The sequence below is a fragment of the Aristolochia californica genome, unplaced genomic scaffold (assembly GCF_029961685.1).
Source record: "Aristolochia californica isolate CCGP_79_NKW_82.1479 unplaced genomic scaffold, dmAriCali1.0.hap1 SCAF_12, whole genome shotgun sequence".
In the NCBI taxonomy this organism is placed as follows: domain Eukaryota; kingdom Viridiplantae; phylum Streptophyta; class Magnoliopsida; order Piperales; family Aristolochiaceae; genus Aristolochia; species Aristolochia californica.
The window spans coordinates 26,210,038-26,316,375 of record NW_027181793.1 but is presented as its reverse complement, the minus strand read 5'-3'; the positions used below and the strand labels follow the sequence as shown (position 1 = coordinate 26,316,375).

Sequence of the window (106,338 nt, the reverse complement as noted above, 5' to 3'; positions counted from 1 at the left end):
CCGACAAGTTGAAGCATATTTTCTGCTGTACGATTTCTTGATGCCCACTTTTATTATGCAAAATTTGACCTGAATCCTTTGCATCTTGCCGCCAACAAACAAGGAGATATATGCTAAGATTTTTCAACCCTATTAAACTCTGGTTGACAATAAATTTCTCCGTTTGCCATCTTTTTAGTTAGTATGGTGATTATCCATTTGTCTCTAATGATAGTATTGAACAGTAGATTAAGCAGACTTTGATGAACATAAACCACCGAGACTTCAATTATATAAACCCTCTTAAGCAGTCTCATCAAGGGCTTTTTTTTCTACTCAAACCCCAATTTGATTTCTAGGCAAATTTCATGTCTCGCATCACCACTAAATGACACTCTTAATTACATTTATCTGAGGTTTAGTAGCAAATTGTTGGCTTTTGTGCTTGAGGACTGTATAATTTGACTATATCCATAGCAATCTCCCTCATCCCAGTTGCTGAAACTGATTCAGATGTCATTGACAGGGACAGTGAACGCATTCGTCTATTAAAGAGGAGAAAATCCCTTTAGAAGTTCATGGAATCTGTTTGACTTAGACTATATTTTATGTTAAATGGTTTCGATAATCAGATGATGCTCCAGTGAAAGAAGGAGAGAGAGGAACGCTCCACCGAAAGTGCCTAACTGAGATAACCTTCTTTTTCTTTCCTTTTCTCTTTAAATCATTGATTACAATACCTCTTTCATTGCACAGCCGTCGTCTAATTCCATAAGCTAATTGTGTCTCACTGTTCATAGTCACTGAAAGGAAAAGAACTAACGCAGCTGATCGATCAATGTTTACGTGCATCTCAACCAGGCAAGCTGAGATCAGATGATCATCGGCATCTTCCTCAGCGTTGTCGTAGTTGGTAACACGAAAGTAAACAATCCGGATTAACTAAATCTTTGCTTAATGAAGGGGGAAGCAGCAAGTGAAGCAAGCTTTGATTACTGACGTTTCATTGAGGCCCAAGGCCTTGGCAAGCAAGCCACAAGAACAGCTGGTTCATGTAAGAAAGTAAAAGTAAAAATTCAAAAGAGAGACCTTTAAGCTTGACTTGGATTATATTAAGCAAAAAGTGATGAAATGGATCACATTCATCATCCAGGATTTTGAAATTGTTCATAACCAAAGCAACACCCAACTGAAATGTGGGTGTAGTGCTGAGGCCATTAACCTGGGCCAGTTAAAAGTACAATGTACCTGGAAGTGCTGTCCAATGCTGGACAGCCTTCACTAAACCCAAAATCCCCACGTTTAAAGAAGAAAAGTATTTAAAATTGAATCATAAAAGTACCCTTTTCAGTTGGAGTTGGGATCCTCCGCTCAGTGGCATCTGCGACTACAAGCAGTCTTTCGATTTGGCTCAATCGATTCTTTCTGGGTCCAAACTTCAAAGTTCAAAAGATTGATTCGGAATTTTTAAGTGGTCTACTTGGGGAAGCTGTAGCACTGTAGTGTCAGCTCCGATATGAGATGATGTAATCCTCCTACGATGGAAGAGACCCTTGTTTTTCTTCCCATCTCTTTTCTCGTTTTTTGTTGCTTCTTGTCGTCGATTAATTGATGGATGGGAGTGGTGGAGTTTCTTGCTTCCACAATAAAAGTCAAATGGTCCAAACTTTCTGGCCATCTTCTCCATGTTTTCTTCTTCACAAGACGGGACTTTTATTTCCTAGGGAGGGTCTGTAACTCTTAAGCAGGAAAAAGATCACGTAAATTTCAAATGGTAACTGAGACAGATTGAATGGTCAATAGGAGACAAAACAGACGAGTAAGGAATATATTCACCGAGGACAAATTCTACGGAGACATGAGCCGACAGAAGGGGATGAGACAAGAAGGGGATGAAGAAACGATGGCTTACATGTCTGGATGGTTGTGGGAAAGGAGATGCTGTGAGACGACCACTGCAGTTGGAGAGAGCTGCGATGTGTGTTTCTTCCGAAACCAAGCGGGCATAGAATGTTTCTCGTTAGAATTTTCTGGCTTCTCCCTCTCGTGGGAATGAGAACAAGAGGGGATTTGATTTTTGGCTGCAATAGAAACATTGCTTGTGCTTCTTTGTTGGCAGATCAAATCACAGTTCATTGTCCTCTTAACAGTTTGCATGAGTAACCAAAGTCATCTCTGAGAGTCTCCTCATGGGCCCCTATCCATGTTCTTTTTCCATGTAAATATATCTCATTCATGTACTGCCTTGTTAATTAAGTTAAAACTCTAATGAACTACAAATTCCAGTATAATACATAAAAAAAGTTACTTCTTGAAACATTAGGAAGCTTTTATCCAGTTCCTTCTAAGTTAAGGCCACAAGTTCCTAGGGTTGCTTAACTTCCTAATGTTAATTATTGGTCATAGGAAATTTGGCCCAAGTACCTTACTCTGGCTCACTAACACTTGACTTTATAATACATAAAAGATACCAAATTAACCCTTTCTACTAAAAGAAGAAGAAATGACGGAGGAGATTAGATTTATGATTCCATGTTCAGGTTTGGTCTTGCAGCCAAACATTGTTAAATTAACATATTCTGAAACTTCCCCGGCATGGAAGAGACTTCATAAAAATAGAATGAGGGAAATATGTGAAAAAAATCCAAAGAAAAAATATATTTGAAAAGGCTGGAAATGTTGCCAATGGGCAGACAACCTTATTCCCATTTTGTGGCATTTTATACATCAGTTGTGCAACGTTAAAGGTTTAGATTTGGGACTTTTACCACTAGCAATACCATGCCGTTGCATGGCCACAACAGGCTCATTGCAGCGTGCACACCGGAATGATGGGGCAAAGGCACATCTTGTCCTGAGGCAATAATAACAATACCTGTTTGAAATGAAGAAGACGGTTATTATTCAAAGGAGTTTCTACTGCCACACAAACATCAAAATGCACTCAGTGAGTTACATCAGGATTTTTCTTCTTAATTTCTACTCAATGTTATGGTCACTAATCTAGTTGGCTTACTAGCAACAGGGAGTTAAGACAACATTTTGAAGCTTCTTTCTGTTCAAATTCTGCATTAAACTATTGAAGTGGATCAATGAATAAGATGCCTCAAAGCTAGTAAATGTGAACTCCTGCTGGAGAGATCCACATTGGGTAAAAAGGACTTCAAAGGTAAATAGTTGATTAGGAAGACAACAAACTTCTACAACATTGAAGACTCCAATGACAGCACCAAACAAACCCCCTCCATAATGATGCTCCATCAAACAATATGCAGCCATGTACCCCAGGGGTGCACCAGCAGACACGGTGTTAAGTAGCTTCCCAGTAAGGAACAAATTAGTCAAAAGTGGATGTACTACCCAGGATTTCCAAGTGGTCGGAGTGGCATAGATCTACAATCAGGCCATCAGGTAGGATCAAACAAGCACCTTGGCTCAGATAACTACTCCAAAATTATACAGCAGAGCTATATTTGATTTTAAACTGTTTAGGAAAAAAAATAACCTTTTGTATTCATCCAAAATCCTCTTTACAAAAACTTTTATGAAGATACATCTATCCAGAAACTTCTCTGAACTATCAGGCATCAGCTATATAGTTATATCTATCCTACACAAAACAAAATCATGCTGGAGAGCTAAATTTGGTTTTAAACTGTTTGGAAAAATAACTTTTTGGTATTTCATCCAAAATCCTCTTTATAATATCTTTTAATGAAGATACATTACCCAGAAACTTCTCTGAGCTATCAGGCATCAGCTATATAGTTATACCTATCCTACACAAATAAGATCTCTATTTTCAAGGCATTCGTCCTTGTGTTTCAAGGTTCATCTAGAACAACTTTGTTTTAAAAACAAACATCTACGAGTCAACTTCTTTGATAAGAGATGTCGTACAGTCACCTTCAATAGCTTTTATCCTTTTCTGTCTCTTGAATAAAAGTTTCTCAGTGTTGGTTTCATTTTTTTCGTTTTGCCTAGTAATTTCCCAGTCTAATTTTGTCCCTATCTTATGTGGGGCCGACTTCTGACTATTTTTGTTTACATGGTTGTTGTTTGCTTTGGGAAGTTGCACAGACCATCTAATGATAATGAGCCCAGTATCCTGAGAGATTTAGTCGATCTTATCAACAATAAAGTTATGCCAAACAGTTTTGACTGTTCATAGCATCCAAGAAGCAAAGATTAGGTCTGGATTATACAGCTAAATCCATGAAGAATGGATAGGATTCATTGCTAGCTAGATAGTTCTGTCCCCTTAATTATCTTTCTTTCTTTTTTCCTATAAGGATCACGAGGGCTTTCACATATGTCATCTGCATGCTCTTTTGAGCCAAAAATTACACAGAACGTGTCTTTTCCAGGTTTTTTAACAGCAGAACAAAGACTAGAGAGATTTGCAGTTTGTAAATTACTAAAGTTAGATAACAAATCCACTATTGTGCTTGTTGATGATGATGTGGTCACTCAAAAGGTCAAATATACAAAACAAATTTCAACACTAAAGACAGTTACTTACTTGTGCTGGCAAGGGAGGGCTATGAAAGGAATAGTAGGATTTGCCTGGCAAATAGGACACATAGTGTCATCGCTGGAAGACCCAGTAGGATTGTCTTTGGAGAATGGAAGAAGAAATTTTTTTACTGAAGCAGATTTCATAAGTGGAAGGAGCAACAACAACATCTCCTGCACAAGAATAGCAACAGCTTTTCAAACATATCTGCTGAAGAAGAATTCAAAAATTTTCCATCTTCTTTCACATCAAATCATCTTTATGTTTGTAAAGATATCACAGCTTAGTACAAGCGACCAAATCGAATATAATGCCAATTCCTTCAGCAAATGATTGACAAAAAAGCAAATACACACAACAACATGGCAGTCCAGAATGTTCGAGTAGATCAAGTGACCAATATTGCAACCTATCCAAACTTTGAGTCAACCTTTACAGGAGTTACATGGCTAGAAATGCTTTGGTTTTTCATCTCTATAACCACAGTGACATTGAGATAAGCAAGCAGACACCTTCACATTTTCTTATGCCAAAATATAATTTCTATTGTGCAAAAGAAAAGAAATGATGCAGAGGAACTTGCATTTGGTCTATGTCAGCTCCATGGAACCCAGAACCATATAGTTGAAGTGGTGTATCAGATATACTTCTTCCATATCATCCAATACGTCTCAGATCTTGGGAGGTGCAGATACAATACATGACTCATGTCATATTTATTTATTTTTAAATAAATTTTAACCCAAGACAGGTCAATATGACCGAATACACGATAGTATCAGCCAATTCAATATTAGATTTTGATACAGTAAGCGATAATGAAACGCCCACCCCAAGAGTGTTCTCACTGTTTAATTGTACCCAAAGCTTAACAGACAATAAGCATGACATTAGAGGTTTGCTGTCTGCTGAAAAAATTCTCTGTTAAAAAAAAAAAAAGTTGCAAGTGTATCACGGACAGGGAGAAAGCTTTAGGGATCCTGAAAGATAAGAGGCCCTACAAAACATGAGAGAGCACACAAAGTTATCATAAATTTCAGTAAAGCACCAATTCCATACATTCTCATCCTAATGATTTTTAGGGCTTCCCTTAGGGAAGAAATCATCAATTGACAAAGAAATTTTACTTATTCAAACTAATATTCTCAACCCTAATCACAAGTCTTCATTCACCAAATCAAACAGATTGGCACTAGAGGGTGGAACTTACAGAGAACTCATTCCAAACCAATTGACGGTTCATGTACTCAAAACTAACAGATCGGTTCATATTGGGACTCCCATAGACTAGTCTTGCCCTAAGAACTCTTTCAATAAGATTCCTGTACCTGCACTACCAATCAATGACAAACTTTGAGTCACAGTCACACAAAAACGTACATGCTTGTACCACCTAACACACCTTAAAAAGACGAAATTCAGTTGAGACATGGCCATGCATCAGTTCATCAAAAGTTCTTTCCTATGTACTGATTAATTCAACCAATTACATTCTTCTATAATCCACAATCTGTCTTTGCAGGTACACAGACAAACACAAAATTTCAGTCAATCATCTTTCAACACAGTTTCTAGATAAAGATAACTCTCAGTCAGAACCAACTACTAAAAGAAACCTGGAATAGAGTATATGCCTGTCAACATTGAAACTAGAAAGCTACCCAAAATGCTATATTAGAAAGCAATAAGCCAATCAAGACAATGACAGTGTTTGAGAGCCTAAAACAGTCAGAATGAGGACTTACAAAAAGCTAAATATTAAACTTTTGAACAAAATCTTGACATAATTGCTGTTCCACACCAAAAAAGTCACTCTGCTTAAATGATGTTAAGTTAAAGTGCCTAGTTGTTGGGAATCACCAACTGAAAGTGAAAACACTGACAGAAATGTTTGACATAAAAAATTATATACCTTCCTGTATAAAGAAATATCAGTAAGTTGGCAAAGCTGGCAGCTTTATAAAAGCCTTCCATTTGTTGTATTAACACCCAAGCTCTACGAGCCAATGGTCTCTGAAGCATATAGAACAAGAGGTAAGTGTCCAAGTTTGATAGTAAAGTTGAACAATACAATTTCAGACTTATCACACAGAGGGGGGAGGGGAGAGAGAGAGAGAGAGCACCTGTTCAGAATCTCCCCATCTACGGAAAGCAGAAAATGATTGTAAATGAGCCCATATATACTGACCCCCAACAGTTCCAAGACAATACAAGATTTTCTGAGCAATTGTTAGGCCTGGTCCTTCGAGCCCCGTTCTCACTAGATAGGAGATACCACAAAACAGATTGGTAAGAATAATACTTTATCCCCACACAGAAGTGAAGGTCGTAGCATCCTTTCGCACCAGTTTAACTGAGTCTCAGAGTCTTCGGAAGAGGTTGTGCAACATCCTTATATAGAAACATATCTGAATGTGATTCTGACCTCCAAAGAACTCAAGACTTTAGCTTATTTACCAAATAATCACAGGGATGTGATTCTAACTTCCAAATGCAGTAAATAATATAAAGTTGTTAACTTTGATTTTTGGTTTGAAAACATTCCATGAGTGACCGAAATTGCAATTATGGTCACCGAATTTTAAACATATAAAGAAGAGACTTAGAAGATTAAAGAAGCTGAGTGAAGTAAATTCAGACCTTCTTTCCCTCTTATTGGTGCTGCACGTTCGTCTCTATATCTAAGATTCATAAGAGCATTCCCTGGTGTTGGTTTATCTACCCATATTGAAAATCTCCAGATGAGAAACTCGAGAAATGCATCAAGCTCAGGTTCATATTGAAACAACAATCCTGGCTAATCCGAACAAGAAAAATGGAATACTGTCCCAATCAAACAACATGGAACGAAATGGTAGCATAGGTACAAATACCTCCAAAACTAATATAAACTCTTACCTTCATCAAAGAGAAGACCTTAACTAACTGTTCCTTCAACATACCCGCCATTTCCACATCCAACCTCGCCGCGTCGAACTGATTAACTTTGGAGATAGTAAGTGGAATCAACACCTGTTTTCAAAAGTGTATATGGGGTTCACTTACAGCACCTGGAATTTCAATGCACGAGAAAGGAAAACTTGCGAAGTACGTCACCAGTATCATCCCAATCGACCTCGTTTTCAAAGAATCCCACGACTATATGCCCCAGAAAAAAACCAAATACTACAATTAAGTCGAAAGAAAAAACAACATATTCATTGATTAATCTGAAGTACCACAACCGAAATACAAAGAAACGAAAGTTAAAACAAATTGTCAAATGGAACCTTACGAATAATTCAGAAAAATGAAGAGAGAAAACTTTGATATGCAGAATAGATTACTAGCGCTACCTGAGAAGAATCCCTGAAAGATTTCCATCGAGGATATAGTCTTCGATAGGTTGATATCCAGGCACCCTCGAAAGGAGGATTGGCGTTGGAGGAAGAAGAGGAGGAGGTCACTAGGTTTTCTTCGTCCATCGCTGTGAAGTTTACCTGTTCCCGTCTGCGCTGAATAAATCGCGCAAAACAACAACCGAAACCGGAGAAATCCGCGACAGTGATCAGGGATTGGCAGTGCTAAGAGGAGTCTGCAGATGTTCTACTTTAATCGGTAACCGGTGAGGAAGCGAGACGGCAATAATGAGGGTAGTTTGGTCATGTTCTGGATAAACTTAAAAACCGTTATGTGCGGTGTTGGGATTTGGGGCGCGGGAATTAATTGAGATTTGAGACTTACTAGGTGGTTTTACCGTTTCATTGGCATGTTTATTTAAAAAATGGTCACACGAGAGACAGTAATTATGAGTTTAAAGTCTTATAAGTTCAATTTTTATTTGAGTTTGTTTTAGTTAAAACTTAAAATAAGGTTCATTAAGTATAATAAGACAAACTCGATATTTCCAAAACTCAGCTTATTAACTCATGAATCGACTTATTAGCATCAATTTTTTTATAAAAATATATTTTACTCTAATTACTATCGTCAATTTCCTCTTTAGTTGGTTGATAAGTGTTTTACCGTTTCATCGTGGCATGTTTAATTCAAAAATGGTGACACAAGAGACAATATTTTTGAGTTTAGAGTCTTTTTAAGTTCAATTTTTATTTGAGTTTGCTCCAGCTAAAACTTGAAATAAGGTTCATTAAGTATAATAAGACAAACTCGATATTTTCTAAACTCGGCTTGTTAACTCATGAATCGACTCATTAGCATCAATTTTAACTCTTGTCAATATCCTCTTTAGTTGGTTTACCTCAAACCTCAAAGACAATCAATAGTTTGGCCTTTTTGGGTTCCTCATCATCGAATATTGTTGTTTATCAATGGAATACATACTATTGAATGAAGTGTTTGTTCTTTCTTTTAGGTCTATTAAGCTGGTTATTAAACATTAGTATAATTCATTCCAAAATCTTAGACTCATATGTAATACTTTTTCTTTAAATAGTATTAATTTCATCACAATAAATTTTTATTTATTTTTATTATTTTTTAATTTTTTAAGTTTTAAATGTAGGTTGGTTGGAACAGGCTCATTGAAATTTTTGGGTTTGAACCCAATTTCAGGTACGAGATTGAATTCGAGTTCAAAGTATTCAAATCAAGTCAAACTCGAACATATGCAGGTTCAAGCATACGGTATAATTTACGAAGTTAATTTACCTCTTTATCGGACTTTTTGTCACCTTTATTAAATGAAATAGAAATAAAACAAAAAAATGACCTAATTAAGTATACATATCGTTTTTTTTCATTATCTGTTTATCATTATTAAATAAAAACATAAATGGGTAAAAGTTATTCTATACCTAGCTTTTTTCATTACCTGATTATATGTAGATTTTTATTAAAAATACATTTATACTTGAGATATTTATTATTCTAATAAATCTTAAAGAAAGTATATATTATTATATATTTTTATAACTTTTGTGATTTTTATAAATTTTAAAATAATTTTATTAAATAATAACAAGAAACTTACCTAAAAGTTACCCACGTGCCATGTGTAAAAACAAAACAGGATAGATAGAAACAATGTTTTCCTTCCTTGATTCTGGAGGACTACATGCAGTTGTATTTATAGGTGTTTTGTAGATAAGATACATCTGTTACAAATATTTGAAAAATATTTAAATTTGAACAGATTTGGTTATATCTTGGATTATCTTCTATAATCGTCATCCTCATCTATTTGTTTAGCTTTATCTATTTGTTGAGATTCAGTTGTTCCAATACCATGCATCCTTACTCCTTGTCGAAGAAGTGTGGACAGCAATTGCTAGAGCGCCGAGGGGGGAGACTAAACGTGGAGATCAAAGAGAAATGAGGAAGAAAGAAGAGAAGGAAAATAAAATGGCTCATTCCTTTGCCCATGACAACGAGCAACTTATCTTCTTTCTTGTAAGAGAAGGAAAATAAAATGGCTCATTCCTTGTTATCTGTTAACTTCTCTTATTGAGAAAAGGGAAATTTATGTTTACGATTTGGTCTAACAGACCACCTGTGTTTTCCATAAGAAGACTCTTAATAAACGAGCATATGTTTGTTCTGTTAGAAACTGATCGTCATAACTGGAGGTAAATCTTTCTGTTTACGGTGTTTAGAAATTCATTTGATTTATCATATCACACACCAAATAAAATTAACTGTTACTTAAAAGATTCTTAAGAAGCATAATTTTAACTTTTTATTAAGAGTTAGATATTATCAACTGGATCAAAAGGAAAACAAAAAACAGTAAAGACAATATCTACATCCAACGTCCCCTTGTTGAAATTTCTTCAATATAAAACCTCTTGAAAAAAATCCTTAACATACCGAGTCCTTGCCTTGATTTCTGAAACCATCAACATTAGGCGTGGTTCCAGAGCTAGTCCAGCGTCGACGGCGCGGCGGGTCACCATCTTCAACAACAACGTAAAACCCAATTCCAGATTCGCATTCAGAGTCTCCATCAACTGTAGAATCGGAGCAACAATGTCGTAGGCATCGATCACTATGATAGAGAAGAGAGTGGCAGTTGAAGCTGCCAAGAGGCAGATCAGGAGCAGGAAAATGCAGACAAGAAGGCTGCAACAGATGAGAGTGGCATGAAGGAAAGCCACGAGGAAAAGATCCAAGTTGGGTACCATAGCTGAGAATTTCAGAACGGAAGCTTGAAGCTTGACCGAAAGATACTGAAGTAGCAGAAGAGAACTCAACAGTGGTTGGTCTAGTGAGCGTACCTGAAGTGAGCTCTACTCCATTCCTGTTAGAGATTATGAGCCCTGTCCTTTCAGAATCATGGTTACAGGATATAAATTTTGGTGGAGAAGATGAAGATCTAGTTAGATTAATAGATTAAAAATGCAATGATAAGATTCTTCATATTAAATACTTATTTTCGATCCTTTAAAGAGGAAAGCTTTTTCTCAGCTCCAGAGTGATGAGAGCCTGAGACTTGTGATAGCTTTGACAATAAGATACTGAATTCTGGAAAGTTTGCCTCCTCTCAAAGCAAATTATGTTCCTGCAGTTTATTGAAGCCCAAAATAAAATGTTAAACCCCATTATAAAAAATACATAAAAATATGTACATTTAGTCCTGAGTAATATTAGCATATTCATACATAAACATAATAATATTAACTGCAAAAACTGTTAATACTCCTTTCCAAGAAATGAAGTATCCTGGCCATTTCCAACACACAGCCCGCAAAATAAAATGGTAGATACCGGAAGTATTTAATGATGTAACACTCACGTACCGATTGTATACAAACTACCCTCAAACATTCGGTTAAATTTTGTATGAAATCAATCTCTACTTTTCAACCTGATTTCTCTACTCTGTTATACCAGCAGAATTGTCCACATCAATAGCACCCATTCCTGTATCTTCCTCCTCTTCAGAGTCTTCATCTCCACTAACTTCCTCGTTCGCAGATCGGAGTTTTGCCATGTGCTCAGCAAGCAATTTGTCATCTCGTTCGCTCACCTGTAATATCCCATGTTTAAAAAATGAATAAAATCAGTCCGAGTCTATCAATCACATTCGTTTTCCATTCTAGTTACAAATTGAACTTACCGCTCTTGGTGCCTCCTTCAGGACAAGTTTTCCCTTGTGCCTCTCGATCTCTTCTGTACAAGCTTTGATTGCATTGTTTAAAACTGATATGCCTTGTTCCTGTCAATGTGCATAAGCGCAAAATTAACAATTTTCAAAATATTAAAGTCATCTAACCTAAACTAATAAGGTAAATTCTCTTCCCCAAAAAATAATAATAATAAGGTAAATTAGTTCCATTTCTCCCACTGTTCTTTTCATTTTTTTTTCTTGACATTATATGCAGGTCTCAACTAATATAGGAATTTCAAGTAGATCATAAATGATTATATATGAGGCCGTGAGACTGAAAAAAAGGTAACCTAAAATACATACACAAATGTAACTTGCCAACAAGATTTCCTGTGCTGCAACTATTTACTTAATCAAATTTCAATAGATTAGATAGTTTTCATTTGCAAGCAAGCATTCAAAAAATGTATCTAATTGGTCCATAGAAACTACTAACCAGTAAATGAGAATGAAATGCAAATTCAGCTCACATAACATAACAGGTGGCCCTGGATGCAACGTTCAGGACCAAGAATACACCAAATGCATTGAGATGTTCATCTCATTGAACAGAATATTTCATGTAACCTGCAAACCCAGCCAACCAAACAAATAAACGAAGCCCCGAACAAATAGCCATTTATACAAAGAGTGTTGGTGAGTTACTCCCCATATCAGATTGAGATCATCCCAGACCACAACAAGGCCTGATTGAATGCACTTTTTCACAACAAAAGTGGTCAACCACCTCAAAATCTCTCACACTCAAACAATTCTGAATTACCCAAACATTGCCAAAACTCTGGCCAAAGCCTTTGCAACCAGTCGCACTTCATAGGTAATCACAAAACACAGCTAGTCAAAAAGATTGGAAAAGGTTACCATTTTCTTTTTTTTGTTAAAATATTCATTAACCTTAGCAGCCCATCAGCAGGGAGACTTGAACACTCCCCCATCCAAACCCAACCCCAACCCCAACCCCATCCCAACAATATGATAATTGAACCAAAGACTAAATCCAAGAACACACTTAAGTCTATAAACATTTTTCACAAATGTCTGTCACCAATTTCCATGTTACCTCAAAGGAAAAGAAATGTCATTGCTCCATAATTTATCCCACTGCTTTAAAATTCCTAAAGCTTATTGTTCACTGCAGGTTCTAGTTAGTCTGCAGTCATGTAGTGGAATAAATTTTTTATACCACCTAGACATTTTCTCACACGGCAATGTTTCAATTTTTTTCTTTTCTATACAAGAAGTGCAAGATATAAGAGTTGTTACACGAGGGAAAAGGATCTTTACAGGACAAAGCCTCTTCTTATAAAGTAGCAGCATATATTTAATGATTGTCAAACAAGATATCACACAGCATAGATGATCACGAAAACCAACCTTGTCAAGTGTTTGAGTAGTGAGCACATATAATGGAGGTGCAACCAGTTTTATTTTCACTGGACAGTCATTATTCCCAGCAGCTTCTGCCTTCCTCATCGCCTCCTGAAAAGTTGATTGCCATCAGTAAACGAGATTAGCAGATCTTCAAAATCAACAAAAGAGGTTCAGAAACCATCAAAGTAGGAAAAGGTAACCTTGATATGAAGAACACCATCAAATTGAAAACACTTCATTTCTATGTCTGCACGAATCTTTAGGGGTTGAGGTGTCATCCGTCTCCTGATGTTTTTTATCAAGGCATCTTTGACCTCCTCTGTCATTGCTGGAACTACCTTTATGACCTGTCATGCATGTCAGCATAATATAATGTGCAAAGGGAGCTCATAATTACATATAAACAGCAAATGTTCGAGCAGAGCAAATATTTACCTCCTGTCCATCAGGACCGACTTCCTTAACTTCACGAGTGAGAGAGTTTAGAACTGAATCACGATCTGTTACTATCAACTTAAATGCCTGCTCATATGGTAGAGTTTTCAGAATAAAAGCCCTTAAAAACAACAGATATATGTTTGCAAAGGCAATTAGCAGACTCACCTCAAAAGCATGACCATATTTCCGGTACAAAGGCCAGCCAACATGGATGTATAAGTCCTATCAAGAACAAAGACAGCAAGACATTTCACTCTCCAAGGTTATTGACTAAAGGCCATAAAGATGCACTCACTACACCTGATTCCAAAATCAAGATGAATCAAAACATAGAAGTGGTCAGATCATTGATGCAAAACTCAAGCAGGATGAATTCCTTCCCACTGGAAATTCAATTGAAGGAGAAGCAGCAGAAACGAGACAAAAATCAGCAGGAGAGAACATTTTAAAAATGCAATATGAAATATACATATATTCGTAATGTAGCTTATACCAGATAAAGCTACTTTCTGAAAAGATTAGCACACCTTTTTTTGCTACAAAAATATTTGAAAACATCAGCAATTTACTGGTTGAACCATAGACAAGAGAGAGTAATCAATCCCGGTCGCAAAGCAGAATGCACCATGAAAATCAGCATAGTCAAAATTAAAACCCGAAATACTCCGGATAAGTTGTAAGTGTAATCAGAAACGCAAAAAAAATAAAAATAAAGCATCCGCACAGCAGTTATTAGCTCAAGTTATATATTCAAATGAGAAATGACAAGTCCACTTTCCGTCTCCTAGCGAAAGCATACAGACACATATGGGAGGAGACATTTTACTAGTGCTCGTTCAACGCAAACGCCGAATCCGAGAAGACAAAAGCCAAGAAATGAACAATTTATTACCTCCAAATCCAACTGCATGGTTTCAGCAACGTGGCGCATGATAGAGTGAACGAGCTTGCTCTTATTGTACCTCTCCTCACAAGTCTGAATATCTTCCTCGGAAACCCTTCTCTTACTGAGATCGATGTAACCCTTCTCTTTATCAACCCGAAGGACCATGACGGGCTCCTGGCGGCCGACTTTGATGAGACTGCTGACACTCCGAATCCGACGGCGTGAGAGCTCGGAGAAGAGAATCATCCCCTCAATGTTGTTGTACTCAAGCAGCGAAACGTAGGCGCCCATGTCGGCTATGTTCTTGACCTGAATCATGACAGCCATGTCCACCTCCGGGTACTTGGCTTCGTACATCCGGCACTCCAAATTCGGCGTGTTCGTCGTCATGTTTTCTCAGCGACGAGATTGCGCGAGGAGACGGTTCCCGTCAGGAAAACAAGAAAATTAGGGTTGGAGGCGATTTTCCCAGGGCCGAAGAGGGGAGCGAGTTTCCAGAGACAGGAGAGGGAAAGGGACTGAATAAAACAGCACAGGATCGGATACGGTGGTAACTCTTTTCCTGGCAACAAAAAGAGCAGAACTGCGACTTGTCGGTGGCAACGATTAGAATACACTATAGATGGAACAGATGTAAAAATGAACTGCAAAATCAGTAATTGCTTTTGGGAGAAATAGAAAATAGAATCGTCGACAGCAGGATTCGAACCTGCGCAGGCAAAGCCCAACAGATTTCGAGTCTGTCTCCTTAACCACTCGGACATATCGACAAGTTGAGAAAAAGGGGCATCTTATTCAAAATCAAACATATAATCTTAAAAGTACAAGTTTTTACACGAAGCACCGCGCTATTTGGACAGTGAAGAAGGTGCTTCAGACAAAAGTGGGTGCTCCCTGGTTCATGCTGCACCAACGGTGATAGGACACCATTGTCTGCTGAAGATGACGAAGAATTTACAAGTAATGATGAATGGGCTAGTCAGCGTCATCGCAGTCCTGACCATTTTGGTGAAAGATAATGCTGGTTGAAGTTTTGAATGTCGATACAATTTCCTCAGATAATGCCGTCTTAGATTTTTGTTCCTAAAAATAAATTACGGGATCACTTTCCCTGCATCTAATTTTGTAATGATGGCATTGATAAGAAAACAGGTTTCTGTCAAAAACAAAAATACAATTATGCTATCCACTGTACAGCAACCGTGTCTCTGGTAATGGCAGCTTATCTCTTCCCCTGCCATTTTCTTTACCAGCTGTCTCTGCAATTTCACTGAGCGGAGAACTCAGATCCCTGAATTGAATTGAAACTTCACATCCTTGACACTGCCCCCCTGAAGAGTTGATAACTAACACAGTAAACGTAGGAAGGTGAACACCTGGCCCTGGAGGACTGTCCTGATCGAAAAGTGTAGTTCTGAAAATCTCTAAGCAACTGATTCAACAAAAAGTACTCTTGTCAGAAGATAAATTGCATAAATTGAATTGGGTTGATTTAGCTTTCAACAACTACTGGGAAATTAATAAAAGAAATTAGGCTTTGTGAAGTTGGTAGATCTCTTACATGTTCATGTCAAAGGGACCACTACTTCAAGATTCTTCTGCATCAATCATCCTCGAGGATGGAGAGGTTGAGGGGCTTCCACTTGGAAATGCCAAACCATGACTCTAGAGCAATTATGTGGTAATCCTTCCATTTGGCTTTCATCTTCCACAATCTGCTCAATAAATGACGTCCCCTGCCAAGAAATGCAAGAGTATATCCACTAAGCTAAGTTCCAACTTGTAATGAAGAAAAAACAGTGAGTGCCAATTGGATGAGGAACTGACTTGGAGACCCTCCTTCACTTTGTCCAGATGCCTAACTGGCTCAGGAGTGGGCCGGTGCCATCTTTTCGGGTCCCACAATATAGTACTATTGAAGGCAAATCCTGACATGTCAACATGAAATCTACGTATTCTGCTGCTCTTAGGATTTGTGTGCCACCCAATCACTTGGCTGTTGTTGCATACTGGACCTTCCAAGATGATTCTGTTCTTGCTTTCTGTAAGCAAGGCAACTGGCCAAGCCCCAAATCTCCTGCAGATTGAATGCCAAATTCAATCATAGCAACTCATATATGAGAGACACCATATGCCACTCGGCCAGAATAAAATGTTCAACAATATTATGCTTCATAAAATGCACATAACTATTAACTTTCTATGTGCCTCGAATATGGGTCCTAACAACTAATATTTTTTCTCATAAACAGAAAAAGTAAATCATCTGATGGAAAGAGCGCCAAGAATTCCTCTAAATGGATTTATCTAAATAAATCATATTATAGTCAATCAATCATACTCAGTGTACATAAAAGAACACCTAGAACTCCTCTTAGAGGATTTATCACCAAGAATTCTCTCAGGAAATAAAATCCATGAGTTTTAAGTACTTAATGCAGGTCCCAATCCCAAGTAAAGGAGAATAGTTGAGCCAGGTCAACAACCAGAATAAAATGTTCATCAACCATAACATGAAGAAACTTCTAGGACATCTATCCACCAGTCAAGGACTTTGCATGTGCTGAACAAGCCAAACAAGGAGCTAGAACTAAAAATTTTACTGCATATTTTGTCCTTCTCTTAGTTCACTGTGATCTTGTAATGAAATAATTAGCAAATAAATGAAGAACAACAAAGGAGAGAATCCAATGTCTTCAAAGATGATAAAGGCAAAATGAAAAACCAACTTAGGCAGTTCTATTATGTCTCCGATTCCATCAGATTCATGAGCTACTGCATCCAAACTTCACAGACATAAAAAGATGGACCTGCATTAAACATGCAAAAGAACAGGTATCTGCTTCAAGGAATTTGAACTTGAAAGACAGAGATAATAAGGACTCTTAGCAAGGATCACTTGTTTGGCGATGATCATACTAGTTCTTTGTAATATATGGTGCATGATGATCACTACTGAGATAGGAACATGAAAAAGTTAAGAAGAGAGAGAGTTGAAGAGAGAGAAAGAGAGGGAGAGAAGGTGGAGACGAAAGAGAAAGAGAAACCGAACTGCATTGGGGGATGTGCATGTCTCCCAACCTCTATTTATAGTAAGAGTTGGGTACAATTTATAAACATGCCCTTACTTAAGTGTAAACCCTATCTTTACATGAAACTTGGTCCATAGACATAGTTGGACATACAGAACAAGATTACATCAAGATATATAAATAAAGATAAGGTAAAATAACCAAAAATATCCCTGTACTTGTTTTTCAACAGAACAAAGTATAGAAATATCCATGTTCATACAACTGATCTGGCAACGAGTGCCCCAATATGAAGGATATGAGGTCATTTGATCAACAGTCTCTATAGCAACCCTAATAGTGTAGCTTAATTCTATTTAGTATCTTCATGGAAATTGGTACAATGGATGCACAAACTGAAGAAAAACAACTTCCCAAAGATCTGTTCAACCATCCAAGTTGTGGTCAGGGGGGTCCCAAGGCCCACGTATTTGAGATCATGATACAAATAAGAGAAATTTCTATTGAACACTAAACACTAAAAGCATTAACATACCCAAATAACAAGATAATGCAACTTCGACACATAACTCCAGCACACCTTATACAAAAATCTATCTGAATGATGCTTTTGTTATCCTTATGCACTAAGAAATTTAACCAACAGTAAATTGTGTACGAAGATGAAATATATATATTCTTGACCTAGTTCTTCAAAAAGACAAAAAACATACCCTGTAGAAGAAGAGGCCAGGAAAGATAATTAGGGCCTTTTTTCGGTGTTTGGTCTTTAAAAAAATGGTATAGTGCGAAATGTCAGCACCAGACACTAAGCAGTATTGAAAATGACATAAACATCTCAAATAAACAGCAAATAAAAGTCACCAACCACAAAGGAAACGGGAGAAAATACCTGATAGTTCTCATCTGCTCAAAGAGATCAAGTGTATACAAGTTATGGTCAGCTGCAAAGTACACAATCCCATCAAGCCGGTGCTTCTCGATGTGAGAGAGAGCTACATTTCTTTGGTGAACTCCTCTATGTCGTATATCAGTTAAATTTGCATGGCATACAAGATGTCTATATATAACACCAGTTTTCCTCAATATTTCAGCTGTTTCTGCAGATTGGGAAGACATCTCCACCACAATCCATAGCAAAGAGGGCTGGACAAGTCTTAAAGTGTATGCCAAACGATTCAGATAATAAGCTTGAAAAGGTTGAGGCTGTGTTGGAGTAATAATAATCAAAAGTTTCTGGTATCCCAAATCAGAATCTTGAACAGGGGATGGTATAGTAAAGGCATCATCTCTCTTAGAAGAAAAAGTATCATCAGAAGTCTCATTTCTTGACATCTGCTCCATTCCTCTATCTATGCTAACATTTGCAATTTCCATGTCAATGCTAACATTAGCCGGGAAGCCTACACTCCTTGTTAGTTTTAGGCGTTGCTGCAAATTAGAACTTGATGGGTCCTCCTCAAATGAAAACGCTCGGTGCTTCGACCCAGGATTCACAGAGTGATCCAATGAGGCAAAGGGAGTCATTCCACCAAAAATTCCAATCATAAAACAGATAAGAAAATGAAAAAATGCCCGCTTCCAAAATTGTCCTCTTGACTTTGACCTTTTCAAAGGTCGAGAAGCTCTTGGTGAGCACATATTATTTATAGAAGCTCGAATTTTATTTAGAAGTGAGACAAAATCTGACAAAGCTAACAATGTCGATGGAGAGTAGTTCTGAGAGTAAAACAACTTATGAGATGATGAAGAGACTGGCAGTGGCTCTCCATTTGGTATACTACCATCTCTGTGCGTTGTTGACATATTCCTGCTAAATGAGATCATTTTTACAAGAACACATTGAACAGATCCCACCGGTTTATATAATTTCTTGGTAAAAGAAAGGTCTTACAAAATCTGTCAAATAAAGGATACAGAAAAATGTCCAGGTATCCAATTTCAACTGAGCCTCAGTTCTTTGCATCCAGTGCGAAATCAAATCTATCAGAAAAGAATTTGTCAGATGCCACTTCTTCATACGAAGGACACAGAAAAAAAAACCAAAGCCTTCAAGTCAACACAGGATATACTCCATCAAATCAATCGCAGATCACACCTTTCAAAAGGCCAACAATCAAAGAGCATGTATAAACACAACAAATCTATCCATGTCTTTTGCATAAAGATTGATTTTCCCGTAGCCTGACATACTCGCCAGAAGAGACCGCTGCTATTCTACAACACCCAAAACTCTCTACCTTCAAATCGTTCCACAAGAAACACTTGCTCCCATAATGCATCCAAGACGTCTACATTACCAAAACAAAAGTCCGTGACAATCGCGCCTTTCAAACATAATACACCAGAAACACCAAAACCCCAGATCGACAAGCTGCATTCTTCCCCAGTAACAAATATTCGACGGTTCTTTCTCTGAACCCAGTGATCTACAACAAGCATTAAAAAAGAAATCCCAAAGAACTAAAAGAAGGGTCCATCAAGGCAAACAAAAAACACCCATCACTCCAAACATCAAATGCTACCGAGCAAGTTCAACACACTCAAAACAAACAGATAAAACCACAGCATCGATCCCGTACCGGCTACCTTTTATTTCCGAAAAAACGAGATCCCAAGCTAGCAACTGAAGTCCCACTTTTCCCAACAAGCAGGAATGCACTTCCGCAATAGCTACCGACCTTTCCAACTCGGAAACGAGGAATGGATATCGAATCGTCTCGTTGATACTAAGGATCCATCCAGAATATCCAGAACATAACAATATCATATCCGGAAAAAGTGTTTTTCCATTCCTGAAGTCATAAAAAGCACGGGAAATTCAGCTCGTGTGAGAAGGCGAGTGGGAACTGGTCCAGACTCCAGAGACACCACTGGCGGGGAGCTCCCCAATTACAGGGTCAAACAAAATCAACGCCAGTTACACGGTTGAATTGAGGTTGAAAAAAATTAAAAAGTAAAACCTTCCAAACTCACAGACGACATTTTGACAGCAAAATTAAAGCTTTCACATTTATTCTATAGTCAACGACTTTGTATTAGGGGCCATCTTCTTATACCCATACTCTTATTATTCATGCAAAGACAAAGAAAAGGTTTGGTTTTTATTTGGATGCTGAGACTGTACCAAAGGGTGATGAGTTTGATTCATGTCCATTTCAGTGCAAACTCCAGAGTTTGATTTGTAGCCAATTTTGCAAACCAAGCGTCCATGATTGTATTTGTGGGATCAAACCATTTCCCTTCTTAACTTATTTTTTGTAGATACGACAAGGCTGTGTTAGTAGATGGCCTAATAAATCCAAAATTGAAAAGCTCTACACAGTGCGCGGTGCCTAAAAAACCAAACTTGGGTCTGTTTCTGAACCAACCATCGTCTTTATAGTTCCCAAGAGTTTAGCAACAAATGAAGGTGGCTTAAAATTGTTGTCAGTTCTATTAATATGCTTCAATCCCACTAATGACTCCATCAACTTTCTTTCATATGCTTATAAACTTACCAATATGTAATTTTCAAACTGAAAATAAAAGGGAGCCACCGAACCAGAATCATAAATGGAAGTGGTGGTGGTGGGGTTTTGTAATTGAAAAGAGAGACAAAAAAGCAGGTGGCACGAGCGGTGAAGCATGTAAATAGTATTGTCCTGACGTGTTGCAGCATATGGGAGCCTGAAATTTGTACTTTTTATGATTCGATGAAAATTACTTTTTTACCTTTTTGCATGAATTATGTTAGTTTTGACGTGCAAAAAAAACGAAACCTTATCTTTAACAAAATATAAGAGCAATAATGGATGTGAGGGAGGCTCTCAAACTTACTTCCAAGTACGTACATCAAATTCAGCAAATGTAATGTTATGGGCATTGCGGGCCTGTTAGGGTTCTGGGGTTAAGTAATAATAGGCCAATATTTTGGGTAGTATTGGCTAAGTGATTAACATTTGGTATCAGAGCAGACACCTGCGTTGCGCATTCAAATCCTGGCAACGGCAGTGACCCAAGCGAAAGGGGTGACCTAGAGGCTGGATTAAAATTACTAGTAGGTCCATAAGGTTGGTTGGGCCAGTGCAACTAGAGTAAGCCTCCAACTAGAGTGGGTCGTCGACCAGTAGAGGGCCGCCATGGACGTCGGCTCACAAAGGTGGGATATGATGTTATGGGCATTGCAGGCTTGTTAGGATCCTAAGGTTAAGTACCTACATCTTCCGTTCCTTATAGGGCGATTTTTTAGGTAGTATTGGTTAGGTGTTTAACATGTAATGAACAAAGCAGGAACATGAAAACCACTAGTTAAATCAAACCAAATATTGTGAAAAGTGAAAAAATAAAATGGAAAGTGAATTACTTTTTAGTGTTAGTATGTTCGATGTAAAGTGTATTAAAAAGTATTTTCTTGTGTTAGTGCCCAAAATGGAAAATGTAGTGGAAAAAAGAGAATTAGTTACTTTTTATAATATACTTTGAAGTAATAATAAACCTAAACAAACATGGTTATTTTTATAATTAGTAATATAATATAATATTAAAATATATTAACATAATAAATAATTAAGTAGGGTATTATATTAATAAATTAAGACATATTGTAGTTATTCTAAATTAATATAATAAATACGAGTTAAAAATAAATTAATATTTTAATTAATTATAAAATATAGAATACATAAACAAAAATGTTTACTTTTATAATGTGTAGATAGTTGATCAAATTATATCAATTTTTTAGTTTAACAATATCTCAATTATCAGTCTAAAATTTAATATAATATTAAAATATATTAACATAATAATTAATTAAGAAGGATATTTTATTAATAAACTAAGATAGATTGTAGTTTAGTCTAAATTAATATGATAACTACGAGTTAAAAATAAATTATTAATTTAATTAATTATAGAATACATAATAAACAAAATATATTTACTTTAATAGTGTTTAGATACTTGATCAAATTCTTAGTTTGACAATATCTTAATTATCACTTTTAAATTAGTAATCTAAAATAATATTAAATTGTATTAGCATAATAAATAATTAAGTTAGTTATTCTATTAATAAATTAAGATATAATATAGTTTAGTCTAAATTAATACAATAATTACGAGTTAAAATTAAATTACTAATTTAATTAATTCTAAAAATATAGAATACTCAAACAAAAAATATATTTTTTAATAATGTCTATATACTTGATAAAATTCTTCATTTAACAATATCTTAGTTATCACTCTTAAATTAGTAAATTAATATAGTATTAACGGTAATGAATATAATAAATAATTTTTTTTTATTAATAACATAAGATAGATTTTAGTGTAATATAAAATAATAATATAACTACTAAGTAAAATAAAATTATTAGTTTAATTAATTATAAGAAATAAAAGTAAAAGGGCTTATAGAGGGAAGAGTGTTCATACGGCGAGAGGGGGAAGAAAGAGAAGAGTAGAGACGACGTTGAGAGGGGGAAAAAAAAGAGGAGCTAAGACGATGAGAGGAGGCAACATGGCTAGTCGTCAAAGAGAGAGAGAGAGATGAGGGTTGGGAAGCAGAAAGGTTTTGAGAGAGAGGACGAAGAGGGAATGTTGAGAGAAAGGGGGATGCACAGAGCATTCAACGAGAGAATAAAAGTGAATGAACTGGGTTTAAGGTTGAATTCACTTTTACTCGTTTTACAAAGCAAGTAAAAGTGAATGAACTAGTTCATTCATTTTCACTTTCATTGTGTGAGAACACTCATACTAACGTTTTTTGGGTAAATGAGAATGAAATCATTTTCACTTTCACTTTCCTTTTGAGTGTACTAACAGGCCCATAGGCTTTATGGGCCGCATATTAGTCCCCGCAATTGGCATGTAGACCCAGCTGGAGACTGACCCGTCAAGCCGGCTTCCACAGCTCGTTTGGTCTTATTTCCCGAAGTTCGCTTTTTTACATATATAAATTTTCGTTTTACAGATCTCTGGCGCCCACTTCTCTCATCTCGCTGCTGCAGCGGAGTGACCCGAGATGGCGACCGCGAAGAGGGTTTCCCTACCTCTTCTCTTCATTCTAATGTTCTTAAGCCATGCTATGGCCTTGTACGAAGATCAAGTTGGGCTAATGGATTGGTGAGTTGCTCTGACCTTCTCGTCTTGCTTTGATTTTGTTATACGTTTTTTTCCACTCTAATCTCAAGCGGAATTATGGATTTTTTTATTTTTTAGTTTCTTTTAGCGCTAGCACTAAATGTTGTCTTTGTTTCCATTGCGAGTGGGTTGATAGCGAACTTCGTATTCCCCTTACTTCATGATTTGGGACTTCAATTCATTGTTTTTTTACTTTATTCCTATGTTTTTTATATGGTCACTACCGAGGGCTTGAGAATTTGTGACGATGCATTAGGAAGTTTGTTGTTTATGTTCTTCGTTAGTTCTTATGATGCAATTCAGCGTTCTGTCATCGTCAATCTCTCATAAGGAGCGGTTTTTCTCTTTCCTTTTTGCTGCTTCATGGTTCATTGTGAGTGTCGCCTTGTGAAAACTTACAGAAAACTCAGTTTAACCCAAACAGAATGGCAAACACGGGAATAAGTCATTATAGAGGACTATGGCTGACTGATGTAAGACACAAGTACCACTCAAATATTCCACTTACCTGCAAAAAAATCTCATCGATGAAGCCAAAACCATGTTCGTACTCATAGTTCAAGAGCTGTTGGACATTCCAATTCCGGCATGTAACAGAAGACGATTAAGAAGCATATCATGTAAATAAGTGTAAGGCACAACAACTTACAACTATTTTTGGACACTCTGATATACTCCAATTTGGATTTTCCTGCTACTTATTTCATGGCTTTAAGTTGAGCCGCATATCCCACTCTGGATATGGAAATACCCACATTAATAGCAGGGTGGATTCTGGCATTGAATAGATTGGCAGATAAGAATATTTGTCCATCTGTAAAGGAAATTACATTAGTTTGAATATAAGCCAAAACATCTCCAGATTGAATCTCAACTACATGTCAGAGTGGTTCCGTCCACTCTTGTTAGAGTTTGTGATCTAAGTTAGGTACTTGGCTTTCCGCACCTTAAATGGCTAGTCTTTTCGGGTTGTATTGGCTAGGTATCTGACTCAGAACTCTAAAGTTAAGTGAGCTTGGGCAAGAGTAATTCTAGGATGGGTGACCTCCTGGGAAGTACTCTTGCCTAGGACTTTAACATGGTATCAGAGCTAGGCACGCCACGGCCCGCGTTCGTATCCCGTGAGAAGCAACTCCAGAATGGGTGGGGTGGGTGTCAGAGTGGTTCCGTCCACTCTTGTTAGAGTTTGTGATCTGAGTTAGGTACTTGGCTTTCCGCACTTTAAATGGCTAGTCTTTTCGGGTTGTATTGGTTAGGTATTTGACTCAGAACTTTGTAGTTAAGCGAGCCTGGGCAAGAGTAATTCTAGGATGGGTGACCTCCTGGAAAATACTTTTGCCTAGGACTTTGACACTACATACACTCTCTTTTGGGTTACAATATTTCCATGTCGATTCACCTCCTAAGTGTCGTGCTTAGAGACAATGGAGGACTTTGGCTGTCTCTGTTGCTTGAATAGCTGTCGAGTCCCCCGGGTGGAGCCTCTTGACATCAAGTGATGAAGCTCAATTTTGAAAGTAGCTATAAGGGGAAACCTGGTCCTATGGGCAGTGGTGGGATCATTCACAACTTTGTGGGGTTGATACTTTTGGCTTACTCTGCCCCCTTTTTGGCACTCAGATTCAACTGAAGTTGGTCAGAGATACCTTTTTCTAGGTCTATAGTTCTTTAGAAATTCTTTTCCCAAAGTCAGCTGGTGGCGGAGGGTGACTCTATTATGGTCATCAGCTTGGTCTCTTGGTGATCTTCACCCCTTGGAGGTTCCACGCTTATCTCAATGAGGTTGATGATCTTTCAGCCTCCATGAACGTCTCTTGGCATCATGTCTCAAGAGATGCCAACCACTTTGTTGCTTGTGCAGGGGTTTTCTGACAACATCTTGTTGCTTTAGACTCCCTTTCTCTTGAGATACGAAAACAGCTTGTCTTGACCCTTTTTTGTTGTTTTTGGTCTCCTCTTTGTATTCCCCTAGTGGGGCCTACTTGTATCTTTCTCTCACATATTATCTAATCGTTATAAAAAAAGGATACTTCAAGGAAAGGTATTTTCTCACTGCTTGTAGTTTTCCTCTCCCTGCTTCTCTACTCTTGGTTGAATGATTTAGCTCATGGCTTATAATTGCCCTTCCTCGACCACTTAAGGTTGCCTCTCGATTATCTGGTCGTAGGTTCAGGATTTTTTTTCTAGATTTTTACATATATTGGAGATTTTTTTAGTTTTTTTTAATTGTATGAAGTTCCATTTCAAGAAAAGGAGTTACATAGACTAATTGGTCTGAAGTCTTTAAGTCTGCCGGGGTTTAAGAAATGACTGTGGATTTTAGATCTTTAAGCAAACTCCCTAAAACAAAGAAGTTTTGATTGCCTTAAGGATATCTTCACCGACAAGGTGGAATGGACCTTTGGCTTAACAACCACATGAGGGGGCTTCTAGTGAGAGGTCTTGGGTTCAAGTCTCAACCTTCAATATTCAAAATAAAAATTGCAATCAATGATTCCCCCAGATTAAGACTTCTGGAAGAAGAAAAAAGAAATTGGGAACTCCATCTGGCCTTGGAGCTTCCTCAATTGGAACTATTCTACTGCAAGATGAATCTCATCAATGTCAATCACTCCAAACTGATAATATATGCCACTTAGAGTTCATCAAACCTAACTGATAATATATGCCATTTAGAGTTCATCAAAGCATTTAGAAATTTCAAATTCCCTGAGTGATAAATGGTTGCAAAGGCAAATATGAAATGATTCATGCATACTAAGAATAACGTTTATATATATATATATATATATATATATATTCTTTTAAACAATTAAGACAGTTAATTAATGTATTATAATTCTTGCAAAGCACTCTCATCTGTTACTAGACAAGATTCAATCCATGCCTTGCTCAGAATTTCATTGAAGGAGAAGCAAAGTTTAACACCCGAGAATGATTTTTGATTCAGTGAAGTAAGGAAGTTAATTAATGTATTACAATTCTTGCAAAGCACTCTCATCTATTGCTAGACAAGATTCAATCTATGCCTTGCTCAGAATTTCATTGAAGGAGAAGGAAAGTTTAACATCCGATAATCATTTCTGATTCAGTGAAGTATCCTCCTTTCTATTTCTACTGTGATATGATAATTTAAGACTGGAAATGACAAAAAGTGAGGGACTAAAGACTCAGTTTGATCAATTGTTAGCTGAGCCCAAAGCTTGGCTTAGGGCATGAGATATTTTAATTTTTAATACAAGAGTAAAACAATCAAAGAATATTTTGGGCATTGTTTGGTTAGGTTAGTTCTACAAATCAAAGGATCAGGTAGCTATCTTTCATTCAAAAACTAGTGAAATTTTTAGATTGGGGTTTCTTGAGCTGTAATCTTCTTTCCTTTAGTACGTTATGAACATACGACTTGATGGATATTAGTGGTGGGCAAGTATTCTTCTACGAGTGCTGCAGTATCTATGTTGATCCTTTGCTCTAATGTAATTCGTTGTGTCTGAAATTAATAGGTTTTAATGGACTTTTATAAGCAATAAAGTAATTCAATGAAGATGATTTAACTGAAACTCGAAAGATCAGTTTCTTGCTCCACATGGTTTCCCTTGCCACCCAATTGTGAGAGAGAGCTGGACTTACTCTGTTTTTTTTTAATTTAGTTTATTTTATTATTTCTTATGGAGGAATGATGAGAAATGACATTTTATTTTTCTATTTTATCTTGTCTTGTTTGTATGAAAATGATCCTCAAAACCAGTGAATCAAAATACTAGTAAACTGCTTCTCAAATTTTCAACTATTTCCACTTCAACCAAAATACCGGTATCCACTCTCAAAATAACCTAAGCTTGTGGAGTCACAATCTTAACTCTGTCATAAATGTCAAGTTAACCTAGTAAATCTCAAGCTACCTCATGGTTCAAACATTTGAAAATTTTGTTGGAAGATTGTACTTATGGAAAAGAAAAAACATTCCCTGTACAATTGGATTTTCACTTCCAACTGTTGAAGATCCGTGTTTGAATGGCAAAGGGAAGCAGGAAGTGAATAAAGAAAGAAAAGCATAGGAAACATAAAATCAGGAAGCAGACAAGGAGCTTCTAAGAAAGATTTGTGAAATTTTAGGAAGTGGACAAAAAAACCATTAAGAAAAAATAGAAAATAATTGCTAGAAAATACTTAAAATAAATTATTTGGACAAGTATAAAGCATGGTTTTCACTTGTAGGAATTCTAATTGTAATCGGTCTGGCTTCATTCACTAATTGAAGGAATAACTTTTAATTCTTTTTGTTACGTTATATTTTACTTTTCTTATAAAAGTTTATGTACACTACCAAAATGTCATGAGCATGTTTCTCCATAGCCATTCCATAAGTCCTGTAGTCTCTAAAACGTATCCAGAAAAATCTAGCAAAATTTTGAGTTGGTTTCCAACATGTGTTTCTGGGGAAGCAAGTTTCCTATATGAAGAACATATTTTAAGTAATTATTTGAAGAGTGTTTTATTGAAGAAGCAGACAGATTTGGATTTTGAGTTTAATGTGTAGCTGGTTTTTTCTTGCAGGCATCAGCAATACATAGGGAAGGTAAAGCATGCTGTATTTCATACTCAGAAAACTGGGAGGAAGCGTGTCATAGTTTCCACTGAAGAAAATGTTGTTGCTTCTCTTGATCTTCGCAGGGGGGAAATTTGTACGTTTTCTTGGGCCTTTTGATCTGAGTGATAGGACACTTTCTGAGTGGTGGTAGATAACTTCTCACAAGAGAGTGGTTTTGAGTGTCCTGAATCTCAAGTTTCAAATGCCTGCTATTGTCTTGCTAATAAATTTCTTGATTTGTTCCTTGCTACAGTTTGGAGACATATCCTAGGGGACAACGATACTGTGGACCAAATTGATATTGCACTTGAGAAATGTAATTGCCATCTTACTTGTACACAATCAAATTTACATTCCATGTTGCATTCTAATTTCTGAATTTTGTTTAAGCTATTTTAGAAAATAGATGCAAAATGTGTTTCCTTTAGAATATGATGATAGCTTTGTAAATTTGCCACTCATTTGTTTCTTTCTTTATTTAGATAGATAGAGAGGATGATCCTGGAAGGTTTAATCATGAGAAAACAAAATTTACAGCTGCTTTACCTATTCATAGGAGCCTATAAGTTGCTACTCCTGCATGAATCGAAGTTGTATCCATGTTATTGGAAATTCAGGAAAGTATAGTTTGATGAAGTAATCAGGGAAAATCAACCATATATTGACTATTGAATTTCAGTGTGATCCTTAATTACTTTTGTAAAGTTGGGTCCAAGGCCCATCCCAAAATGACTAGCCAACTTAGGAAACCTTTTTCCCAACTAATAAACTTAAGATCTTTGTACTCACTAATCTATGTGGGACTATTCCTTAACACTCCCCCTCATGTGTAGGTCCTCTTTTGTCGCTTTACAAGTGGATAATTTAGGTGTACGCCCTCTTTGGTGGCTCTACAAGTGGATAATTTTAGGTGTAGACCCTCTTTTGTGGCTCTATAAGTGGATAGTTTAGGTGTAAGCCCTTTTTTGTGGCTGTACAAGTAGATAGTTTAGGTGTAGGCCTACCTATTATGAGTTCCTGCTCTGATACCATGTAAAGTTGGGTCCAAGGCCTATCCCAAAATGACTAGCCAACTTATGAAACCTCTTTCTCAATTAATAAACTAAAGATCTTTGTACTCACTAATCTATGTGGGACTATTCCTTAACAACTTTTGTACTTTGTATATTTTTCTGCATTTGTAATGGTTATTGAGAGTTGTGGGGTAGACCGCCTCTGTCTTTTAAACCAATGAATTGCTTTATACTAGGTACCGAATAGTTTGGTAACTTGGATAATTCAGCTTTTTTAGGAACTCATTTTTTTCAGTTTATTATTCTATGGCCACTTTTATTATCCTCCAGATGTTGTTACCCTTTCTTCAAATGGTACTGTTTTAAGAGCATGGAATCTTCCCGATGGGCAGATGGTGTGGGAGTCCTTACTCCAAGGGTCAACTCTCTCGAAGTCAGTGTTCTTTGTGCCGGTTAGTAGATAACAATTCCTCCCAAGGTTTTGCATATGTTGCTTTGGTTGTCACTATAATGGAACCATTCTGTGCTGTCAAACTATTTTAAACTTATTCAAGTTTTTCCATGTAGGCAAACATCAAACAGGAAAGGCAAAATACAATCCTTGTTTTAGGTAGAGGTTGTCTCCATGCAGTTTCAAGCATAGATGGTGATGTCCTTTGGAGGAAAGACTTTTCCACAGAAAGGTTTGATATAGTACATTGAATTTCCTGAAAGTTTCTCTGGCCTTGATCTTTATGTTAATTCCCATTTACTGCACTTCTTGCAGCTTGGAAATTATGCAAGTTTTCCAACCTGTTGAAGGTGATGTAATATATGCTGTAGGAGTTGTTGGTTCCTCTCAAGTGCATATTTTCCAAATAAACCCTAAAAATGGAGATCTTGTGAATCACTACAGTGCAACATATCATGCTGGCTTTTTTGGCCATGTATCTCTCGTGGCTAGTGATACTCTTGTTGCAATGGACGCTACGAGGTCAACTTTAGTATTAATAGACCTACAAGGTGGGGGGATTAATTTTCATCAATTCCATGTCTCTGATCTTGTTTCTGACATTTCTGAGCGTGCAACCCTCCTGCCATTAAAGTTGAGTAGCATGTTTGCCATAAAGGCCTCTTCCTTTGTTATACTTTTCAAGGTCAAAAATTGGAAGGCACTAGAAATGGTTGAGAAAATCAGTTATCCTGCTGCTGTTAGTGATGGCCTCTTGATTGCAGAGGGCCAAGAAGCTTTTGGAATTCTGCAACATGAAGGAAGTGGGATTCATCTCAAAGTGAAGCTTGCTGATGACCTCGGGAGTGATTTACTCGATGAATTTCTTAAGATGGACAATAAAAAAGGGGTGATAGAGAAGGTTTTCATAAACAATTATATTCGAACTGACAGGTCTCATGGGTTCAGGGCCCTTATTGTTATGGAAGATCACTCTTTACTATTAGTACAACAGGGTGAAATAGTGTGGAGTAGAGAAGATGGACTTGCCTCTGTGGTGGATATGACAACATCACAATTACCTGTGGAAAAGGAGGGAGTCTCTGTTGCTAAGGTGGAGCATAATCTCTTTGAATGGCTCAAAGGGCATATGCTGAAACTTAAAGGGACTCTAATGCTTGCCAGCCCTGAAGATGTAGCTATTATCCAAGGAATGAGGTCAAAGAACTCTGAAAAGAATAAGATGACACGGGATCACAATGGCTTCAGGAAGCTTCTAATTGTTCTGACCAAAGCAGGAAAGGTTTTGGCGCTCCATACCGGAGATGGACGAGTAGTGTGGTCCTTCTTAGTACCTTCCCTTTGTAAGTCCAAAACTTGCAAAACTCCAAGCGCACTGAATATTTACCAGTGGCGGGTACCACATCACCATGCAATGGACGAGAACCCTAGTGTTCTTGTAGTGGGTAGGTGTGGTCGCGGTTCTGAGGCACTAGGTGTTCTTTCTGTCATTGATTCTTATACTGGGAAGGAGCTTCACTCTGTGAAACTTACTCATTCCATTGTGCAAGTGTTTCCTCTACCATTTACTGATTCTACTGAACAGAGGCTTCATCTTCTAATAGATTATGAGAAGCGTGCTCATTTATATCCAAGTAGTCGTGATTCTTTAAGTGCTTTTCTGAAGGAACAAGCAAACATATACTGGTATTCAGTTGATTCTGAAAGAGGAGTTATAAGGGGCCATACACTTAGGGGTAACTGCATGTCTGAAGTGATTGATGATTACTGCTTTGAGACAAGAGAGCTGTGGTCTATTGTATTTCCTGCAGAAACTGAGAAGATTGCAACAATTGCTAGTAGGAAATCAAATGAGGTTGCTTCCTGTCTATCTGCTTTTACTGTTGCTTTGAGTGTTGCTTTATATTTTCTGATACCTTTTCCGTTTCGTAGGTGGTTCACACTCAGGCAAAAATAATTGCAGATCAAGATGTGTTGTATAAGTATATATCAAAAAGTATGCTTTTTGTTGCGACGGTTTCTCCTAAAGCTGCTGGTGACATTGGCTCTATCACTCCCGAGGAAGCTTCAATAGTTATATATCTCATTGATACTGTCACAGGTCGTATATTGCATCGTGTTACCCATCCTGGTACACAGGGTCCCATCCATGCTGTAAGTCATAATATTGTTGTTTTCTGCTTCATTTAGTTGAATTTTATACATAAGTGAAAAGAAGTAGGGATAGGACGAAGGAAGAAGAAGAACGGCAACAATATGGCACAAAGAACAGTTAAATGCATTACAGGACCTTCTCCATGGTGTATTATTTTTGGGCCCGTTAATGTCATTAGAAGGCGGTTCTTCTCCTGGGGAAGGCAAAAGAAATTTACACGCCTCCTAAAAGAATGAAGAAATTTTTTCCATTATCATTAGTCTCTTCTGCAAATAACACCTTTGACGTTGACCTCAACTTCAAAATGTAAGTGCAGATAAGAGCTGAAATGGATGATTTTTTTATCCTTTATGGGGATGGTTCTGAGGTCTAAAACATCTGTATCTAAAGCAAAATTTATTGATAACTTGGCCGAATATTAGTTTAGCTGAAGCCTAAAATTCAACTTCTGATATCAGTCATTTGAAGGTTAGATCTAAATTTGAATTCATTTTGATGAGAACCATATACTCGATCTACTTTGACTTTTTGAAATCAAATAACCAACATTAGCAAATATTTTTATAAATTCATAGTTCTAGTATTTTATGCTTTTTATAGTTAAAAGTAGATAAATTATAGTAAATAAAAAGAAATAGGTGTTGTCTAATTAAATGGTTGGGTGAATAAAATCAGAAATTAACTAGTCAAGAATAGAAATCTTGTCTACAGATACTTGACTTTGCTGATACTTTCAACGTAATTGCTTCAATTAATGGAGTTGGATAAAACAGAATTGAGTTAACTATCATTCCTTTAGCTGAACTCAGCATGTTTGATCTGCCGCAGATAATACAAAAGAGGGTAGAGAAACTGATCTCTTGTTACTTTTTCCTTCTTAAGGTCTGCAGTGAGAATTGGGTTGTCTACCACTACTTCAATCTCCAAGCACACAGATACCAGATGTCTGTTATTGAGATCTACGATCAGTCACGAGCAGTAAATACTTTTTAATGTACTTTATATTTATCGTTTTCATAAAAAATTCCTTATAGTATTATGTTGATCTTAGTCTTCTTTCCAATGAATCAGGATAACAAAGATGTCTGGAAGCTTGTACTTGGGAAACACAATCTAACTTCCCCAGTCTCATTGTATTCACGGCCAGAAGTGGTGGTGAAGTCCCAGACATACTTTTTCTCACATTCTGTGAGAACTATGGCAGTGACTTCAACAGCCAAGGGAATTACTTCCAAGCAGCTTCTAATTGGTACCATTGGAGATCAGGTCAGATAGACATTACCATTGCTTCAGCTTTTACTGTGATTACTATGGCTACTGGTGCTGTATTAACTTACTACTCTGTTACCATTACATTGATATTCACTTCATCAGCACTTGTCAATAATATAAATGACTCATGCTGCAGGTCTTAGCTTTGGATAAGAGATATCTAGATCCCCGCCGTTCTCCTAATCCCACGCAGTCTGAGAAAGAGGAGGGAGTTATACCATTGACGGATTCGTTACCTATAATTCCTCAGGTGAATTGCCCTTTTCTTTTTTCCATATTAGCTATAGTGCATTGTTGTACAATAAATGCACACTTGAGGCTGGCAATGAGGTTATCTGTTCTTCCACATCATGACACGCGAGTACCAGTTCCATAGGAGCTTTATTGAACTTTTCCCTTTTCTTATCATTGATAAATTTTCGGCTTGACCGTATTAAAAAAAGGCTTGGCCTAGACATGAAATTCTGGAGATTCATCTTATGGCAGCAATCTGTTGCTAGGACTAGGGCCTGATAGTTCCAGGTTACCTCTGAGATAAGGTGTTTATAGTTTGGACGCATTTCTGATAGAATTCATATTTGTGTTTGGTCATTAGAACTAAACTCACATGGGCCATGCAAGGGGGAGCTAGGAGAGTTAAATTTAGAAGGTTTTGGAATGCCTTGGGCACCAAGAAAGAAGGTGTGGGTGGTGGGTGGGTGGGGGACAGCCTCTAGGGGTGTTTTGGGCATTCTCTTGTCAGAAGTCCAAAAGTTAATTAAAAAAAGGAGTCTTAAGTTAGAAAGTCATGTTTAGGGTGTGAGTCTTAGTTAGAGTTTCCTATTTGATTAATTGCGAAGTTATAAATAGAAAAAGCTTAGCTAGGGCCAGGCCTGCCTAAGTCTTTATTTCGTTTTGCTTCTCTTCCCACTCTCTACTTGTGCTCTACCTCTTCTCTTCTCCCCTTTTCTCTTTTCTTCTCTTCTCCTCTCAGTTTCTCTTATCTCTTCCTTCAGCCCTCTTAATCTGCCTCTCTCAATTTTTCCTTGCACTTGGCTGAAAATATAAGAATTTTCCAAAGAGGGTTCTATCAATTTCATGGTGTAATAAGAATAATTTGAGAATACAAAAGCAAATAGGTGGAAAGGTTTTCAATACAATCAAGCAATTGCAATCTTATATTTCTACTGGTGAGTTCCTTTTTAATTTATTGGAAACCATCCTTGAAGTGGACTTCATGATGATAAGAACACAAATAAAAACTTTGGTGCATTAAATACTTGTTGTTATGCATCAATTTGTGATCATTACATGCCTATCCATGTAGTGAATTTGTCTTGTGTTAACATCACACCATTATAGTGTTAGTTTTTTTTATTATCTTGATTCTGTGTTCTTCAATCCTAGCCCATGGATATCGGATCTAAAGCCCATGTGAGTAGGAATTCCCAGCTTGTGGGCATGCCCCTGTGTGGTTCATTTTGAGTGCATTTTGACAGGTTAAAATGTACTCTTTAGTAATGCGAAGCATGGGGAGATTTGATTGTTTTGTAATATTTTGAGGTTTGTTTGGTATTTATCACTCAATGGGAAGGCCATAAATCTGTAACTTAGCTTTGCGATCTTCTCTCAGAGTTGTTAGTTGAAGGCAACTCATTTGGTTTTTTGAGTTTGAGAAAGTGAGCCTTAAATAATTGGATCCATGAATGAGAAACTTGCAATTTGTTTTTTGATCAGCTGTGCTGTTGATTGTGTTGCACGTTTGTGTAAATATGTAACTCATACAAAATTAACTGCTTTTAGTAAATGAGATTTGTAGCTAAATAAAAAATATCTAATAGTTCATTGCTGTTAGTTTGATTTAAAACATGTTGCCTCTTAATTATTTTTTCATGAAACCTTGCCTCATTTCTGATTGTAAGGATGGATGTTTACTTTCAGTTGTGCATTCATTTTCCCCTAATACTATCAAGAATCTGAAAACATCCTGAACGCCTCCAGTTGTAGCAACTCGGTTGTCATGCTGCATAAGATGCCCCTAGCCATACTAAAGAAGAACTGATAAACAGACATGCTAGCAATACCCACATGCTGCTTGGGTGTACAGATGCTAGCTGATAGGTTTTTCAATGTTTATTAAGGTCTTGTTATCAATCTGTGGTTTCTATTAATTCTCAGTCTTGTTGCATTTATCTATGTTGCAGTCATATGTCACACATTCGCTTAAAGTGGAAGGTTTACGTGGCATACTTACAGTTCCTGCAACTCTAGAGTCAACCAGCTTGGTTTTCTCGTATGGAGTGGATCTCTTTTTCACCAGGGTTGCACCATCTCGTAATTATGATTCCCTAACAGAAGACTTCAGTTATGCTTTGCTTTTGATCACCATTGTTGCACTCGTAGCTGCAATTTTTGTAACATGGGTATTATCGGAGAAAAAGGAACTGCGAGAGAAGTGGAGGTGAAATCATCCCCCCTTTTTCTCGTGGTATTCTGTTTGCTCAATGAATTTTTGAGATCCCAAGTAGAACTTTTTTCAATAACATTTGGGAGTCTTTGCTCCCATCATGTAATATTAACCCTTATTTAGCAACAGTTCTTCAGAATCACAATTAGCTTTTCGAGTCTCTACAGGTGCATGCGTGGTTGTTGTTGTAAAGTTGTCGATTGCAGTTATACCACCTAAAGCAGGAAGCGGCACAGTGAATGACCCTGGACGTGAAGTTGACATAAAAAACACCAGCTCATCATATCCTTAAAATTCTATTCTCCTGTTTTGATAGTGAACGCCATTGAAAGCCAGCACTGGCTCTGTTTCCAGATAGTTTTCAAATCTTCACATCATTGGAAGAGATTGATACTTTCCTGTCAAATGCTTTGCAGTACATCCACCAGGTAGCAAGACTAATTTTACCGAGAGAGACACCAAAGCAAGAAAGTGGTCCGCTTAACACCTGTCTGTGAAAGAAAAAGCCATGTGATAACGGCATTGCTTGTTCTTTTGCTTGGGTTTTTCTTTATATGCGCAAGCAGAATTTAGTTCGCCCCAGCAGTCTTTTAGTGATTTCCGATTCAAACGCATTATTGGTCCCAACCTCCTTGCCCTGTGCTAACAATAATTGGGTGCAGGTGCTGGTGCAGGCGAGGATCGTTTTCAGTGGAAGGAAAGGCTTTGCAAGATCTACCCAGCAACGGTGAGTCAATATATTTATAATTTATTGGCGCAACTGCAAAGTGGGGCATTTCAGAGATGGGAGCACTCAATGCTGAAAGTCGACTCCTACGGCTTTCTGATTATGGTCCGGATTTTCTTTAAAAAATCTAAAACAAAAAAGTTATGCAGATTGAAAAAACCTAGACTAGTCATCGATAATAGTAGCTGTGCAGTCATCCGTGCAGTAATGGCTTCCGAGAGAATGTTTCTCTTTTTCAAGGCCAAGGCCTCCGATGCAGGCAGCCAGAAATTCTGATCGAGACATATACCGGCACAACGTTCTATAGTTATAACGCTCTATTCTGTCCAGCCCATGGTGAGTTTTGCCGAAAGCTCCATGACAGAACTCCTGGTTCAGCTTTATCGCAGTGCATCCACCTCAAACCGCGAACGGCGCACGTTTCCTCGCGCAGACCCGTCTCATTTAGCTTCACCCAAACTGTCGTTCACGAGAAGATGTCGACCCTATTTTTGGATCGAACACTCTAACCACCCGAATTAGAGAAAGCCGGCGGGGGCATCCAAAAGCCCAACCGGTAAAAAAAACTAGCATCTGGAAAAGGAAGGAGACCGAGGAGGTGGAATAGAGGGAAGAAGATCTGGTTGGAACGAATTTGAACGCAGTCACCTATGATAGTTGGTTGTGGACCCTCGGTGCCGGGCACGCGAAGAGATTCGATAATCCGTCACTGTTGTATCCAACACTGCACTCAGTAGAGCTCCCCTCCACTGAGTGCTCCATTGACTGAAGGTGAGTGAGAATTTTTTAAGTGTGATGATTCTCGCTTTTAATCAATTACTTACCCCTGCATCCATCCAAAAACCATGGCATAAGTACCAAAGTGCTCGTGATGGTGCTTCCACCTCTCTCTCTCTCTCAAACCAGATGGCACGGAGAAATACCCAGAATACCCAATGTAAATCAGGCAATCCAACGGTCACGATCACATTAGCCTATGGAGCTGAGAGCCTTGACTCCTAATTCGGTAATGTCACCTCGCGAGTGTTATTTCATACCTGGTTGCGGAAAAGCAGATAACAAATAACGGAGCGCAACCATATTTAGAAGTAAAACGTCATTTATCAAGGGGAAGGGTTGTTTTGTTGACTAGAATGACTCGAGGAAAAGATGAAAGGTAGGGTGGTGAGGTGTCGGTTGTCCATGGCGCTGGGCCCGATTTGGGCTAAATGTCACCTGGGTGGGCGACAGGCGGGGCCCATCACGCGCCGAGGGCCAAACCGATTTTGTTTATGGAAAGAGGGGGAGAGAGGGAGTAGATGCCTTCCCGGGCCGGGCAGGGCCGCTTTAAGAGGAAAGGATGAGCACAAGAGTAAGTGGAAACACCAACGAAGTGGGACCCACCAATTTTATTTATTTTATTTTTTATTTTTTATAATCATTTGAAATGAATTGCAATGCTGCTCCACCCACCAACCATTTAATCCCTCCCTCTTCAATAAAAAGAAATTACTTTTAGGCTTTTAGCTATATAATTGACCGAGTAAATGTAAAAAAAAAAAAAAAAAAGACCAATAATTGTACATGCGGCAAGTTGGATCAACTTGTCACCGTGGCATCGACCACTGTGGTGTCAAACCGGTCAACTTGACAGCAGCAAGTGGGTCCACCTCCGTGGAAAGTAAAAAAAAGGGAAAATCGTCTTTGTAATTCCTATAAAAAGAAAAAGAAAAAGAAGGAGAGAGAGAGAGAGAGAGAGTGAGGGATGAAGGGTCGATGAGGCAGCACCAACCTGTCAATCGCATCATCTTATTCGACCACAAAGGCACGTGGAAGAAACTCATGGTGGGGCCAAGAGGAGCAGGCCGCTGCTCGATTGCGCCGTACGCACAGCTCATCCATCAGAGGCTCGACCGTACCGCGGGTAAGTAAACATGAAATGCTCTCTCTCTCTCTCTTAATTCTTAATCCAGAGCATAAAGTCGGATTAAAGCAGGCCTTTTGGTTTTAATTAAGAGTTACAGATAATAATAATAATGTCATTTTCACTTCTTTAATTTTAGTGTTAATTTTTTTAAAAAAAGAGTCATTAGAGGGGAATGATCAGATGGGAACGAAGGAATTCACTTTAATAGAGAAAAAGTTCAAAGTTCCCATTCCATCGGGCCCCACTCCATTTTCAAGATGAAAAAAAAAAAAAAAAAAAAGTTTCCGCTTGTTCTATTCCTTGGAGATCAACTCGGGAGTGGGCCCTCCCCCCCTACCAAAGGAGTATTACCAAATATCTATACTACTCTAATTAACCAAACTTTAACAGATTCCTAATATGCTTTTAATCTCATTATTTTTCCTTTTAATCTTTTTTAAGAATTTTAATTTATTTTATTACGCTAAAATAAAAAGGGCATTAGAAAAAAATACATAAAAGAGGGGTAACATCGTCAACTTTTTGAATTTTTCTATTTATAATATCTCTTGGGGACGGACGGAAAGAAAGGAAAACAACTGTTTCCGGGAAAGCCGATGTGCTTTCGGCCGTGTCTCGCTGCAGTGGCAATTATGGGATTTTCTATGAAAATTTTACCCATTATTGTTGTCAGCAGTTGGTACGATTGTAAATATCTCCAATATCAACGTCGGATTATTTACCTTTTGTATTCAATCCACGGTTAAACGACTCACAAAAGCTTGTTTAAGGATATTTTAGGGACTCTTGATTGCTGTCGACTTCATAATCCCGTTTTGAGAAACACCGTGCGAAAGTAGTGGGGCGTGATCTTGTTCCCCTGTTCCTGAACCGTTCACCCCCGACAGCCGGTCAGCGGGTGGTCCTTTTACTCTTTTTCCTTTCGGAAGCCCGGCTATAACCGGTGCTTTTCAAAGTCAACACTCGACTCTTCTCTCTCTCAGTCTCATGCCGTCAAAGCGGGAACGAGCCGAGTGTCTTAGAAGACGTGGCGTAATCCTGACCGACGAAGTTTTGATCTTTTGACCGTCGACCGAGTGTGTGATCTTTCTCGGACTACAATAATGGCGGCTGGAGGCAGGCGTGGTAAAAAAGAATCATTTTCACTGATCTTATCTGCCTTCTCGTGCGGTTTGACGATGACGACTGTAAACGAGCAGAAAATTAAGAGGAAAGATGGAAAACTAAAAAAAAAAAAAAAAAGGTGAAAAGGAGACCCGCGTGCTTGTTCCTGTGTTTCCGAGAATTTTACTTTTTTTTTTTTTTTAAATTTCTTATACGATCAATTCTTGAATTTCAGTTCGAATTTTCCGTTTTCTCACTTGTAACTTGGAATCGAAGGAGATGAAAATGAAATTTATGTACTTTTTGGCATTAAAGTCGAATTTTTGGATGGATTACAAGTTACAAGCGGCATGAAGTGCGATTGATCTCTCTCAGATATTGTCGCAGGAGGATTTTGTTTCAGTGTTTTTACAGGTGAATATTAAATAGCCGCTATATTTTTATGCCGATGAGCGTTTCTTTTCCAAGATGAGAAGGCGTTAATCCAGTTCTTCAACTAAGCTCCTCTGCATTCATACCAATACAATTATTTCCTGCATCTTCAATCGAGTAGTTTACCTTTCTGTCTTGAGAAGTCTTAACATCTCTTGAATTCTCAGGTGTTTGACATTAATTTCTCCAGTCTGCTGTCGGATCATTCCATGATTTTCCTACTTCTCTCAGCAGGAGCTAGATGGTTTTGCTTTTGCTTTTCCGTTATCATTTATTTCGTATTCCTTGCGATTTGGATATTTACATCGATTTCTGCAACTTTTTTTACGAGACAGGATCGAGTTTCCGGCCAAATCTCGAAATTATCGTTTCGGATCTGCAGTTTTGTCCGCCTGAAAAATCCCAGCGGTCGTATGGTAGCCTTCGTCCAATCCCTTTCTTCGTATTTTCTACTTTACTCTCTCTCTCTCCTTCTCTCCCCTTCCTTTCCCCTCGAGCCGTACGGTTTGATTCCTTGGCCGGGTTTCTTTCCGGTTTCTTTGTCGAGTGTTGGCTAACATGCGCCCCCTTGTCTGGTTTGGACTTCGCCGTGTAAGTTAGGCTCACATTAGCATCCAGAGGCGCGCGTTAGAGATCTACCTTTACTTCGATAAAAGGATACCGAGAGCATTATCTGAAACGTTGCCGGAAACTTTCAGTAGGTTGTCGGTAGGGTTGCCCGAAAAGGTAGAAAGATTGAAAAATAAAATAAAATAAAATAAAATAAAATAAAAATAAAGAAACGAGAAAAGTAAAACAGTTTCGGTTCTCTTACATGGCCTTTTTCTCCACCTATCTTATTGCTCTCACTTGACACAGAAATTTTGTGCTCGCCTTCTCCCCCTTTGTTTTTCTGGCAGAAGAGAAGAGAAGCTGGTGTGTGCAAAACTTGTAATAGAAAGTGATACAGAAAGGCCGGGGAAGCTTCTCAGCCATCAAAAACCTCATTTGCTCCCGAGTCTGTGGGGAGAGTTTCTTCTTGTGCGGCTGTTCTACCAAGCTTTCGAGATTGTTCATTTCATGCTATTTTACAGAGTTACTTAGCTCTGCGGTCGTTTTAATGTCTCCTCCCCTGGAACATGATTACATAGGCTTATCAGAGGTTCCTTCCATGGAAAGCTCTGAGAAGATCTCTTCCTCTGCTTCTACTGTTACTACAGAGGAAGATGCAAAGAGCAACGCTCTCAAGTATAAGGAAACTGAGCTCAGGCTTGGTTTGCCGGGCTCTGAATCCCCCGAGAGAAAGGCAGACAAAGGGGCTTATAATACCGGGGTCCTGAAGAATTTTGTGTCTGGCGCAAAGAGGGGTTTCTCTGACGCCATTGATGTGTCTGGTAAATGGAATTTTTCAGGAGGGAGTGGATCCGAGCATGAGATGGGAAAAGGAGCCACTTTATTTTCTCCTAGGGGTGGGAATGTGGGAAAAAATTCAAATGGGTTGGAAGGTAACGGCCAGCAGTCGGGCCTGGCGGTTCCTCCGCCAATGAATGAAGTTATCTCATCGCCGAAGCCTGCTCAGGAGAAGACTCAGGTTTCTGCTGCAAATGACCATGCCGCTGCTCCTGCTGCGAAGTAAGTAGTTTGTATCTGTTTTTGCTGCAAATGACCATGGCTTTTCTTCCCTTGACCTTTTTATCTTGTAATTTTTTTGTGGCTGACACGATAGAGAGATCAGTGACCATGCCTTCTTTTCGTTCTTGGACGGGTAGGGTCGTGAAGATACATTGCTCCTTGTGTCTCATTAGTTGATTTTCGAACAAATTGTTTTCTTTTCTTGTTGCTGTTCCTGCCGCTATGGCGTTGGTGCTGGGGTGTCTGTGTTTCTTCTTCTTCTTCTCCATATTTTCTCCATATTTTCGTGTAGTGGACGTTAGTGGTCTTTCCACACGGTTTTGTGGTGCCTGTGTACTCATTCTTATTATTTAATTAGTTCCAGTTCAATTTTTTCCTTCTCTATTTTACAAACTCTTCCGTTGATAATTTGGACATGTTAGCTGCAAAGCCAAAGGTCTTTTTCATTTGAGTAGAAGCTGATCAAATTTGCCTTGATTTTTCTTGATTTTTTTTTTTTTTATTTTTCTTAATGAAATCATGTCTCTGCCGTGTGGTTTAAAACTTATCCTGCCTGTTTTAGTTCTGGGTTAACACTATAATTTTTGTTGATGATCTATGGGGGATTCTCATGGTCGTTTTCCAAATTTCTTGTTGATTGAGCTTTTGTTGGATTTTTAGTTTTGATTTTATGTTAGTTAAGGTTGCTTAAATTTTTTATTTCTCTTCAGGTTTCCGTGTAATAGGAACATGGATAAATTTCCTTGTAGTAGTATATGACTGGGAAAGTTTTCATGAAGTAGCTCTGCTGCAAGATTTTTATAGTTTAAGGGATCTTTCCTTGCGTCCTTGATTTTCTTTTCTTTTTTCAATTAATTTGTGTTTTATTAATTAAAACCTCGTCAGAGTAAACTTTTTGATAAATGAATTGAATAACCATCTTTTCAGCGTAACAATTCTCAGATCTCAGGCAGTCACTCTATTTTAGTGACTGTTTTTTTTTTCCCTAAGGGTTGAAGTTGAATGTTTGGAACAGGGCACAGGTTGTAGGTTGGCCCCCGATTCGATCTTTCAGGAAAAATACGATGGCTACAAACCCAGCAAAGAACAGTGAAGATGGAGATGGCAAGGCAGGAGTTGGTTGCTTGTATGTCAAGGTTAGCATGGATGGTGCTCCATATCTGAGGAAAGTGGACTTGAAAACCTATAACAACTACATGGAACTCTCTTCAGCACTGGAGAAGATGTTCAGCTGTTTTACCATTGGTGAGACATGTTTCTGCTTCTTTCTGAAACTTATCCTTCTTTTCTTGCGTCAAGTGTTAAATTTTTGCTTTCATTGCGTTGGAGGTAGATTTGAAATACCTGTGAGCTATGAATCTACTTGAAGGACCTCAAAGATTAAAAATACATGTTTTTCTGCCTTTTCTGCCTACTATGTTATTTTATAAAATATTAGGAGATATTTATTTGCATTTTCCTACCTATTTTCTGTTGTACTGAAAAGGAAGGTGTTTTCTTGAGGTAATTGTTTTTCTCTATGATGCATTTAGATCAGGATGGAATTTGATTTCGGGTTTAAAAGTCTTTACTTTTTTAAGCCATGTAATTTGTTTTTTAGGGACTTCTTCTATTCAAAAAATAGTTTTTTATGTCCTTTTACTTCTTATTTCTTCAAGGAGACTGGGGTTTTGTATTATTTTCATATGGTCATTTTGGCAAGTACTTTCTGTGTTTTTACAGCATTTTGTATTTTTGTTTTATTTTTATTTTCATCTTACTCACTAGTTGAGAGTATTTCTTCTCTTCTGGATATGATTTTGGATGAATGTCTGACGATTTAGCACAACTAAGGGTTTAGTGGTGTTTGCGTTTGGTTTTGCAGGGCAATGCGGATCTCATGGAGTGCCGGGCAGGGACGGGTTGAGTGAGAGCCGACTGATGGATCTTCTTCATGGATCTGAGTATGTCCTTACCTATGAAGACAAGGATGGGGATTGGATGCTTGTTGGTGATGTTCCATGGGAGTAAGTCTAGTTTTCTACTTTTCTGCAGAAAATTTCTTGTTATTAATTGTTATTGTTGTCTCCATGAAACCTGTGTTAAAAAAAGCATAAATCATGTGGCCTGTTAATTTCAACTATAATTTTATTTTTTTACTGAAAGGCAAATTATAAAATATTGTCCTTGGCCCATTTTTGGTAATGGACTGATGAAAACATTATAGTATGGAAATTTGTAGAATTAGTAGTGTATTTTTTCGATGGTTCCTTAAACTATATGTCCATTAATTGTTCGCACTATTATGGTGTTTTTTTAAATTTTTTATCATGTTTTTTAAGATTCATGACTAATTTTGTGAGAGAAAAACCAAATGGTTGAATTTGTGTTCAAATTCTCAGAGCAGTGATTCCTTAATCCTGTTGGCAACTGGCCAGATTGTGCAGTATGAAGTGAAACTCTATCATTGAAAGTGAAGGGGATTTGTTTTTGAGGGCATAAAATAAGTTGCTGTTGGGGGGAAAAAAGTGAAATTAGCTTTCTTGGTTTGACAATTAATTCACTGGGAAATGAAGATACCTGGATTAGAAATTAAAGGGAAAGAGTTTCTAAAATTTTAAAAGAAATAAAAGTATAGTATACTAGAAATTTTTTGGTACACTGCCATAGGTACTGGGTATGGTCACATTGAACAGGAAGTGGGAAAACGTGCATGTGTTATATAATGTTGTTCTGAAGCCAACTCCCAAGCATTTGTCCTGTCTCTGCAAGTTGCTCTGATCTGATCCAATCCATTATGATCTTGAAAAAGTAACATGGACGACCCTTTTTTGGCTTGTTTATCAGTTTGTCTTTTTTGCAACATGGGTCAGATTGTACTAATTTTGTTTTAGCTTGTCAAATAATCTGATTGCTCCAAGACTGCATTGATGAAATTTAAACATGAGGGGGCTGTTGATGTTTAATTTTCACTAAAATTTTTATAATATAACATTTTAGACTCCACTACTCAATCTGCTGTCTCTGGTTCTTCATTTATGCATTAGTTAGTCATTACTTCTTTCTGAATCTCTTAAAAAGACTTGTTGATATGTGTTGTTTAAATTTGTAGGATGTTCACTGACTCTTGTAAGCGACTGAGGATCATGAAGGGTTCTGAGGCAATTGGACTGGGTAAAATCCTATTACATTAGTTCTAACAGCCTCTTCTTTTATGATAACTCCATGAATTATCACTCAATATTCCTGATCCGTACTTCCAAGTCAAACTGGCAGGGTCCCTCTTTGTATGCTTAAAGTGACTGGAACGCTTTTGCTTTTAAAAATACTGCCCAATGATGAGATTTTCTGCCACCTTTCATTACCACATTGTTTCTTAAAACCTTACCGGAAGACGAAGTTCTTGAATTCTTGCCTTGCTTTTACCTTGTATGAAGGTAGATACCTCACATGAATTGAAGTGACTGATTTATTTAACTTTCGTGTTTTTTCTCAGCTCCAAGGGCTATGGAGAAGTGCAAGAACCGGAACTAGCATTTACACCCCATCCTTCCCAAGCAACTTGATTGAATATAGCCTTTTCTAAATGGAAAAGGTTGAAGCGGAACCAGAGTCGTCATCGTCTTTCCTAGTCATACATATACCTAAGTATTGTTTTTAAGGTTTGCTGTTTTGCACGGACTGAGCTTGCAGTAGTAGTCATCGTTGTTTAGAGACATGCTACTAGATTGTCTTTCAGTGCTCTGTATTTTGAATGCCCTCTTTGCGTTTTAATCTATGTAAATGTTTGGTTTGCTGCCTGCAAATGCTCGCCCTCTTTTTCTTTCCATCTCCTCCTCACTGTTCCTTCCATGAAGCAGAGTTAATGAGAAAACGATTTTGATTCTTTTTCACACTCTTGAGCAGAAATTGATTCTTTTCACACTCGGGAGCAGAACTAGGATTAACCAATTTCATTATCGATTTTCGTAGACATAGTGGACAAACCGAAGAAGTGTCTTGAACTAATCAGAAGTCCCATCTCTGGATCAGGCACGATTGTACTATTCATCGAATGAGATAGTCGTTTAAGCTGGAGTCAGATCAGTGGGGATCGACTTCAATGTCTTGGCCCGTGTTCTTCCCACAACCATAGAATTTGTTACTGTTTTGGAGCCGACAAGTCGCAGTTTGACGAGTTTAATTTTTCTTTCTGTTGGCCCCTCCCTACGCTGTTTGTGCCGTCTTTTGTGTAATGTTTATTAAGAAACTAACTTGGCGGGCATCCCCCATTAAAAATTTCCCAAAGAAGACGTCAAACAAAAGCTTTCCGTCTTATTTTAATGGCGGATATCTTCTCCAGAAAAACCAACGCTGCCCCCAAGTATCGCATCGAGGGAAAAAATGGAAACGAGGAAGGGCTGCAACCGGTGCTGTGTCTCCTCAAAACCGGGTAATTTGTTTTCTCAGAAAATGATGCCAACTTGCCTCAATATTTATCTGCTACTCGGCTCTTCCTCTCTCAAAATTCCCAAAAAGATAATGTTAGGAAACGCAGACACAGATCCCTTCCACTATGATTTTTTTTTTTTTTTAAAAAAATGGGATTGAGAAGTGAGGGAAATATTCTCTCTCGGATCACTCAAAATTTGAATGGGGGACGGCTTTTGATGCAGCTTTTTACTCCACGGAAACCTTTTTTTCTTATCTCAATCTTCTCTTCTTTTGGTGCAATTTTTTTCTTCAAAGTTCAATGACTTCTTGAAAGTTTTCAAGTGCAATGGGGTCCACGTCAGACGTCGCATATGTGACCAGCAGACCCACCACGGATGTGCCGTAACACTAGCCCTGACCGCATGGTACGGGCTTTGATTGGACAATTAAGAGCATCCCTGAGGAGGAAGGGAAGGGGGGGGGCTCCATTGCAACATTATTGAACATCCGTGTGTGGGGGGTACTGTTTTTGTGCTGTTTTTACTCGCTCCCTCTTCTTTCTTTCACTATTATTTATATTCTCTTTTTTAATTGTAAAAAAGTATAAGTGTAAGATGCAACCTCCCAATGAAAATTCTTTGCTAAAATGTCGTTCAAATATTACAAAAACAAAATGATATGAATTGCCTTGTTTAGAGTGAGTTTACATATTAGGAAGTGGGGTGGTGGTGGTGGTGTCCCTTTGAGAGTCTTTTTTTGATTTGGAAGGAAAAATGGCCGACAAGCTTTTGGACATTTGTAACACTAGGAGAGAGGGAGAATCCCTTCACTTGATGAAAGGCACCCAATGGAAAAGAGACATTGTGAGATGATGTGTGCCATGTATGAATTGTCAAGTAGTCTGTGAGGAGCATCTGCCCTGTCCCACTCTAGTTTGATCCCCTACCCTTCATTTTCCACATTCTAGATGGAGATTCTATATCTCACATTCTTATTTAAGTAATTACAAAAAAAATTATTAAGTAGGGATTTTGATGAGCTTTGGATGGCCTTGCTTCTGTGCCTTGTCAATCATTTGAGTTGGTGGTGGGTATCCCAAAGGATTTGTAATTGATGCATTTGTCCCATCAATTTCCTGTTTCCTCAATTAGAACCATTTTTTTTTATCCACAAAACACTGAAAAGGCTTATCATTTGATTGACTGTAAAAGCTTCACTCACAACAACTAGCCAGAGTTCTTTTCGCTTTTTATTTTTCTTTTTAACTAAATATTAAGAATGAAGATGATAATCGCCTTTGGAGGTTTCTAATCCTGTCTCATCAGGCTTATGGATAATGGGTAGAAAGCTAAATTAGCAAAAACGTTTCATTGTTAAGCCCATGAGTTTCATTACACTAAGCCCAGACGAGTTCTCTCACTGGACTGAGCTTTGTTGGACTTGGGTTGGGTTGGGTAGAGAAGGAAGAATACAAGAAGCATCAAGAGCCAGAAGAAGACAAGTAGTAGATACTAGACCCTTTCCATAAGAAGTAGGAACAAAAATTCAAAATGGAAGCTCTTCCCTTCCATTAATTTCATCAAGCTATAGGAAAGAGGGGGCCCTTCACTGCAGAGACAAGAGAGCAGTGATTGTCCGGAAAAGCATAACGAAAATCAAGATGACCATTCACGCAGGCTCCTGGACGGTCCAGATACTCCCCCGCAAACTTCATCGATCAATTTGGTTTCCAACTTCGGATTTCCCTCCAATTTCTTCTCTGCTACCCCCCTCAGAGCTTGCAGCTGTCGTAGACTCGGACAGTTCACTGGCTTACATTCCGAATAAAGAGGCACTCTCCATCCGTCTCCTTCCTTTGATTCTTTCCGCTTCTGGGTCCTTACTCGCGCCATGAAAACCCATCCCAAGATCAAGAATCCCCCACGGCCGCTTTTCTCTTGCGGCATATTCGGCCACTGCACCCAGACGGTCCTCAGCCCAACTACCCCCAAGCCCCCCCCCATCCCACCTCTGCGGGATCCTGATCCGCCACTCCCGGCGTCTGATCCACACCCACCTTCTTCTTCTTCGTCTTCTTCCTCTACCTCCCAGAGCTTCACCCAATGGAGGTTCCCTCTTCCCAAACCCTCACTCCACCACCCGCCATCCACCGAGTCCGGCACGCCGACCGAGCCCGCGACTGATAAGCCGTCCCCTCGTGCCCCGTCTCCCAACTTCACAGAGATCTTCCACGTGGCTGAACACCAGTTCAGCTCCGGTTCGGATGAGACACGGCTCGCGGGCCTGCAGTTGCTGGAGCGGTCCCTCGTGCCAGACCCGCTCCCTGATGATTCTGGCGGGTCAAATTGCCCGCCAGCGGTAATGGGCGGCGTTGTATTGTTACTGAAACAGCCGCCTGCTGCTCGAGCTGCAACAAAAGTCCTGCTGGCGCTGTGCCTGGGGGAGGCAAACAGGCGGGCGGCGGTGGAGGCGGGTGCGGTATCAGGAGTGGTGGAATCAGTGACGGAAATGGAAGGAGCAGCAGCCGAACGGGCGCTGGCGGCGCTAGAGCTGCTGTGTACGGTTCCGGAGGGAGCTGCGGAGCTCCGGTCCCACGCATTAGCAGTGCCGGCGCTGGTGGAGATGATGGGGAAAATGGGTGGGAGAGGGAAGGAGTGCGCGATCAGCGTGCTGGCGGTTATATTCAGCGGCGGGGAGAGCCCACCGACGGGGATAGCGCAGGCGGTGCTATTGGCGTTGCAGGGCGAGTGCAGCGCGAGGGGGCGGCGGAAAGGCGCGCAGCTGTTGAAGGCTGTTCAGGAGAACGAACGACCAGACGTGGCGGAGGAAGGGAAGTGGAGTTGAAGTCTAGAAGGAAGGCGGCCATGGGGAGAGAGTACATGCATAAAATAAAAAAATTCCACATGGTAATATATTTTCAGTTTTTCTCATATTTTCTACGCTCTGTTTTTGCACCACAATCTTTGGATTGAAGGCGTAAGTTGGCGGTTTAAATCATATATGATGCTGATGTGCCACTTTTTATTATTTTCTCCTCCTCTCTCCGACCTAACAATACTTTTAAAATATCATCTATAGAGGTAATTAAATACCTTTTTTCTACCTCTAATCAGATTACACAAATGTGACCATGAATTAACCATAAGGAATGGTTCAGATTTGGTTTCTTTCTCATACTTCAGCTCTAGTGATTCCTATAACCCTCAGAAGATATCATACAAGAGCACTCAACATAAATAATCATCTTTCTCATGTTTTTGTTTAGTGGTTGATTGTCTAAGTTAACGTTCTTATGCATCATAAACCGTCTGTAATCCTTCCAGCTTCATCCAGATGTTTATCATCTGGACTTGGTAAGGATCGTACTTCCACTGTTTCTAGCCTTCAACGACCAACTCTTGAGGGATGAGGATACGCTTTACGCAGGTTCTTTATTTTCTCCACTGCTTCCAGCGTCGACATCTCGAGACTTGCCCCTCTTTTAACTCAGGCCACTAAAACCATGTCGAGACGTTTAATGCGCGAAGATGTTGCCTCTTTGCATCATCCATAGAAGGTCCCTTACTTTTAGTTTCTCAGTTCTAAAACGCAGTTTCAGCTTTTTGGTGAAATTACTACTTTCTCCGATTAACTGCATCTCTTGATTATCTTCCTTCCTGAAAACGCCCTGTTTTCACAATTCCAGACCGGCATCGTCAAATTTTCCAACTTCGCCCATAAAGTGTTTATATTTTTTTTAAAACCTAATCTTCTTGGTAGATCACCTATTCTTGCTTCTCTATCCAGTGCGTCATGATTGAATTTTTCGTATCCCTGAAGCGTGGCGGTCTCCGTCATATTGGTTGTTGCAGGAAAGGATCCAAGCTCTGCAGTCAACCACACATCTGTGTTGTTACGCTTTTTTCGTTTCTTCTAATATCATTACCACTTAAACTGCCTAGCCAAAACTGGAATCTCAAGTGGACATCCTAATCTAGTTTAAGTATCCTCGAAAATGATTCTAAAAAAAATTAAAGTTGGGATCAGATTCCAACAATGGTAGTAGTATTCAACGAACTAAGTGGTGCAGCTGAAAAGACTTAAGACGGTTACAGCCTTTGAAGATAAAAAGGCCTTGAAAGTATCATCTGTACACTTTATTAGAATAATGTCATAGTCAAGCTACGTGTCGGATCTACACAAAAAACAGAAAAAACATTCTCAAGAAGCTATGCCCATTCATGTCACACTTTACAGATTCCGGTCTAATGTGGGTGATCGGTTACACTTTCAGCAATCAAATTGATAAAACGAGAAGCACATGTTTGCTCAACCACAATCTACCAAAGTTACCTACTTAGTTTCAGTTTCTGCACTCTCTTCAGCTGAACCGGATGATGACTGCTCACCCTCAGTGGCACCAGAGGAAACTGGTTTCTTAAGCTGTACCAAAATCATTGTCATGTTGTCGCATCCTTCACCACCAGCAGTTGATGGGGCCAAACATCTGTCCAGCACTCTCTCACAAACAGTAGAGAGATTCGATTCCTGTTTTAAATTTTGCTATTATTATTAAGCACGTCTAAGTAAACAAAATCTAAAGACACCCTCTCTGTTTTATCTGCCAACACAAAATGCTAATAAGTCCATTCTGAGAAAATTTCCTACTTACAACATTGATGTATTCATTTACAAAATCGACTAGTTGTTGGCTCAACATGCAATCCCTGTAATGGAGTAAAAAGTAACCATCATTACCAACCAGAAAACACAAAATTGATCAAAGCATCTGCCATCGTACATTAAAATACACAAGTACTATAAAGTGAAACTCGCCTAAAAAACTATCCACCACTGCAAAATGCAAAGAGTATGCAGTTTAACTATGGACAAGCAGACAAGCAACAATCAAAAACTGAGAATAGTCATCACATACTGAAAATAAAAAGTTAGACGGAAAAACCATTGCATTTAGAAGTTGACAGAAACAGTTCATATATTCTAAATCTATGAATTGACATGAAAATACTACAACCTAGTAAAGGATCGCAGCTAGCACTGAAGTCACTATCCGTAAGATGCAGAAGAGATTACCTTCACACCAGTTAAAATAAGAGATCCAAAAGGAGGACAGTAGAGTTATTTGTCCTACTTTCTAGAAGTTGCTAATTCTAAATCTAAATTTCATACACTGAAGAATTAAGTTTGAGTGGATTGGACAACAAACTTTGCATCCCACTTATGCCTAAAGGATTTCCAGAGGACAGAAATCACTTCTGCAATGGTTTTTCTCATTTTTTTTAATGGATGCTGATTTTACACACTCAATACAACTGAAATCTCAGGTGAAACTTGAACTAAGACCTCACACTAGAAAAACCAGTGTGGTCATTAAGCCAAAGGCGTAATCCCTTCTGAAATAGTTTGCAAACATGGGTAATAAGGCAAATCCATTAAGTCAGAGGATCCCAGAACAACAGATATTACTAAGGCATAGTCCCTTCCGTGAACATTCAAAATGTTTCCTTCTTGAATTAAGGGTCTGTCTGCTATTCAACAAAAAAAAAAAACTTGGGGTCTGTCTTCTGCAACCCCACAGAGTAACCACTGTACAATATTCTATAAATAATTTCATATCATCAGCAAATTTATGTATGCTTTTAAGTTAAAACACTTTTCCTCCAACCTTGCCTTTCAAGTGGGGCACCCTCGTGCTTTTGGTTCTGCGTTGTCTCTAACTACAGCCACAACATACCAGTCAAATAACCTAATGTCAAATTTTACATTTTATGTACTGCATTAGTCACTTATCAGTTCTAAATTTGCTTTTTAAGATCAAAACTTACAATTTCTAGGGCATAACATCAGAAAGAAAAGGGTTTTCTGTTAGCCCAAAAACAGTTGGTTACTTGTTGGGCGAAATCAGATCAGGACACTAATTGGAGTCCTGACCAAATCATCCTGATTACAAGCAAACAAACCCATTTTCACACACCTCAGCACCAGGAGGGATAAATGAAACCAACATGTCATCAAAGCGGTCAAGTAAAGCCATGTTTCCACATTTATTTGCTTGTGATGTAAATGCACTAACTACACGATATCCCATAAAATATTTCCTAACATCAGGTATACATTGCACAGCTTCACTAATACAGTATCATGAAGAACCAACTCAACACTTAGTTGTTGGCATCTTAATCACAAAATATAGAGCGAAATGAAAAGCTCAGCATAATAATTTTCTTTTCTAATGGTTCTCATCACAATCTTCAGAAAGGTAATACTTGGAAGAGAAGACTTACCAGATACCATCACATGCTAGAACAATAAACTCATCATCATCACATAGATCAACCTAGTGAGTAACCAAAACAAAATGAGATTCAGAAAAAGTAATAGAAGTAACAGCAGTGGTAGTAACAGTAATAAGAATAAAACTTAATACAACAAACCATCCAACAAATAGTTATCATAATAACAATAATAAAAGGAAGAAAAAGGAAAAGAAGAATAAATTTAAAAAAATTCCTGAATTCTGTCTACTGAACCATACGTGAATTAGTCTACAATAAAAATAGACGTCAAGCATCAGCCCAGCCAGCGCCAATGGTAATTCAAGATCTGGTTTAATAGGATGAAATGATGACCAAAGGACAGATGGCGTAGATGAAGAGAGGATAAAAAGGAGTAGAAAAGAAAAAATTCTCCCAATACCAGACTGACATAGCATACTCCAGACCATATGATCTGAATTAAGATGAATACAAAACAAAAAGCTAAATAATGACAGGGAAAGGATAATTAACTGATAGATTCCAAAAGTGATTCCATAGGACACAAATTAATGAAGGAAGCATTTGAAACAAAGTGATCGACTTTCAAAAAAAAAAAAGGATGAGATATAAACTGAAAGCGTTCGTAAAAGAAAAGAAACCCAAACATACAATATTTATGTCAGGATTGGCAGTCACTATCTGCTTCTCAGCAGGCAAAAACTTGTTCTGCTTGAACTCCATGTCTCCTACAACCATCATTGAAAGCAGTATTCAAAAACTGAGGGAGCCACAGAACTATACCAAAAAAAAAAAAAAAAATTCTTAAATTTACCTATTGCTCTTGCCAGGTTTAAACTGCCATTAACTCGTCCTGCATGGATGAACCCACCGGCTTTCAGAATCCTTTCTTTCTCAACTTCAAGCTCAGGCTTGTGATCCCTTGATAAGTTGTATGCCTGTAAAATAATGTCCATATGAAACCGTAATTTCCTCAAAACAAGTAGGGCCTTCCTAAACCATCTGCTTATAAAAAGATTCATGACTCAATCATGGATAATTACTCTCTTCAATGGAAGGATGACTAACTAATAGTTGTGCTTCCTGCTTTCAATTTTCTGCATATACACAATATTGCCTAATTTTGTTTTTCTGTGTAAATGGTGATGTTTTATTTACTGATAAAAAAACAGAACACTGAAACCTACCTGACCCTTCCTGGAAATTACACAACGAGAATCACCAGCATTTGCAACAATAAGTTGGTTATTTCTAATGATCGCAACACAAGCAGTGCTTCCAGATGTTGGCCCAGCAAAATCAGAGTGAGGACCCTGTCCAATAAAATTTGCTTCAATATTATGTAAGAAGAAAGTCTTACTTGCTAAGAGAAGCAGCAGAGGAACAACTGGAATCATGGAAGAACACCAGCCTCTATCTTGTCTACATCAGATACAAGATAGATTGCCAACAACCTCAAAGGTCAGTAGCTATGCACATAAGTCACAGAGATTCAAATATTACACAGAAAATACTAACGATCCAAAAAGGTTCCTTGCTCCCAAAAATACTTAGTGTTAAGACTTAGTTTCAGATTGCTATACTATGAGATATTCCTCCATCAAACACAATTTCAGTCTACATTTCTGAAGAACTTCCATATACACTAATAGCCAGTCCAGTGCAACATATATGACCATCCAGACAGTCAGCAAAACTTTGAGAATCACAAGTCTAGTGCTTTACTTCCATTATTCCACATATTATGGATACGGTTCCTAAGCTCTTCTGATAATAGTTATGAACAAGCATAATTATGAACAAACTACATGTAATTGAAGATTATGAAGAAAAGCTACTTCCAAATATGATTTCCTACTTCCTCAAAAGCCCACTCATCAACGTGATCATTATTAGATTCACCACCCCTTGGAGACCATATAAGTCCTTCAATCATCCCAGTAAACTTGTTCAGTTTATCTCCCAATACAGCTAACTCTCGCCAGCCTCTCTGACCACGCATCATCTCATCCATTCTGCAGAAGTTGATGCAAAAATGCACTCAGCAAAACATGTGCAAATCATACACAAGATTAAGGAAGTGTAATGTCACCATCTTGTATCGGTAAAACACTATATGTAGAAAAATAAAAATAGTCATCTGGTTGACAAGACGAAGAACTCATAAAAACAGGCACAGACAACCAACCTGAAGAAAGCCTTCTGAACAGAAGCAGCCAAGTCTCCGGCCAAAAATGCTTCATTTTTTAGTACCTGTGTGTGCAGATACTTTGCACAAAACTTAGCAACAACTTTACCTGGACATACAAGGCACAATGTATCTAGAGTTAACACATCACAAACACTCCAACAACGCAGAAAGCCAATTAAACTTAACACATCACAAACAATACAACGCAGAAAGCCAATTAAACTTAAGCAAAATGAATATCACATTCAGTCATGCACAACAAATTCACCAACTGGTGCATTGGAAGTTTTCAATTATACAGGAAGGGTTCCACAAGGTTGGATTCGAGGGGGATAAGAGCATCCGAGGGTGACTGGAATAAGGTGGTGGCTTACAAGACACTTTGTTGAGTATTATACAAACTAAACAAATGTAATATGCACCACCACACATATATGGGAACTCAAAGATTGAGTTCTCAAATCACTTAAGGCTCTAGATATAATAAACAAATGGGTAATCAGGTCATGGATCAATGAAGATAAAACTCTTTTTCGACCTTGAAAAACCAGAAAAAGGGTTCCATAAAACAAAATGTCACACAAGATTGGATCCATCTACAATCCGTTTTGAGGAAGCATATACAGGAGAGTAAATATTTATACTAAAACTTTCATGCAGTGTAACAGCAGACCACAGCCTCCTTTACAGTATAAAGCTTTCTGGATTAACAGCTAACACAGATAAAAATAAAATGATAAAGGTTCGGTAAGTCATAGCCAAACGACAAGCAACATATGATTCAATTGCATAATCACAATCAACCCTCAGAATCAAAAGATTCAAAACCGAAAGTATCATTATTGCACTGAGATTGCTGCACTGAGAAAGCCCAAGATACACACCGAATATTACAATGTCTTTAAATGTCAACATGTTCTATTGAGCAGCCAAATGATAGTCACATCCACAACTCCATCACAATGTACAGAAAGAGCCCCACGAAAATATTCCAGTAACAACACAGCTATCAAATCACAACAGAAAAAAACAGGGTACAGAAAGTACAGGTTCTAACATAAACATTTCGTAAAGAAGTCCTATGATCAGCTAGGACCTTTAAGACCATGACAATATGACTCATGCCCATCAATTTTGTGCATTTTTGGTGAACAATGACCAATGAAACAATATAATCACCTTCCTACCTTCCACTAAAGTTACGAATGCCCTGCAATCATTGCCAAAGGGCAATACAGAAATCTTCAAAAATAGCCAAAGTTAACTGGACACTGGAAGCAAAGCTAATCAAGAACAGGCATTGCAAAAGTCAGTTAAATCTACTGATACAGAGACATATCCAAGACTTGTAAAATGTAAAGACACAATGAGATAAGACCAAAAAAGGATGGGAAATCCTACCAGCTCATGACAGGTAATCTCCAGGGAGCTTTTCTCCCAAATCATGTGGGGATACCTCTTATTAGTGTTTATTAAACCCAATGGGAGTTCTACAAGACAAATTCAGCTCCAACTACCTTTATAAGCACTTGGTTCCCAATTCTCATTCACATTCCCAGGTCCATCGTTGGACCAAACAAATTTCGTACTATTAACTAACAAAAAATTAAAGAAACGATCATTTATTAGATAAAAGACCTAATTCATACCTCCATGGCCATCAAAAACACCAAAGAAGGATGTAGATCTGTCAAGATCAGGCAAAGCTGTATGCTGTGGAAAAGTCAAATAGCACGTATATAAGAACGGTGACCCATATGAGAAAAGAAGAAACGAAAAAGAAGAAGAAAACACCACAAAGATACAGAACATTTGGAAGTACCCTTTTTTTAACTGTTTGAAAGTCATCACCTTAATATACAAATGTTCATCTAAAACTGAAAGTTTAGTTATTGGGTTAGGAATGTAATCTTTCCATGTTATAATAAAAAATGCAGGCCACAGAAAGCACACACAATATGCCAAATAGACCCATACAAATATACAAGAAAGACACTAAAAGTGTTCCTCGAAAAAAGACTCCAAACACCATAGACATCTTTACACTTCGTTTACTTGGATTTAATCCTTGATCACTTTTTCTAATTCATATTATTCTAGTTGAATCAAGACAATGAGGATCATTTCAAAACTTGCAAGCCTGAAACAATATATTTGTTTCAACTCAAATAATAAGAGCAGATCGATTTGAATTGAAGATACAATGATTGGACAGAGTACTTACAGCATCTTCCATACCTGCACGCCATCCTTGCATAGATGACAAACCATACCTCAATCTTGCATTCCCCCCATCTTCAGAAAACTTTTCAGTTTTAGGGGAACTGAGATATATCCCCATTTTTGGCAAAGATTAACCTATTAAATCAAGAGGTGTCACATGAAATGAAACATTTCTATACTATGAATAATAGTGATGGTAACATAGCCAGACATTTTCATACACCTTCACCCAACAACGAGAAAGAGGAGGCAACGATCATCAAATATTTCCAAAAATTAAGGGCAGAATTAACTTCCCTGGATAAAGGAAACCAAGTTAGTCATTAAAAAATGAAATTTATTACAGCTGATTTGCCTATACATCTGTTGTGTGTTACAACAACAAACAGAGAGAAAAATGCCAAACAACTATTTTTTATAAGATTAAATTGAGAATAAACATGAGGCACAATAAAATTTTCAAAAAAGTGGTCTTGATATAAATTAAACATTTCAAATGTATCTGATTGATACAGCTCTCAAACACTGAGAGCAAATTAGACAAGCAGAATCATCAATGTACCTTTAGAGCAGAAAAAGAAGGTCTCCACACATGCAGGTAAAATGCTCTCATTCATCTAAGTGATGGGCAAACTTCTATAGCCACGTGAACCTCTCTGAACCGAAACAATCAGTTAGAATATGCTTATTTGATCTGTTAACTTCTTTTACAACAGGTATATAGAACCGAGGACATCATTTCTCAAAGTATGAATAAAGCTGCATCACTTCCATAAAGATATGCCTTCCTGCCATTCAACCATATGAGGATCATGTCCATACAGAAAAGTGCCAGCACACGGGCACTTCACCAGGATAACTAGATGGATATCAATGCATCAACTGATTGGTCCCAAGATAGATCATGTTAAAATGATCCATCTCAAAGCAAGTAATATTTCACAGGCCATCACCCACTAATGGTGAAACATTTCAGGTAAAACCTACAGTTCACTTGTAAAACAAAATCCATTAAGGGTCCTACTTGCATGGACAAAATCAAAGCTCACCAATCAAAATAAATTCAACAATTAAAAAAATTCAACAAATGGCTTAAGCACCTTCTTCGGTATATCATTTACCATAAAATGCAGAAACCATAAAGCATAATTTTCCCGATCCCTACTATTAGTAAATAATAATAAATAAATATAAAAACTCGTTGGCAATGCACGAGCTCCATAATAGTCATATTCAACTCGCACAATTCAAGTACGGATTTCTCATCTGATAAAAGAAAAGAGTACTGTTTTAAAATCAAATGTCACCACAGTCCAATTCAGTCGACGCAATCCACCAACTACTTTAGTCGATCGCGGATCAGAATCACCAAGCGTTTCAGCAATAAACAAAAGACACTAAACAGAGAAAAATGAAAAGAATTTAAAGAGAGTTACCACTCCTACCTCAGATCAAATCACTCAACTCCTAGCGCAAAAACCTCACTCCAGGAGCCGATCTAACACGATCGAACCACAAAGACAACGCAAATTTGAGAGACAAGACATCAGCTGACAATACGCAAAGATAATTCAATAAGACGACACAGAGTAATCAACTAAGTCATCCACCCGATCACAAGCTCAAAAAAACTAACAACGACACAAAATGGACCATTCCGGCTACGGTTTTCGATAATCTCGCTGGAAGTAAAGGATACCAGACTTACATATGCCCTTCCCTCTCCACGGAAGACTTGATGACAAGGAGCACTCGAATCTGAGAAGCCGCTAGAGGATTCGAAATTCAAAAGGATCGGTGTGAAGAACAGAGAAAATTTTCAAGTCAGCCGCAGAGATGGCTTCTCGATGACTTCCGCTGATATTATTCTCTCGTTTAACTTTTTCATTTGGGTATCTGTAATCACATTAGGCGTGCTTACTAAGTTGCTTCCATATTTTTCTCTTTTTTCTCCTTAAACGAAGTGAGAAACGAGGAAATTGCAGGAAAACTCAAAAGAGCTGGCAAGTTGGTAACTGATAAATAAGGAGGGAAAATTCCTTCTTCTGTCGCTTTTTTTATCCATTACGATAGACGCACGGGAGGTGATCAGAGCCGTACGCGTCGAAACGAGAGACATCATTTGATGATGGCGATGATGCGATCATGCGAGGCTTTGTTTCATTCATGAGCGATATAAAGACAAGTTTTACAGTTGCGACTCGGAATCGAATAGGCCGAGTCGTCATCGAATTCAAGGCGACTTTTAAAGTCATGATCCAATCAGATTAATATAAGCTGCTATTTTTAAAAGATAATCACTTTTCCAATGTTCTTTGCTCAGGGATCCGATTTGGACCACATGTTTTTACTCTTCGAGTTAACCTGTAACTTTGATTTGAAATTTTAGGGACTGAGTCAACACCGCTGGTGATTGGGGGGCTCCTCTCTGGCCATGTCCGATGATGCCAAACAGAAAGAAAGTAACCATATAAAGACGTTGTAGCCTTCTTCTATAGAAAAAGAAATGTATGTGCTCATTGATTGTCGCACAAATTAATATGCTCTTGATTGAGGCAATTTTCATGTTACAGAAGAAGTCAAGGTGAAAGGGCTTTTTGTTTTTTTTTGTTCCTTCATTTATTCAATTTGTCTCGCATGAGATGGGATCTCCTCATCGGACCTAGTAAGTGACATGGTTATAAAGTAAACGTGTCCTTGCATAGGGTAGGATGTGACTTATTCACACGTGGTCCAACAGATCGTTTTATGGTTATCGGTGAAAAAAAAGGGTAATTTGTTCCGGTGATTTACTGATCTTAAATACCCATTTAATAAAAAAAATTAAAAGAGTAAAATTAGGTGGTGACAATTACATCATCCTAGCAAATGAATTGAGGACCACGTGTGACGTGACATTACTTCATATTAAAACAACCCAGGAGAAGATAATTTATTGACTAAAACCTTGAGGTCTAAAGCGCACAACTCTTCAATTTTCAATCCAGGCCGTGACCACCACCTCATTACTTGTTTCTGTCATATATAATATCTATTCACTAGCATTAATGGCAGATTAAAGGCATTAACAATCATGGTTAGAATTATACGTTATTTTCCTTCTAAATATGATATTCTAAAAAAAATTTAGATTATATATTTGTGAAAAAAAAACATAAAGATAAGGTCAAAAGAGTCAAGAATTAAAAAATTTGTTTAAAAAAATTCAATCCATCTAATCTATACATGCACGTCGTACATCGTCTGAACATACATGTTTCGCACCAAATAACTTTTTGTATTAGATAACCATGACCCAAGATGAGTTTAAAGCTTTTAAAAATTGGATTTTATGTTAAATATCCCTTCCTATAACAACTCATCGTACTTATATCTTAATGTATTACTCAATGGGGCCTATATTAATGACTATTAACGACTTTTACCCTAATCAATCAAGTATTTGTAATAAGTTAGAAAGATATAAAGAATAGGGAGAGGCAAATTACTCCCTTAACCGAAAAAGGGATTAGGATGGGGCCCTCCTTTCATCAACCTTTTGTCTGTGTTATAACGAGGAAGCAATAGGGTTACTACACGTCAGTGTCTAAGTCAATAGAACGAAACATCTAATCAATCAGCTACCACGTACTACCCTCCTCTCCATTGTTTCTCCTTCTCCTATGGATATGAGGGGTCATCGATTTTTTTGTTTAAATATTTTTAAAAATATTTAAAAAGTTAAAAAAATGTTTTAAGTAATTAAAATTTTTCGTTAAAATCTTCTAAAAAGGTCATATTTAAAAATTACCCAAAAATATTAACAAAATGAACTCTCTTTGAAAGTTGACTTGTCATATTTGTGGCTCACCTAATTGCTGCAATGTGGCCTTTTAGTTACGATCAGTGAAACTGTTAGATTAATGTTATCATTAACAAATAGATCTAAATGGAGGTCAGCTTACGCTTGAGTAATTGACTAGAATTAAATCAAGTTATGGTTATTGTTGGGGGTGAGTGTGTTGCACATTGGATCCTTATCAACTTTACATTAAATATCATTTCAATAGTTGCAAAAATAGGTGAATGCTTCACACATCTACCTCTACAGGGATGTATCCAATCAATGCACTCAATGAATGTACTTCTAGGAGGGGATGTGTTGGCCATTATTCCCTGTACTGAACATCCAATGACAAAGTATCTAGAAGTAAGCCCCATGCCTCTAATATTATGATAATTCTATTTTATAAATAATATATTTAAAACCATAATTTCAACAATATAATAGGGTGGAAATGTACGTTTTTCACTTGATTTGGAACACTCTAATGACCTAGTCTGTCTGGCCTTTTCGTTTAGAAACAGGAAATTCGGATGTCTAGGAAATTTCCTGGATTCCAACTTACGTGGAGCTTCATGTTCACGTTCTAGAAAGCTTTATTGATGCCTGAGGCAAAAGAATTCTTAGGTAAAGATTTATCAAAATAGTAAATCACAAGCCTCTTTTTCTTTGAAAAAAACGGATCCAGATCTTGTGAGAATGGTACAAAACATTCCTGTGAAAACTCATTAGGAATTCCCATGTGAGTACTCTTAGGCCCCATTTGGTGGGAGAAGAAGCGAGAGGGAAGCATTCATGACCTAACCACCTACAACCATGTGAATTAAAAAAATTCACTTCAAAATCTTTCGTTCTAGTCAGCCAAACATTTTTAAATGTCTAAAAGTCGAGCTTTCCTCATATTACCCATTGGCAGGTGAACTGGGACCAGCCGTCCCATTTCCAACAACCCTCCTTCTCCCAAAGAAATAGGATCCGCTGAAGCCCATGGTTCAGCAGCATGACTAGAATCGCGTTTATAGATTCCCTTGATTTGGTGGACCGATCAGGTCGGCGGGTCCGAGTCTCACATCGTGCCCGTGACATAGGAATTCGGTGGTCTGTTTATTGAATACACGTCGTTGTTACGTAGTTGGTGAAGCCGTGAAAGCGGAGTATGAGGGCAGGGGCTCACCATTCATGACTCTCCCACCCTGGAGGGGAAAGACCCCACGCAACAATGGGGTCGACCGGGTTACCGGATAGGGTTAGGTGAGAGACCGGCTTTTGGCGTGATATTACCGGCTCACCAACCTCGACGCCACCTTTGACTCCATCCCACGTTTGCCATCCCGTATCGCCAACGCAATGGCGAAACGGAGGTCCGTCTCCGCTGCCCGCACCAACTATAAATACTCGGCGGTCTCTTGTGTAGAAATTCGGCTGACGGCTCCCTCTTCTTCCCCTTCCGGCGCTGTGTCTTGTCTCTGTTTATCCATTGCGAGTGAAGTCTTTACCCTGAATTTGCTTCTTATTGTCATCCATTACATTTCTTCAATCTTGATTTGATTATCTGTTCTTCTTTTCTGACTTTCTCTCTTATTTGGAAAAAAATTCATCAGACCGCGTCTTCTTCGGGAGGCGATTTTAATTTCCTTGGTGCAACGGAGTTGCGGAAGGCTGAAATATTTCTGTAAGGTCTGGTAATCATCTTTACTAGGTCAGAATGATTTTCAGATCTCTTACGTAAAATGATCCATCGGACTGCTTTTTTTCTGAATCTTCAACAGTAATTAAAACGAATTGCTTCAGCGAAAGATATATTCACGTTAATAAGTCGCTGGCTACTGGAGTTTATGTTTGCGTGAGATCTGGTGTTTCGTGTTGAAGTTATGTTAACAACTCTTGAATTCATGATTACTGAAGTTTATTTTTGTAAGACAAAATTCTCTCAGAAATATTTCCAGATCCAGACTTCAACGAGAATTTGTTCGAATCTTTCATCTTATTATGAATCTTTCGCCCTTATCGTAGTCATTTTTCCTCTCTTCTATGTTTTCATGGACAAAGTACATCTAGAATGATATAAATATTAAGATATTTATATTAACTGTAGATTACCTGTTCTATTTTCCTAACAAGTTCAAGTTCAAGTTCTTTTAGTACACTGGTTTCAACAAAGAATACTACAAACCGGCAGTTCTGATATAGAGGAATCCGGTCCGAACCGTGAATACCGCGCATTAGATTAATTATGTTGCTATGTATTCATGAACGATTGAGTTCCTCGAGTTGTTATTGTCAAAAGGCTCGCCTGCTTTTGTTTCCATTAACCGACACGTTACTAAACAGGGTACACGCGGTCCACTTCCGCAGAAAGTGGCAATTAGTGGGCAGTTGGTGAGGAGTTGTTTTTTCTAGGTTGCAAATCATGACTTGTTTAGATTTTTTTATTTTTTTATTTGAACCTGTTTAGAATTTCTTCGTTGGCAGATTTGCCACACCTAAACCTCATTATTCATTTTCTTTTTTATTTTCAGAATTTATCTGATATGATTGCTTCTGCTTGAGATAATCAACTTCATCCCACCGTCCGTTTCACCTTAGACAATCTGAACCGCCTACTCTGTTAGACCCAACATGTGTTTTTTACATTTTATTTATCTGTAATTGAGTAATCCATCCGTTCTTATAAGTCTAGCTAAACCTTCCCGGGTTGTGCAGGAGGGAGAAGCGGCGGCGAGATGATCATAACAGTGAAAGAATCGACCTTCGTCCGCCCAGCGGCGGACACACCGCAGCGGAGCTTGTGGAACGCTAACGTCGATCTGGTGGTGCCCAGGTTTCACACGCCCAGCGTCTATTTCTACCGCCCCAACAGTGCTTCAAATTTCTTTGATGCTAGCGTGCTCAAGGACGCACTTGCCAAGGTCTTGGTGCCCTTCTATCCCATGGCAGGGAGATTGAAGAGAGACGAGGACGGTCGGGTGGAGATCAATTGTAACGCAGAAGGTGTGCTCTTCGTTGTAGCCGAGACAGGTTCTGTAATTGACGATTTCGGGGATTTCGCTCCGACCATGGAACTGAAGCAGCTTATTCCCTCGGTGGACTATAGTCAAGACATGTCCACTTACCCTCTCCTCGTCCTCCAGGTATTTATCATGTAGTCTGATCATTTTATCATAATTAACCGTTAAGGCAATTTTGTTACCAAGTGAAAAATCTCTGCATGAGAGATACGTCGAATCTAATTTTGTGTCCTTTTGTCTTTGACATGGATGATGTACAGATTACCCATTTCAAGTGCGGTGGAGTGTCACTTGGAGTCGGTATGCAGCACCACGTCGCTGACGGCTTCTCCGGACTCCACTTCATCAACCACTGGTCGGACGTCGCCCGCGGCCTGGACCTGACGATACCGCCGTTTATCGACCGGACTCTTCTCCGATCGAGGGACCCACCCACTCCCGCCTTCCCCCATATCGAATACCAGCCGCCCCCTTCCATGAAGGCACCCGCCACACCGCAGTCCGATCGGGAGAAACCAGCCCAACCGGGTCCCGCTGCAGTGGCCATGTTCAAGATCACCCGCGACCAGCTGAATCTTCTCAAGTCCAAAGCTAAAGAAGCAGCGGGCAAGGACAAGCCGTACAGCTCGTACGAGATGATGGCAGGACACGTGTGGCGGTGCGTTTGCAAGTCCCGGGGCCTGGCGGATGACCAAGATACCAAGATGTACATAGCGACGGACGGCCGAGCGCGCCTCCGACCGCCGCTTCCCCCTGGATACTTCGGGAACGTGATTTTCACGGCGACGCCCATCGCAGTGGCAGGAGATCTGATGTCCCAGCCGCTAACATACGCGGCGCGGAAGATCCACGAGGCGCTGGTGCGAATGGACGATGATTACCTACGTTCCGCGCTCGACTACCTGGAGCTGCAACCGGACCTGTCGGCTCTTGTCCGGGGAGCCCATACGTTCCGATGCCCAAACATCGGGATCACAAGTTGGGTGAGGCTGCCGATCCACGATGCAAACTTCGGCTGGGGGAGGCCCATCTTCATGGGCCCCGGTGGGATAGCATACGAGGGTCTGTCCTTCGTTCTGCCTAGCCCCACCAACGACGGGAGCCTCACGATTGCCATCTCGTTGCAGGAAGATCACATGGAGCGGTTCAAAAAGATATTTTACGATTTTTATTAACCCAGTTACTGAGAAAAGATGCATAAGCGCGTCGGATCGAACCAGCCCTTGCCGTGGTGAATGTTCGCTTATTCATTATACTTTTTGTTAAATATGTGCTGAGTTTGTGGGTGAGGTCAAGATCCAGAGTTGAACATCAGTGATTCTTTACCTTTGGTAAAACGCTTCATAGATAATTCATGGTTTCCAACTAATGATAGCAGATAACTATAAGGGCAGTAAACCGATCGAATTTGGTTCGAATATTACAATTCTGAAACCGGTCCGTTTGTAGATATATCTCTAGATATCCGAAAGATTCTGAAACTTATGTTTTTTAATTCGACTCTATTGAATAATTTTAAAATTGGGATAATAATCGGATCCAAAAAAAATTATTAAAGGTTTTGTTCATCAATCATATATGTTAAAGGTTTTGAAAAATTATTAAAGGTTTTTATCATCAGTCATATATGTTAAAAATTATTAAAGGTTTTGAATAGTTTTGCTCATTTCTAAAAAATTATTAAAAGTTTTGATCATCAATCATATATGTTTTGTGTTCTCTAAGCCTATTAATCAATGAGTTTTTATGTTTTCAAACGGTCTAACCTATTTTGATTAATCAATCATACTTGGACTGGCTATGCAGAGTTTTGTATGATTGACAATACAATAAAATATGATTAATTAGTTTTATAATCTCACCTCGCAAGATTCTATATAATCAATCATGCCTAAGCTGCTGTATAATTTATACCATTATGCATCAGCATGATCAATCAAGCCGAGATAAAACAATATGCCAATGTTATTTTAACATTTAAGCATGAAATAGACTTTTGTAAGGGATTTAACAAATCCAAAACATTTATATGCATTGGTTTTGATATATTTCATATCCTAAAGCTCTTTAAAGAAAGAAGATAGACAAAGAGAGTAAGGGGCTTAAAGAGGGATTGGAGGGGATTTCAGTGAGAACCCTCGAGAGAGGATGAGAGAAGGGAGAAGACGTTCCCTCTCCTTTGCCTTCACATTAAAAGCGAAAAACCAAACTAAATGGAATTGACGATTCTCGGTAATAAGTAATTTTTCAGATGCACACAACTCGATTTTGATTGCAATCCGAATGTGATCCAATAACGCTAAAGTTTTGGATATGTCTGAACTTTCTAATCCCAATCGGATAAAATCCGGATAATATTCGGATGCTTTGACACCCCCCACAGTTTCTTAAAAGAAAAAGTTCAGCGTCTTAGACGACACTCTTCGTTGGCATAATATGTCCGAAGGTAGCTACGATGCACTAAACCCGGGCTTAAACCCAATTCCTTCCCAAAATAACTCGGTCACTCTTCATAGAAAAAAACACGAACAGACGGTACACATACACATAGCTTCGGTATGAGACGCCAAAGCTAGACATACTACAGGCTAAATACACAACACATATTTACAGAAACTCCTCAACTCGGACAACAAATACAGCCTCCCAACTTCTTCAACTCGTTTAATCAACTTCTTCTATCTTTGGCCCCGCTCCCGAGCCACCCTGGTTGGCACTGTACCCGCCCGGCACCTCTTCGCCGCCCATGTCGGCTTCTGCGCTGCCTCCCTGGTACATCTTCGCTATTATTGGATTGCAGATGCCCTCCAATTCCTTCAACTTATCCTCTAATTCCTCCACCTCTGCCAACTGGTTACGATCCAGCCACTCGATTGCCTCGTCCACCGTCTTCTCTATCCTTTCCTTGTCCGCCGGCGCCAGTTTCCCCGCGAATTTCTCGTCTCTCACTGTATTCCTCATGTTGTATGCATAATTCTCTAGGGAATTCTTCGCCTCCACCTTCTTCTTCACTTCTTCGTCCTCCGTCTTGTACTTCTCCGCGTCCTTCACCATCTTCTCGATTTCTTCTTTGCTTAATCTACCCTTGTCGTTGGTGATTGTTATCTTGTTCTTCACTCCGGCCGTCTTATCCTCTGCCGACACGTTCAGGATACCGTTCGCATCAATGTCGAAGCAGACGTTGATTTGGGGCACACCACGAGGAGCCGGTGGGATGCCCGTCAGCTCGAACTTGCCTAGCAGGTTGTTGTCTTTGGTCCGAGCACGCTCACCCTCGTACACCTGGATTAACACTCCGGGCTGATTGTCAGAGTAGGTCGAGAAGATCTGCTCTTTCTTTGTCGGAATTGTCGTGTTACGGGGAATCAAAGTCGTCATGACACCGCCGGCGGTTTCCAGACCGAGACTCAGAGGAGTAACATCCAGAAGTAGCAGGTCCTGGACCTTCTCGTCCCCTTCCCCGCTGAGGATTGCGGCCTGCACTGCTGCTCCGTATGCCACGGCCTCGTCGGGGTTAATACTCTTACAGAGCTCCTTCCCGTTGAAGAAATCCTGTAGAAGCTGTTGAACTTTGGGAATTCGAGTGGAACCCCCAACGAGAACGATCTCATGGACCTGCCCCTTGTCAATTTTCGCGTCTCTGAGGCACTTCTCCACCGGCTCCATGCAGCGCCTGAACAGGTCTATGTTCAGTTCCTCGAACCTAGCCCTGGTGATGGTAGCATAGAAATCGATTCCCTCGTAGAGTGAATCAATTTCGATCGTTGTCTGAGTGGTGGAAGACAGAGTCCTCTTCGCTCTCTCGCAGGCCGTTCTCAACCGGCGAAGCGCCCGAGCGTTGCCGCTAATATCTTTCTTGTGTTTCCGCTTGAACTCCTGCACGAAGTGATTGACCAGTCTGTTGTCGAAATCTTCGCCACCCAAGTGCGTGTCTCCGGCGGTGGCTTTCACCTCGAAGATACCCTCCTCGATTGTGAGCAGAGACACATCGAATGTCCCACCGCCAAGATCAAAGATGAGAATATTTCGCTCGCCGGTGCGGGAGGATTTCTTGTCGAGCCCGTACGCTATGGCGGCTGCAGTAGGCTCGTTGATAATCCTCATCACGTTGAGCCCGGAAATTGCGCCTGCATCCTTGGTCGCCTGCCTCTGCGAATCATTGAAATAGGCCGGAACAGTAATCACGGCGTTGTTCACCACCGTCCCCAAGAAAGCTTCCGCAATTTCCTTCATCCTGATCAAGACCATAGAGGAAATTTCCTCTGGCGAGAACTTTTTCTCCTCGCCCTTGTACTGGACGACGATCATAGGCTTGTCTCCCGGACCAGGAACCACCTTGAAGGGCCAGTACTTCATATCAGCCTGGACAGAGGGATCGGAGAACCGCCGACCTATGAGACGCTTCGCATCAAAGACGGTGTTGGTGGGATTCATCGCGACCTGGTTTTTGGCCGCGTCTCCGATCAGCCGCTCCGTATCGGTGAAGGCGACGTACGAAGGTGTAGTACGGTTCCCTTGGTCGTTGGGGATGATCTCCACGCGATCGTTCTGCCATACTCCGACACAGCTGTAGGTGGTGCCGAGGTCGATACCCACGGCCTTCCCTTCTGTTTTTGCTGCCATGATCGACGACGCTTAATTCACTGCTTAAGGATAATTCCTTCTTTGCTGCACAAACAAGAAATCGTTGCTGAGAATTTGCAAGAACACTGATGTCTTCACTGTTGTCTGAGAAGATGATGATGGGAGGAGAAAGATAATTTATAATATGAGACAGAGAACAGAGGGAAGACTCGGGAAAAGGAGCGGGAGCATAGAGGGAGCTAGAGGATTCTAGAAATTTTACCGACAACGAATGCCCTTGATGGTCCTCCTGTTAACGCGAAAACCAAAAGCAGAAGGTAGTTGATTGTGAATTGATCCAGGGGTGTTTCCAACATTTGATTGATCTGCAACTCTTCCTGTGAGCTGCTCCTTTTGACGCGTGTTGCTCGACGTGGCAGGAAGTATCTGGATCATATGCCACGTTTTCATGAGTACTAGACGGCAGCTCGTTTGCCAATCGCGACTCGAGTAACCGAGAATGTAAAAGAAGTGTCCAGGTCTGACGCGGAACTACGCCGACCCACGATGACACTCGTAACTGGGTTGTGTACGTGTATAGTCACAGTCTGATTTGGATGACGTAAAGATTGATATCGGGTCCATTTGGGTCGGGTTTAGTAAAATCAATCCCCGCTTCAAACGTTTGAATTTTTCTTTTCGTCCCATTCTCTCTTGATAATGAAATCCGAATCCCAAATTTTCAGATCAATTGGGTCAGATTCCCGTACAACTCGAACCATTGCCGTCGTTGGCTAGTGGCCCGGTGGGTCGGGCCCTGTTGTTACTAACGGGTTCAAGGCCTGGAACGAGAGAGCGAAGAGCCACTATTCTAAGTTTTGGATATTCAAACATTTGATACGTTCTAAAAATTAGTGTTCTAAAATCCCTGCCCCCATCCCCGGCCTGTCCCCAGGGTTAGGATGAGGAAAGAAAAAACTTTCAGTTAGTATAATAAAACCTTGTGGGTTGGGTTTGGTGAAACCCAAATCCCAACCGAAACCTGGAGGGTTTTTTTTTTTAACCCATCCCCGGGTGTTTCAGGTGGGGTTGGGTTGGGTTCGTGCCCACCCCTACTTCTTAAGGAGTGATTGAAACTTAAATAATTTTATTAAGAACAAATAAATAAAATTATGCATTATGTTTTTCAATGGTTTATGCACTCTCATGTGATACAAGAGTGAGGTAAATAAATTATGTTTTTATTTTTTATTTTTTTTATTTTTTTGAGTATGATAGACAAGTCGATTTTTTATTTTGGTTAAAATATGTGTACCGTGAACAGTTTCGGCTTGCACTTGGGTCAACAAACCTCAACGTGACGACACAAACATAATTAGGTCAGTATTGACACAAAGACCCCGTCGAGTTGGAGGGAGCTCGAGGGCTCAATTTGGGTCTGCTTAGTGAGTAGGTGCTAGAAGCTCCTTGGAGTCTCCTTTCCTTTATCAAATATCCAGCCGCGTCGCGAACATTCCCGCAGCTTCTTCCCCTTGTTTCTGTCCTGCGTTCTCTCTCGACCCTGGCAACCACAATAAATTCAAACCGTAACTCGAACCTCTCTGAAGTTGCAACAGCGACGAATAACAAGCGAGCCTTTGATTCTCTTACAAAAAGCAAGAAATATTTCCTTTCTCTGTTTACAGGGCAGGCGGATTATTGTGTCTTCGTAACAGCAGCTGGTTCCGGCAGTGATGGCAGTGAAAACCGAAGGAAAGGCCGTGGGTATCGACCTCGGCACCACCTACAGCTGCGTGGGTGTGTGGCAGAACGATCGGGTGGAGATCATAGCCAATGATCAAGGTAACCGCACTACGCCCTCCTACGTCGCCTTCACTGACACCGAGCGTCTCATTGGCGATGCGGCCAAGAACCAAGTAGCCATGAACCCGACCAATACCGTCTTTGACGCCAAGCGTTTGATCGGCCGACGTTTCTCCGACTCTTCTGTCCAAGCGGATATGAAGCACTGGCCTTTCAAGGTCGTGGCCGGTCCTGGGGATAAGCCTATGATTGTCGTCCATTACAAGGGCGAGGAGAAGCAGTTCGCAGCCGAGGAGATCTCCTCCATGGTCTTGACCAAGATGAAAGAGATTGCAGAGGCTTACCTGGGTTCGACGGTGAAGAACGCGGTAATTACTGTCCCCGCCTACTTCAACGACTCCCAGAGGCAAGCCACGAAAGATGCAGGGGCAATCGCCGGCCTCAATGTGATGCGTATTATCAACGAACCCACCGCGGCGGCGATTGCTTACGGTCTCGACAAGAAGGGTTCTCGGAGCGGCGAGCGGAACATCCTCATCTTTGATCTTGGGGGTGGCACATTCGATGTTTCGCTTCTCACAATCGAAGAGGGGATTTTCGAAGTGAAAGCCACCGCCGGCGATACGCATCTGGGTGGCGAAGATTTTGACAATAGGCTCGTCAACCACTTCGTGCAGGAGTTCAAGCGGAAGCACAAGAAAGACATCAGCAGCAATGCCCGTGCCCTGCGACGTCTGAGAACCGCGTGCGAGAGGGCAAAGAGGACATTGTCTTCCACCGCCCAAACGACTATCGAAATCGATTCACTCTACGAGGGAATTGATTTCTATGCGACAATCACCAGGGCGCGATTCGAGGAGCTCAACATGGACCTGTTCCGAAAGTGCATGGAGCCCGTGGAGAAGTGCATGAGAGACTCAAAGATCGACAAGGGGCAGGTCCATGAGATCGTGCTTGTTGGGGGTTCCACTCGAATCCCGAAAGTCCAGCAGTTATTACAGGATTTTTTCAACGGGAAGGAGCTCTGCAAGAGTATTAATCCAGATGAGGCCGTGGCTTACGGCGCTGCTGTTCAGGCCGCAATACTGAGCGGCGAAGGTGACCAGAAGGTCCAAGACCTGCTGCTTCTGGATGTGACTCCTTTAAGTCTGGGTATTGAGACCGCCGGTGGAGTGATGACCGTCTTGATTCCCCGTAACACAACTATTCCAACCAAGAAGGAGCAGATCTTCTCGACTTATTCGGACAACCAACCGGGCGTACTGATCCAGGTGTACGAGGGTGAACGAGCTCGGACCAAGGACAACAATTTGTTAGGCAAATTTGAGCTGACGGGCATTCCTCCGGCGCCTCGTGGGGTTCCCCAGATCAACGTTTGTTTCGACATCGACGCAAACGGGATCTTGAACGTGTCCGCCGAGGACAAAACCGCAGGGGTGAAGAACAAGATTACAATCACCAACGATAAAGGAAGATTGAGCAAGGAAGAGATCGAGAAGATGGTAGAGGATGCCGAGCGGTACAAGACGGAGGATGAAGAAGTAAAAAAGAAGGTGGATGCGAAGAATTCTCTTGAGAACTACGCCTATAACATGAGGAATACGGTGACGGATGAGAAATTTGCAGCAAAATTGGCAGCTGCGGATAAGGAGAAGATCGAGAAGGCCGTTGATGGGGCAATTGACTGGCTGGATCGAAACCAATTGGCGGAGGTTGACGAACTTGAAGACAAATTGAAGGAATTGGAAGGAATCTGCAATCCAATTATAGCCAAAATGTACAAGGGTGGCAGTGCGGATGCAAGCATGCCAGGAATGGGTGGCGGAGCGGGGTATGATGCGAGCGACAGTGCCTCCGGAGCCGGGCCCAAGATTGAAGAGGTTGATTAAATCATTGAAAACCTCACCTCTGATGAGGATGAGACTCCTAGTCGCCGCTTTTTCTCGATTTATTGAGTGATGTTACTCTGTTGTCTGGTGTTCTCCTCCCCTCCTTGCTCGGAGACGGTTCAGGAGACAGAAGAGTCAAGAGTTAAGGTGAATCAAATATGTAAATTTCAGTAAATAAATTCTGAATAAAAGAAGAGACAAACATATAAAATATACAAATAACGTCTTAATTCTACTTTCTGCCATAACAAGCAGTTCGTCTACTTGAACAAGATTCTGTTCCGATGAACAAACGCTTTTCCTAGTCCCCTTCATTAAAAATCGATCTCCATCCTCTCCAACCGGAATTTCAACGAGGCGACGGTTTGGGATTTCACGGCGTCATATTATTACACTGCAGAGTTGGCGGAGAGAGGCAAATCAGGCTCATATCGTTAGCGACATCCGCACCATCCAAACGAAGTAACGGCTTTTAGTGTTGCATGAGATGAATTTCATCTTCATCTTGTCGTTTGCTCTAATTCCTGCCAAGACCATAGATCGGTGGAAACTGGAAACAGTGGGCTCAGCCACTTCAATGCTCGAGCACCTACTGATTCTTTACCGCCGAAATTCCTTGGGTAACTATTTGTTGTGAGGATTTGGAAACCCTAAAAAGGGTGAGAGAGACTCAGGAAATAGAAGCGGCTCGATCGTGCGTACCGACCTGCCAAGTGCCAACCAGTGAAGATAGATGGAGACCTGCTGAACACGTGTCAAATCTAGAAATTTATCCTCGCTTCTTCGTTTTCGGCGGGGGAGCATCTAAACTCTCCAGCGGCGATGAAGTGGTGCAATACGCTGCACATTGTGTTTGATGGTGGGCCCAGCGGGCAAGTTGGTAACCCTCGAGCTCGAAAGACTCCATTATTGGAGATGAGGGTTTGCGTTCCGAGAAGACAAAAATCTAGATATAGAGAGAAAAGTACGATCGTACCCCTGCACCCTGCTGAGGAAAATCTACCTAGTAAAAGCTCATTAAGCGATTGAAGTGTCCTTAGCTTCTGCATTAATGCCTACTCCCAAACAGTAGAGTGCAATAATTCAGATTTCATTGGGTCACGGCATTGGCAGAATGGTAATAATGAGAGATTATGTATTGAGTTTAAAATTTCCTAAAATGGTAAGTTATTTTTATTACTTACCTTATTTTTACTTAGAACTAATTTTTACTTGAACATATAACATAAGTAATATTATTGCAATATTGTAACGTATGAAAATGATTAGATCTAAGTATGATTTTTCAGAATGAGGATAAAAGGAAGAGAAGGGAGAAATGGTCTTATAAGTTTCTATTTGTGAGATTAAAAAAGAATGGAAGCTTTGATAAATGAAGTTTGTATTTCCCTTAATCCATATAATTCAGATTTCATTGGGTCACGGTATTGGCAGAATGGTAATAATGAGTTTAAATTAGAAGAACAATTTCGTGAAATTTGAGTAAAACTCTTACACGCGTTGGGTAATGACGCAAGTGAAAAAATGTATAATTCTAGGGCAATAAAATTAGAAACTCTTATAAATCGGAAACATATTAAAATACAAGAGAGGCAAGAGAGTACCACCGAAGGGCACTATCAAGGCGGACATAAAAGGGGGCTTCCTCGGCTTGAATCTCTCCCTTCTTTCCCTTTTCCCCCTTTGCAGCGGCCAGAAAGGGGTGAGAGAGAGTCCTTCACATAAGGCTCCTCCTCTCCGTTGTCGTCGTCATCATCCCCTATATCTATATAAATTCCTCCTTCTCTCTCTCTCTCTCTCTCTCTCTCTCTCTCTCTCTCTCTCTCTTTCTTATCGAATCTATATCTCTTTACCTTCCTATCTTTTTCTTCTTTGGCGGCGCGGCTGTGATCGCCGATTTCGCTAATCGGACTGCGGAGACATCTCAGATTGCGAGCTGGAGAGAGGTATGCAGGCAGATCAGACGGTTCTGAGCTTACGTCCTGGTGGTGGAGGCAACCGAGGCACCCGATTCCTTGGCCCTCGCCTTGACGCTTTCGGAAGTGCAGGCATCGGTGGTGGGTCGTCCTTAGTCTCATCCGATCTCCCTCTTCTGCGACCTCATGGCGGGCATCACTCTAGCAATTTCAAGGTCAGGATGTAAACCCTAAGTAATCGAAGGTGGATCTAGGATTGTTTTTTTTGTGTTTTCTTGTCTCTATTGTCCTTGTTTTATTTGTCTGGGTGATTTTAAAATTCTTTTGGTCCCGTGTGATTTGTGATTTAGGGTTTCTTACTTCTGCTTAAGTAATTTATTCTTCTATTGATTTGGTGTAAATGGCTGGAGCTAGGGTATGGATGGGTTTAGTAGAAGAGTAAAGAATGCTTTTTTACGGGTTCAATTACTTTTCAAGTTGAGTTTTGTAGCTTGTCTATTGGATTTTTTTTATTTTATTTTTGTTATTATAAAGTTCCGGTTAATTTGTATTTTACTTTCTGGATAGTATCTCCTTTGGTTAAGCTGGGTCTTTCTTTTTACAATCAAACTGTCTTCTTTAGGATGTTCCTGCGATATTTTCATCCTTTTCTTTATGTAAATCCTTTTATGGCTATTTTTGCTGTGGTTGGATTCTTGGATTTAATTGGTTTGTTGAATAATTAGCATGCGTGATTCTGGTGCCGCATGCATGGAAGTCGAGCCCCCAAGTCCGCTGAGTTCTGCAGTGATCTTGATTTGATCGACATTCTTTGGTTGATGGGAGCGTGAGCTAGGGATCTAGGGGACTATTTCAGTGAGAGTTTACGAAATAATGGGGAGATGCTGAATTCTCATTGCCAAAGAGTTCTTATGGGAGAAACATGTTGATGCATTTCGTTGGAAATTTGTGGCACATGTTTTCATTTCATCTTTCTCAAATATGTCTACCCGAAATTGGTAGAGTGTGTGGTTCTGTCAGTGTTTACTAGGATTCAGTAGAACTGACTGGCCTGATTGGGGATCTTTATTTCCTGCTAGTTATGTTTCAGCAGGGTTGATGTGGATGTTTAGTGCAAAATCTGTGGTTTCTGAACTTGGAATAGTTGGAAAATTTTGGGTATGTGGAACTTATTATGGTTCATTTTCATTTGGCTTCTAATGCTTCTAATGAGCATGGGTATGGTTTCAGACTCGCAACTTCCCTGTCTGAGGTGTATCTATGAGGTGATAAGCTTGGTATTTCCTATCACTAAAGAAATCCTGAGTGAACATTTTGTAACTTCTTGGTTATTGAAGATTCTGATGTTTATTTCATTCTTTGGCTTGTTGTGGTCATGATGTGGCTTGGTAGTTTGAATCGGGTTTTTTGAATAAATGTTATTTCAGACAAGTATAAATTGGAAGGTACATAAGTGCCGGCAAGGAGTCGCTTCTTGCTTTTGAATCTTATTTTTTATTTTAGAAAATTTAGAGAATATGTATGTGGACATTATTCATTGAATTCGTACCCTTTTTAATTTATCTTTTGGAGATCTATTTGAACTTTATTTACTTTGGCTTACTATGTTTATGGTATGTCACTTTCTAAACCATCATTTTGATAGATATTCAGTCATGGAAGGTAAAAGTTTATTGTCACTATCATTGATGCTGTCATACTCCTCTTCCTGGTTCTACAGCTACACTGCCTAGAGGGTTCTCATATTATTTTATTTAAAATTTTGGGAACTAGATTTGAGCGACAGAAGTCTTGGGCTATGTATGTTAGCAACCTTTGAAGCGCCTTTACTGAGAAATCAAAAGACAAGTTGAATATATGTAAATTAATTTTCGAAACAGTTTATTTAATACTTGTGCATTAATCATATGCTGGTATGACAGTATGTTATTTGGTGGTTGAACTCTCTCTCTCTCTCTCTTTCCCTCAAAGACACACACACAAATGTCATTTACATGAGGTGTTGATGTCTGTGTTACCACTGTTTATACTTCTTACTTGTATTTTTATTTTTGCTGTTACAGTCTGGAGACTCGCGTTTTGAGGGCCGTGAATGTGTAAGGTACACAAGGGATCAGCTCTTGCAGCTGCGGGAGGTACTTTCATTTCTTCCGTGTTCTATATTTTGCTTGTCTTTCCAGTTTGGGGATGACTGTACTATGATAGTGCTTCAGGAGCTTGATAATTAATTTTTTATTGTGTTTTCCAAGGATTTATACTATAATGCTAGCTGCTGGCAGATAATATGTACAGAAAATTGGGGCAGTGTCATCCAGAATAGTTGTTTATGGGAAAATGGCAGGATGTGCTATTTCTAGTCATTGATAGGCTTGTTGTATCATATTTTTTCTTTTCTTTCTTGGGTTCTTTTAACTTCTTTTTGCCTCCACTGGCCTCAAAACTTTAATCTTGTTAAAATGTTTTGTAAAAAATATGTTATAAGAACATTATCTATTTCTTGCAGTGTATGGCTAGCTAAAAATAAATATATTTAGCTCATCTTGTGGTTCCATATTGATCTAGTTTCTCTTATCATGTTCTTTTGTTAGGTTGTTGATGTACCTGAAGATATTCTGAAAATCAAAAAGGAAGTTGAAGCTGAGTTTTTTGGAGATGATCAGACATGGGGTCGTAGTGATTCAAATGTAAGTTCCTTTTTATTCGATAGTGACTTTGCAAGCTTCCATTTTTATAGGGAATGGATTAGCATCCATTTTAAATTTAATTGCAGGTTTTTTGGTTTTTTTTGGGACTCTTAATTTTATTTGACTCTTTGCTCTTTGGATCCAGCTGCAAGTTCAACCCCAGATTCGTTATGCAGAACCAGACAACCGGGATTGGCGTGGTCGGTCTGGACAATCTGCTGCCTCTGGAGAGGAGAGGCCCTGGGAGGCACTTCGTGAAAGCAAAGAGTTCTCTGGTCGAGCAGAATCATTTGGGCCAAATTCCAGACAGCAAGAAACTAATCAGTACAACCGCCAGGAGCAATCAAGTGCCCAGTTCTCTTCCAGAGCCCAAAATTCTTCTGCTCAAGGGGTAATGAGTGCAGAACAGCGAGTCCATTACCCTCTTTTTTTTGGTTCTGGTTTTCCTTTTCTTTGCTAAATTGCTTAGCAACTCCTTAATTAAATGACATTTTTCTGATGTCTACCTTGGATTTGTTTTTTAATGTGGACTTTTGGCTCCTATACTGTTCTCTTGGTAGGATCTAAAAGTGGTGCCTGTCTTATGAGATTTTTGGTTTGTTTTTGTAACCAAACTCTTAGCTTTAGCTGATAATGTGTGCAAGACTTTTTGTTGTGTAGATGGCAACCTGATATCTTGTGAGACATCTGCTTTGTTGGTTATTATTACTTAATGTAGGAGTGGGCTTGACATGTAAGAAGTTTATGTGCTACATCATGTGATCCAAATGATTATTGGGATGATAATTCAAGTGATTACTGGGTTTATTGGCTGATAATTCAAATGCTTAGAGGGAATATTGGCTGAAATAGACCAGCACAGCAATTCGTATGGGGGGATGTTACTGATGCACATGAATTTTAATGCCTTTAGTGCTGATGCAAACCTTGATTATGCTGACCAGAATATTTAAAGTGGTCAATGATTGTGTAACAATAACTGTATGTTTTCAGAACAAAGAAAACAATAGTTATAGTCTTGTTTCAGGGCATCACTTGAGAATTCTTAGAGACCATTGATCTCTCTTTTTTTTCTCTTTCCATCTGTAAATCATGTATTGCATGTATATGACCGCATTCCCTGAATTATGGTTCTTTGCTGTTGCAGCTAAATGGATTATTGATAATCATCATTTTTGGTTTACCTAGTTTGAACTCTTACCAGTTTTATTATTGCTTGATCCAGGGAGGACCTTCACCTGCTCTTGTTAAGGCTGATGTGCCATGGTCTGCACGAAGAGGCATTCTTTCTGAGAAAGATCTTGTTCTGAAAACAGTGAAAGGGTAGAGTCATAAGCTTAGGTTTTTCTATTTAAAAAAAAAAAAACTTACGGTGTCTATAACGATGTGGGAATATATTATTATTCCTTGTTTTCCTGTAATGGTGGATAGTTCCTTGGTGTATGCTTCCTGAACTACATCTTGGTCATCTGCTAGCCCTTTTTCGCTTCAAGAGTGAACATTTTCCTTTACTAATATGTTGTCTTGTTGATTCCTTTTGCAGGATACTGAACAAGCTTACACCTGAGAAATTTGATATTCTGAAGGGGCAACTGATTGATTCTGGAATCACAACACCTGATATTCTGAAGGTAGCTGTTGTGTATCAAACAAGTTTTGCATTTGATGGTTCTCTTATTTCTGTTTCGGAATCTAATCAGGCAAGTTCATTTCAATGCAGGGTGTTATCAATTTGATATTTGATAAAGCAGTTCTAGAGCCCACATTTTGTCCTATGTATGCCCTCCTCTGTTTTGATTTGAATGAGAAACTCCCCCCATTTCCTTCTGAAGTACCAGGTGGAAAGGAAATTACGTTCAAGCGGATCCTCTTAAATAACTGCCAGGAGGCCTTTGAAGGTGCAGACAACCTGAGGACTGAAATCAGACAAATGACTGCCCTGGAGCAGGAGATTGAGCGTCGTGATAAAGAAAGAATAGTGAAGTTCCGTACCCTGGGAAATATTCGACTTATTGGGGAGCTGTTAAAACAGAAGATGGTTCCAGAGAAAATCGTACATCACATTGTTAAGGTATGATACATATCTATCTTGTAGAGTTGCTTTAATTTGAATACAAAATTAAGGTGCATATTTTCAATGCCTACTAGATCTATTTTACTGCTTTGGATGTAGTTTAAGTGAATGGTTTTGTGCTTATTCTCCTTTGCTATTTGCATTCTTTCATGTTCACTGCGAACAATGGTTTCCATGTATTGATATAGCTGGCATTTGCTGTAAAAACAGGAACTGTTGGGGCATGATCCCAAGATTTGTCCAGATGAAGAAAATGTGGAGGCAATTTGTCAATTTTTCAACACTATTGGGAAGCAACTGGATGAGAGCCCTAAATCAAAGCGTGTAAACGACGTCTATTTCAATCGTCTGAAGGATCTGATAACCAACCCTCAATTGGCACCTCGATTAAGATTTATGATCCGAAATGTTTTGGATCTGCGTGCCAACAATTGGGTCCCTCGCCGGGAAGAGGTAGAGTTACTGTTCTTTTTAATCATCTCTTGTTATGTTATGTTCGAAGAGGCTGAAAACTGGCCTTGGATGCAACATCTGAGAGCCTTACTGGCACATTTAAAAGACAAAAGCCTTCTTTATATTATAGATTTTCAAGGAGCAAATATTGCTTTTGATAATGGTGAATTGCCTCCTTAACTGTTTTCGAAACTAGAAATTTTAGAAGCCAAATATTTGTGCATGAGAAGTTTCACCTTTTAGTTAAAAAATATCTATCTTTAGTTTGTCACTCAGTGTCTTGTTTAAACCATGCAGATAAAAGCAAAGACTATCAATGAAATTCATTCTGAGGCTGAAAAGAATCTTGGTCTGCGGCCTGGGGCAGCTGCAACTATTAGAAATGGACGTGGAGCCATTGCTGGTGCTTTAGGAGGAATGAGTCCTGGGGGTTTTCCCATGAATCACCCAGGTCCCGGTGGTATGATGCCTGGGATGCCCGGGTCGAGAAAGATGCCTGGCATGCCGGGAATAGATAGTGATAACTGGGAGGTCCCTCGAAGCAGGTCCATACCCAAAAGTGATGGGCAGATGCCTCGTGTCCAGGCTCCATTGGTTAGCAGGCCTGGCTCCATTAACTCGAAGCTGTTACCTCAGGGCAGTGGCGGTGTGATAACTGGTAAAACAAGTGCATTATTGCAAGGCAGTGGTGGGCCACCACCCCGTTCTACATTAGTTCCAGTTGATAGCATTCCCCAGAATACAGCCCCCGTGAAATCTTTTGGCCCTCCTTCATTGCCTTCGCATCCAGGTGTTGTGTCAACCGTTCCAGCTCAAAGAAGAAATCCTGCAGAGTTGCAGAAAAAGACAATATCCCTTCTTGAGGAGTACTTCAGTGTTCTTATTCTCAATGAAGCTTTGCAATGTGTGGAGGAGCTCAAATCCCCAGAATATTATCCAGAATTTGTGAAAGAAGCGATTGGTTTGGCACTTGAGAAGAGCCCCCCTTGTGTAGAACCGATAGTGAAGCTCCTGGAGTTCTTGTTTGTCAAAAAAGTAGTCTCTGCCCGTGATATTGGAACTGGTAGTCTTTTGTATGGATCGACGCTTGATGATATTGGTATCGATATTCCTAAAGCACCCAACAACTTTGGTGAGGTGATTGGGGGTTTGATCGTGGGTGGGGGCTTGGATTTCAACGTAGTGATAGAGGTGCTGAAGAAAGTGGAGGATGCCAAATTCCAGGGGGCCATTTTTAATGCGGCCATGAGAATTGTGAGATCGAGTCCCTCAGGTGGAGAAATAATGGCTTCACAGGGAGCTGACGTGCAGGCGTGCGAGGACTTGCTATCAGGAAAGTCATCGTGAATTTGACCTCATGTAGCTGCCTTAAGGTTTGGCGAACCAGTTGGTCCCTTCAAGTTCTTGTAACTAGGGGTACAATTACTAGCTCTTTTTTGTTTTATTTTTATTTATTATGTTCCTTCCATGGTTCCCTCTTTTTCCCCCCTTCACGAGGTGAGCAACGTTATGTTAAAATTTGTTTTAAGTGGAACTGCAAACAAGTCGTAAAATTTAAGAGTGTATATTTCGAGGGTTATGCGAAGGTGTTGTTGAATCGAGAGATGCATTATTTAAGTACAAGGAAAGAAATTGACAAGTTCCCATTGAGCTGCATGATCCTTGTGGTGATTTACCTACTGCCCCGAGTTTTAGATACTCTGATGCCCTTGTTTTTGACAGAAATCTTCGTTTAGCAAGCGGTTTTCTTATATTTTGCCAGGGGAAATTACCTCGTTAGAGATGAGAGAGATTGGGTCTCGCTCAGCTTGATACAGAGGGAACAGAAGGAACTAACAACTGTGACTTTGAAGCTAGCTTTTTTCTCGCTCTCTTTTCAGGCGGGGCTTGGCCCTCTTTTGTATGCGGTAGTAACATCTGGCGTGTTATACTTGCATTTGGGTTCCTGCTGTAAATTGAACACAGCCTTGGCCTTTTTCTTCGAACAAAAAAGTGTCAAACACCAAAGTCTCAGGAAATTTAGACCACGTTTATCGGACATTCTAACATGCGTCTAGTAATTGTTGCCCAGATCGTTAGGACGAGGGCGGGGCTTATGAAGTAATAAAAATTCCGTTATGTCCGAAACGTATCTCGTCTCGTCTGGAAGACAAAAGTGTCCAAAGACAATTTTTCCTAGTGCTTTTCTGCATCATGCGGTCCTGTTGTTCCACTTCACCTATTAAAGATCAGAAAACCTTCTGCTTATAAGTGTAAAGTTAAAATGTAATTCAAGTTAGAATAATATTTACTAAGTCAGTCTAGAAATTTAGATGAGATTTAAAAACTATGGAAGTGAATACATGTAATTTATTTTTACATAAAATGTACTTTTGTATTCGTATCAGGTATAAAGCAAGATACTCCTACATGATGTTATTTTCTTTTTTTATACGTTTTTAACATTATTTACATTTTTTAAAGAAGTCTCTCAGCTTAAATTTCCTATAAAATGAAATAAAATAAAAATCTGCAGACAATTTCAAAATGGAATTAATAACTCAAAATACAGAAGTTGAAACTCTGCCGACCTGCTTGGTCACTGCACGCTACGGCACGTACGAGGATGGCCAGTCGCTACTCGCTAACTGTAGAAAAGAACTGCTGACAGGACAGAAACAGTTAGTTTGAAATTCCCGCTATTTCGTCTGCTCGTTTCCGTCTGTCGAAAGGAACAACTCGTCTATGACAATGGCGACCGAACCTCAATCGCAGCAACTGCGCCATCCAAATCCGTCCTTGAAGGTCGCAATTGTTATTGCTCTCCTCCGATCCAAACTCAATCAACGTCCTGGCGTCAGTGTCTCTGAATCTGATGCTCTTCGCTGGAAGCGAAAGGTCTCTCAACCAAATCTCTCTCTCTCTCTCTCTCTCTCTCTCTCTCTCTCTTTTGATACATTGAAGACCTGATGTTGTTTTTCTCTTGGTTTCAGTCCAAGGAAAGGAAACAGGAGATTCATAGCCTTCAACAAGAGCTCCTGAAAATTCGAGGTCAGAAATTATATCCTGTTTGGTTCTCTTCGTTGGTTTGAATATTTTCTATACAAGGACTCTTTCTCTTAGCTTTTTTTTTTTTTTTTTTTTTTCACTTCTTTACTTGGATGTTTTCTTGATCAGAAGTGAATAAACAGTTTTCGTTTGCCTTCTCCATGTTTTACTTGTAGACGAACCGCAGCATGATCCGTTTACAGATTTTGCTTCCTGTAAATGCTATTTCTTTGATGATTTGGGGAAACCGAGTTCCCCTGGAGTGCAGTCAGGATCTGACACTAGTGCTCAGCAATTTAATGATGTCCTGCATCGGAGATTCTTACGACAAGGTGGTGCATTGATTTTATTTTGTCACTTTTAAGTATTGTCGCTTTTTAAATAATATGTTCTGGATTATATTTTTCAGTACGTTGGAAGCAAAGGAAGAAGAACGGAGAACACTCTGTACGTCTCGGGAATTCGATAGGTATATCTGTTCGTAACTTGTATTGCAGCGCCAGTCACTTTTCTTACAAATTCAACAATTGTCTACTTCCTTCTCATAATTTAGACATAGATACTATATATCTGGCAGATAACCAACGAGTTTATGTAAGAAGGAACTCATTTTTTTAGAATAAATAATTTTCACTTTATTCTTTTGAGATCTAGGAAATTAGGAATTACGTAAGAATCTCTATATCTTTTGATTCATTTGCATTGATAGAGAATTCACTTTTTTCCTGCCACATGGATAGTGTACTGAATAAATGCTTATGCCATTGCCATCACCGGGGTTGACAAAATTAATCTGATTGACCTTGACTTTGTACATGGACTGGAACCTGTTTTCTTAATTAAATGTATTGTCCATTTCTGTCATGCAGATCATATTTGAGTCTTTCACTTATTGATCTGATGCTTCTAGTAGGAAGTGAAGTTCATTCTTAAATGTGGCTTTCCTGGCTCCACTTTATTTTAAACAGTATAATCTTGAGCTTCCAGCTTTTATGCTTTGTACCCATGGTTTTCTTTACTTGTAACATTATTTAGAAAGATTATAATGCTAGTCGAAAGGATGATTTTTGAAAATCTTTGGAGTTTTGTAAGAAAATATACTCTCACCTATTCTTTCGGAGAAATGCAGTCAACAGCTTAATCAAATGTTAACTTAGTGGCTTGTAGGAACAATACATCGTCATGTCATGATTTCATGAAGAAAATGGTCCTCAGGAATACCTAAAATAGATTTGGGATGTGGTTTACCTTATCTAGAAGTTAAAATCTTCAAATTTCTCATTTTCTCAGTCAAAATGTGTTAAACAGTTAATGCTTCATATGATTTATGGCTGATACTGTTTGACTTGTTTTGTTCATTTTACTTTCAGGGTTAAATGGTGAAGATGAGAGAGTGCATCTTGGTACTGCTGTGGATTTTCTGGTGGAGCTATGCAGCACCTCCTCTCAAGTCAAGACTTGCCTCCTTGTGGACAGATATTCTTTTCTTTGTCACCATTTACATTCCAGCAGTAAATATCTTTTTCAATAGTTGTGTGATTGATTGTGCTTTTCATAGGTGGAAAGGGTCCCTTCATTCATGACATTGTCGCACCAGGCTGTAGAGTTCATCCTTGGTACGGAGCATGTTGCCGAATCTGGCAGATTTCAGTAATAATTTATGAAAATATCTGTATCCATTTCCTCTTCACTTGTTTATTGTTCATCATAGTAACTGATTTTATTTGTTTCCTGTGATTTGGTAGATTCATTAAGGAATCTGTTACTGAAGTCAGAAGATAATGACCTAATTGAAGAGTTTGTTAATAGCTTCATTGGGCACTTGTTTAGAACAATGTGTACCCCTGCAGAGATAGATGGTAAGTATTCAAAATTTAGTTATTATAGTTTTTGAACATCTGCTCTTTACGTCATCCACATGAGTATTCATTTTCAGCATTTTAGTCTTATTCCTCATTTTGGGTTATTTTATGTTTTCCTAGATTACCATTTCAGTTAATTGATCGACATCCATGAATTTAACTGTTTTTTCTATCCCATATAGGAAATTGAGAAATTGAGACCTTTTAATTTTCTTGAAAACCAAACTTGATGATATTGATAGAACTGGAGGTAGAAATTGAGGTTGGATATCAACTCTATTTTTCACTATGAATGGGAAACGAATAACTCTTACAAATGTCTCTCATTTTCATTAGACTTAGCCAATTTGATGCTACGTTTTTAATTATAATACCTATCTACCTTCAAAAAATCTTGAGTTATTCTAGCCACGTTCATCTCCAGATGTTGATTAGTAAGTCGTGAGCATTCAATATTACAGAACAAGTTCAAAAAATATGTTTTCTTATACCTTTTTTGTTTAGTTTTCTTTTTTCAAATTTGTCCACTTGAACATTTTGAAGTATCGTTTCTCCTACCTTTATTGCAGTACCGGATAATTCAGGGTCGTATACCCAAATCTATATCCAACATCTCCTTCGAAGGCTTGCAAGAGAATCATATATTGGTCAACGAACTCTGCTATTAGCTTGTCATAGAATTTTTGTTGCTGCAGACAGCTTGCTTTTTATGGATCCTTTTGAAAATTCTTTCATATTTCTGAACAACTGCATGTTCATGATGTAAGTATTTGCATACTAACACCCCAAAGTTCCTCATTGTACATTTTTAGTCTTTATTTTTGAAAGCATTTCTACAGTGATTATTTAGCCAAATGTGCAAATGTTGATTGTGTATGGGATCATTGCTTTGAAGTAGATGTCATCAAGTAAATTTTCAGATGACACATAAAAAGAGTATTTGATTTCTAATTTCCATTTGAAGGACTCTGTTTCTAATTCAGGATAGCGTGTAGCTTTGCCATGCAATGCATGCAGAGAATCTTGATACCATAACTAACAATTTAGTGCTATTGTAGGGTCAAGTTTATTTAGATCTTTCCTACTTGCACAGTATGATTCAGTGATTTGATCAAGTGAAGGAAGTTCCATCTCCTGATTCTATGAGTTGTTTGCACGTGCATGTCTCTAAGGATGTCAGTGTCGTCCTTTTCTTGTTTTTTTTTTAATCTCTGTTTTCTCTCACAATTTTGGCTCTACTGTGTGACGCTAGTTCATAGAAGGTTTTCTCTGTTTTTGGCACACTAGATATTTCTTACTGTACTAATTTAATGTTTGGTTTCAAATAAACCTTAGTTCTTGTATTGGGAACAGGTTCCAACTTTTTGAGTTTATAATATCAGATTATATGCAAACCTGGATGAGTACTGAAGGTTTTGAAAAGAGTAAGTATACTTTTAACATTACATTCTTAGTGTAGTTTTTTTTTTAAAAATTTTGATTCCATTTCAGTTTCCTAGTGTCAATTTTCATGAATTTTGGAATGTGTTCTTGATTTATTTCCTTATGTTGAGCAATTGCTAGGATACAGTGAATTTGTCAAGAAAATGAAAGCCTGTAACCTAGACTTCTGTCTCAAAGAGATCAACCTTCATGTCTAGTTTTTTGTCACACGTGATTTATGATGAGCTTTGAGCCTTGAGCATACGAGTCATAACCAGATAACAAAAAATTACAGATGCACTATTTTGGCTTCTTGTAACGAAGATAAAGAGGTAAAAAGAATCTTGATGCTGGTTCTATGACTTACCGGGTGAACCCGGATTTCAAAGGCAATGAGTTGGGTCAGGGGTTGGACTCATCTTTCCTATTTTTCTGCCAGTCCATCCTAAATTGCCCTGCGTCCAGCTTCTGGATTTGGGGTGATCTGACCCTGATTTTACTGGGTCCAAGTTGGGTAGCAGAACCCTGATTTTGATAGATGATTGTTGCAATTATGTTAATTGATAATGCAACCAAATTTAGGATATCAGACAGTTATGACTTTAATGCCTTTTCTATTGTAGTAGAGTGCCATATGTGTCTTACACCAACCAAAAATATTACTTTTTCTAGGTGTGGATAGTTGAGCTGTTTATGATGCACGGTAGTTATTTTAACCCGAAGCAAATATTTTGGATATATTTAGAGCATATTTGTTTAATGCAATTGGATTGATATACATGTTTTACATCATTCTGAAATTTTTTCGTAATGATTTTCTTTTATTGGTTTTGAGATATACAGTTTTAAAGAAAAAATAAGTGTTTCTTCTTTAATTCAAATTTATGGGTGTTTAGATAAATATACAGGTCCATTTTATGGGAGACGACAGTGTGTTCTTAACCCTAAAAGCAACAGTTTTACAAAGTTACCAGGAGTATTGAATGGACATTTTGTTCACTTCAGAAGCAAACTATTTTGCTCTGTTTCCTAGTGCTGGAAATTGTTGAAACTTCCTCCTTTTGCATCTTATACTTGAAAAACCCTTGTGAATCAACCGGTTATATCTTCTATATTCCTCTTCTCTTGTTAATTATAGCACCTAGAAATCTACAAAAATTTTATCTGTTCTTGTTTCTTTCCTTTAGTTAACTGACCATGATATGAACAAAGACTTAGTTTTCCAATAAGAAGTTAGAATCAGACTTAAGGGGTCACCAGTTTAATCTGACCCTTGTCACCTGATATAGTTCCTAGTGAAACTAGCCTGTTATGCTCGACATTAAAGTAGTAGGACCCTTGCTCAATTGTCTGTCTACTATGTGGTTCTCTTAGCAGCGAATGTCCCCACATTGAGTGCTGCTTGCTATTTTATTGTGGTGGAATCACATCTATTAGATAGGTCAATATCAGAGAGTGATCATTTTATTTTAATTTGTAGTTTATTAAGTGATTTTTATTTTTTGTGTGAGTCTCGTTAAAAAGACTTACATGACCATTTCACCTATTTTAATGTGTGGAGTAGATGGGTCTTATCTCAAATCTACAAGCTCATGTTAAAAAAGGTTGGCTCTGCTAGATTAGTCTTACATTAGATGTGCAAGCCCAGATGAACTGGTGAGCCCATATGTTCACTTTGTAGGAGCAAGTAGCTAAGTTCATTACAGGAGTATTTTCTCCTCTCTACATCTTGGTCAGTATCTAATGAAAATTAGATTGGGGAAGGGGGTTGCAGCTGTGTGTAAGTTGGTTGACTTGTGTGTAAAATCAATTTAAAAAATATGAAAAAACAAATCTCCAGGCGGTGCACAGTTTTAGCCCTTGCTCTGAACAGCTACTGACTTCCTACATGTGGAAAATGTTCTTATATATATGTTGAATGAAATTCTTGAATTCACTAATATTAAATTTCTCTTGTTTTCCATGCCATTTAATAATTGATCCTGAATGAGTTTGTTTATTTTGATGAATAACATATGGTGGCACAGATCTGTTTGAAGAGTGGGTAAGATCCTTTATACAATCTCAGAAGGCACTGAAACTCTTGGAGGATAGGAATGGGCTTTATATGATCTACATGGAAAGAATAAAAGGGGAAATGGTGAAGCGCTTCAGTTCAGTTTCTTGTGGAGTTCTTCCTACAGATGTTCTTGATAGTCTTCTAAACTGACAATATCTTTCAGGATTGGCAGATAAGCCTATGGACATTAATTTTATGAATAAAACTCTTGTATCGATAGTCTTTAAAACTGACAGCACATAGTTGGTTTATCATTGTGCGTCATCTCGGGATGATGCATTTGTGTAGTCCACTTGAAAGAAGTTGGTTTTCTTTTCTAAACAAGATGTCCGTGTAGTGTTTGGAAAGGTTTTGTCAATGTTGACTGGATCTAAGAAATGAGAAAGCTGAATATGGTATAAATGGAAATGGTGAAGAGAGACGTGGCAAGACTGACCTAGCAACGGATTGTTTTTTATAATGCCCTAGGAATGGAGACTGGAGAGCTTGCATCCAGACCGCTCACTCGAACATTGAATTGACAAAATTTTCAATTTTTTCTTGATTTTTCATTCATTAGAAAAAGTCATTTTTAAGAAAAAAAGTTGTTGTGCATATAGTTTTTCTACAAGCTGGTCCCATGTGCTTACTGTGCAAGGAATCATGAGGATTTTGTTGTTGGACCCTTTTGGAGATCTCTGCAATTGGAAAGCTGTAGCTACCATATCAGTAGGTGTTTGCATGGTAATACATAAGGCCATTTTACTTTGATATCCCCTTGTGTGTGCATCTTGTGTCAGTGTGCCTACTCTCATCATCCAAATTTCGAAAGAGACGGCACTGGAGTCAAGATTCCAAACTAGAAATAAAGTTTAAATTACTAACACAGGAAGAAAAGATGAGCAGTATTAGTATTACCGTTCTCCCAGTAGGTTTAGAACGGAATTTGTAATTGCGATACACGTTTTGATTACTGGAAATTCATAATACAGAAGGGACTACTATTCTCATGGGTTTCATAATTGTAACTGAGATATCGATATTAAAGCTTGGTTTGGACTAATAATGTCATGCTATATGGTTCTGATGATTGGCGCGTTGATGCATTAAACTCAATTAAGAGATGACGGAAACGTTCGAGCAACCATATTTCAGCCATGAATCGGGGCCCTTATATCCCGCTTTCTTCAGTAAACTATTCGCCGATCCGCTACCACGGCGCCACATGCTCACTGCAAGGACTCAACTATGCCTCTGCGTCAAAAAAATTGGGTGACGAGAAGTTGAGATATGCGAAGGGCCGACAAAAAGGTGAAGATAACACAAGCCTGAATGTGTCCACTTCACTTTTTACATGAAAAGAGGTATTGCTTTTTATTTTTTTCACATTGTCAAAAAGCAAAAATTGGCAATGGCCTATTGCATTCTAGAGGTGCGTTGTTATTATTATTATTATTATTATTATTCTTTTTCAAAATTACGGCCTATTGTGACTAATGTTGGGGCAGAATTTGACTGTCTTATATATTCTTCTATCATTTGAGTATACTACAATTTCTGGCTCAAATTATTCCCAACTTTTGGTTTATGATTGAAGATTAATTTTATTATTACTTATCAAATACTTAGAAAATGAAATATCTCCTACTTCTTGTCTACATTTTCTTTTATCTATGTATCTTGACAAGAAATTTTAGTTATCTGAGGAAGGCCTCAAAGTTTCAGGGGAGCACAGCTGAGACGTACAAGGCTCCTGCTGGACCAAGATAAAAGGCTGAGTAATCTCCGCGTGCGGTCTCGGAGTCTGTCGCTTCAGTGCTTCTGCAACTGGGAGATGCACGCATGGGCATCTGTCAAGGATCATCTGTACACTCTGTCTATAACAATTAATTAGTATTTTCCAACAGCTGGGACGCCTTGAAATTTGCGGAAAGTTTCAAAAGCTAGCAAAGAAAGTTGTTGAACAAATGAACAAAAGAAATGGGCTGTGGAAAATCTTGTCTGTATGCGATATTTGAAAAGTGAAACCATTTTGAAGAACTCCAGTGTCGTCAGTAATTCTTCGTTGGGAAACATGAAAACAGGTTCAGGTGTCACTCGGCCAGCCTACCTTCAAAGTCCCAGCTCATCTTCTTTTACCAAATTCTGGAAAAAAAGGGTTGGTCAGCCTCCGCTTTCACTTTAGCTTTCCCTTTCAAAAGCCGTGATGATCCTTTTCTTTCTCTGCCGACTCTCACAATTCGAGCATATTTCACTCTGTCAAAATATACCTTTCCCTCCTCTGCAGTTTTGCTTCGTCTCTCTTCTGAAAAGAACCACTGAGATGCTCTCTGTGAGCCGTTTAACGATCTGAATTCCAGGCTGGTCGGCATATTTTCTCCTTCAAGCTTGCTTACATGTTCATGGAAAATTTTATTCAGCTAAGTTGCAGTAACTGAACTGCAATCCCAGTCGAGGCCGAAATCTGTACTAAAGCATCTTCATCAGATGCTAGGGCTTGAGTCACGGGGACCCATTTTATGTCATTTTCGTGGCCCCTCTTACAGGGAGCAAAGTGAATATGTTCTGGATGTGGAGATGGTAGTAATTGCAATTACACTTGGTTTGCACTTTGTGCAAATATTAAAAATTTTGAGGCTCCCCCCCACTAGCGTTGGTTCCTTCTTTTGCAGGCTATAAATGTAACGTGAGGCCTCAGTTCTTTTCCCAGCTTAATTTGTTCTCAATCACCTTATCTCCCTCTTCTTCGTGTTCCTTCGTCCCAAACCCTAACCCACCAGAGTAACGGGGAGCCGAAGCAACCATTCTAATGAAGAAGATCATTGTGCTGATATTCTTTCTAATGATTTCAAGCCTCCAGCTGCTGCAGGCTTCAGCCTACGTGAGAATACTTGCACCTAAATGTGAAGCGGCCTCTGAACTCGTACAGATCCCTCAACCAAGCAGACAACTCCAAGGTGATGTACTTGCTGCCTTTGACTAGCATTTTACGTCGTTTTTCTTTGGCGATTTAGGAGATGATCAAACGGTTGCCCGCTACGAGTCCTTGATGAGAGATCTGCAGGTTTACGTGGAAGACAGCTGAAAGAGTTAGAGAATGTGAGAGTTGCAAGGCATGATGGTTCAAGAGGAGGAACACGAGGAGGTGGGGCAGATCTCGTTCGGCCGAAAAGAAAAGGGAATGGTGCATCTCCCAGACTTGCGTTATCGCCATTAGGCAACATGCTTGTGCCAGTTACCGTCGGACTGCTTGTACAAGTTTTCTTTTAAGTTGCTGGAGCCGATGAGGTGCAGTTAAAATGGAGGTTCTGCTGCTTCTGGTGGCCTTATTTTCTTGCTCATATACTTCCTGGTTGAGGATACCCAGATATATTAATACTAAAATAATGTTCTTATTCTTATCTATCTTGGTTTTTATTCTTCTCGGAATCCTGCCTGATCCATGTAAACTCAGTCATCACTGCTAGAGGATACAATGAAGCCAGTCCGTGGGTGGGCGAAATCATAGTTTCCATGACACAGTCATGCGGGTATAAATTGGTGCTCGATCATGTCTCAAAGTCTGAAAGTTTCAACTTAAGAGATTAAGAAATATAGAAGAGAAAAAAGAGTAAAGAAAGATCAAAACAAAACTAAATAAATCAGTAGATGAACTAAAATTTTAAACGAATAAATTTAAGCTAGCTTGAAATTGAGTATCAATTGTTCCTCAAGAATGAAGGATAAAATAGCGAATTGACCTACATATTTCAATAAAAAGAGTGCTCTCAAAGGATTATGATATAGAAATGAAAAAACCCAATTGAGTTAGCCCTAGGTAGTGCTTTATCATATGGAGAAGAAGAAGAAGAATACAGAGAAAAAGAAGAAGATGTAATTGCTTCAAAAGAATTTGAACAAACAAAATGAATAATACTATCAACTAACCTAGTTGTAGTAATCAACTTGGACACTAAAGTTGGTTTTTCCTTTTTCCAGGCTCCACTCTTGCCACTGTTGCAATCACTTGACAATCATAATTTGTCTATCTCATAAATTGTATAAGATTACTAAGAATAAATTAGATGATTGAGTTAAACCTTTATTCCGATTACTAATAATTCTTTACAACAATGTGGCCAAATATGTTCCACCAAGTTAGATGCTGAGACAACATGGGGCCTATAGCACATATGCTCATGTTGACACTATTGTGGCTAAGCTTCTTTTATTATGACTACAAGATATAATTCATTGCTCCTTCAAAGTTAATGTATTGCAAGCTAAAATCACATGATATATATCATAGCTTATTGCATACTTTTTATTTCTATTATTGATTGGATGAGTACTTTAGTATGTATAATTTTTAAAATATTTTGATAATGATTTTAATCTTGAAGAAAAAAAAAAGACTATTTATTGAAGTGAGTCTCATTTAACATATCCTTCATATGTTAGATGAATTAATTCTTCATGCATGATTGAATTAGATAAATTACCCAATTTGACAAACTAAAAATAGGATTTACTATTTACAAATGTAATTTTCTTAAGATCCCATTTAGGAATAGAGAGGGGAAAATAGGAAAGAAAAATATAGCAAACAAAAATTAAATAATAAAAAGTTTAAATTCAAATTTTTGAACGAACAAATTCAATCTTATAATTATTTATTCTAGTTTGTGAAGAATTGACCCCAATGGGGTAGATGAAAAAAGATAACTTGTTTTACAAACACTAGTAATTTGACACATATATTTCAATAAAATGAGTATTCTTTGTAGAGCATGAAAAGAAAGATTATTGGAATATAAAAAATTGATTGAATTAGCCCTTAGCTCTGTTTGGGACAAAGAGAAAGACGAAAGAAGAATCTCAAGGAAAAAAGAGAAAGATAAATTACCCTAAATTAATTAAATAAACAAAAATAGAGTTGACAATTATTCCCCTTCAATTCACCTATTTGTAATTACCACCTTGGTTATATTAGAAGAACTTTCCCTTTTTTCGAGTTTTGCTATAGACAATATATATTGTCGTAATTACTAGACAATCATGTTTTTCTCTAACTCGTTAATTGTGTAAGATTCGTTAAGAATAAAATATCAAATGACAAAGTTAAACGTTAACTTTGAATACTCATCATTCTTTACAACAATATGTGGCCCAGTGTTTCGAAAAAGATAGATGCTGGAGCAACATGGTCCTCTGGTATAAATGTTGAAGTGGATTGTTAATTATTAGAAACTATGAGATAAAATTCTCTTTTTAAGTTAATGATCAATACAACTGTGTTGTAAAATTGTACTTTCAAAATCATGTGCTTCAAGCTAAAGTCACACACATGATATATGATATCTTAATGCAAAAATTTTCATTTCTTGTAATTAATTAGGTGAGGTCAATAATAGTTCTCATAATATTTTTGATGATGTAGATAATGATAATATTGGTGTTGATGTTGACTCTTGATGATGACAATGATGAAGAGTATGGTTTAATTAACATATCCTTCATATGTTTGTTGCATTAGACCTTTCCATATTGCTAGATGATCTAATTTACCCCATTTAAATAAATAAAAACTTTAATATCGGACCAAATAATTTATTTAATCATTCGTTTAGGAATAGGTAAAATTTTCAATTAGTCAATTGAAACTTGAAATCGATTATTCTGGTTCATAAGAACAAACTAAAAAGAAATAGAAACAAAAAAATTGGTAACTAAAATATTAAAATTCAATTGAATTAGTCTGAAGAATTATTTGGAAAGGAGGGGAAGTAAGCAAATGAATCATAGGAAAAACAACCAGTTGCCTTGAAAGAATTTTATAAACAAAAATGGAATGGTAAAATTTATATCATTTTAATTTACTAATTGTAGGAACCACCTTGGAAGTGAATATTTTCATTTTTTTGAGTTTCATTATGGACAATGTAGTAATAAATCGACAATATTCACGATCTACCCATCATGTAAGATTTTTTTAATAATAAAAATAAATAACTAAATGAGACAATCTATGACATGTTTCACAAAAAACATAGATACTTAGGTTGGGCAACATGAGCCTATCATAGATATGCCCATGTTAATGCTACTATAACAAACTTATAGGCTTAAATTTAAAAGATTGTTACAATAATATGTGGCTAAATACTTCAAAAGATTGTTACTATGGTTATATGAGTCTATTGTGTATACACTCCAATGATTAAATTTTTATTATACTTCACAAATATAATTCCGTTCGAGTTGATTATCAAGATAACTTTGCACTAAAATCTTACCTTCAAATTTACATATATTAAATTAAAGTCAATTATTGATATTGATAATGATGATGATGAAAACAACCATAAAGGTTAATTACTTATTAAAAGGTTGTGACTCATTTACATACCTTCCAGGATAATCATGTTAGAATTTGATGAATTTTGGTTCTTAGGCTAATCAAAATAAATTCTCTTGTTTAATGATAATGATGATGATGGCAATGATGTAGGTGGTTGAATAAAAGACACTACCTCATTTGTCATACTTTTAATTTTTTTTTATTTCGACCAAAGCACCCAGCAACGAATTGATATCAACTGATTCAGTAGGATAGAACGGATGATTTAAGAAATTATGGGGATTGTTTGGTAAGTATAGTGTAAATTACCTTTAACTTATTTGATTTCACGAAGCTCTTGGCAGAAGCGCGGGAAGTGCTAGGTGATATTTTCATGGTAGACTGCTTATACATTGCTTAAGGTGACGGCAATGGGGACTCTGCAACCAACCCATGAGACCCACATTAGGTGCCACACCCACAAGTGACGAGCTGACATTGTCTTCCTCAACCTCTCTACAAAACTCATTCACCCTTCATCCAACACTCTTGTTGCGGTCTCCGGCCTGCTATCGAGGAAGATGGAAGCAAGCGCCGGACTGGTAGCTGGTTCTCACAACCGGAATGAGCTCGTCGTCATTCATAGCCACGAAGAGGTGTGTCAACCATTTCCAGACTTGATCTTTGAGTAAGGAAGACCAATTTTTTTTTTTTTTTTGTAAATAATTTTTTCTGTGTGCAGCCCAAGCCACTGAAGTCACTGAATGGACAAGTCTGTGAGATATGTGGAGATGAGATCGGCCTCACGGCTGACGGCGATCTGTTTGTGGCATGTAATGAGTGTGGCTTCCCGGTCTGCCGGCCTTGTTACGAGTATGAAAGGAGAGAAGGCACCCAAGTATGTCCCCAGTGCAAGACTCGATATCAGCGTCTCAAAGGTATGCGAACAGAAACAACGCCATTGAAGGTTTTTTCGAGCTACGCTTCGCAGAACTGTCTATTGATTTTTCTTTTTCCTTTCTTGTTGTCTATTTGAGGGAGTCCAAGAGTGGAAGGAGATGAAGATGAAGAAGATGTCGATGACTTGGAGCACGAATTCAATATCGAAGACGAGAAGAATAAAGAGAAACATGTTGTGGACGCCATGCTTCATGGTAAGATGACTTATGGAAGGGGTCCTGATGATGAAGACAACCATCAATTCCCACCCATCATAACCAATGCAAGATCTCGCCCTGTAAGTGAAAATTGTCACATGATTAATATCTTCGTAAGTTTCAGAATAACACATGAAGAATCCACAGGTGAGCGGCGAGTTCCCGTTACCTAATCAGCATGGAGATCAACTATCATCTTCACTTCACCAACGTGTTCATCCCTATCCGGTGCCCGAGCCCGGTAACGATATCGAAATGAATCCTCCTATATGAATTGTTGGCAGATTTCATTGTTGAATGATGATTGAGATGTTGGGCTTTGCAGGAAGCGCTAGGTGGGATCAGAACGAAGAGACAGATTGGAAGGATAGGATGGATGAATGGAAGTCGAAGCAAGGATTTCTCGGGGCTGATCCAGAAGACGGAGAACCTGACATGTCCGTGTATGTTGACGAATTACCCTTTTGTTTTTCACTTTCTGAAGAAAAAATCCACAATTATTATCATTATCTGGAAGCTAAAAAATCTACGGTATTTGTGAAACTGTGAAGACTGGATGAAGCGAGGCAGCCATTATCGCGTAAAGTACCCATTGCATCAAGCAAGATTAACCCATACAGAATGGTGATTGTGATCCGATTAGTGGTTCTTGGCTTCTTCCTCCGCTACCGAATCTTACATCCAGTGCATGACGCCATTGGACTGTGGCTCACCTCCATCATCTGCGAAATATGGTTCGCTTTCTCCTGGATCCTGGATCAGTTCCCCAAGTGGTTTCCCATTGATCGTGAGACCTATCTCGATCGGCTCTCCCTAAGGTGTCACTCTTCTGCAAGAATCTGTTATCATCAATATCTTCTTGTTTTGCTTAAATAGGAAACCGGTTTTTAACTTCTTTGTGCTTTTATTTCAACGGGTAGATATGAAAGAGAAGGAGAGCCATCGATGCTTTGGCCTGTGGATATCTTTGTGAGTACAGTGGACCCTTTGAAGGAGCCCCCACTTGTTACAGCAAATACAGTGCTTTCCATTTTGGCCATGGATTACCCAGTTCATAATATCTCCTGCTATGTCTCGGATGATGGTGCCTCCATGCTCACATTTGAATCTCTTGCGGAAACATCCGAATTTGCTCGGAAATGGGTACCCTTCTGCAAGAAATTCAACATAGAGCCACGAGCACCAGAAATGTACTTCACTCTGAAAGTCGACTATCTCAAAGACAAGGTGCAGCCGACATTCGTCAAGGAGAGGCGCGCCATGAAGGTTCAGAATTCTTGTAGTTATTTCATATAAGCATGAAGTGAATTCCTGATAATAATTCTTATGCAGAAGAAGTGAAATTTTTACTGCTGTTGATTTCTTACAAACCGTTTTTCCACAGAGAGAATATGAAGAATTTAAAGTTCGAATCAATGCCTTGGTTGCTAAAGCCATGAAAGTTCCACCAGAAGGTTGGATCATGCAAGATGGAACTCCCTGGCCTGGTAACAACACTCGAGACCACCCTGGCATGATCCAGGTCTTTTTGGGTCACAGTGGAGGTCATGACACTGAAGGGAGCGAGCTCCCTCGACTTGTTTATGTTTCCAGAGAGAAACGACCTGGATTTCAGCATCACAAAAAGGCCGGTGCCATGAACTCTCTGGTAAAGCCATCATACACCTTTTCTGAGAAGTAAACGATTCATGACTCAGAAGTACCAAGTCACGATTTTGCAGGTCCGCGTTTCCGCAGTTCTCACAAATGCTCCTTTCATGCTGAACTTGGATTGCGATCACTATGTGAACAACAGCAAGGCCGTCCGGGAAGCTATGTGTTTCTTGATGGATCCGCAGGTAGGCAGAAAAGTTTGCTATGTCCAGTTCCCTCAGAGATTTGATGGCATTGATAGGAACGATCGATACGCCAACAGGAACACCGTCTTCTTTGATGTAAGCCTGCCTTAACCTTTAGTACAATTCGCATGATGGAGACAAATTACTTCAAATTGGAGGTATCAATGGAGCTGGAAGCTCATCTGCTTGAATTTCTGGGCCTTGCAGATCAACATGAAGGGATTAGATGGGATCCAAGGTCCAGTATATGTGGGTACTGGTTGTGTATTTAGGAGGCAGGCTCTCTATGGCTATGAACCTCCCAAGGGACCCAAGCGTCCAAAGATGGTGAGCTGTGACTGCTGTCCATGTTTTGGGCGCCGCAAGAACCTCCCCAAGTATCGCAAAGATGGTGTAAACGGCGGGGAATCGACTGTTCCAGGTTTGGTTTTGACTTGATCTGTTGATTCTGTCCAAATAAGAACCCATCGACTAAGAAGAGTTTCCTTTTCAGATGATGACAAAGAGCTGCTCATGTCGCAAATGAATTTTGAGAAAAGATTTGGACAATCGGCGGTGTTCGTGACTTCGACGTTGATGGAGCAAGGTGGAGTGCCGCCTTCGTCGAGTCCGGCAGCTCTGCTCAAAGAAGCCATTCATGTCATCAGTTGTGGTTATGAAGACAAGACGGCATGGGGAATTGAGGTGAGAATTAAACTAATCCCACATTCATTAAGCAATGAGGGAAGATGGAAATGGCTGACTGGGGTAGTTGAGTGTTTGCAGTTGGGGTGGATTTATGGTTCAATTACAGAGGATATCCTGACGGGATTCAAGATGCACTGTCGGGGATGGAGATCGATCTACTGCATGCCAAAGAGGCCGGCATTCAAGGGTTCCGCCCCCATCAACCTCTCCGACCGTCTCAACCAGGTGCTTCGGTGGGCTCTTGGATCCGTTGAGATCTTCTTCAGTCGTCACAGCCCTGTGTGGTACGGTGTCAAGAGCGGGCATCTTAAGTGGCTGGAGCGCTTCGCCTACATCAACACCACTGTCTATCCCTTCACCTCTCTTCCTCTCCTCGCCTACTGTAGCCTCCCGGCCATCTGTCTTCTCACCGGAAAATTCATCATGCCGACGGTAAACCAGACCCTGATTAATCAACCCAGACAGCAAATCGATTTAATGAAGACCAACAGCGATACCCTTGTTAACATTGTTTTCGGATGGTCAAACAGATAAGCACATTCGCGGGGCTATTCTTCATCGCGTTGTTTATCTCAATCTTCGCCACCGGCATTTTGGAGCTCAGATGGAGCGGAGTAAGCATCGAAGAATGGTGGAGGAACGAACAATTCTGGGTCATCGGTGGCGTCTCTGCGCACTTCTTCGCAGTGGTGCAAGGCTTGCTAAAAATCCTGGCCGGAATCGATACCAACTTCACCGTGACCTCCAAGGCCTCAGACGACGAGGATTTTGCAGAGCTCTACGCCTTCAAGTGGACCACCCTGCTCATCCCTCCCACAACCCTGCTGATAATCAACCTGGTCGGCGTCGTGGCCGGAATTTCCGACGCCATCAACAACGGGTACCAGTCATGGGGTCCGCTGTTCGGAAAACTCTTCTTTGCCTTCTGGGTGATCGTCCATTTGTATCCGTTCCTCAAGGGTCTGATGGGGCGGCAGAACCGGACACCCACCATCGTCGTCATTTGGTCTGTGCTGCTGGCGTCCATCTTCTCGCTGCTCTGGGTGAGGATCGACCCCTTCGTGCTGAAAACAAAGGGTCCGGACGTCAGGCAATGTGGACTCAATTGCTGAAACTCTTTTACTGATTATTTATAGAATGGATTGACAGAAAAGGAGAAAATAACGCAGTTAAAAAATTTGTAATATAGTGCGTGTGTATTAAATTTTTTGAAGTTTCTGCGCAATCCATCTGAGGGCGTGTTTTATCCAGAGAGTTTTGTGAAAGAACGAAGACAATGCTCCAAGCAAATAAGTCCAAATCAGATTCTCTCTTTCTTTCTAGAAAATCAAACAAAAACAAAGATCACAACCACCACCACCACCATGAAATTGTCTTTCAAATTCCACGGAGTTAGACGAAATTCATGCATTCCCCCCCTCAACGCTTTATTTATGACCAAATTTTAAATAAAAAATTATAGTCAACAACAATAACAACAAGAGCAACACCAACTGCAATTGGTTGCATTGAACGCAATAAAAGGAAGAATGTTGATCTTTACTCCTCTTAGAGATGTAAATAGCCGTGAGATACGAAGTTTCATCAGTGGAAAATCAGAACGAAGGAGATGAAAGGCTGAAAGAACGGAAGTTTTTGAAGTTCTTGGTGGTGCTATTAAGTGAAGAATACAATAACTTTGGCAGTAGAAGGTCGATGTCTCTAGTTTTAAGAAGAGTGAATACCTCACTCAATAGCTGTGTAATCTGATATGCTTCTTTCCTTCCTCTCTTTTCTTTGCATTTTCTTTTCACAGAGTTATACAAAAATTACAGGGAAAATGGATAGAGCTCAGAGCTCCCTTCTCTTAAAAAAAAAAAGAAATAAGAAATAAAATAAAATAAAAACAAAAAAAATGGAAAAACAATGATGACCACAAGTAGATCCACCTGCCATTACAAGGTTAAATTTGCAGTCATTATGCCACATGGGGCAGGTACATCATTACCTCCACGGAAGATGTAAAATGGCAGGTAATTTGCTGCAGTGGAGCATCTTCCGATAGGTCGAGCTATTAGTTGACTTAGATAGGAAGCTCCCACAATCCATAGCTGGTTTTCAGTTGTATCAGATGAGCTCTAAGGCTGGATTCCTCGACCTGCATTTAAGCAAAAAATCAGCATAGAAACATGCTAAAAAGGAATTTCAAAACTAACATTTCACAAATTGGAAGGGCTATGTTAGAGTTTATTAAGCATTGTCTGCATAAATATCTATCTCAAGGGTTAAAAGTTCCAGCCATCATTCTTAAACTCGGCTGAAAAGGTTAACATGATAATTTTTAGCTTTGAAGATTTCCTCTGTTACTCAAAGCTTGCATTTGTCAGGATATCCAGAAACAAATATCCTAGAGTAGTCATATTGAATTATTTCAACATTCAAGAGTTACAGGAAAATCTCATTTTTAGGCTCAACTGCAGAGACTAATATGATCTTTCTTTAGCTTTGAATGCTTCATCTTCCACTCAAAGCATGCAATTATCAGGATATCCAGCCCTTTGCTCTGGAAGTATCTGAATCTTGACCATAGAAAAAAGATCACCCTTTCCAAGATCTGGTTTTGCAGCAGCAATAAGAAGGGCAAGACTGGTAATAGGAAAACGATCCTATACGATACGAAGATCAGACACTATACTATCAGTGGTCCTTTAATTTGAAAAGTTCTAAAATATGGATGATGTGTCCATTTAGTTTTTTCAGTGACTTATTTCTATTATCCATGAGATTTATGGTGAAGGAACAAATTCCTGTAATCAGGGGGAGTACACAGTGTCCACCTTCCCTTGACCTTCATTCAGTTTGAGACCTGTGATCATTGATCAAGAAATGTAAAATTGAAGTCTTCATCAGGACCCAGTATTACTTCAGTTTCTACAATTATGAGTTCACAACAATTGAACTGAAAAACCCAGTACTTATCTGATTAAATTCATTAAAGCTATTAACACACCTTTTTAAAAAATAGCCTCTTCATTAGACATCACAGGACTTTCTTAGTTCATGTTATAACTGACATGGTCTTGCAGTCTTCCAGCAGAGTTTGAGAAGAACAATAAAGAAGAACTGTAGAGTTTCAAATTGACAGTAGGAACATACAACCCTAAAATATGACAAAAAATAAAAAAAACTAAGAAAAATAAAACGACTAAGAGAACCATTTGCTCAATTCTTGGGTCATTTTTTTATTTCTACACTTTTACAGGGTAAAGCATTCATGTAGCTTTGTTTTTTTAGTGTCGATCACCACATAATCCCCCCTTGGTCAGACTTGAACTCAAGACCTCACACTCCACAGAGCCAAGGGCCCAATGCCACTACATGGATTTACAGTTCAGCCAACTCTTTTATACTGTCATCACCTATTGTTTTATTACCTGTGGTATATAATTATAGAGTGTGAACTTCAGAAGCAAATCCGATGTAACTGTTTCATTCTATTTATTTCTTGTCGTTTTAAATTTTCAAAAATATCTGAAATTATGCATTTGTAACATTAACATTAATCAATTTATAACGGAATGTTAAACATTCAGGTGCATATTTTTTAGTTTACAGTATTAAATCTCCACATTTGACTAACCAGAAAACAACTAAAGCTTAATAATTTAAGCATCAAGAGGTACACAACTTCTGGCAGTATAACATCAGAGAAACTGATTTATTTTGGTTTTGGATTTTATTTTTATTTAAAATATTTCCTAATTGTATTCCTTAAAAGAGTAAACACAAAAAAAAATTCTAAAGGTTTTGAAGGCATCAGTTCATTTTCTTCACCCCATCATTCTACTTGAAAAAATAGGTCCCCACAGAAATGAAGAGCTCTTACTTTTTATTCTACTACCATAAAAAAAAACAATGACTTGAACGAAAACTAACTCAAATCTTAAGCATGGCATTTTTTTTTATTTTTCCTTTATCATTAAATGAGTTCAATGAAGATGTCTGCAAATGAAACTATTCCACATTTAACCTGCTTTGTAACTGTTGAAGCTAACAAGTTTCCACATTCACCAAGCATGGCTCCCTCCCGTGCCACAGCCTTAGCAAGTTCAGAAACCAAGGAGTTCATCTTCTCCACCTAACAAGCATTAATAGAAGTTTCATTATAGAAGCCAAAATCTAAAATTTGAAGCTACTGATACTTGAGAAGGTTCCATTTTGAATCACCCACTTGTACAGCATGTTTCGTTCAGATTCCAGAAAGGCTAGGCAATCCTTAGTTTACTAAAAGTACATTAATTGTCAACAAACAACAAGACTGACAATTCAGCTAATAGAGTTCATAGAATATTTTACATTATCTTCAATTAGTAACAAGATTATTCAATTGAGAAACATGATGGGGGAAGAAAATTCAGCCAAAGGCTGGAAAAGACAAACAAGTGCAATGTGGAAAACATGTGAACAGTTGATTCTTTCAAGGACTACAAAATGAAGGCAATCATATGCTTATTATACTATGGGAGTCCATAGAAAGTAAGCAATACCAAAAGAAACATAATTGAGGCTCTCCACGAACAAATACTCTGTAGGCTTGATCAGCAAAATACGTATATCAATTGCTTAGAGACAATACAGTCTAAGAAAACTTCGATTATTACATTTTTTGTTTTTGATAAGAACTTTAATTATCACTTGGAACATACAAGAAGAAAAATTACACAAGAAAATGGTTAAGGAAATGTCAAGATGTGCCAGATAAGCAAAATTAGTATCTCACCCTCAATAATAAAAAACAGATCGAAGAACCCATAGCTTGCATAACATCAACGGCTGAACTAACAGCATCCTTCACCATCTGCACATCTGCCTGAAGAAGCATGGATTTTTATTTTTATTTATTTTTTAAGAGTAAAGATGTGAAAGAATGATGGAGTAAATTAGTTGTAATCTTTCTTTTATTACAGTTTATAAACAACATCTTTCCATAGAGAAAATTTTAATTAAAAAATAAAAATTAAAGCATTTCACCTCACACTAGCAACCATTAGACACTTACTTTTGCCCCACCAGTCACAGGAAGTCGGAGAGTGCACGCTTCCAATGCTTCTGTTGCCCCAGCAAGAGAGATCAAATGCTCTCTATCCATTAGAGCCCATTCATCAAGATAGGTAATCTGATGGAATCAAACAGTGATAAAGACAGAAAATTCAGTTCCTAAAGCATCTAGGATAATGGAGTGGTTTAAAATGGCAGCCAATTAGATTTCCATAGTATAATTTTCAAAAAGATTGTGGATAACCTAATTCCTATAAAACTGATAGTATGTCTGAAATTAGTATACCCATGCTCGAGAGAAAAAAGTAAAAAAGTATCTTACTTGTTCTTTTAGAATTGAGTCCAACTTCATATTCTGTCTGAGTTGTTGGAGGGCAATCCTTCCCATAGTGGCAGAATCCCATAATTCTGAAGTAGCATTCCAGACATTATACAGAAGATCCTGTTTCACAGGGATTATGTGAAAAGATCAAGCACAAATCTATGTTTGAAACTTCTTTTGTTGAACTTTAGTAAAGAACAAAAAGACCAAAGATGACCCTGAAATTCAATCATATGATGTCTACCCAAAAAGAAAAATTAAAACCTTCACAACGTTGCCTGAACCTGACCTGTGCCATTATGCTCTGGATAGCCAGTGTTGTATCTGCCCGTGCATTAAGAAATCGCCACTGCAAGTATCTATTGTACAACAATCTAAGCTGATGAGTATCTTCAATTTGGTTTCTACCCTTTTTCCCCTTCCTAATGTCAGCAGTAAAATTCAAAACAGATGCTGAACTGATGGATCGACCAACCATAGAGTTTGCTGAGGTAAAGGGAGAGGATGGCCTTGTCCTACATGGGCTCTGGCTTCCCCTAGAGAAAGTAGGAGATGTCAATGTGACCTTGGTCGGTGAAGGAGGGAGGTGGAGTGCAGGAAGTGGTGAAGACTGAGTCCTAGTTGCACGAATTGTTGAAGAACCCAGTTCTGATGATCCCAATGAAAGTAGCTTGTTGGGTACACTCGTTCTTGACAAGGATGGATCACCAATGGAACAGTTTTCGTATTCCATTCTTTCACTTGCTTCCAAAGAAATTTGCCTTGACACATCGCTGCTAGACTTCTGCAAGTTTCTGATTGTAGCATCTGAGGCAACAGGTTTCCGGACAGGGGACAACCCCCGTGTTGGAAACGGCAAAGAACTCCTGGAAGCTTTGTCTGTGATATCCACACTTTTGTTTAAGGCACTCGCAGCAACTTTCCCATTCACTCTGCTCGGCCATCTGTACTGATCCACTAGCTTTGTATGCGAATTTTCAAAGGGTTTTGAATTTTCTGTTTGATCTGAGGCATTCTTCCCTCTAAGTGGCGTCCTCTTTCTCTCAGGGGTAACCTTCCTGGGGCTTTCGGCCTGCCTATGTGCTACATTGGCAGACGGCCTCAATGTGTGGTCACTTACCGGTCTTTCCTTCTTTGTAACAGGAAGAGAGAACGTATCCGACTGGAAAGACACACTCAAACTGCGCATGGAAGGCCACAAGCCCTCCGGAGTCCGCCCTGCGATCGGCCTCCTGGAGGAGATTTGCATCTCTGCTGCCGAATCCTTTACAGGTGTGGTGGGCCTTGAAGGATACGAAGGTGCCAAGGCCCTTGAAGGGGTCAACGGAGACGAAGGCCTCGATGGGGGTGACGGTGTGGAAGGTCGTCTCCGGTCGGCCGACTGAGCCCGTTTGGAAACCGAGAGTTCGGGTGCGGTGCCACCTCGAATGAAACTGGGAGACGGGAACCGCCTGGCTGCCGAGACAGACGTTGATGTGAGTCCAGACATGTACCTGGATGAGATTTCTTTGGCCCTGGGCTTGCGAGAAATGGCCGCATTGTTCTTCCCCGATAGTCCCAATGGCGTTTTGGGAAGCTCTTCTGTCTCAGACACATCCATCCAAGCGGCACAAATCAGGCCATTGGGAGCCTCCAATCACAAATTTACAACAACGAGGACGACATTCATCTACGCTGTTAGAAACACACGCCTTCACAGTTCGACAGGAAGATCACCTACTCCTGTACGACTCTGTCCCGCAGAAAAACTCAACAGTGAGAGAACACTCTTTACACAGACAAATGACAATTGAAGGAAAATGAAAGACAGACATTTTCAGAAAAAAATAAAAAAAAGGGGGAAAGGATCCCAGTTTTTCCGAGGATAAATTGTGGATACATAGAACTTCACCAATAAACAATGACGGACTCAACGATACAAGGAATGGGTCAATCAGTCTCCGTCCTGAAAGCGCCAAATCCAGGTAGATCACGGCAAGGAAATGAAGACAGTGAAATGGGACTCATGTAGAAGGAAAACATCCGAGGAATGGAAGTAGAGGTTCAGAAAGGCGGAGGGAGGGAGGGAGGGAGCGAGTACATGCATTAAAGACATCATCCGTTAAATGACAAACAAATACGTTGGGAAACCGTTGGATGACGAGACGGGAAACAGCTTAGGAATCTCAGTTACGCCGGTAAGAAGGCGGTGCGCAGGATAACAGCCAAAAGTAGGTGTATGATAAGAGAGATTCCCCCTTATTTTGAGCCCTCTTGTCACTCTCACGGGAGCCGCATGGTCGGTAGAGCTGGAATTCCGTGTCCGCTCCTCCCGAAACGGAACCTGATCATCAGTAAAAACTAGAGAGTATTTCAAACTCGGTGAATTGATTTAAGCCATGAAGCGTCTAAAACATCATTGGCTTCCCCAAGTGACATTCCGTCTAAGGGGATTCTACTTCCAATGTCTCTCTATGTGATGTTCGGCATCTCCTAGAGAAGAGAAACCACCGCCATTCCACGTTCCATCTACTCGTTTCGGGTTGATGTAGGCTGCTTTGCATGCGGAGGCCGAAACAGCAACAGAGGTCACGTGGCGGAGACGTCGCTGACTTTTGTCGTCTGGTCTCAAAGCCACGTGAGGGAGACACGCGGTGTGGGTTGACCGTACTTGACTCCGACGCCAAGGGGCCTACCGGCACGGATCGCAAGACATAGAGAGACGACAAATGTAGGGCCCCATCCGACACATTCACCTGTTCTTTATTGGCTAGACAAGGTACGAGGAGACCCTCCCTTGCGCGTCTCTCGCACCTCCCGTGTGACTCTTCAACAAATCCTTAACAAGCATTAAAAACAAAAGGAAAATATCAAAAAAGTAAAATGTCTCATGTTACTGAATATAGGTGGTTCCAAAATCGATGCCTTTAAGAGACGTCAGTGAAAGGCCCAAGTGTAGGGCTCCCCTTCAAACGAAGGGTCAGATCACCCTTGAAGTGATACGAAGGGTATCCTCTTCAGGTATGGACATCTCAGCTAATGGTCCCGGATTCAATAAATTGGAATTAATTGGAAATGTTGATTTGGAGCAATGGCATGATTGTCATGGTTGGTGGCTTGAGATTAGCTTCACCAATTTTTGGTATTTTCTTTGTAGGAGGACCACTAGTCACTATTGCATAGGGTGCCCCCAGGTTGTTGCTTTTTTCTTCTTCCATTTGGTGAGATTTTTTTCTTCTATTTCCAGCAAGCGCTCAATGTGTAAAGGTTCTTTTTCCTTGGTTATGGAGGCATGCACGAGACTGATTGGCTTAAATGGATTTTTCGGGTATGGCTTCCAAGGATGCAGAAGCTTGGTTAGGTTTCAGGTTCAAAATAATAAGCCAACCGTGCTCAATCCTACCTGATTGCATCTCCTAAATCTGACCAGTACAAAACATCGAAAGAAAGCTAATAATGTTGTAGAGAGCCTCCATTGAAAGGTTTAAGCACATAATTCGATACGTCCTGAAGACATTCGGCGAACCTGAGCGACTATGCGAATCTTTTAGGTAAAGGTCTGGCATTTTTGAACCGTTAGAAACCCAATTGAAGTCTGGAGATTTGGGACCAAGGCCATGGAAGTTTGAGTTTGAATCAGATCAAACGGAAAAAAAAAAAGTGCCTAGTCACGTAAGCTCAATCTAATTTGAAAACTACAAAAATGTTAGCTTTCACTTTTCAGTATATTTTTAGTCAGATTTCCAAGAGCAAGGCTTACAGAATTGGGTAAGAGTAACTGCTGTTTGACCTGTGAAAGTGTAACAGTGATACTGTCACTCTTCTAGTCTCATCTCTTCGCGACTTCACCCTTTTCACTTCACTGGTACCGGAAAAACTCCCCCGTCTATTTAGTTTTTACTGAAGGAAAAGAACGCAGACAAGGTGGTTCTACACAGGGGGTGTCATGGAGCAGAACCCTAACCTGCTTATGTTTGAGTTGAACTTAATTTATATATTTTAAATTCGAGCTCGAGTTGAGTTTAAACTTCCATCGAGTTGAGTTTAAACTTTCACCCATATTTAAAATTTTACATAAAATATATATTAAATAAATTATATATAAATTTATCTATACTTTGCATAAAATTATTTTAAAAAATTACATAATTATGTATAAAATTTATTAAAAAAATAATTCATATGTAAG

At 39.1% G+C, this 106,338-nt stretch overlaps 14 protein-coding genes, 1 long non-coding RNA gene and 1 other non-coding gene across 29 annotated transcripts; 9 read left to right on the top strand and 7 right to left on the bottom strand.

Annotated features, from left to right (window-relative positions):
* Positions 1 to 2,483: 2,483 nt before the first annotated feature.
* On the bottom strand, positions 2,484 to 8,062 carry LOC137946389 (peroxisome biogenesis protein 2-like). The gene is made up of 8 exons (XM_068792660.1): positions 7,831 to 8,062; positions 7,394 to 7,507; positions 7,136 to 7,292; positions 6,619 to 6,755; positions 6,408 to 6,508; positions 5,706 to 5,823; positions 4,502 to 4,668; positions 2,484 to 2,854 (listed from the first exon to the last, which is right to left on the bottom strand). The coding sequence occupies exons 1-8, from the start codon at positions 7,957 to 7,959 to the stop codon at positions 2,707 to 2,709; spliced, it is 1,071 nt and encodes a 356-aa protein (XP_068648761.1). The 5' UTR covers positions 7,960 to 8,062; the 3' UTR covers positions 2,484 to 2,706.
* A 2,101-nt stretch (positions 8,063 to 10,163) lies between these two features.
* On the bottom strand, positions 10,164 to 14,864 carry LOC137946352 (eukaryotic translation initiation factor 2 subunit alpha homolog). 6 transcript variants are annotated; one of them, XR_011111066.1, is made up of 9 exons: positions 14,305 to 14,864; positions 13,578 to 13,634; positions 13,410 to 13,496; positions 13,175 to 13,321; positions 12,978 to 13,082; positions 11,553 to 11,651; positions 11,324 to 11,462; positions 10,615 to 10,994; positions 10,164 to 10,511 (listed from the first exon to the last, which is right to left on the bottom strand). XR_011111066.1 is itself a non-coding variant. In XM_068792613.1 (8 exons), the coding sequence occupies exons 1-8, from the start codon at positions 14,686 to 14,688 to the stop codon at positions 10,987 to 10,989; spliced, it is 1,026 nt and encodes a 341-aa protein (XP_068648714.1). In that variant the 5' UTR covers positions 14,689 to 14,864; the 3' UTR covers positions 10,164 to 10,986. The 6 variants fall into 6 exon arrangements, 2 of the variants coding, with proteins under 2 accessions (XP_068648714.1, XP_068648713.1); XR_011111064.1 differs by having other exon boundaries at positions 10,164 to 10,619; positions 10,711 to 10,994; XR_011111065.1 differs by having other exon boundaries at positions 10,164 to 10,555; positions 10,711 to 10,994.
* Positions 14,865 to 14,986: 122 nt separating this feature from the next.
* Positions 14,987 to 15,068, bottom strand: TRNAS-CGA (transfer RNA serine (anticodon CGA)). Its single transcript has one exon. It is a non-coding gene; the product is annotated as a tRNA-Ser (tRNA).
* Positions 15,069 to 15,410: 342 nt separating this feature from the next.
* Positions 15,411 to 20,250, bottom strand: LOC137945632 (probable beta-1,4-xylosyltransferase IRX9H). The gene is made up of 4 exons (XM_068791580.1): positions 18,223 to 20,250; positions 16,126 to 16,375; positions 15,860 to 16,034; positions 15,411 to 15,730 (listed from the first exon to the last, which is right to left on the bottom strand). The coding sequence occupies exons 1-3, from the start codon at positions 19,155 to 19,157 to the stop codon at positions 15,906 to 15,908; spliced, it is 1,314 nt and encodes a 437-aa protein (XP_068647681.1). The 5' UTR covers positions 19,158 to 20,250; the 3' UTR covers positions 15,411 to 15,730; positions 15,860 to 15,905.
* Positions 20,251 to 23,295: 3,045 nt separating this feature from the next.
* Positions 23,296 to 35,515, top strand: LOC137946264 (uncharacterized). Its single transcript, XM_068792488.1, has 11 exons — positions 23,296 to 23,441; positions 28,017 to 28,144; positions 28,304 to 28,366; positions 29,394 to 29,515; positions 29,631 to 29,746; positions 29,830 to 31,369; positions 31,447 to 31,668; positions 32,552 to 32,647; positions 32,741 to 32,935; positions 33,078 to 33,191; positions 35,125 to 35,515. The coding sequence occupies exons 1-11, from the start codon at positions 23,341 to 23,343 to the stop codon at positions 35,383 to 35,385; spliced, it is 2,958 nt and encodes a 985-aa protein (XP_068648589.1). The 5' UTR covers positions 23,296 to 23,340; the 3' UTR covers positions 35,386 to 35,515.
* A 4,881-nt stretch (positions 35,516 to 40,396) lies between these two features.
* LOC137945290 (auxin-responsive protein IAA27-like) lies at positions 40,397 to 45,039 on the top strand. The gene is made up of 5 exons (XM_068791105.1): positions 40,397 to 41,167; positions 42,183 to 42,412; positions 43,032 to 43,173; positions 44,259 to 44,320; positions 44,643 to 45,039. The coding sequence occupies exons 1-5, from the start codon at positions 40,656 to 40,658 to the stop codon at positions 44,678 to 44,680; spliced, it is 984 nt and encodes a 327-aa protein (XP_068647206.1). The 5' UTR covers positions 40,397 to 40,655; the 3' UTR covers positions 44,681 to 45,039.
* Positions 45,040 to 47,354: 2,315 nt separating this feature from the next.
* On the top strand, positions 47,355 to 48,586 carry LOC137946392 (U-box domain-containing protein 25). The gene has a single exon (XM_068792663.1). It carries the CDS (start codon positions 47,450 to 47,452, stop codon positions 48,401 to 48,403), a length of 954 nt encoding a protein of 317 aa, XP_068648764.1. The 5' UTR covers positions 47,355 to 47,449; the 3' UTR covers positions 48,404 to 48,586.
* A 1,084-nt stretch (positions 48,587 to 49,670) lies between these two features.
* On the bottom strand, positions 49,671 to 58,225 carry LOC137945450 (probable protein phosphatase 2C 11). Of its 5 annotated transcripts, none has more exons than XM_068791346.1 (14): positions 57,957 to 58,225; positions 57,694 to 57,798; positions 56,811 to 56,904; positions 56,460 to 56,545; positions 56,250 to 56,383; positions 55,675 to 55,738; positions 54,023 to 54,131; positions 53,693 to 53,849; positions 53,022 to 53,147; positions 52,649 to 52,772; positions 52,486 to 52,562; positions 51,844 to 51,896; positions 50,211 to 50,265; positions 49,671 to 50,086 (listed from the first exon to the last, which is right to left on the bottom strand). In XM_068791346.1, the coding sequence occupies exons 5-14, from the start codon at positions 56,364 to 56,366 to the stop codon at positions 49,892 to 49,894; spliced, it is 1,077 nt and encodes a 358-aa protein (XP_068647447.1). In that variant the 5' UTR covers positions 56,367 to 56,383; positions 56,460 to 56,545; positions 56,811 to 56,904; positions 57,694 to 57,798; positions 57,957 to 58,225; the 3' UTR covers positions 49,671 to 49,891. The 5 variants fall into 5 exon arrangements, with proteins under 5 accessions (XP_068647447.1, XP_068647446.1, XP_068647448.1 ...); XM_068791345.1 differs by having other exon boundaries at positions 56,472 to 56,545; XM_068791347.1 differs by lacking the exon at positions 56,460 to 56,545.
* A 3,272-nt stretch (positions 58,226 to 61,497) lies between these two features.
* LOC137946029 (shikimate O-hydroxycinnamoyltransferase-like) lies at positions 61,498 to 64,374 on the top strand. 5 transcript variants are annotated; one of them, XM_068792188.1, is made up of 4 exons: positions 61,498 to 61,554; positions 61,673 to 61,743; positions 62,775 to 63,202; positions 63,340 to 64,374. In XM_068792188.1, exons 3-4 carry the CDS (start codon positions 62,795 to 62,797, stop codon positions 64,252 to 64,254), a joined length of 1,323 nt encoding a protein of 440 aa, XP_068648289.1. In that variant the 5' UTR covers positions 61,498 to 61,554; positions 61,673 to 61,743; positions 62,775 to 62,794; the 3' UTR covers positions 64,255 to 64,374. The 5 variants fall into 5 exon arrangements, with proteins under 5 accessions (XP_068648289.1, XP_068648286.1, XP_068648287.1 ...); XM_068792185.1 differs by having other exon boundaries at positions 61,673 to 61,748; XM_068792186.1 differs by having other exon boundaries at positions 61,673 to 61,770.
* A 1,191-nt stretch (positions 64,375 to 65,565) lies between these two features.
* LOC137946171 (heat shock 70 kDa protein) lies at positions 65,566 to 67,814 on the bottom strand. Its single transcript, XM_068792382.1, has one exon. The coding sequence runs from the start codon at positions 67,700 to 67,702 to the stop codon at positions 65,744 to 65,746; it is 1,959 nt and encodes a 652-aa protein (XP_068648483.1). The 5' UTR covers positions 67,703 to 67,814; the 3' UTR covers positions 65,566 to 65,743.
* Positions 67,815 to 69,179: 1,365 nt separating this feature from the next.
* Positions 69,180 to 71,530, top strand: LOC137945554 (heat shock 70 kDa protein-like). Its single transcript, XM_068791488.1, has one exon. The coding sequence runs from the start codon at positions 69,376 to 69,378 to the stop codon at positions 71,332 to 71,334; it is 1,959 nt and encodes a 652-aa protein (XP_068647589.1). The 5' UTR covers positions 69,180 to 69,375; the 3' UTR covers positions 71,335 to 71,530.
* A 1,445-nt stretch (positions 71,531 to 72,975) lies between these two features.
* On the top strand, positions 72,976 to 80,026 carry LOC137945224 (eukaryotic translation initiation factor). The gene is made up of 9 exons (XM_068791000.1): positions 72,976 to 73,465; positions 75,314 to 75,385; positions 75,839 to 75,934; positions 76,080 to 76,325; positions 77,160 to 77,257; positions 77,478 to 77,565; positions 77,655 to 78,005; positions 78,219 to 78,461; positions 78,759 to 80,026. Exons 1-9 carry the CDS (start codon positions 73,283 to 73,285, stop codon positions 79,806 to 79,808), a joined length of 2,427 nt encoding a protein of 808 aa, XP_068647101.1. The 5' UTR covers positions 72,976 to 73,282; the 3' UTR covers positions 79,809 to 80,026.
* A 1,118-nt stretch (positions 80,027 to 81,144) lies between these two features.
* LOC137946934 (protein MULTIPOLAR SPINDLE 1) lies at positions 81,145 to 87,209 on the top strand. The gene is made up of 10 exons (XM_068793220.1): positions 81,145 to 81,338; positions 81,434 to 81,491; positions 81,665 to 81,820; positions 81,898 to 81,957; positions 82,859 to 82,938; positions 83,047 to 83,104; positions 83,234 to 83,347; positions 83,920 to 84,112; positions 84,704 to 84,774; positions 86,800 to 87,209. Exons 1-10 carry the CDS (start codon positions 81,186 to 81,188, stop codon positions 86,979 to 86,981), a joined length of 1,125 nt encoding a protein of 374 aa, XP_068649321.1. The 5' UTR covers positions 81,145 to 81,185; the 3' UTR covers positions 86,982 to 87,209.
* Positions 87,210 to 89,535: 2,326 nt separating this feature from the next.
* On the top strand, positions 89,536 to 90,214 carry LOC137947010 (uncharacterized). The gene is made up of 2 exons (XR_011111102.1): positions 89,536 to 89,767; positions 89,875 to 90,214. It is a non-coding gene; the product is annotated as an uncharacterized lncRNA (long non-coding RNA).
* Positions 90,215 to 93,694: 3,480 nt separating this feature from the next.
* On the top strand, positions 93,695 to 98,036 carry LOC137947008 (cellulose synthase A catalytic subunit 9 [UDP-forming]-like). Its single transcript, XM_068793302.1, has 13 exons — positions 93,695 to 93,785; positions 93,872 to 94,067; positions 94,167 to 94,366; positions 94,434 to 94,527; positions 94,612 to 94,729; positions 94,838 to 95,104; positions 95,207 to 95,552; positions 95,671 to 95,934; positions 96,008 to 96,220; positions 96,332 to 96,545; positions 96,618 to 96,808; positions 96,890 to 97,243; positions 97,342 to 98,036. Exons 1-13 carry the CDS (start codon positions 93,711 to 93,713, stop codon positions 97,921 to 97,923), a joined length of 3,114 nt encoding a protein of 1,037 aa, XP_068649403.1. The 5' UTR covers positions 93,695 to 93,710; the 3' UTR covers positions 97,924 to 98,036.
* A 524-nt stretch (positions 98,037 to 98,560) lies between these two features.
* Positions 98,561 to 104,177, bottom strand: LOC137946051 (AUGMIN subunit 8-like). The gene is made up of 6 exons (XM_068792221.1): positions 102,460 to 104,177; positions 102,171 to 102,290; positions 101,850 to 101,966; positions 101,571 to 101,660; positions 100,821 to 100,928; positions 98,561 to 98,948 (listed from the first exon to the last, which is right to left on the bottom strand). The coding sequence occupies exons 1-6, from the start codon at positions 103,768 to 103,770 to the stop codon at positions 98,874 to 98,876; spliced, it is 1,821 nt and encodes a 606-aa protein (XP_068648322.1). The 5' UTR covers positions 103,771 to 104,177; the 3' UTR covers positions 98,561 to 98,873.
* Positions 104,178 to 106,338: the final 2,161 nt, after the last annotated feature.

Coding starts and splice junctions, on each gene's coding strand:
- LOC137946389 (XM_068792660.1), bottom strand. CDS start 7,959: ATGGACGAAGAAAACCTAGTGACCTCCTCCTCTTCTTCCTCCAACGCC. Junction 7,293..7,393: donor AGGTCTTCTCTTTGATGAAG/GTAAGAGTTTAT, acceptor TGTTCGGATTAG/CCAGGATTGTTGTTTCAATA. Junction 4,669..5,705: donor TGGTTTGGAATGAGTTCTCT/GTAAGTTCCACC, acceptor ATTCTTGTGCAG/GAGATGTTGTTGTTGCTCCT.
- LOC137946352 (XM_068792612.1), bottom strand. CDS start 14,688: ATGACGACGAACACGCCGAATTTGGAGTGCCGGATGTACGAAGCCAAG. Junction 13,635..14,304: donor CCATGCAGTTGGATTTGGAG/GTAATAAATTGT, acceptor TGTTCTTGATAG/GACTTATACATCCATGTTGG. Junction 11,463..11,552: donor TGAAGGAGGCACCAAGAGCG/GTAAGTTCAATT, acceptor GGGATATTACAG/GTGAGCGAACGAGATGACAA.
- LOC137945632 (XM_068791580.1), bottom strand. CDS start 19,157: ATGATCTCATTTAGCAGGAATATGTCAACAACGCACAGAGATGGTAGT. Junction 16,376..18,222: donor GAGCAGATGAGAACTATCAG/GTATTTTCTCCC, acceptor TTCAATCTGCAG/GAGATTTGGGGCTTGGCCAG. Junction 16,035..16,125: donor AAGTGAAGGAGGGTCTCCAA/GTCAGTTCCTCA, acceptor ATTTCTTGGCAG/GGGACGTCATTTATTGAGCA.
- LOC137946264 (XM_068792488.1), top strand. CDS start 23,341: ATGGCGACCGCGAAGAGGGTTTCCCTACCTCTTCTCTTCATTCTAATG. Junction 28,145..28,303: donor TCTTCGCAGGGGGGAAATTT/GTACGTTTTCTT, acceptor TCCTTGCTACAG/TTTGGAGACATATCCTAGGG. Junction 29,516..29,630: donor AGTCAGTGTTCTTTGTGCCG/GTTAGTAGATAA, acceptor TTTTCCATGTAG/GCAAACATCAAACAGGAAAG.
- LOC137945290 (XM_068791105.1), top strand. CDS start 40,656: ATGTCTCCTCCCCTGGAACATGATTACATAGGCTTATCAGAGGTTCCT. Junction 41,168..42,182: donor GCCGCTGCTCCTGCTGCGAA/GTAAGTAGTTTG, acceptor TGTTTGGAACAG/GGCACAGGTTGTAGGTTGGC. Junction 42,413..43,031: donor GTTCAGCTGTTTTACCATTG/GTGAGACATGTT, acceptor TTGGTTTTGCAG/GGCAATGCGGATCTCATGGA.
- LOC137946392 (XM_068792663.1), top strand. CDS start 47,450: ATGAAAACCCATCCCAAGATCAAGAATCCCCCACGGCCGCTTTTCTCT.
- LOC137945450 (XM_068791346.1), bottom strand. CDS start 56,366: ATGGGGATATATCTCAGTTCCCCTAAAACTGAAAAGTTTTCTGAAGAT. Junction 53,148..53,692: donor ATGAGTGGGCTTTTGAGGAA/GTAGGAAATCAT, acceptor TTTATTGGACAG/GGTCCTCACTCTGATTTTGC. Junction 51,897..52,485: donor CCAATCCTGACATAAATATT/GTATGTTTGGGT, acceptor GTTACTCACTAG/GTTGATCTATGTGATGATGA.
- LOC137946029 (XM_068792188.1), top strand. CDS start 62,795: ATGATCATAACAGTGAAAGAATCGACCTTCGTCCGCCCAGCGGCGGAC. Junction 63,203..63,339: donor ACCCTCTCCTCGTCCTCCAG/GTATTTATCATG, acceptor GATGATGTACAG/ATTACCCATTTCAAGTGCGG.
- LOC137946171 (XM_068792382.1), bottom strand. CDS start 67,702: ATGGCAGCAAAAACAGAAGGGAAGGCCGTGGGTATCGACCTCGGCACC.
- LOC137945554 (XM_068791488.1), top strand. CDS start 69,376: ATGGCAGTGAAAACCGAAGGAAAGGCCGTGGGTATCGACCTCGGCACC.
- LOC137945224 (XM_068791000.1), top strand. CDS start 73,283: ATGCAGGCAGATCAGACGGTTCTGAGCTTACGTCCTGGTGGTGGAGGC. Junction 75,386..75,838: donor AGCTCTTGCAGCTGCGGGAG/GTACTTTCATTT, acceptor TTCTTTTGTTAG/GTTGTTGATGTACCTGAAGA. Junction 75,935..76,079: donor GGGGTCGTAGTGATTCAAAT/GTAAGTTCCTTT, acceptor CTTTGGATCCAG/CTGCAAGTTCAACCCCAGAT.
- LOC137946934 (XM_068793220.1), top strand. CDS start 81,186: ATGACAATGGCGACCGAACCTCAATCGCAGCAACTGCGCCATCCAAAT. Junction 81,339..81,433: donor CTCTTCGCTGGAAGCGAAAG/GTCTCTCAACCA, acceptor TCTTGGTTTCAG/TCCAAGGAAAGGAAACAGGA. Junction 84,775..86,799: donor TACTGAAGGTTTTGAAAAGA/GTAAGTATACTT, acceptor ATGGTGGCACAG/ATCTGTTTGAAGAGTGGGTA.
- LOC137947008 (XM_068793302.1), top strand. CDS start 93,711: ATGGAAGCAAGCGCCGGACTGGTAGCTGGTTCTCACAACCGGAATGAG. Junction 93,786..93,871: donor TCATTCATAGCCACGAAGAG/GTGTGTCAACCA, acceptor TTCTGTGTGCAG/CCCAAGCCACTGAAGTCACT. Junction 96,546..96,617: donor CGGGGAATCGACTGTTCCAG/GTTTGGTTTTGA, acceptor TTTCCTTTTCAG/ATGATGACAAAGAGCTGCTC.
- LOC137946051 (XM_068792221.1), bottom strand. CDS start 103,770: ATGGATGTGTCTGAGACAGAAGAGCTTCCCAAAACGCCATTGGGACTA. Junction 101,967..102,170: donor ACTCAATTCTAAAAGAACAA/GTAAGATACTTT, acceptor TGATTCCATCAG/ATTACCTATCTTGATGAATG. Junction 101,661..101,849: donor CTGTGACTGGTGGGGCAAAA/GTAAGTGTCTAA, acceptor ATGCTTCTTCAG/GCAGATGTGCAGATGGTGAA.